The sequence below is a fragment of the Vigna unguiculata genome, chromosome 3 (genome assembly GCF_037176805.1).
Source record: "Vigna unguiculata cultivar grain cowpea cultivar isolate G323 ecotype 2 chromosome 3, ASM3717680v1, whole genome shotgun sequence".
NCBI lineage: Eukaryota > Viridiplantae > Streptophyta > Magnoliopsida > Fabales > Fabaceae > Vigna > Vigna unguiculata.
The window spans coordinates 58,254,602-58,381,999 of record NC_140794.1 but is presented as its reverse complement, the minus strand read 5'-3'; the positions used below and the strand labels follow the sequence as shown (position 1 = coordinate 58,381,999).

At 30.7% G+C, this 127,398-nt stretch overlaps 11 protein-coding genes, 1 long non-coding RNA gene and 1 pseudogene across 21 annotated transcripts; 7 read left to right on the top strand and 6 right to left on the bottom strand.

The window, feature by feature from the left end:
- Nucleotides 1-11,442: 11,442 nt before the first annotated feature.
- Nucleotides 11,443-19,231, top strand: ALDH12A1 (aldehyde dehydrogenase 12A1). The gene is made up of 16 exons (XM_028059707.2): nucleotides 11,443-11,689; nucleotides 12,558-12,637; nucleotides 13,074-13,177; nucleotides 13,565-13,632; nucleotides 13,934-13,991; nucleotides 14,136-14,249; nucleotides 14,510-14,593; nucleotides 15,374-15,478; nucleotides 15,802-15,915; nucleotides 16,092-16,223; nucleotides 16,310-16,399; nucleotides 16,548-16,637; nucleotides 18,054-18,263; nucleotides 18,379-18,489; nucleotides 18,762-18,841; nucleotides 18,927-19,231. The coding sequence occupies exons 1-16, from the start codon at nucleotides 11,607-11,609 to the stop codon at nucleotides 19,063-19,065; spliced, it is 1,662 nt and encodes a 553-aa protein (XP_027915508.1). The 5' UTR covers nucleotides 11,443-11,606; the 3' UTR covers nucleotides 19,066-19,231.
- Nucleotides 19,232-25,365: 6,134 nt separating this feature from the next.
- LOC114179212 (uncharacterized) lies at nucleotides 25,366-28,042 on the top strand. Of its 3 annotated transcripts, none has more exons than XM_028065464.2 (3): nucleotides 25,366-25,630; nucleotides 25,711-25,769; nucleotides 26,749-28,042. In XM_028065464.2, exon 3 carries the CDS (start codon nucleotides 26,754-26,756, stop codon nucleotides 27,939-27,941), a length of 1,188 nt encoding a protein of 395 aa, XP_027921265.1. In that variant the 5' UTR covers nucleotides 25,366-25,630; nucleotides 25,711-25,769; nucleotides 26,749-26,753; the 3' UTR covers nucleotides 27,942-28,042. The 3 variants fall into 3 exon arrangements, with proteins under 3 accessions (XP_027921265.1, XP_027921264.1, XP_027921262.1); XM_028065463.2 differs by having other exon boundaries at nucleotides 25,711-25,791; XM_028065461.2 differs by lacking the exon at nucleotides 25,711-25,769 and having other exon boundaries at nucleotides 25,367-25,630.
- Nucleotides 28,043-30,051: 2,009 nt separating this feature from the next.
- On the top strand, nucleotides 30,052-38,470 carry LOC114176352 (P-loop containing nucleoside triphosphate hydrolases superfamily protein). 2 transcript variants are annotated; one of them, XM_028061374.2, is made up of 13 exons: nucleotides 30,052-31,008; nucleotides 31,098-31,254; nucleotides 31,508-31,611; nucleotides 31,743-31,844; nucleotides 32,516-32,585; nucleotides 33,017-33,072; nucleotides 34,067-34,117; nucleotides 34,351-34,455; nucleotides 34,588-34,632; nucleotides 35,980-36,079; nucleotides 37,025-37,230; nucleotides 37,682-37,768; nucleotides 38,022-38,470. In XM_028061374.2, the coding sequence occupies exons 1-13, from the start codon at nucleotides 30,196-30,198 to the stop codon at nucleotides 38,184-38,186; spliced, it is 2,061 nt and encodes a 686-aa protein (XP_027917175.1). In that variant the 5' UTR covers nucleotides 30,052-30,195; the 3' UTR covers nucleotides 38,187-38,470. The 2 variants fall into 2 exon arrangements, with proteins under 2 accessions (XP_027917175.1, XP_027917174.1); XM_028061373.2 differs by having other exon boundaries at nucleotides 31,508-31,620.
- Nucleotides 38,471-48,264: 9,794 nt separating this feature from the next.
- Nucleotides 48,265-49,498, top strand: LOC114179241 (uncharacterized). Its single transcript, XM_028065506.2, has 2 exons — nucleotides 48,265-48,489; nucleotides 48,769-49,498. Exons 1-2 carry the CDS (start codon nucleotides 48,372-48,374, stop codon nucleotides 49,389-49,391), a joined length of 741 nt encoding a protein of 246 aa, XP_027921307.1. The 5' UTR covers nucleotides 48,265-48,371; the 3' UTR covers nucleotides 49,392-49,498.
- Nucleotides 49,499-51,622: 2,124 nt separating this feature from the next.
- QKY (C2 calcium/lipid-binding plant phosphoribosyltransferase family protein) lies at nucleotides 51,623-55,464 on the top strand. The gene has a single exon (XM_028063697.2). The coding sequence runs from the start codon at nucleotides 51,952-51,954 to the stop codon at nucleotides 55,009-55,011; it is 3,060 nt and encodes a 1,019-aa protein (XP_027919498.1). The 5' UTR covers nucleotides 51,623-51,951; the 3' UTR covers nucleotides 55,012-55,464.
- Nucleotides 55,465-61,346: 5,882 nt separating this feature from the next.
- Nucleotides 61,347-63,176, top strand: LOC114179022 (mitochondrial outer membrane protein porin 1-like). Its single transcript, XM_028065209.2, has 5 exons — nucleotides 61,347-61,545; nucleotides 61,634-61,720; nucleotides 61,881-61,942; nucleotides 62,195-62,421; nucleotides 62,538-63,176. The coding sequence occupies exons 1-5, from the start codon at nucleotides 61,497-61,499 to the stop codon at nucleotides 62,848-62,850; spliced, it is 738 nt and encodes a 245-aa protein (XP_027921010.1). The 5' UTR covers nucleotides 61,347-61,496; the 3' UTR covers nucleotides 62,851-63,176.
- Nucleotides 63,177-63,438: 262 nt separating this feature from the next.
- On the bottom strand, nucleotides 63,439-67,609 carry HIR1 (SPFH/Band 7/PHB domain-containing membrane-associated protein family). 5 transcript variants are annotated; one of them, XM_028065207.2, is made up of 7 exons: nucleotides 67,338-67,557; nucleotides 66,558-66,601; nucleotides 65,570-65,767; nucleotides 65,010-65,130; nucleotides 64,827-64,918; nucleotides 64,637-64,733; nucleotides 63,439-64,208 (listed from the first exon to the last, which is right to left on the bottom strand). In XM_028065207.2, the coding sequence occupies exons 3-7, from the start codon at nucleotides 65,756-65,758 to the stop codon at nucleotides 63,853-63,855; spliced, it is 855 nt and encodes a 284-aa protein (XP_027921008.1). In that variant the 5' UTR covers nucleotides 65,759-65,767; nucleotides 66,558-66,601; nucleotides 67,338-67,557; the 3' UTR covers nucleotides 63,439-63,852. The 5 variants fall into 5 exon arrangements, with proteins under 5 accessions (XP_027921008.1, XP_027921006.1, XP_027921007.1 ...); XM_028065205.2 differs by lacking the exon at nucleotides 67,338-67,557 and adding an exon at nucleotides 66,814-67,139; XM_028065206.2 differs by lacking the exon at nucleotides 66,558-66,601 and having other exon boundaries at nucleotides 67,338-67,609.
- Nucleotides 67,610-71,453: 3,844 nt separating this feature from the next.
- Nucleotides 71,454-74,751, bottom strand: LOC114177060 (protein NRT1/ PTR FAMILY 4.6-like). Of its 2 annotated transcripts, none has more exons than XM_028062291.2 (5): nucleotides 74,607-74,751; nucleotides 74,379-74,481; nucleotides 73,952-74,169; nucleotides 72,869-73,309; nucleotides 71,454-72,547 (listed from the first exon to the last, which is right to left on the bottom strand). In XM_028062291.2, exons 1-5 carry the CDS (start codon nucleotides 74,607-74,609, stop codon nucleotides 71,576-71,578), a joined length of 1,737 nt encoding a protein of 578 aa, XP_027918092.1. In that variant the 5' UTR covers nucleotides 74,610-74,751; the 3' UTR covers nucleotides 71,454-71,575. The 2 variants fall into 2 exon arrangements, with proteins under 2 accessions (XP_027918092.1, XP_027918091.1); XM_028062290.2 differs by having other exon boundaries at nucleotides 74,379-74,496; nucleotides 74,607-74,733.
- Nucleotides 74,752-84,363: 9,612 nt separating this feature from the next.
- Nucleotides 84,364-86,504, bottom strand: LOC114174912 (uncharacterized). Of its 2 annotated transcripts, XR_014993279.1 has the most exons (4): nucleotides 86,136-86,495; nucleotides 85,993-86,050; nucleotides 84,783-85,668; nucleotides 84,364-84,700 (listed from the first exon to the last, which is right to left on the bottom strand). It is a non-coding gene; the product is annotated as an uncharacterized LOC114174912 (long non-coding RNA). The 2 variants fall into 2 exon arrangements; XR_003602768.2 differs by lacking the exon at nucleotides 84,364-84,700 and having other exon boundaries at nucleotides 84,707-85,668; nucleotides 86,136-86,504.
- Nucleotides 86,505-92,116: 5,612 nt separating this feature from the next.
- On the bottom strand, nucleotides 92,117-93,002 carry LOC146887974 (uncharacterized; annotated as a pseudogene).
- A 6,370-nt stretch (nucleotides 93,003-99,372) lies between these two features.
- On the top strand, nucleotides 99,373-101,152 carry LOC114178087 (uncharacterized). Its single transcript, XM_028063787.2, has 3 exons — nucleotides 99,373-99,815; nucleotides 99,912-100,303; nucleotides 100,479-101,152. Exons 1-3 carry the CDS (start codon nucleotides 99,698-99,700, stop codon nucleotides 100,941-100,943), a joined length of 975 nt encoding a protein of 324 aa, XP_027919588.1. The 5' UTR covers nucleotides 99,373-99,697; the 3' UTR covers nucleotides 100,944-101,152.
- A 14,988-nt stretch (nucleotides 101,153-116,140) lies between these two features.
- On the bottom strand, nucleotides 116,141-118,338 carry LOC114176851 (Integral membrane HPP family protein). The gene is made up of 5 exons (XM_028062029.2): nucleotides 117,899-118,338; nucleotides 117,597-117,730; nucleotides 116,793-116,940; nucleotides 116,592-116,698; nucleotides 116,141-116,495 (listed from the first exon to the last, which is right to left on the bottom strand). Exons 1-5 carry the CDS (start codon nucleotides 118,212-118,214, stop codon nucleotides 116,454-116,456), a joined length of 747 nt encoding a protein of 248 aa, XP_027917830.1. The 5' UTR covers nucleotides 118,215-118,338; the 3' UTR covers nucleotides 116,141-116,453.
- A 2,197-nt stretch (nucleotides 118,339-120,535) lies between these two features.
- Nucleotides 120,536-124,707, bottom strand: LOC114176720 (LRR receptor-like serine/threonine-protein kinase FEI 1). The gene is made up of 13 exons (XM_028061849.2): nucleotides 124,446-124,707; nucleotides 124,062-124,200; nucleotides 123,903-123,974; nucleotides 123,739-123,810; nucleotides 123,560-123,631; nucleotides 123,369-123,440; nucleotides 123,219-123,290; nucleotides 122,665-122,771; nucleotides 122,354-122,536; nucleotides 121,913-122,245; nucleotides 121,556-121,810; nucleotides 121,093-121,226; nucleotides 120,536-120,998 (listed from the first exon to the last, which is right to left on the bottom strand). The coding sequence occupies exons 1-13, from the start codon at nucleotides 124,522-124,524 to the stop codon at nucleotides 120,777-120,779; spliced, it is 1,812 nt and encodes a 603-aa protein (XP_027917650.1). The 5' UTR covers nucleotides 124,525-124,707; the 3' UTR covers nucleotides 120,536-120,776.
- Between the last annotated feature and the right edge of the window lie 2,691 nt (nucleotides 124,708-127,398).

The following is a 127,398-nucleotide window of genomic DNA, read 5'->3' as shown; positions in this document are numbered from 1 at the left end:
GGCATATGACAGATATAAAATACTGTTGAAGTTTCGTGGTCGTATATTTTGTATATCTCTGTCAATAATTTAATGTTGCATACTAGTTATCCGTTTGCATTGTTGAATTCTATATTTGGTATCGTATTTCTGAGTGTATGTGATTTTTATGAAAACATTTGTTGTCTCCTAAGATCACCCAAAACATAATATTAATGAAATCTTAGTTCAAATCATATTAAATTTATCGCTATTTATTTTCATATAATAAAGTTTAATTTTTTCATTTTTATTTAACATAAAATTTGGACTTATACTTAAATTTTTAAAACAGCGTTCATCGTGTTAAAGAAAAGAAGAAAAAAAAAATCATGAATTATCGAAGCAAAGCAAAGTAAATTGTCTTTCATAACTGTGCTGTAAAATTGTTTAGTTAGTCTATGAAAAATTATTTATATGATTTTTGGTTGAATCCTGGTCTTTATTTTTGTAAGAAAATTTCAAGAAAGTTTCTTTAAGTTCTTAATTCGAAAATTTTGTTATATTTAAGTCATTTCTATTAGTAATACACTAATACAGTTAAGTATGTATCATTTGTCTTTAACTGTTTTTCTTTTCTTTTAAATATTTTTTTAAATTTTAAATTTTGTTATAATTAAAAATAATTGTCACGTGTCATTCATTCGTATCTAACTACCTAGTTCTTTCTAAACACATGTTAATTTTTCCAATAGACAATTGAAAATAAATGTAAATATAGGAAACTTTAAAGTGATTCTTTCAAGTTTCAATTTATCTCACCTCAACTAATACTACTCTTGATAACGTATAAGGACCAACTGTGCCAGCATTATAATACGAAGAAGTTATATGGGGAGCTAGAGGATTTACGCATAATGTACTTCATATTCTCCATTTGACAAGTATACCAATTATTATTTCCAGTAATAAAAATATCCATCATAATAATTAAAATGATCGAATATCAATTTGTTGATATATTAAGGTTGAGATATTTTTAATTGAGATAAAAATAATTCATTTTAAAATTAACAAATGTACAATGATATTATGATTTTCATTTCTTGATTTTCATCTTTTATTTTACTTTCTGACGTGGTATGGTATAAATCATTGATTAATATACTAATATCTTTTTTTTAAACAATTAATTATCCATACTAATTCACGTCAGGACACAAAAGAAGAAAGTACAACAAATAGGAGTCAAAGTATAATTTTTCTTAATAAAATTAAAAAAATAATAGCTAGAATTATAAAAATCAAATTCAGTTATTCTATAAAAACATTGGAGAATTGATTTTGAATTCTTTCTTTCTTGTATGTTTCTGTCCTTTTCAATTTATGCAAGTATTCCAACAATCTTTTCAGTTAATTGGAGATTTTTATTCCTAATTCCTTAGGTAGTAAGATGTTCATTAAACCTAAATTCCTAATCCCTTGGGTAATTTAGGAAAATGAATATAGTAGTTAAGAAACAATAATCATCTCAAATGGAAACTAATCAAGTGTGTTCAATTTCCCATTTGCGAAAATTCCTAAAATTTAAACAGTGAAATTGCTCATAGATAAATAAACAACTATAATATATATATAAAATAAGGATAATTTGAATAACTTAACGTCAACAAAAAATTTATATAGACATATGCTAACTGGATAATATTAAGTAACCTCCACCTGTAAGCATTGGTCTCATTCTCTAGCGATGTATATATAATTGCTTCTAACCAAAAGCCCCTCTAATTGTTTAAATATTATCTTCCTCTAAAACCCTTTTTCGTAATTTAGGTAAATTCTACATTAAAATACAAAAAAAAAATGTTCTTATGAGAAAAACAAAATATATAATATAATAAAATAAAAGAGTGTAATATATAACATAAACAACTTATGAGAAAAAAAAATAATTCAATTATATATTCAAACAAGTTAAATGAAAATTTAAAATAAAATGTTAACAGTATAACCGTTATGTTTTTTTTAAGGAAAATGATATTTTAACCCACTTTTTTTGACCCACTTTTAACTCATTGCTTTAATCACCATTAGATCATCTTTTTTTATTATTTTTAGTGATGTGATGTGATGATCTAATGGTGATTGAAGTGGTGGGTTAAAAGTGGGTCAAAAAAAGTAGGTTAAAGTATCATTGTCCTTTTTTTAATATAACTTATTATACATCGTAAAATATTATAAATACTAATAAAATATTTGTATATAATCAATTAAATGAATATTTATATAGATTATATATAAATTTATAAGTGAAAGTTGAAGCTCTCAGTTTCTTTTTCATATTTATTATTTATTTTATTTATCATTTTATGTGCTTTTATTTTTATTTTCATTTTTTTCCTTTGAAATAAAATTCGGGAAAAGAATTATCGACAAATATCATTGATTATCACTAATAAAATTTATCGATGAATATTATATTAACAAATATTTTATTATTAATTTTGATTTTGCTAACGAATTTCTATGATCATCATCGAATTTTAACCGTGATTTAATCAATTTTTGCTTATAGAAGTTATAGCTTTTTGTTATGAAATTACTTATTAAACTCAATATCCTGATGCTGAATATAATTTCAAATTTTAATAAGTTTGATTGAGTCTGAATAATTATGATTAACAAAATACTATAAAAAGCATTTAAAATTTGGTAGAAGATATAATTGAATTTAAGAGTTTACGACATATTTATTAATTGAATAGTGTTAAACCTTTTTAAGATTGTATTAACATGTTGTTTTAGTGTTTGAACCTAGATTTTTTTTAATTGATAACCACATAAAATTGGATAAAAATGATTTTGTTTTGATGGTTAAAACTATACTATAAATAATTTAATAATTGCAAATTTAAATATTGATTAGCTTTTTGCATTTTAACTTACTCTGAAAGTAGTTTATTATCCTAATAGTAGAATCACATTTTTTTTAATTTTGTAATGTTTTTATTAAATGTTTTAAAATAAATTTATATTAAACCAGTTACTTGATCTTGATGATGTTTACGTTAACGGTTGAAAGTAGTGAATGAACGAGACTAATTCTGAGATAAACAAGTTGTTGCTATATTCAAAGAAATCCATTATTTTCGTTTCATTCCTTTGGATTTGTCAGTCTTTTATGAATGCCTGAAACATTGGGAAGGGGAGAGTGTTAAAAAGATGAATTTGAATGATTCTCTTAAAAATTGAATCTAAAGAAGGATAATGATACTATTATTATTTTTTTTTTCATCTATAATAATAAACTCTTTTTGTGTCCACGTTTCATAATATCCGTTTTACCCTTAATTATTTTAAAAATTAATTATCTATATCTATATCTATAACAATAAATCTTCTAACAATAAAGGGGATTCTTCTTTTTGTGTCCACATTTCATAATACCCGTTTTACCCTTAGTTATTTTAAAAATTAATTATTTTATAAATAAGTTACTTTTAATCATTTTTCTACATATCTAATTTGTTTTAAATCATCATTTATTTTTTTTATTACATATCTTATTTTTTTATAATTTTATATTTAACAACTATTTTAAAAATTATATATTTGTTATTGATCTTAACTTTCTTGAAAATTAAAAAATGCGAATACACAAGCGCGACAGCGACTGTGTGTTCGCTAGTAACAATAAAGGGGATTCCTCTTTTTGTGTCCACATTTCATAATACCCATTTTACCCTTAGTTATTTTAAAATTAATTATTTTATAAATAATTTACTTTTAATTATTTTTCTAACAATAAAGGGGATTCCTCTTTTTGTGTCCACATTTCATAATACCCGTTTTATCCTTAGTTATTTTAAAAATCTATAACAATATATAAAGGGGATTCCCCTTTTTGTGTCCACTTTTCAAAATACCGATTTTACCTCTTTAAATATAATAATTTATTAAATTTTTAAAAATTGATCGTTACTTTTACAAACTTTTTATAAAATCAGATGTTTCTATTTCTTCTCTTTTTCTTGATTTATCAGGTTATTCTTTTATTTATTCTGATATATTTCACTTTATTTTTAATAAATATAATTTTAATACACACACACACATATATATATATATATATATTAACTTAATAACATTATAATATTATCACATATTAATATAATATCACGCATATTTATAAAATGTATACACACAGACGCTATCGCGCTTGTGTTACGCTAGTAACAATAAAGGGGATTCCTCTTTTTGTGTCCACATTTCATAATACCTGTTTTACCCTTAGTTATTTTAAAAATTAATTATTTTATAAATAATTTACTTTTAATCATTTTTCTAACAATAAAGGGGATTCCTCTTTTTGTGTCCACATTTTATAATATCTGTTTTACCCTTAATAATTTTATAAATAATTTACTTTTAATTATTTTTCTACAAATCTCTTTTGTCTTAAATCATCATTTAAATTTTCTTTTTACATATCTTATTTTTTTATAATTTTATATTTAACAACTATTTTAAAAATTATATATTTGTTATTGATCTTAACTTTCTTGAAAATTAAAAAATGCGAATACACAGGCGCTGTCGCGCATGTTTGTTCGCTAGTATAATATAATATGAACTATTGATTAATATATATTTTTTTAATTTAAAAGAACCCATAATTCATATTAAATTATGTCAAAAAATAAAGAATGAGAACATAATTTTCCAACGATAAAACTAAGCAAAAGTCTTGAGATAGTTGAATTAGAATGTGTACATGTTTGACTAATCAGATAGTTTAGACATCTTCGTTTTTGGATTGTTGCTTTCTACACCACATAAATACTTATCTTTAATTTTTTCATTGTAGAATGAATATTTCGTAAAGTATATATATATATATATATATATATATATATATATATATATATATATATATATATTTCAAAATACTTTTCCTGCACTAATAATACAATTCAAAATAGAGTTTCGAGATGTGGAAAGGATGTCCATATTTTGGACATTTCTATTACAATTAAACAATTTTTTTAATTGAAAAATAATCCGAAAATATATAATTTGGATGTAAACAATTACATGTGTTTTTTCCTTCGTATCCTTGTTTTCGGATTGTTGCTTTCTCAATGCATTCTAGTTGTTTCTTCTTGCACCTTCTTTTTTTTTTCTCCACCCATCAATTTTAATATTCTTATTTTACTCATGGAGTCATGCTAGATTTATAACAAAATAAGAAAAATTCAACTTGCACCAAACACTAAACTTACGGATAGGGATGTCAAAAAAATCCGTATCCACGAATATCTGTGAATAAAATTCGTAACGGATAGGAAACATATATTAAAAGTGGATATTCATTACCCGTGGGTACGAGTATTTTGATACTCGCATATTAACGGGACAGTACGGGTATCATAGTATTCGTACCCATGGATACCCGTACCCGCTGAACTTTAATTCACAAAAATACTTATATATATATATATATATATATATATATATATATATATATATATATTAGTAAAAAACATTCTGAGTCTTCATTCAATAATAGTGGTTGGATTCTTACCCCACATTGGATTAGAGTAGATTACTTCCACTGTGGAGGCATTGATGTGTCTCCAAGATTGGTTATGGACCAACATGGAAGGTAATGAATTATTTTAATTGAGAATTAAGTGATTGTTATGAATTTTTAATGAACTTCTTATGTTTTCAAGCTCTTCTAAATTAAAATTGGACAACATGAAACTTTATACAATGTTGCAAGAGGTGGACATTTATGAAGTTAATAATTTCTTTAATATTTCATTCAAAAATAAATTACAATATAAATTGTTAGTGATTTTTTATTTGTTTATTTTTTAGAATCAATAGGAGAAAGTGAACTTGTTGATCCAAACATTAATTATGGTTAAATATTTGCATTTTAATATCTTTTTGTAAATACCTGCGAGTACCCATGGATACCCGCGGATATGATAAAAATAGACAGGTACCCGCATAACGGATACCCGACGGATATGGATACGAGTACGGAGCGAATATTTATCCAACGGATAGATACAGGGAAGCTATTACTCGTACCTGTCCCGTTGACATCCCTACTTAGAGACCTTATATCCGGATAATTCGCTCACAATTCTTAAGAGAATACAGAGGATACACAAAACTAACACTTCTTCTTGTTACTTCACAAATAACAATTAACCCTATTTATAATTTTGGTTTATAAAAGAATCTGTTTTCCCAAACCAAAATTACCTAACAAGCAAAGAAGATAAATTTTGTTTATAGATTATTCATTACCGGATCCGGAAAAAAAAAATCATCTTACTTCTTCAATTGGGGAAAACAAGATGGATGAAAATAGAGCTGACTCCGCACAGTGTAAAAGGAATAAAAAAAGTTAAGATTGAGGAGACGTTAGAGACTGATGGTCAGGGTCGGAAAAAAAATTAATTTTTTTATTTGATTAATTTTTGTTTTAATTCATTTAAGATTTATTTTATTAAAAATATAGGATATTTAAAATTAATTTTATTGGATATAAATTTTAATTATATATGTATTTTATATATTTTATTAATCGAATATTCTTTTTCTAAATTCAGGTTTTCAAATATAGATAATAAAAAAAAAATTAATTCAAAATTTTAATCTAAATTTGTAGTTAGGTTAGGTTAAAGTTCGAGATGAACTAGTCTAAATTTGGTCGTTTTTGGTAAAGTTAGTCTTGTACGAAATTTGGTCATATTTTAATGAATTCAGTCGAGTCGACCCTGGTCGATATTTGGCCCAATCGGCTTTAGACCAAATTTGCTCTATTCGACCAAGTTGACCTCGATCCAAATATGACTATATTGGACTGAGTCAGCCCTAGACGAAATTTGGTACTATTCGATCGAGTCGGTCACGACCAAAATTTGTTCATATTCAACCTAGTCGACCCCAGACGAAATTCGGTTGAATTCAGTCGAGCTGATCCTGACGTAAATTTTAGCTGAGTCGATCCTGATGTAAATTTTAGCAGAGTCGACCCTGACCCAAATTTGACAATATTTAGTTGAGTCAACCACGACCGAAAGTCAGTTGAGTCAATCCCATACTAAAATTCGACTGGGTTGGCCTTGGCCAAAATTATGCTAATTCCAATCGTGTCGGTTCTAAAGACACGAGTTTTAAAAAATTTAATTAAACTTCTTTTATAAAAAATAAATTTTAAATTTTAAACTTTGACCCAAATATTTATATCTGAAAAAGTGGATTTAAATTTAAAATGAACGTAAATTGGATCATTAAAAATGTAATCAACCTAGCATTAGGTGAAAACATTTATACGTAGAGTTTTTTCCTGTTTTCTCTTAATTTATTCTCTTTTGTTTTCTTTACTTTTCCCATCTTTATTAAAAGTAGCATTAGTAACACAAAAATTGGAAACTGATTTAATTAACAAAATGCTTTTTGTGAATTGGAAAATGAATTATATTTATGAAACACATTAAATATTTACGTGAGAAATGTTCAGTTGATAGTTAAGAACTTTGTCTTTTGACTTTTGCCATTTTAGGTTAATGGAATTTAAATTTAAGAGAAATTATATCTTAATTATTTTATCAACGAAGCTAATAACAAATATTGAATAATATTTATTATGTTAAAAGTTGTGGTTTAATTTCTAAAATTTTTAGCACGAAAATCAAGATAAATTTATAATATCTTTTGTACAAAAGTCAAACTATCTTTATTTCTTTATGTAGGTTTATTTAAAAATAATATTTATTTAAGAATAACTTATATTAATATCTATATCTATCTGTATACATTTTTTTAATGTTATCTTAAATAATTATTTTATTAATTTTAACTGTTTGTTTAAATTTAATTATATTTTTTTGTTTGACTATTTTTTTAGATATAACTATTTTTTAATTTTAAAACTACTTTTAAAATAAATAAAAATATTTATAATAAAATTACTAAAATTAATCATATATAATTTTATAATTATAATAACAACAAGAATAATAATATTTTTATTATTATAAGAAAAAGTTAACACATATCCACTAACGCATATATTTTCACTTAGTATAATATCTTTTTGTAAAAATCAATAAAACCAAATTAGAAGTTATTTATAAAAAAAATGTTATCTCAATATGTGTTACGTATTCATGTGTTATTTAAATATAAAAATAACTGTTAAACTTTAAATAAAGTGTTTTATAAATTGAATATACACTTTATAAACAATTAATGCATCTAAAACCACATTAAAATAATATTTCATTTATAAGTAACTTCTCTTATAGGTAAGTTTAAGAGTGAAAGTTGTTTATAAATAAATGTATTATTTTAACTTGAGTTCCTAAAAGGCTTGAATTTTAAAATAGAAGAAAATTGCTCAAAATTTTCAATTTATAAACAACTCTCTTCAATGATATTTTTCAAAGTTTTGCTTTGTTAACTATGATTTATAAAATTCACATAATTATATATATTTTATTATATTTTTTACAATTTTTTAAAATTAATTTAATTAGATAAATTTAACACCAAAAGTCTAATAGAAGCCCCGATCGTAAAATTTAATACTTCTCATTAATTTGTATCTCAACCATTTTTATTTTTTATTGGGTTAACATTTAATATATATATTGTTTTTATATTTTGATATATAACTTAAATGAAAAATATATCGCGATATAATATAAAATACATGTTTACACGAAAGAGAAGAAAAAAAGGAATATAACAACATTAAACAATAATTAAATATATAATATATTTAGTCAAACGAGTAATTTATATTATAGTCTTCTATCGTTACTAAAGATGACAACTTGGAACATAAACGATTATAATGATCTCGTGCCTATTTTTAAAGAAAAAAAATACAATTTAATATGTAATGGGTATAAGATTTTTGTTTTATCCACGTTTTTATTAGATAAAACGTATATTTCTGACTTTTTCCATATCTATTTTGTTTTTTTTAATATCGATTAATTATTTTTTATAAAATATAAAAATCAAATAAAAAAATATAATATATTTTTTATATTTTCATATTTAGAAATAAATTATAATAATATAAATTTCAAATAAAATATCGAATAACAATTACATGAGAGTGAATTAATTATATAAAATATCTAGCAATTATTTATAAATAAATTTTAATGATAATAAAAATACTTTTTAATTTTACCAACTTTGTTTATAAATAAAGTTGATAAAATTAAAAAATATTTTTAAAAATTTATAAAAAAATCATTTAAGTTTAAAAATATTTTAAATATTTATTTATTGATTTCTTTTTTTATACACAATATTGTATTGAACAAAATCAAATTGAGGAAAAAATTAAACTAATAATAATTTAAATATAAACATGAATGTTTCATTTTTTTAACTTTTTTTTATGTTGAATGATATAAATAAAATTTATGACATTAACTTTAAATATATTAAATTATTATATTATAGGAAATAAAATATCTTTATAAAATAGTAATAGAAAAATTACACATATGATATAAGAGTGAAATATAATATATTTTTTATATTTTCACATTTAGAAATAAATTATAATAATATAAATTTCAAATAAAATATCGAATAACAATTACATGAGAGTGAATTAATTATATAAAATATCTAGCAATTATTTATAAATAAAGTTTAATGATAATAAAAATACTTTTTAATTTTACCAACTTTGTTTATAAACAAAGTTGGTAAAATTAAAAAGTATTTTTAAAAATTTATAAAAAAATCATTTAAGTTTAAAAATATTTTAAATATTTATTTATTGATTTCTTTTTTTATACACAATATTGTATTGAACAAAATCACATTGAGGAAAAAATTAAACTAATAATAATTTAAATATAAACATGAATGTTTCATTTTTTTAACTTCTTTTTATGTTGAATGATATAAATAAAATTTATGACATTAACTTTAAATATATTAAATTATTATATTATAGTAAATAAAATATCTTTATAAAATAGTAATAGAAAAATTACACATATGATATAAGAGTGAATTAAAAAATAAAATAATTATATAAAATTATCAAAATAATATTTTATATAATAAATATAAACAACAAATAAAAATATTTAAAAAATTAAAAATTGTCAAACGATTTGATACACCAAATAAATTTAAACAAAGGAGCAAAAGCGTATAATTGAGTATGATAAAATGAAAAATATATCAAAAATGATAATGTTTGAGTAGAATGAAAGTTCTTTAAATAAAACAAAAATTAATGATCAAAGAGAATAAAAAATATAGTTTTTTGTATTATCGACTAAATTAAAGATCGAGGGGATTAGACATTTGAAATTGGAAGTCAATTTTTTTTACGTGAAAAGAGATAAATAATAAATAAAAACATTAACAAGAGAAAAAAAATCAAATATGAGTTTTAAAATCTATTTTATTCACTGAAATTGATAATACATCATTTAAACATAATTACGTAACAAAAAATATTATAAAGATTGTAATATGAGAATATATATATATATATATATATATATATATATATATAATAAACAATTTGAGATGAAAATAAGATGGATAATATTTATTAGTTAGGTTATCTAATAAAATATGATTACTTTTAGCAATGTAAACGAAAATGATATAGTATTGGCACGGAGCGATATATATGAGATCATATCCATTTGGTTTCTATAAGAATTGAAAAAATCGGGTTTTATATACGTTTAGATTTCTCATTGAACCAAGGATGAGTTCCTTTGTCACATATGAGAGATATAAGTAAAATAAAAGTTTAAATATTTTAAAGAATATAACTAAAAACAAAAGCAAGAACATAAAATATATATAAGTTGTTATAAATTAACAAATTTTGTCTTATTATATTTTTTAAATTAAATATGTTTTTATTCTTATTTTATAGTAAAAATTAAAATTAGTCGATATTTAAAATTTAAATTTATTTTAGTCTTTAAATTTTAGAAATACATAGATTTATTCATTTCAATTTTAAATTTTGTTAAATTTATTTGATATTTTATATATGTTTTATAATAATATTTAAGTTATTTATACAATTTAGCACATTTTTACTTTGATGTTAATTGATAAAAATGTTTGGAATGTCAACTAAATTTAACAAAATTTAATTAAAAGACTAAATTCATGAATTTTTAAAACTAAAAAGACCAAATTAATTCAAAATTTTTAAAATAAACTAATTATAATTTTTACTAAAATTTAAGAAATCAAAATCATATTTAACTTAATCTATCTTATAAATATTGTCATATTAGATGTTTGACCAGAATTATTTATTCTGTTCTTCCGAGAGAAGAAAATTCAACTAAAAAAAAGTATTTATGAAAAAAAAATAGAAATTCAGAAAATAAGTTATTTTAGGAAATAAAAGGGAAATCCGGAGTCTTTTCAAATCTGTTACTGGGCCGATGAGATCTCCACGTGTACTCACCTGTGCGTGTTCAACACGTGGGGTTTTCTTGCTAGTTCTTTTTCCGCATTCTTGCACGCATATATAGAAGATAGCATCACACCAACTTTGCAAACTAAACAGACCAGTAAGCGTTGTAGGAAAATACTCATCGATCAAAATGTTGAAGCTTTTGGTTAGTAGAGGAACTAGGGTTTCGACTTCACGCATCCACAACGGCTTTGCGGCATTCAGTTTCCCTAGGTATCTCCTTCTATTTCCCCTGGAATTGACTCGCCATGGATCCCAGTTTGTTCAATTGCGGATCCTCGTTTAGTTTCTGAGTTTTAACCACTTCAATCCTTAATCGGTTCGATACTCAGCCTGTTCTGTGATTTGGATGAAATCACCGCTTGTTGCATGTGAAACGTTGAAATGTGCTTATTGGAAAATTTATTCTTTCGACGATAGACTTGGTTTCTCTCGTTAAACATGTTAGAAATTCGTATTCTCACATGCATTTAAGTTTCTCTCAACAGAAGAGAGAAAAAACCTTGTACGTTTATGGTTAAGTCGTTTTCTGCTTACAAACAGCGACATATACGAGGATATCTTTTGTTACAGAACATTTTAAAATGTTAGTTCTGTATATAAAAATTATACGAGTAACTAAGGATTTAGGAAGAAGGCATTTAGTTTGTCACTTCCTAAGCTGAGTGCTGTCCAGAAATTAGCAAGGCTAAAATTAGAAAACGGATTCATTGATTTATTTGTAACATAATCACTCCATCTTGGTCTGCTATATCTATTCAAACTGACTGGGTTAGATCATTTTTTTGGAATTCAGGTCAAGAGCATCTGGAGCATTGTATTATTTTATATTGTTTAGTTAAAATAACTCATAGAAATGCTGTCAAAGTCATTCTGTAATTCCATCTGATTCACTTCTTAAAATTAAAAATTCAAAGATAGAGTATTAGCTTTAATTGGAATTCCATTTTTTTCGTCATATTTTGTTTTACGCAATCTTACACTATCTGTTTATTACTTTATTTCATTAGATTTTAACTCAAGTCTTTTTGTGTTTTCTGAACTCTGAATTCTTTTTTTTTTTTTTTACATTATGTTGTAGATGTGTTCATTCATTGCAATTTGCAACTGTAGAAGCAGAAGAGATATCAGGTTCCAAGCCTGCTGAAGTTTTGAACCTGGGTATGCATCCTAACGTTTGATGTTTTTGTTCTTTGCAGATAGGCATTAGTACTCTTATTAATGTCATAGTATTTTGTGATAAATTTGGTGATCCAAGATTTGAAAAGGGTTTACCATCATAATCTGTGGTTAAATCCTTTTCCATCTACATTTTTCATGATTCCGTCTGCAAGGTGTCAAACCTGCTTATCAAGTATCTTTCAAATCCAAAAGCAATCTGTTAAATATCATGTTCATCAAAGAATTTGATATGCGATGGAAGCGAAAGGATTCCTGAATGTTTTTCCCATAATTCTTCTATGTATAAATATTTGAATGTTACCGAGTGCTGTCATACATTTCTGTTCCACATATTTACCAATACATTAATTTCTTTTATCAAACTTGTGCTTTGATTTGTTGGCTATCACTATGAGTGTATTATCTCCACTTTCAGTGCAAGGTAAATGGGTTGGAGCTTCAAAGTGGAATACAATTGTAGATCCCCTAAATGGAGACTCATTTATTAAAATTGCTGAAGTTGACGAAACAGGCATTCAGGTGCATCCCTGTAATATATTATTTGCCTTGTTAACTAATATTTATTTTGAAATATGTTCCATTTATTGCACAAATAAAGAGCTTCTGCTTAATGGGAATTCTGCTTTATATGTTGAAGGCTGTATTCTTTTTATTACTTACTCATCCATCAAACTAAGAAATTTAGGGCGTTTATTAATCACCATCCTCCACACCTATTTTTTTGAATAGGAGGTTCAAGTTCAAACCTTGAATCTCTGTTTGTGAGGCAGGGCTGTCACCTTGTGAAAACTTAAAATAAATAAATTTCTATTTGAAGGCTATATTTGAGTTTGTACTTGATTGGAATTCAACAGTACTTTGTGACTGAGATATTGACTAAATTTTTCCTTTTGTTGGACGTATCAGCCCTTTGTGGAAAGCTTGTCCAGCTGTCCCAAGCATGGTGTACACAATCCTTTTAAGGCACCAGAGCGGTAGGTGCAGAGATTCCTTTGTATTTCTTCTTCATTTTCTTTGTAGAAATATAAACATATGAAAATATATGTTTTATTTGTTGGATTTATGTTTGTCTTGATCAAAAGTGAAAAAAAAAATGATGGGATCCTCATCCTAGACCTTTATGTCACAGCTTTCATTTTCACTCCAAAAAAGCAACTAACTTGGGCATTTTAGTTGCAAGTATTTTATGCATTAGTGCATGATATCAATTCTTATGTTCTTATTTTGACTATCTTTATGAAATTTAATTTGGTTTATGCTATAAACCTTTTGCAGATATCTCATGTATGGAGATATATCTACCAAGGCAGCTCACATGCTATCACTTCCTAAGGTTTCAAACTAAAGAAATATTTTTTTAACTTTATCATTATTCTTTTAATGGTACTTGGTTATGTATTGTTACCTGTAGTATTCAACGTCAACTTTTTCTTCTTTAGTTGAATGCTGTGATTAATTTATACTACATGACCTTCAGGTTTCAGATTTTTTTACAAGGTTAATCCAAAGAGTTTCTCCAAAGAGCTACCAGCAGGCTTTTGGGGAAGTGTACGTGACACAAAAGTTTCTAGAGAACTTTTGCGGGGATCAGGTATATCAAAATAAGACATGCTAGTGCTAAATAAGTGAAAGTATGCAATTTTTTGTGTGGAATGATGGACGAATCTAAATTACCCATTGACTGGTGGATATTGATCAATTTCATATCTTCTGTTGATGCCTAGATTCCTCATTCATTAATGAAAAAATATAACACTGATGTATGCACATGTGCAGAGACACTGACACATAACCTCACAATTCCTGTAATGATTTCTTCTTTTTTGTTTCATTTCAATACAATCTTGACAGGTTCGTTTCCTAGCGAGGTCTTTTGCCGTACCTGGAAATCATCTTGGGCAGCAAAGTCATGGTTTTCGTTGGCCATATGGTCCTGTAAGGATTATGTTTTGTTTATTCTGTCATGATTATAGTTTATATGTGTGATATGCTATCATACTATGTACTAAAGGCAAAAAATTAGTCTATCGTTCTATCATAAACAGTGTTTTGTTTGGTGTATCTAAATTATCAGTCACCTTTTGGTCACACTAGTCAGTCTATGAGTAATTGGTTAAGTGTGCTCTAAGGGATGGAAGAAATGAAAAATAAAAGCAATTGTTCCAATATAAAACCTAGCAAAATGTAATAATTCTGTGACTTCAAGTTATTATTTAAAAGGTCGATTATGGTGTAACTGTTAATATGTCAATTCAGTTGCATAAGCCCATGTACATCGATGACCTTGGCAGGAGTGGCTGATTTCCATTTGGTTCTTTTGGTCTTTTATCCCAAAATGGAAAAAATTAACATTGCATGGAATTTCAATAAGTTACATATGATAATAAAGCAAAACCCTGAATTCAGGTATTTTTACCTACTAGAAAACTTTAAGTCTTTTATGCTCTGATTGCTATTTTTTATCAAAGGTAGCTTTTTGTTTTCTACAAAAAAAGTTTATGTTTTATAGATGTGACTTGACTCCTACTCATGAAAAGACATTAAAAATAATGAGATGCTTTCTGATGTTGAATTGAATTTTGCTTAGATTAGTGATGCAACGTGAAGAAGTTTGAGTTTTTTCATGAGTGCCCGATTAGATTTTTATTTTCACACACCAAAAACATTTACCTTTCACTCTTGTTGTAATCTTAAATCTGGATGTGTGTTCTGTAGGTGGCAATTATTACTCCTTTTAATTTTCCCTTGGAGATTCCTGTTCTTCAATTGATGGGTGCACTTTATATGGGCAACAAACCAGTCCTTAAAGTTGATAGCAAGGTGAGTTCTTTTGGAAATGATTTTTGGATACTTTATGACATTACATCTAATTCAAAATTCATACAGGGCTAGCTTAAGGATGCATGAAATATCAATGGCAATCAGTTATCATGAAAATAGTTGTGATGCGATGTTATTTAGATGTGTGAACTTGTGTGTTGGGGAGGGGTTCATGCCTAAAGAAACCATTGGATTTATTGCTTTTTCACATTCTTGTCTTGGCCCTTTCAAACTGTTTGATTTCTGAAATGTTAATTTTTATATGCTTTCAATATTTATATCTTTGTGCTTATAATACTGGGTATTATTGACTATTGTTATAGGTGAGCATTGTCATGGAACAAATGTTGCGCCTGCTTCATTCCTGTGGCTTACCTGTGGAAGATGTTGACTTCATAAATTCAGATGGGAAGACAATGAACAAGCTGTTGATGGAGGTTGTTTATTCATCGAATGCTTTTGATTTTGTAGAGGATTATATTTATGATTCTATTTCATTGATCTCCATGTTAACTTAGATTGATCTCTGTTTATAATTTTGTTGGATGATATTTGTACATGGTTAGATCTTCCTTTCGTAATATTGGATCATGAAGTAGTATTAAATTTACAGGCAAATCCTCGAATGACCCTTTTTACTGGAAGTTCAAGAGTGGCTGAGAAGTTGGCTGTTGATTTGAAGGGCCGTGTTAAATTGGAAGATGCTGGATTTGACTGGAAAATACTGGGTCCTGATGTCCATCAGGTTTCTTGCTATTTTTTTTGGATATCATAAAGGCACTAATTCAATTTTCAGTTTTATAATAGTTTCTCTATGGTTTCTTGGTTTAGGAAGATTACATTGCGTGGGTATGTGATCAAGATGCATATGCATGCAGTGGTCAGAAATGCTCGGCTCAGTCATTATTATTTATGCATGAGGTTTGTCACATTGGCTATCTTGAGAGTTTTGTTCATATTTAAATATCCCTAAGAACTACCGTGAAATGGACATCGGCTTAGTATTTTGTAAAATGCACTGATGTATTGTGTCTTTACTAACTTCACGGTCTCTATCTCTCTGGTTCAGAACTGGTCTAAAACTTCGTTGCTATCAAAGTTGAAAGATCTTGCAGAAAGAAGAAAGCTGACAGACTTGACAATCGGCCCAGTCCTCACAGTAAGTATTACATGTCTGTCATTTTTGTTTTAGTAATTGAACCAGGATTTCACATTTAAGGTTTTTATGCGATCTGCTTGAAGTTTGTGACAATCTATGATACACAGTATATGTAATGTTATCAAAACTGGACTTATCATCGGCTCGGTAAAGGTACCAAGTCAATACTTACTGTGAACCAGTAGGCCATTGCTTAAAATACATGAACGGATATTTATTAAAAATATAAATTTTGTGGAGAAAATTTAGTATATAAATAAATTGTCATACACTTTCCGATCAAATTAGCTTGGTGGTTATAAATTCATTTACGTTGTATAGAACTGGTGTTTGATTCCCACTCCATTCACTAAATTCTTTTACTTCAAATGTTAGAATTTAAAAAGTGATTCTCCCTGGAGCCGAGTAAAGCAAGTTGAATGCAATGTCCCGTTTGAAAGACAAACCGAACCGGTTATAGGTTTACTGTTCGAACATTTCAGTCCAAATTAAAAACACAAAAAATATAGTATGCATCTGGTACAACACTTCAATTATTCTAAAATTATATAGGATACATCGGGGAGGATAAATATCTACATATATATAAAACATAATAAATAGATATTTAATTTTAATTTTGAATATTTAAATCAAGAACTGGCTTCTTGAAAATTACTAAAAATAAAAGTTATAAGTCACTGGCACCATAAATGCTTCGTATTTCCATTATAAGAATACTATAAACTTCATTCATTTCACGAAATCATCCAGACAACGGACAGTTTTCTTTTTGATTTCATGAAGAGATAATATTTCCATGTTCTATATTATACATACATGCATTCTATGTCTCATATTTCTCATATACAACAAGTAGGTGAAGTACCAAAAGTATGTACTGGATGCCAATACATGACACAAATAAAAGTATTTATACTTAATTGTTGGAAATTTTCTCTTGAAGTAGATGAAAGATCAACCACTTTGTAATACATTTAAAATTTAAAATTTAAAATTTAATTATTTAATTATATGAATGTATTATATGTGCAATGTGCAATGTAGTAGTTTCAATTGTCATCCTTTAATCCCATTACTTAACATTTACAAAATGCAAGCTATCCATGCTTTTCTGTAATGATTAAAGAAGGGAGAGACTTGAGGTGAGTGGGAGTAAAACAGAAGGGTTTGCTTGCAGGTTAACTACCACATGTTGCCAGCTATGCCGTTGATTTGCCCTTATAGCCATTTAGACCCGTCTTTTAGTACATTAATTTGACATTACTAATGAAGGTCTAACCTTTGTATATTCAAAAAGAAAATTTGTTGGAAGCTATCTATCTGGGCATCCAAATAGGATACTGTAATATTTATTTGCTGTTTAATTTACTTGATTGGGAGTTCTTGATGATATTTATCTTCTTATATATGCAGGTTACTACTGATTCAATGCTTGAACATGTCAATAAATTGCTTGAGATACCAGGATCAAAGCTGCTTTTCGGAGGTCGACCTTTGGAGGATCATTCAATTCCGTCTATTTATGGTGCGATTAAACCAACAGCTGTTTATGTTCCTCTTGAAGAAATTATGAAGGATAAGAATTTTGAGCTTGTGACAAAAGAAATATTTGGACCCTTTCAGGTATGGAAAGAGAGACTAAATATATGAAAATAAAGTTTGCAGATGCATGTTTGAAGAAAAGATATATTAGTCTATTCTATTGCTACGGAAATAATTTCTTTTTATATTTTTTCAGGTTATTACTGATTACAAAAATAGTGAACTATCAGTTGTATTGGATGCTTTGGAAAGAATGCATAACCATTTAACAGCTGCTGTAGTTTCAAACGATGTTTTATTTTTGCAGGTAAGATTTTGATCAGTTATTTTCAAATGATTTAGTCAAAAATCATTTAGTCCTCGCGTTTTCATATTTGATTTATGAGACAAAATTAGAGGTTTGGCTATTGGACTATACATCTATACTGCACATACGTAAAAGTATATTCTGTAATAGGTCAAATTGCCTGCAAAATTTTGTTGTAATTGGAGTTCAACTCCAAAGTTTAGATAACTTGTTTGGAGAGCACATTAACAAATGTAATATGAAATTTTCTGAAACGTTGTCATGAATTGCAGGAAGTTATTGGTAATTCGGTAAACGGTACTACTTATGCTGGTTTAAGAGCAAGGACTACCGGAGCACCACAGAATCACTGGTAAATTGATTTTTTTTTTTTAAATTATCGTACTTGTGAAAAAATAACTAATGGTGTTGTGCTGAAAATAATAATTTCATTACAGGTTTGGACCCGCCGGTGATGCAAGAGGTGCAGGAATTGGTACACCAGAGGCCATAAAACTTGTATGGTCTTGTCACAGAGAAGTTATCTATGATATTGGGCCGGTGCCAAAGAATTGGGAAATTCCTCCATCCACTTGAAAACAGATTCCTATGATAGGAATAATAAAAGGAAGAATGCAAGACTAAGGATCCTATTTCTGACAGAAACATTGAGATTAGGATTGTAAATGGGTAGGTTATGCCGTGTGACCCTCGCTACATTTTTGGATTTTTAAATAAGTTTATGGAAATCGAGTTTTGATTAGGCTTTTTTAATTATTAATATAATGTGGTTGAGGTTTTGACATGATAAAATGGAAGGAACTTTTATTGCTGCCAAACAGACTAGAATAAATCATGAACGTCTAAGCAATTTAAAGGCTTGGATAGGTATTTCTTTTGCACAATCTAAATTTTAAGTTTCTGCCAAGCGTGGGTGTAATAGCATGGACGCTCTGACTAAAAAGATGTCACTGAAAGATATTTTTTTCATTAGTTTTTCCTATAAAATATTGTATTACAATACAATAACAATTTATATTAGTAGGTTAAATATAAAAAAAGAGATATATGAATAAATTATGGTCTGTAATATAATAATGTGAATTGAAAATTTAAATTAAAAAGTAAAATAAATTTAATTAAATATTATTATTTTGAATTGTTAAGTAAGTGTTTTTATTTTATGAATGTCAATATATCACTGTACATTGACAAATATATTATTTTTTGTGAGTTTTTAAACATTTTTTTCTTTTTTTTTCAAAACGATTGAAAAAAAACGGAAGAGTTTGATTTTAAAGTTAAATTATTTTTTACACAATACTTTATTATGAATAATTTTAAATAGTTATAATGATATTTCTATGTATGGGTCAGAGTGTGTTTCACTTTGAACGGTATAGTGCAATGAGATGAAAAATTGCAAATAATGTACAACGGCAAACTTATAGATCAAAAGAGAGGATAAACTAGTGAGAATGCTAAGGGAGAAGTCTAAAAATATCCATTTTTAAACTAGCTATATTTTCTTTAATAGAAAAATAAGTTCCATTTTTTGTGTTAGAATAATGGAGTGGGAAATATATTTTGTGAATATATTATTCGAAACGAGAGTCTGTTCATTTGGTGACTTCAAAATTGCAAAGTTAAATAGGGAAGACAATGCAACAGATCTATTTGCCTCAACAGTTGACATAAAAGAGTTTGGTGATCATAATTAATATATTAATATATCATTTTGTGTACAATAGTACATTACCATTTATGTTAGAGGGTGTAACACAATATATTTTAAAAGAAGTTGTGTGAAATCTTAAGCAATTTCTGAACTGAATTAACATCTTGTTAGGATCAAGGTTAACATAAAAATGGAAATGTTTTTTTCTTTGTCTTCTTTTTATAGTTTTCATCAGTCTTGTATAACATAATGATAACACTAAACCTTACGAAACAATCTAAATAATATATATTTAAATAGATAAATTAATCAAATATATCTATGTTTAAAATAATAGTGTCAATTATAATATCATAAATTTAATACCTAAAAACATTAACACCCAATTTTCGGAATACTTAAGAAGTGTTGTTCATTTCATGACACGAGGCAACATAAATAATTTTCACTGACATTCATTCACACCAACTACAAAAATCGCAACGGAGAAGGGAAAGTGACAAACACAAACAAAAAATAGTTACAAATAGTTGTAAATATGAAATTTCAATTCACACATGACTGAATGATGAATTTATCATATTACTGCTAATTTACTATTAGTTAAACGTAAACAAAATAGTCATACTAATTTATTTTGTTGTACTCAAAATGTAACACATATAAATGTTGTTTCTTACTATGTCAAAATTTTAAATACTTTTTACTTTTTTTGGTTTGACCGAAAAAGTTTCTAAATATTTTGCTTCATTTTATACAAATCAAACACACATTATGTTTTACTAGCGTAACACATGCGACATCGCGTATGTGTGTATATATTTTTTAAATATGCGTGATATTATATTAATAGGTGATAATATTAAGATAATATATATATATATATATATATATATATATATATATATATTAAAATTATATTTATTAAAAATAAAGTGAAATATATCAGAACAAATAAAAGAATAACCATTGATAAATAAAGAAAAAGAGAAGAAATAGAAACATCTGATTTTATAAAAAGTTTGTAAAAGTAACAGTCATTATATTTAAAAGGGTAAAATCGGTATTTTGAAAAGTGGACACAAAAAGGGGAATCTCCTTTATATATTCTGATTTTATAAAAAGTTTGTAAAAGTAACAGTCATTATATTTAAAAGGGTAAAATCGGTATTTTGAAAAGTGGACACAAAAAGGGGAATCCCCTATTCTGATTTTATAAAAAGTTTGTAAAAGTAACAGTCATTATATTTAAAAGGGTAAAATCGGTATTATTATAGATTTATTCTCTAAGTGGGTTTTTTTCCTTCCAAACTTAATTCATTACTATAAATATGAGATTTCAATTAACACATGACTTGAATTATGAATTTATCATACTACTGCTAATCTACTATTAGTTAAAATAAATAAAATCTTTAAAATATCTCAATTATCATATTAATTTATTTTTATTGAGTATTATTAAGTTATTGCCATGATTATGGTGATCGCAATAATTATCACCATCACTAATATCATTTTCTAATAACATTTTTTTATTATAACCATCGCCAAAATAATTATAATAATAATAATAATAATAATAATAATTATTATTATTATTATTATCTATTATCTAGAGATATTAACGGGGCAGGTAGGGTACGAGTAATAATTTTCTTGTACTCTATTCGCTGGATAAATATTTGTCTCGTACTTGTACACATATTTGTGCGGATATCCATTATACGAGTATCCATATATTTTTTTAATATCCATGGGTACCCGTGGGTATTTATGAAAGAAAAATTTAATATTTAATAATAAATTTTAACCATAAATTCAAATAAAAATACAACATATACCATTTATAAAGTTAAAATAAGATGCAAATAACTCATTTAAATAATATTGAATGACTGTTTACAAATAAATAAAGATTTTTTAAAATCAATTGATAAAAAAAATAACACATTCAAAATCAATGTGTTAATATTTTAATCATTTTTTTTAATTTAAATTAGAATATAGCAGGTACAAGTATCCACGGGTACATATACTATGATACTTGTATCCGTCCCCAAGGGAGGATTAGGTATTTTTCTAACAGGGGATCAAAATGGTTTTCCTTGTAGATGGAAAATTTATCCACCCAGTTTTATAAATTTGCAAATTCTCCCTCAATTAGTTAAAAGAATGAAATTGGTCAATGTTATGACAATACAATGTAGCATAGATATTATTATGGGAGAAGTTAATCGTTAAAATGATAATTGATTTAATAGAAATATAACATATACATTTTTTTTTTCAGATTGTAATTTTTGAAAGAGATGTATGGAATTCTTTGGGTATTTGTGCCTATTCTTATTTTTATATTAGGAATTACAATAGATGTATACTATCAATTGTATGGTTAGAAAGAGAAATATATGCATGTATACAACAATGTATTGGACAAAGTTCAGATTTTCTACTGGTTTTCTTGTGTTGTCATCTGCTGAGCATTAAAAATACACTATGTTGCAATTTTAAATATTTTTTTTAATATATTTTAAAACGTCAAAATTAATGGTAATTAGTGTATTATAGAGACACAATAGAGAAACAACACAACAAAATCCAGTAGAGAATCCAAATTTGTATTGGACCTGAATACTCAAGTCCTTTTTGAGTTGTTCAAGTTCAAGCAGATGGAACAAAATTATATGCAGGTATAAAAATACCTATACCTGTTGTCTGCGGGTATCTATTTTCAATATCCATTTTCTAATTTTCTAGTCTTTTAATTATGGTGGTTTTGATTAAATAATAACAATAAAAGTTTCGAAGACAAAATTGATTGCAATATGTGATTAAAAAATGTCCTTATGTATATTTTTTAAAATAGAAAAATTTATTGGTTAAAAAATATTAGTTAAAAAATGAAAATAATTTATTTATTAAAAGTATTATTGCATTTGAAATATCTATTAATGTCCAATACTAATTATAAAAATAATTAAAAAAGAACCCAATAAATAAAATTATTTTAAAAATAAAATATTAGATACAAAAATAAATTAATAATTAATCTTCACAAATCCGCCACTATTTCCATCTTAAACTTTATTTTTTTATATTTAGATTTTTTATTGATGTTAATTTTATATTTATTTTTACTTAATTGAATTTCATAATTTTTTTATTCAATTACGTTCTCTTTTTTTTTTTAATTAATCTGGTCTCTTTTTCTAAATTAACATTAATATAATTTGAAAATATGAAAATCTGGATCATCCCTCCGTGTGAAAATGCTTAATGTAAAAGTTATTTACTTGTTTTTTTGTTTTCTGTTTCTCCCCACCTTTGGTTAAATTACTGAAATTTTGCTATCTTCTTTTTATCCTTAGACTTATAATGCATTATCAACTTAATATATAGAATTATCAAAACAAAAGTAAAGTAAATGAAAATAACAGTAATAATAAATAAAAATAGGCACAACAAATAAGTACACGACCATAAAAACATGACAACTAAAGAGTATATATAAAATGTTATTTTATTACTTAAAAAATAGTAATAATACATATTAAAACATTAAATAAACAATATAAGTTAAACAATTATAATTTAATCATAAAATATCAAATATAATAATTTTTTATTTTTATAATAATTGTCTTAAAAAAGTGTAAAATAATTAATTAATATTTTACTGTTTGACGCTCATAATAAAAAAATAAACTATTCTTTGAGATTAAAATGACAAAACCCTAGATCCCATCATGTTTTTATGGTCGTGTACTTATTTGTTGTGTCTATTTTTATTTAGGCTTAAATACTTATTTGGTCCTAGTTTTGGTCAACTTTTCTTACTGTGGTCTTATTTTTGAAATTGTTTTTAATTTGGTCATATTTTTCGTTATATTTTTTCAATCAATTCCTTTCCGTTAACTCCGTCTAAATCGTTAACGGATGTGATCACGTATCATTTTGTGATTTTTTAATTTTTTTAATTTTAAAAAAATATACATGTGTCAAACTCATATTATGCCATATTATACCACGTGTCATTTTTTATTTTTTATTTTGATTTTTTAATTTTTTTAATTAAAAAAAATTCACGTGTCAAACTAATATCATGCCACGTGTCAGAATCAAATTTTTATATTCAATTTGGTCATAATATTCGTTATTTATTTTCAATTTGGTCCTAGTTTTTTTTAATTCAGTATTTTTGTTCCCCTCCAAAGACAAAATATAATTTGTATATAAATGTTATATGAATATTCTTATTAAAATACATATTTTTATTAAATATTTTTAATTTAAAATTAGAGTTGGTTTAAAATTAAATATTTTTAACCTCTTAAAATTCTAAATTAATGGTGTTATTTCTTTTTTTCGTTTTAATTTTAAACTAACTCTAATTCTAAATTAAAATATTTAACAAAAATATGCATTTTAATATATACAAATTAAATTTTGTTTCAATTTGGAGAGGAACAAAAATGTTAAATTTAAAAAAAAAATTAGGACCAAATTGAAAATAATTAACGAATATTGGGACCAAATTGAATATAAAAAACTGATTCTGACACGTGGCATGATATTAGTTTGACACGTAAAAATTTTTTAAATTAAAAAAATTAAATTTAAAAACAATTAAAAAAAATAAAAAATAAAAAAATGACACGTGACATAATATGAGCTTGACAAGTGTACATTTTCTTTAAATAAAAAAAATTAATTTCTTTTAAGAAATAAAAAAAATTAAAAAAAAAATAAAAAAATCACAAAATGACACGTGACAGTTACTGTTCGTTAATAATTTAGAAGGAGTTAACAAAAAAAAGTTGATTGAAAAAATATAACAAAAAATAAAACCAAATTGAAAACAATTTAAAAAATAGAACTAAAGTAAAAAAATTCGATCAGACGGAATGACTATTTAAACCTAAATAAAAATAGCCACAACAAATAAGTACACGACCATAAAAACATGACAACCAAAGAGTATATATAAACTGTTATTTTATTACTTAAAAAATAGTAATAATACGTATCAAAACATTAAATAAACAATACAAGTTAAACAATTATAATTTAATTATAAAATATCAAATATAATAATTTTTTTATTTTTATAATAATTGTCTTTAAAAAGTGTAAAATAATTAATTAATATTTTACTGTTTGACGCTCATAATGAAAAAATAAATTATTATTGGAGATTAAAATGACAAAACCCTAAATCCTGGCATGACAATAGAGAGGGAAAGGCTCTTGCACCATTTGGTTCTTATTGCCGCCAGAGAGGAACAAGTAGTCGCTCCTCCATTTTTCTATTCTGGAATTCTCTCCCGTCTCCCCTCACAGCGGCATTTCTTCGGATTCCTTTAAGTTTCGAGGCGTTTTCGTAATCTCTTTTTGAATTCTTTCTGTATCTTCCTCTATTCTGCTTCCTTCTATCAACGCCTGTCAAATACCCTTCGAATTGCGCCTGTGACTGTTGCAGAGGTAACTCTTTATTCTCTGTCTTCTCAAACCTTGTTCGCTCTGGTTCTTAATGAAAAGTTGCTGTTTCTAATTTCTTCCAGTGCCTTGTGTTAGTGCTCTTAGTGTGTTGGTCTTTGACTTTGCCAAAAGGTTGTTGCAGGTGATTCAGTCCTTTTCATCTGGTACATGTAATTTTGATATTTCTATTTACTTGCCATATTGGAGATTCGACTCTTCTCTATTACACTCGATCATCTTGCATCTAGTCTGTTAAATCTGTCTGATGCGAAGTTTTAGTTATAGATAGCATATTTTACACTGTAAGGAACTTTGTTTGAGGACATAGCCTATAGACTGTTGTACTTGTATTACTTTTCCTTTATTTAAAATAATCATTGTCTGCTGGAACCTCTTGACCTGATAAACATTTATATATCACCAGTCTGCTTGTATAACTATTGACTCTAATTGCATCTATAGTACACACCTGGGAGCATCGTCATCTTATGTACCTGTACCGATTCGTTGGTTTCCAACCATTATTACTGTATTATAAGCTTTTGATATGCCATTCAATGCCACCTTCACTGCTTATCAGAGATTCTATATGGTTCTAAAATCTTCAGAATGATCCGCACTTTCCATTTTTTTTGTCTCTTTTGATACACACATGAGGGGATGTACTGCAGATGCCATCGAAGCTGTTTTTATTCTTCTTCCATCAAACTAACTAGTTTTGAAATTAGATTGATAGGCCTGCTTACCTATTTACAGGTGCTACCACAAAACAGACCTTTAGACAAACTAATAGGCTTGGATAGGCCAGACATTTACGTAGGTCAGGCTAAGCCTTTTAGAAAAGGCTTATGATTGGTAAAGTAGTCGGGATTAGGCTTTTGGTAAAAGTCTTGGTCCGATTTGATCTCTTTCCACTCGTGTACTGCCCTCCGCTAGTTTGATCTATAATTGCGTTTTGTTTATTAGCTTTCGTCACTTCCCATTCATTGGTTTTCCTATTTTTGGTTTTCCTGTTCTGAAACTACATAAAATGAAATGTTTCTTTAATAAAATGAATTCCTTTTCTGGTGAAGTGTTGTCATGCTGAGTGTCTGAGGTTTATTTCTCTGTTTGTTTTGCAGTAATCATGACTTTGTTAGAAGTAATTAAGGATGCTTCAATCAATTCAAAATCGCTTGATTCACCTTTGGACTACCCAATTGTTCTGAACCCAGATAGTATCTTACCCACTTTAAAGGCCGAAGTTAAAGATGAATCTACTTCATCACTCGTAAGGCCCCTTATTGGGTGGCATATTGCACCAAAGGATGCTGAGATCGTTGACATTAACAAAAAGTTCTTTACAGAGCTGAATGCTAAGGTCAAGAACACTAATAATTTTGATAAGGGTGAGTTTATTAGTAGTTTGAATTCTTATCTGGAAAACATCAGGGACAAAGCAGGGGTTGTGATTGAGGTTGATTCATCCCGGAGTGAGTATAACAAGACTTTGATCGATAAGCTTGGAGTATACATGGGTAAAGATGTTGCTAGCCTGGTATTGAATGGGTGTGTTTCTTTGGAGATGTGGGAAGTGGTCGAGGCTTTGATTGTTAATGCTATTATTGACCATTCTTGCTATTCAAACCTGATCACCAAATTAGTGGAAAAAAAGCGGTCTGATTTGATCTGTTTGTGCATAAAGCATGCTTTCGATCTTGGTTCATCAGAAATACTCACCATTTTGAGGTATTTTCTTTCTCCATCCAAAGATGCTTATAACAGTATGCTAAGTGTGAAGATTGAGTGGGAGAGGCAAGCAGTGTTAGCCATTCAGATTTTAAATGATAGCAAGCCGAAGAGGAAGAAATTGCTTTTGGCAAAGGAGGCTTCCATTTTGCTTATGATGGCCTATGATGGTTTCTCAGCGTCTGAGACTTGTTTGCATTATCTGATTGCATCATCCAACATCAATGACGTGATGCTATCCCCTTCATTAAGTAAGTTGAATGGGAAAGAATTACTAAATTTGATTCGTTATTTAGGCAAGTGGTTGAAGAAATACGAGAGGTTTCCTCAAGCAGGACCATGTCCAAGAGCATCATCAGTTTTGCGTTTGGAGGCTTGCGATTGGGTTCCTAAACTTGAAGATGTTATAAAATGTCTTGGCTTACTGCTAGATGAGAAATTTTCTTCATTGGTGTTACATCCACTGTTTCACGAGGAGTTGAGATCAATTGAAGGAGTGGTTAGTTGTTTAACTGCTGAAGCCAAATTTTGTCACTTAACGGCTGATGTAGTTGGCAAACTAACGATCGAAGCTAAAAATTTGTAAGCCTCTTGAGCGAGATTAATCTGATTTGTTTTTTCGCTTCTTTGCAAATGATGTAGTCGTACATGAACAATGGTCAATGGGCACAGATTTTTATTTCTGTATTGTCTTTCTCAAAATTCGCCGATAGAGACCGTAACACTACCCTCGTCCAATTCAGGGTGTGTATTTTTGTGGTTAAGGATCATAATTGCCATTCTTTTAGAGATACATGTCTTCACGCGGTGTGTCTGATATCCATGAAAAATATTATCTTGAAAAGTGCCTTTTATTCATTTTTTTATTTATATTGGGATAAACTCTAATACTATTTGAAGATGAAATAGGGAACCGATATGAATTGGTTATATACTTGACCACCAAGCTCCGGGAACTACTGTAATTTTATAATATTAATACCATCATTTAACCTTTGTCTGAGTCACTTTGGTATTTGTATGTCTTACTTTGTGTTGCATATCAACTTTTTTGTGATCCACATTTCTGTTGTCACTACTTCATCCATTACAGTCTCGTGTTAGGCTTTGAGCTTTGAATTGAGTTATCTTTATGACTTACCCGGTGTTTTTGTATGTATTTTGTTGCCTTTGCACAAAGCAACCAAAGGAAGGTAAGCTGAACTGAGTACTGTTACAACTAGTGAACTGTGTGGTAATCCGCTGAGATGAGTCAAAAAAGAATTGATAAGCTATTTCTTATGTTAAATATAACATGTCATTTGTAGACTGTATTGATAAATTGTTTTTCAAAATTAATTTAATTTGCCATGATTATCTTATTTATGTAGTGAAAATAATCTTTTAAGAATAAGTTTTATTATGATTAGTCCTTACCCTCAATCTAGTTTATATGATTAGTCCTTACCCTCAATCATAAAATTTATATGATTAGTCCTTACTCTCAATCAAGTTTATATAAATTTGCTGCGAAGGTGCAAAAAAAGTTGCTTAACAAGTCTTGATATTCGCAAAAAAAGTTGTTTAACAAGTCTTGATAATATTATAGGGTTGCTCCACGGGGAATGGTAGAACAAATTACTAATGTAGAAATTGATTGATTTGTGTTTTTAGAGGTCGATCATGTCGTCCTAATTTATTGATAATTGTACCCTACAATGATTATTTTCACATCTTCTTTGAGCTTGACTTGGTGCCATTTTTTAATTAGTTCAAACTCACGTAAAAATGATATTGTTTTGAATTTTTGTGTTTTTCTTATGTGTCTGTTGTATTATGCATCTTTTTTGTATAACAGCACCATTTTTCTTTCACATATCTTTTAACCAACCTTTTAAGACTATTAGTGATCGAAGATTCGTATATCATGTTGAATGATGCATTCGGAATGATTCAACTTCTCGTCATCACCATTAATGTGTGTCTAAGATAGTTTTAGTAGACTTACACATTACATCATTACATGTCAAACATACAATACTTTTATGTCCTAAATTATTGAATACTTTTATGTCCTAAATTATTGATTTTATTAGAGAAAACCTTCCAACAAGAGATTAATAAACAAAAAGAAATTAATAATAATAATTCAAAACTTAAGAAAATAATAATAATAAATGTTATTATTATAATTATGAAATTAAATATAAATAATTTTTATAATTTTATTGTAAATAATTTTTATTTATTTATAGGTAGCTTTAAAATTAAAATAGTAGTTAAATATTAATAAAATGTCAAATTTAAAAAACAACATTGATAAAAAAAATTATTTTAATTTAAGAAAAAGTTTATTTTAAAAGTAAATTTGAAAAGAAAATATAAATATTAAAAAAAATACCTCTTATATATAGGTACAAATTATGATTACTTTACATAAAATTTTAATGTATAATAAAATCAGTAATGATAATTAACATTACTTATTTAAAATATCAGTCCAATATTTTATCAGATATTATCCCTAACAAATTTATATTATTAAGAATAAAATAAAATAAAAGTAAATAGGTATTTCAAAGATGCGTATAGGAATATATAATTATGATTTATTTAAAAAGTTGGGAATATATCTATGATTAGTGACTGATTTAATTTATAGGCCTGAGACTATAGATAGTATTATTATAACTCAATTGTTTTATGAGATTTGATTTTAGCGGTAGTGTGATATTGCGAGACAGAAGAAGGGCAGGGAGCATAAATTGTGGGTTTTACTGCAGGGTTAGTCTCTGGTTTTTCAGAAGGGAAGGGATCAAATCTTCTTCTTCTTCCAAAACACAGTGTTGTTGCAGTTAGCAATGGATCATCGGCAATGGCGTCCCACTCCACCCCCAAATCTCTGCCCCACTTGCTCCCTCTCCCACTTCCCCTTCTGCCCCGCTCCTCCGCCCCCACCCTATCACCACCCACACCAACCCCCTCTTCCTTACGCCTCCGCCAACCCTAATTTCCAGAATTTCAAGAGACCCCGAATCCACGACAACAACACCCACCCTCTCAATTTCTCCGACGACCAGCGCAGGTTACAGCTCATTCGCGATCACGGAACCAACCCCTCTCTCCCCCACACTCAAAACGCCTTCCATCCACACGACGCCGTTCCGCCGCACCACCGTCACAATGCCCAATTCAGATCTTCCCCGCACCCCTTCCACCCTTATCCTGACCCCTCGCAATGCTTTCCCGACGTTTCCCCCGCCCCTTACCATCACTCCCACGCTCCTCACGTTGGCATGCAGCCACCACCACCGCCTCATGTTAATTTCCCCTCTCACGAAGGGAATCACCACAATCAACACAAGTTGAATGGAAGAGTTGGTCACTATCCTTACCCGTACCCTGCGGGTAACAACAGCAACGGTTCTTCTGATAATAACATGGAAGCTTCTAGATTTCTCAGGGGTCACCCTCAGCCTCCTCTTCCTTCTTCGCCCCCGCCACCTCTTCCTATGGAACCATCCATGAATCAATACAAAACGTACTTTTCACCGCCCAAGAAACCGGCTTCTCTTTTTCCCGTTCAATTGAGCTCATCCCCTTCGTCGTTCTCGCAAGTCCCCGAACCACATTCTTTACCTCAACCCTATCACCCCACCGGTTTTCCTTCCGAGGTAGGTTTCTAATTTTTCCCTGATTTGTTATTTTGAGTTGTTACGCTTGCACATTTCTTAGCTTGACGTGTGTTTATTCTTTTGAATAGGAACCGTCGAAGCACTACTTGGGAGATTCCCAGCCTTTTTCATTGAACCAGTTTTCTGCCGACAGACCTAAATTTATTGATGCTGCAAATTTATTTCGGCATCCTCATCGGGCTTCGCGGCCTGATCATTTTGTGATAATCTTTCGGGGCCTCCCAGGTATGGTCTGCGCTGGAGTTTCTTTGTTTGTTTGTTCTGTGCATTTGTTCGTGCACAGTTCTTTTATATTGTTGTGTTGAGGGAGTGCTGTTGTGCAAGTTTTCTCTGTTTGATGTTTTTTTATAAGTAGATAGACAAGTTTTTTTATATAAAAGGAATAGGAGTAGTGTGGATGCAAATTCATCAGTGATATGTCTGTGTTTGATTATTTACTTCTGTTGGGATCTTTATTGCGTGTTTGAATCTGTTACAGGTAGTGGTAAGAGTTACCTGGCAAAGATGCTGCGTGATCTTGAGGTTGAAAATGGCGGTGATGCACCTCGAATTCATTCTATGGACGATTATTTTATGACTGAGGTTGAAAAGGTTCACGAGTCCTCTTTGCTTTTTATTTAGACTGATTATTCTTATTGTCGTCTATGTGGTTTTGATCTGTTCATAAGTTATGGTGGAAGTTGTATTGATAGTTATATATTTTCTCTTAAAAGGTTGAGGATAGCGAGGCATCAAAATCTTCAAGTTCAGGCAGAAACAAGAAGCCTGTGACAAAGAAGGTCATGGAGTATTGTTATGAACCTGAAATGGAGGAGGTAGCGTTTGCATATATTGAGCATTGTATTTTGTCATTTGTATTACAAATTTTTGCTGTCATTTGTTTAGAATTTTTGTACTATATTTTTGTTTGTTCATGCAATTTCTCTGATTGGAAATGAGTTGTAGAGAGGGCATTGTGTGATTGATTGTGCCTAGTTTATTGTTTTATCTTATGACCTTTTTTTTTCTTTTAAATTTTATACATACACACACACACATACACACACACACACATATATATATATATATATATATATATAATTTGATCACGGTAAGACTTCTTTTGTGCTGTAATTTTGTGGGAATAGATTTCAAATTGAAATATTAGAAACTGTGATGATTGGTGCATAGGGGGCAGTGGAATGTACTCTTTGCAATGCAGAGTGTTTGGGGGCTGGCTTGCATGTTTTATGGTAGAAAAATGGGAACTAGGCCATGGCAGGTTGGTTGCTGGGGATTTTTTTTTTCTGTCCTTTATATTTTATGTACTTGTCATCTATAAATTCGTATTTGCTTGAGAAATACTTCAAAAGTCAACGTTTAAGTTCTATTATACTAACGATTGTTTGTGATATTATGCATTTGCTTCAAGTTCTCTGTGAATTCCTTCATATGCACTTAATTACCTTCTCTGCTCATGTTTTTGTTTCACACCCTGTCATGACAGGCTTATCGGTCAAGCATGTTGAAAGCTTTCAAGAAAACTGTTGAGGAAGGAGTTTTCACCTTCATTATTGGTATGCATCTCATTAAAAATACGTTAGTAAGGTCATTCTTAACAAATGATTTCCACTTTTTTCAAATATTATCTTGTTCAGATCATTGTTTTGCTCTGCATAGAAAATTCTGCCTTTTGTCCCAAGTTGCATATTCATTTATTGTGAATTATCAACGAATACTGATTTGATCTGTTCTGGTATGTGTTTATGTGAAATCAAAAGAAATTATTTTCTTAGGTGAATTATAGTAACTTAAGCTTAGAGTCAGAAAATGGTTGGGGATCTATGGCGGCTTGTTAAAAAAATTAATAAGTTCAATGATGTGGCTTCATTTTAGATTAAGTGGTGATGCAGTGTGCCTGCACTGCCTATTTATTCACTAACCACAGATGCAGTTTTTTGTTCGGCAATGTGACACTTTTCTTGGTGGTATTTGTGCCTCATCTTAGTGGATGACCGCAATCTGCGGGTAGCTGATTTTGCTCAATTTTGGGCAACTGCAAAGGTATACCCTTTTTTCTTTCTCGCAACCTCTGGCATGTGTGCTCAAGACGACTCACAATATCTTTGCAATACTCTCTCCTAATCTCTCAGAAATAGGTGCAGAGAAATGTTTCATATGCCTTGGTAGTTTACCTAGTTTTGTGAAGCATATACAGTTTCTTATCATGATCATGCATGGAAACTAGCAAAGACAAGGGTAGAGGATAAGAAGTGCACTTAGTATTAATAATAAAGACAAAAAACTAAGTTTTACCATTGAAAGTGGTCTATAATTGTGCTTCATGGTTGTTTTGTCTTGTTTAATTATGGAGAGGCCAATCAGTGACTGGCCAAGGACATTGATCTAAGATGTCGAGGGTAGGGTTTAATTGGTTTACAGCAGAAGAAACCCAAGAATAAACTAAGCCAAGGATATGTAGCTTATTCTGTTATATTCTACTTTGCGTGTGATCCACCAATAGAGGAGGAGTGACTATGGGGGAAGTGTGGGGATCATGATTTTCCTTTCTGTTATTATTTTTGGCCTCTAGCTTTGGCAGGTATAGTTGTCCACATGGAGCATAGCTCTGGGGTTAGGGAGTTAACCATTTTCTGGGATGATTCTCCTACATTCATACCTTATTGCAAGTTCAATACGACTGTTCACTCATTTGGCTCCCATTGTGAGACTTTGTATGACTCATTTTATGCACGAGGCTGTTAAAGATAATAGAAAATGAACTGTAACTTTAAATAGGGAGGATGATACCACTTCCTGTACCATGTTCTTTTGTTTTAAATGTGCTACAACCTACTGAAGTTATAGTCTATAAGTATTTGAATTAAAAGTTGGTTTCTTTTGAAGTGCATGAATAAATGCTAGTAGCCTCTGTGTACTGTTACAGTGATGAATACATATTTCATTCCTAAATATATGCATGAATTGAAGAGAAGGTACATGAGATCTGTTTGTTCAATATGTTTCCTTTGCTGATAGACATTCCTCTTGCTTTCAGAGATCGGGCTATGAAGTTTATATTTTAGAAGCTACGTACAAGGACCCAGTGGTGTGTTTGTCTGTTCTGCCTACCGAGCATCATTTTATTTTTCTTTTAGCCTTTGAACCAACCAAAAATTTACTATCATAACAGAGAGCCTTTCCTTCTTTTCTATTTATCTTTCAAAACATGGGATTAACTTTTTGTATATTTAGTTTAAATGCTTTGGTGGTTATTGATGACTAAGTCCTCTTATCTTAGCAAATATTTTTTATAGTTGCGGTTTTTATATTTTTCAACAGGGTTGTGCTGCTAGGAATGTCCATGGATTTACTCAGGAAGACATAGAGAAGATGTCTAAGCAATGGGAAGAAGCTCCATCCTTGTATCTGCAGCTTGATGTAAAGGTTTGTTGTATATCTGGTGTTATTTAATATTTGGTAGGAAGTATGGCATTATAAAGCCATAACATTAGTGCAAGCTGTATGATAACGTATTCTTACTATCGTCTTCATTTTTTATCTTTATTCACTTGACAGTCCTTATTTCATGGAGATGATCTAAAGGAAAGCAGGATACAGGAGGTAATTGAAATATTTGCACATATTTATCTCTTTAGCCTTTGTGTGCTATTTAAGTGTCAAGAATTTCAAATATTATTCTATTTTTTGAACTGTGGGTTAAAGATGAAGCTATGGAGTGAAAAGAGAAAAGGCACAACCAAGGTTAAATAATAATATTTCCTGGAAAAAAATTATGTAGAATGTTTAGTCAAAGGGGATGCAAAATGCAAGAAATTAGTCCAACCTCCTTGTGAATCAATCAGAAATAGTAATAAACACAACACAAAAACTATGAAGATATTGATGAGGATGTGGACCTCACTACTTCTAGTGTTACCAAAGTTTGATTTAGTAATTCTTGCCAAAGCTTTTGGATTGTTTCAAGAGATACTGCTTAAAATATATAAGGAAGGATACACACTATGTTACCAATACTTCCAAAAGTTTATTTTAAAGCAAAGCAAAATAACTTGCCAATATTGTAAAAGTACATGACATACAACAGTAGAGAGATGTGAGGTATATGAAGTCAGTACCTTGCATATGGAAAAGTCATTCTGGAATTTTGCAAACTTACTTCTGTGTATTTGTTAGCATTCTAGTGACCAAGTTTTTTATTTTTTTTGTGGTTACACCTGGATACCAAATTTAATATGGTAAACATTAATACTATTTGTTATCGTATTAAATTACTATATAAAACATAACATGTTTAAAGGTATACATGAATCTAACTTATATTCATATTTTTTCTAAATTTATATATATATATATATTTTTTTAATTTTACCATAAAAATATCTTTTAATAAACATCATACAGATTTCTTGGTGATCCGTCGTGTGCTTATGAAGTGATCAAAGGAGTGGTTTCTAATTGAATGATATGTGTGGTTACCATATTAATTACAGTACCATACATGTTGCAGGAGATATTTTATTTATTTCTTTTAACGCCTTCTGTTAATAAGGTTCAATTATCTGTCTGGATTTCTGGGCACTGATTTCGGTTCATCTGAATTCATGTATCTTTACTGTGATTTTCATAAGACTGTGATTGACACAGGCAGATTATTTTTAATTATGAAATGCTTTACAAAATACAAGTGGAAGTATCTTAGTTTCACTATTTTATTTGTTGTTATTCATTTAGCCATCTAGCTATAATAATAACTGGATTTGTTTTAATTTGTAGTATATTCTATTTTTTATGTCCTTGTCAAATGTGGAATATGTGCTAGTCAAATACCTACGTGCCTTTTATTGCTTTGAATTCTATAATATTTTCCAATTAGAAATTCTGTTTGTTCATACAAAATTTTCAAGTATCGGGCTTGGAGTGATTGGTTTCATATTGCACTTATTCCAGGTTGACATGGATATGGAAGATGATATGGGAGATGTATTACCTCCAGTTCAAGGAAGAGAAGCTGAGAAAGTTGTTGACCCTACTGTTGAGGAAGATGCGAGTAGGGTGCTCTAACCAGTTGCTATTTACGTTGGTGTTTCTTTTATCTATTATTACGCTGTTAATTTGACTTTTTTTATTTTTTTTTGCGGTGCCATCTCATCACTGATATCCATCTCTGCTGTAGTTGTGTATCGTCTTTTTATTGGATTTGATTAGACTTGCATAGAGTTGTAACTTTGGTATGCTTAACCTTGCTAAAGGACCGTCAGTATTCAGGTTTAACACTGGGATGGGTGGTGTCTCTATCTTGATCTTTTTTCATCTTCCCCCTCTTTGGGATAATCCCTTTCACCCCTTTATCTGTGTCTTAAGAACAGTGTGACAAAGTCATTATACTTTTTAGGGGACGATGTACAATTTGTACTGATAATCGGCACATGATATAAATTTCCATCCAGGGTGGACATGGTTAGAAGGAAATCAAGAAAAAATTAAGAACTATTTTATTTTATGTATTTTGTAGATGAATTAAACAATTTGGTTTTAAAGTTGTGTTTTACTGTCGCTTGTCCTTGGATTTGGTTAAGTTGAGAAATATTTAACTCTCTACAGTGGAGTCTTGTGTACTGACTACGGTGGAGTCTGTTTTACTATTTTTTATGGGATTTCTTGAGTAGTTCACTTATTACAGTGCATCTCATCACTTCCCTACTTGTTTGCATGTGTTCAATTTCATAATTTAAATATAGCCTTGTTTTCGGTTTACTAAGTTTCAGGTTTAGGCCCCTTTTTTTAGTAATGTGTAAAATTATGTTTTTAGCAACTTAGTATCAACCCTTTCCTCCCTTGAATTGGGAATGCATTTATTTTTAACTTTTTGTACAAATTATATATTTCCAAGCTATATATCTCTGGATTATAATTTGATTAGAGTTTTTTGGGTGGGTTTAACTACCTTGTTTGTCAAGTTTTTTTTCGGTTTGATTAAGCTTTTGAAGTTCAGGTTTCCTGGAAAAGACTGGGAAGAAGTGGGATGCTGAAGGGGAACATCCAACAGAAGTCAGGGAATTGGGTAAAAGCAAATGGTCAGAAGATTTCAGTGAAGATGACATTGGTCAAACGGAAGGTATGAAGGGCAATATTAATGCTCTGTCTGGGTTAATTCATCAATATGGCAAGGAACGAAAATCTGTACATTGGGGTGATCAGGTATGATATATTTGTTTTGTGCTGTTATCTGAAGCTTAGAAAGTACAATTTGAAGTCTCCTTCAATCTTATATTTTAGTACCAAAAATAGCATTCTTGTTTAAATTCCTCTGGAAAGAAGGAAGGGAAAGGGGGTGATGCAGGGATTGAATGTAAGACATCAAGTGCTCTATGGTAAAGATGGAGGCATGACCCATCAGTTCATTGGTGTCCCTTTTTTTAAATTTTATTCATCTTTCTATTTTTTACTTGCTTGAGGCGTCGAGGGTGTCGAAATGTAGAAAAAGGAAAATGACTTAAACTATTATATTAATATCATTATTAGGTTTGGCGTGTGTTGAAACACGGCTACAACAAACAGTGGTAAAACCTGCTTTTTTTGGCTTTCATTCCTTAGCCATTTCCTTAATCTCCACATTCCCTCTCCCCTTTCTTTGCAATTATCCTTTCAGGGTGGCAAGACAGGATTTTCAATAGGGGCTGCCAGGAAGGTAAATGCTTTGTCTATAGTGATCGGACCTGGTGCTGGATACAACCTGGTTAGTGGTTTGATTTGATGTTCTTAAATTTCAGGAACAGCATTTGCTATTTAGTTCTCATTTTCTTTTTTGGTTAGTTCTGACAATAATATCTCTTTCAAGATTTTGTATTGTCTGTTTTCCTTCCTTTTCCTGTTCAATAAATTCTATTAGCTGATTTGTCCCAAGTTGAAAATTTTCACCAAGGATTTGAGCACTTTTTCAAGGGGGGAGATCCTGTATGTAAACACTTTGAATTTGTATTAATGTACAGAAATCGAATCCGTTACCTGAAGAAGATAGTCCAAGTCGTAATAGTGTGGAATCAAAAAAGCATAGCATATTTCAAGAACGAATCCGGGCAGAACGAGAATCCTTCAAAGCGGTCTTTGATAGGAGACGACACAGGATTGGCGGACTTGATGTGGAGGAAGACTAAAAGAGAGCGACGGCAATGCAAAAGGCGTTCACAAAGTATGCACTGGATCGATTATTCCAGGATTTTAACCCGTCACAAGACAGACACTTCTTACCTGATGAAATCAAAAACAGACGGGTTAGTCTCATACTTTGAATTGTTAGAGTAGTTTAAGTGAGAGAACAGAGCTGAATTGTTTGGTTGGCTGGAAAAACAACCTGATGCCACAGCCTCTCCTTTTTGTGAAACGATGTAAATTTTATCCAAGGATAATATATATACACACCGGATGTATCAAGCTCGAACTCGGCGTCTGAGTGTGGGTTTTTTTTTTTTTTTTTTTTTTTTTTTTTTCTTTTCCTTGTACAAGCTCTTTTTTTTGAGTCACTGTTATGGTTTCATCACTTACAACAACCCATAATACTTGAAATAACTAAAAGCTTTTTTATTTTCACAATCTGAGACACTGGTGGATGAAGTCAAGATTAACTTCATACATAAACCATTGTCTTGTAGTCATTGTCGACCATATGAAAGAAAACCCTCTGCACCGTTGGCATCCTCCGAACCAATCCTGGTTTAAAGCAATTAAAACCAGAGTTGCTTGCATGACTTGATCTCCTGAGAGTAGGAATCACTCCCACCAAATAACATAGCCTGCATGACAATATGCACATAACAAAATATTTCTGCAAAGTTAGTTGCAGTTACATATACCAACAACAAGATAATGATGAGGTTCTGAGAAAGGTGTAGTAAAACTAATGTGTACTATATATCTACCAAAAAGTAAAAGAAAACGTTGCTCACTGGGTTTATTGAATTGATAACCCTTTGTTCCTTATCAGGTTTCTTTTATATAAAGTTAAATATGTGCATATTGTGATGTCTCATTTAATAGAAATTTATAATAAATAAAAGATTATATATTATATTAAAATAGAGCCTGCGACAATAAATATACGAGAATTAACCTTTAAAAGTTATTCAGAATATATTGAACTAGAAATAACATGAGCGCAAAATAATGCCATAGACATGTTTTAAAATAGGAAACAATTTGGCAAAAGATTGTTCCGCTGAGCAAGGAAACTACAAAGAAAGTAATTCTTCAAAAGAGGCTCAATAATGAACAAGATTTAACATGTCTAAACTAAACAATAGCATCTCCATCATCTTGTTGACCATCATGAGTCTTCACATTTGCTCACACTAACATTGGTGATTATTGTAAAAAGGAAGATACAACCAGGAACCAAACACAAAAAGAAAGAAGGAACCATATACAAAAAGAAAGAAGGGTAAGTCAGTGAACATAATTTTAATAAATAAATAAATAGATTATGAGCAAGCAAGTTATTGAGCACAAACATGTAATAACAACCAACAAAATATGCTATAACTCGATTATCCAGATACATGTAATAAAAATCATATTCACTAGTTGTTTGCACTTGTGGTGACCTCTACTCTTCGCTCTGCAGAGCTATTGCTAATGGGTTCTACCCTACCACACATAAGGTTAATCCATGATCATCTAAGACCATTATCCTGCCAGGGATTAGGACCTCCTACTCCTCTCACCACATGAACCAATTTACTCTACGTGAGTCACTCTACGTGAGTCTGACTGATTCATTAGAGTGTCAAAATGCAGCCTTACTTGAATCCTTAAGTCATCACACACGCTACTTTATCATCAAAAGAGATTTCTCCATGAAATCCCACACTAAGTCCACATGTTATCTCAAACATTGTCATTTCATGCTAATCATATTAAATATAGTCCCAATACACCATATCATACATGCACAACATCATACATCATACTTTTGAGGAGTAAAAGAATCAATCATAGAAGAGATCAAGTAATGAAACATGTCCCTGCATCAGTTTCGTTCTAGCTAGAAGCCTTTGCTTAAGCGACAAAAGTTCTCTCACTTAAGCTAAGCATTCTCGTATGGGCAAGAGCTCGAACAGTGGGCACTATGAGTTTCTGTGAGTTTTCGCTTAAGCGAGACCTTCTCGTCTGATGAGATTGCTCTTCGTTCAAAACTGAAGTTCATTGCTTGAGCGACAACTCCAATATAGACAAGATTGAGTTTTCTGCTGTTTTTGCTTAGACGATGGTTGCTCGCTTGGGCGAGAATAATAGATTTCTCACTTGCTCATGCATACAAACCCCAGAAACACAAAAAAACGACATCTAACTCATTCCCATACAACACAAACATCAAACAAGTATTGTAAACATGATTCATGACCAAATGCAAATATAAGTAAAAAACTTTGAACCATAGTTTGCCTTACCTTGGCAGATGCTAAACCAACAAAACAAGTCCCCAATGGAAGGTTACTAAGCTCCAGAAATAAACTACAAAGTTAAAAAACACAAGAGCATAGGAAAGGAGAGTGAAACTCCATACAAGATCGTAGCACAACCATAACTCCAGAACTGAAAGAGAAGGAAGATGAAGGTTCGAAGCTAGACTTACAGAGAGCTTGCTTGAAGATATTCTACCAACCAATTCGGAAAAGAATTCCACAAAGGTCCTAGCTAAGTTTCTGTTTCAAGGAAAGCAAAAGGGAGTGAGCTGTTTTGGGGGTGGATGAGAAAACTGAGTAAAAGTTGAATGGAGAAAACTGAAGGAGTTTTTTTTGAAAAAAAAAGCAAGTGAACTGGCATTGGTCCTTTTTGATTAGACTGGACCCAAAATTTTAAAATTAGAAATAGGCTTTACACATATCAATCATCGAATACAGACAGGGGGCTTCTCCCTACACCTCCAATAATCTCTCTTGTACCCCCAAAAAAAATTTTATTTCCATGTTTGCCCATGGTAAAAATGAAGAGTAACTCAGTCTTTTTTTTCACCACACCTCTGCACTCCATGCACCCCAAAAGCATACACCCTCACCCTGTCTCTGCACCCCAAAACACACCCCAATAAAGCAAAGCATCAGATTCCCCTGCACCCAATAGAAGAATCTTGACCTAGGTGCGCGCCTCCCTCTTCTCCCACTGGTCTTCTCCCACACAAGGAGCCTCCCTCTTCTCCCCTCCCTCTTCTCCCACACAGCCTCCACACACCGGTGTTCTCCCCATTTCGCAGCATCATTTTCTCCTCCACAGACCGTTCTTCTACCCAGCCTCCTTTTCTGGTTTCGCGGAAGTCCTAAGGCCCCATCTTCTCCATTTCCATTTGCACAGTTAAGTCATGCTATTTTAATATTAGTAGTGTAATTATATTTTAATTGGTTCAATTGATTTTAGCTTAGAAGATCTACGGAAACAGAAACGGAATACGAACGCCGTTTTGGTTTGAATATTTTCACAAAAACCCCAAACGGAATACAAAATCCATTTGGTTTTTTTTTAAGGAAACGGAATGTGGAATCCGTTTCTCAGAAACCCCAAACGGAATACAAAATCCGTTTTGTTTTTTTTTTTAAGGAAACGGATTGTGAAATCTGTTTCCCTTTTTTTTAGGTGAAACGGATTGTAGAAGCCGTTTCCCACACTGCTGAAACGGAACCTGGAATCCGTTTTGGCTGTGATTTTTGGTTTTCCAGGAGTGTGAAATCGGTTTTAGCATGTGATTGACGTTGTTGAATGTAATTAAGGAGTGAGTCTTGATTTTGATTTGGAGCTGCATGTGTTTGAAATGGGAAAAAGAAAGAATACAGAAAGTGCATTTGGAGAGAAAGTGCATTTGGAAACGAAATTAAAAATCCGTTTCATGTTTTTTATTTAATTTTGTTTTTTTTTTGTAATGAATTTAATACCCGTTTAATGTTTTTTATTTAAATTCGTTTCATGTAATTAATTTGATTGTGATTCGTCTACAATCAACAAATATCAGTCTTGCATGAGATCTACATAACTACGATCCACTACGTGTAAATCTAGGAATGCTTGCATCCTATCTCTATAAAATGATGCCCACCCTTTTGCCTTTGGGTAACAATTGCTAGATGATATGATATCCACTGTCGTTAATGGACAACCTTCTTGTAGACGAACCTGTAAATACGCAATTAGTCAATAGAGAAATAAAGTTCTTTATAAAAATAATATATATATATATATATATATATATATATATATATATATATATATATATATATATATATAAACATATATACCTACACAAAATGAGAATTGTAAACATGTCCGATACAAATTAGTCGATGTTGACTTTGCGAAATAGGTGGGGATGTACGAACAATCTCAAGTAATGACAACCGATATTTTTTGGTTTTATAGGTACTATCCATTAAGAACACAATATTAAATGAATTTAACAACTTCACAGCATCAGGATGGGTCTAGAACAAATCGCTAACCACATCAGATTCATCAAGACATCTACTGAAATGGATGTAGTGATCACATTCCAACATTAAAATTAACTGTTGTAACTCAGTTCTTGAACCTCTTATTGAACGTTTGTACCTATATCTTGCATTATACACTTGCTTCAGAGTTGTAACATTACACTCATCTTTTTCTTTGAGAGTGAGAAGTATATTTGTTGGTTTTACTTGACTTTTAGTCATATCAACAAGCAACGACTGTTCAGTAGACTTCAACCTACCCGTATAGGGGTGACCAACTAGAGTAGAAGAGACATCGTGATTATGGTAACCACATTTTACGTTCAACACCCATCCCTCCCCTTGAGAGATGAGTCTCCCTCTCAATCAAAAGGAACAATCACATTTTCTTGTCCCAGATAAACTCGGTTCTGCATCACACTTGTATTTTCTATATTTTCCACCTCTTTCACAACCTAATAATACATGGGTCTTTCTTCCTGGTTGTCCATTATATTTATCCGATCTTAGAATAATAACAACAAATCCAAGATTATAAGCAACCCCTCTAACCCATTTAATTAAATCTTCACGTGTTGAGAAAATATCATCGGTTGTAAAATGAGATGTATAATCTTGTTCGTAGATATCATGAACAAAATCAGAAAACTCTGACATGAGACTACAATTTAGTTGAGAATCCGCTTGAGAATCCAAGAAACTCAAATAACTAAAATGATGATCTTCCATAATGAACTATAATAATAATAAAAATTTTAATACGTAAATAACCCATCGAGGGTAACCACATAATACATAAGAATATTAAAAAATAATGCAATTAAAAAAAGAATGCATAAAGAATGCAACACGAATCAGAGAAAAAGAGTGAATACAACACGTATCAAAAATTGAAAACTGATTACATGCTGATATTCATAACTGATTGCATGATTTAGGTTAGAAAATTCACCAATCACACAGTATACATTCACTCACATTAAAAATTCACCAATAACACAACATACACGTATCAACATTCAATACTAACACACAAAATCCAAGTATGAAACGGAATACCTATTCCGTTTCACAAACATATGAAACGGATTCCAAAACCCGTTTGATAAAAAAGACAGGCAACTTGGTGAAATGGGTTACAAATTCCGTTTCACATCTTTAAGAAACGGATTATGTAATCCGTTTGGAAAAAAAATTTTGGTTTCTATTTGATGTTTCAGTGTTTCGTCTGTCGCACAAAACAACCATGCAAATAAGGAGCAGGAATTTGAACGAAATAACTGATTCAATTCTATTTCTAAGACGAGGACAACACGTACATGCATGCCACCAATCGTATTCACGACTTCTTTTCTTTAAATATTGTTGTCGGAACTCGAAATGGAATCAAGAAGAAAGAAATGGGGTGTGGGTGTAATTTTGAAGAGATTATGATGGAAGGTTTATTTACCACTAAGGTTTAAAAGTAAGGTTTAAAAGTAATGGGGTGAGGGTGTCATTTTTTTATGAATGGTGTAAGCAAAAAAATCAAAATTTATCGGAAACGGCATACACTTTCCATTTCATAAAATTGTGAAACAGATTCCTCTTTCCTAGAGAAAAAGAAAATCCTTATCAACTCTCATTTATCATCTAAGAAACGCATTAGGCTTATGCCTTCATTGAATTAAAACACCAAAAACAAATGTCATTGTAAGAAACTCTATTAAATTAAGAAAGGTGACTTACAACATCCCCACAACCGGCTACGAACATGAGTCATGTACATATATATATATATATATATATATATATATATATATATATATATATATATATATATATATATATATATATATATATATATATATATATATATATATATATATATATATATATACCACAGAGTACGAACATGAGTAATGTACATATATATATATATATATATATATATATATATTATATTTATCACAGAGTAATGTTTAAAAGTAATGGGGTGGGGTGTAATTTTGTAATGAATGGGAAAATCAAAATTTATGGGAAACGGAATACAAATTCCGTTTTATAACACTGTGAAACGGATTCTGTAATCCGTTTCATAAAAAAAATTGCAATTTTTTTATGAAACGGATTACAAAATCCGTTTCACAGTGTTATGAAACGGAATCTGTATTCCGTTTCAAAAAAAATTGCAATTTTTTTTATGAAACGGATTACAGAATCCGTTTCATAACACTGTGAAACGAATTCTGTAATCCGTTTCATAAAATTTTATGAAACGGATTACAGAATTCGTTTCACAGTGTTATGAAACGGATTCTGTTTTCCGTTTCCCATACATTTTGATTTTTTTCGTGAAACGACTTTTGTATTCCGTTTGGTAAAAGTTTGAAACGCATTCCAGAATCTGTTTCATAAAAGATTTCGTTATATAGTTTATGAAACGGAAAACAAATTCTGTTTCACATCACAAGCAAACAGAAAAAACTTAAACTGGTATGAAGGCTAACCTGGATGGGAACTACCACCTGGAGAGAAGATAACGCAGTTACTCACAACCACCTTCCTTCAAAGAACCAACAATGACACAACCTTCAATCACAATAACCACAACGCAAAGTAAAGACACTGAGAGAATAAACAACATTCCTTAAAAAAAATAAATGAAAGTGATACAAACCAGAAGAGGGACCACCACCACCAGAGAGAATGAACGAATGAAGGACAGAAAAATTAAAACTCTCAGGAACCACGGACCACAGAGAATGAGAGCAAAATTTTAAATGAAAGCCGACATTGGGATGGAGAAGAAACGAAACGGGAGTAGAAGAAATACTAATAGTAACGTTTTAGGGGTGCAGGACGTTGGCGACACAGTAAATGAAATTTACTGCGTCCCTACCCACTTTCACCTGTATGGTAAATAAGGGTATAACAGTAATTTTTGGGGGTACAGAAGAACTGTTGGAGGTGCAGGGAGAAGGCCCCTACAGGACAACATACATTTAACACAAACAAGTTACCTTAATTTACCTCCCTTCGTCATAATATTTTCAAACACCGAAATTAAAGTTGTATCATTATATTTTGTTCTACTTACGTTCATTTTATTTATTTTTAGTTTCATCTCTCGCTTTTCATCAATCCAATGACGACCTTTTTTTTTTTTTATCATTTATTGTTGGTGAAAGTGAAAAGGTAGATTATGTAATTAAGTGCATGTATGTTAAAAGATAAATTCATTCAAAAGTAACAATTAAAGAAAGAATGTTTTTGAAAAATTTCAGTTAGGTTTACAATAAGTGAAATACAAAATAACCTAAAAGAGTCAATAGAACTTTGCAAATCCGGTAAAAACATTGTGCATATTGACCATAAATCTCCCAAAGAAGGAAAATTTTCACAATAGTATTTACATCATAATTGAACTGGCAATTTTTTCTTGCTAACTTTTTATTAAGGGTGGGCAAAAAATCTAATTTTATTGATCCAATCCACTTTTGCTCCAATCCAATCCATTTATAATCCATTTTATTAAAAATACAATCCATTTAAAATCCATTTAATGGATCTGGATTTCAATCTAATCTACATTTTACATATTTTATGGATTGGATATCCATTTTATAAATTAAGATTTTAAAATATGGATAATCCAAAAAATTCAATCCAAATTTTTAATTTAAAATTTTAGTTGGGTCAGACTAAAAGTTGAGATGGAGTATGCTAAATTCAGACCTGGACAGGCCTTGCTCGACGATCTATACGGATCGGGCAGGCCCGACGACCATAAGAGGTTGGGTAGGCCTAAAGATATGAACGGGCTAGGCGGGCCCAACAAATCGAACAAGTCAATCGAGCCCAACGATCCAAAAAATTCAAGTGAGCCCGATGATCCGAACGGGGCAGGCGGGCCCAATGACCTGATGAGCCAGGTGGGCCCGAAGACCCGAATGGGTCAAGCGAGCCCGATGACCCAAATGGGTCAAGCGGGCTCGAAGAACCGAACAGATCAGGCAGACCCAAAGACCCGAACAGGTCAGGCGGGCCCGATGACCCGAACGAGTTAGGTGAACTCGAAGAATCGAACGGGTAAGGCGGGCCCGAAGACCCGAACGGGTCAGGCGGACCCGAAGACCCGATAGGGTCATGCGGACCTGAAGACCCGAACGGACCAGGCAGGACCAATGACGAAAACAGGTCAGGCAGCCCAAAGACCCGAACGAGTCAGGCAAGCCCAAAGACCTGGACGGGCCCAACGATCCGAACGGGCCCGAAGACCCAGATGGGGCGGATGACCTGGACGGGTCCGACGACCCGGACGAGTTTGACGACCTACACGGAGCTTACGACCCGGATTGGCACGACGACACGAACGAGCTGGACGACCCGGATGGGCCCGATAATCCAGGCAGACCTGATGACTCAGACGACTCAAAGGGGCCCGACGACCCATACGAGCCTGACGACCTACAATGGCCTTACAACCCAGATGGCATGATTACACGAACGGGCGCGTCAACCCGGACGTGCTCTACGACCCAGACGGGCTCGACGTCCTGGACGAGCCCTACGACCCGGACGGGCCCGACGACCTGAACTGGCCTGACGACCCGTACTTGCTCGACGACCTAGATGGGCTCGACGACCCGGACGAGCCTGACGACTGAAACGTGCCCGACTACCCGATTGGGCCCGACTGTTTGGAAGGGTTCGTCCGGGTCGTCTGGTCCGTCCAGGTCATCGGGCCCATTCGGGTCATCCAGCCTGTTCGTGTTGTCGAGCCTATTCGTGTTGTCGGGCCCGTCCGGGTTGTCCGGGCCGTCCAGGTCGTCGAGCCCGTTCGAGTTGTCGAGTCCGTTTGGGTCGTCCTGGTCATCGGGCTCGTTCGGGTCGTTGGACCCGTCCGGGTCGTCAGGTCCATCCGGGGCATTCAGGCCTTAATGATACAAGTTTTAAAAAATTCAATTTAAATTTCTTTTATAAAAAATGGATTCTGGATTTTGAACTCTATCCAAATATTTGGATTGGATTTAAATCTTGATCTAAATATTTGGATATGGATTTTAACAAAATCCAAACTACTTTTGCTAAAAAAATGGATTTTGGTCAAAAATTTAATCCAATTATTTAGATCTAAAATGGATGTGGATTTTAAAAATCCAATCCATGCCCACCCCTACTTTTTATTTGCATGTGCTTAAGAACAGGAAATCCCTTATTTCATGATTTTGGTTCGATGTCACATGTTATGACGTACACATTGTTTCTCCCATAAGCACATAAGAATATATGGTCATTGCTAGTAGTAATTCATAGCGCCGAGTAGAGCATATCAAATTAACCCTCCAAGCTAAAATTAACAATTTGAAGTTTTTGTTTCAGAAGTATTTATGTATTGATTAAAGAAACGACAATAAACAAAGATATTTAAAACTTCAAGATATTCATTTATTTACAATGTAATAAATATTCTTAATTAAAATTAGCAATCCACCTTTTCCCCTTAACATAAGAGGAGAGATGTTAACAAAAGCTAAATATTTTTTTTACTAGAGTGGTCCCTGTAAGATAAGAAAGATAGAAGAAGAAACAATGACTTATGGATGTGTTGAGACACCGCCGAAAGAGGGTGGGTGGAGATAAGCAACGCAAGGAATAGTATACTTTTGCACGTGTTACAAGACTACATAGGTCAATACTCGATACCACCCAAAACTTTTATGTTCGAATGACTCAAGTTAAGAATATCAATGTTCAAGCAAGTAAAGCAACCCAACCCATCATCTTCATCATCAAGGAAACATGTAAACAAAAGCACGCATCCACACCACCATATATATATGCCATTCGCAGGTTGCATGCAGAATATAACATTCACGTTTCTGAATGGACACAATGGTTGGAGGAAGAACGTGGGCAGGAACTCCTGTTGTACAACAGATAGTACCTAATTCTGGATGGACACAGGACTCTGCAGGCCATTACCTTCTGGTGGATCTTCCTGGTATTTCAAACACTATTTCACTTTTCAACAAAGAATATGCGTATGAACTAAGAAGAATCGATAAACCCAATTGAGAGATTCCAATGTGAATAGTTTATCTATGCTTTTAAGGTGCACGCGTGCCATGTTATTTTCTACCAAGAAAACTATTTGTTTAGTAGTTATACATTTGCAATTGGTAGGACTTCTTGTGCAGTTCTCAATAAGGATTGATTTGATTCCAAGAAAGCGAGAATAACTGATTTTTGTTTTATTCTTTTGGTGGTCTTGCTTCTTCAGAGTTCAGGAAGGAAGAGGTGAAGCTCCAAGTTGATAGCTATGGCCGTATTGTTGTGAAGGGAGAAAGGCAAATAAATGCCTGGAAACACGACCATTTTCGTCTGACTTTTCCTGCTCCACTGGACTCTGATATGGATAGGATAGCCGGAAAGTTTGATGGTGGAGTCCTTTATGTCACTATCCCCAAGCAAGTAACGCAGCATAGCAAAGTGAGTGAACTCGGGAAAGTTGGAAATGGAAAAGTTGAAAGAGCAGAGGAAAATGGTAGCCATCGACATGGAAATGGTGAAGTTGACAGAGCAAAAGAAAACGATGGCCATGAAGTTGAAAGAACAGAAAAAAATGATAGCCAAGAGCATGGAAATGGCAAAGTTGAAAGAGCAGAAGAAAATGATAGGCATGCCAGTGAACATGACAAAGATACAGAGGAAGAAGTAAAAAGAAATGAAAATGAGTGCATAAAAGAATTTCCGGAACAAGTAATAAGGAAGTGGGAGCAAGAATCCATGTTAAAAGGTGCAGTTGAGGTTTTGAGGGAAAACAAAGGAATTGTAGTAACAGCTGTTGTAGCCTTTTCCTTAGGGCTGTTGGTATATCGCAAATTCAACAACACTGTAAGTTAATGCTTTGACCTCAATCGACATATGTATATCCCTTACTTGTATGTAAATAGAATAAACTACCATGCAAATACTCAAACATTAATAATAATAACAATATTTTCGCTTTATCCTTTGTTCTTTGCTATCTTAAAATCTGCTTTCACAATATGAATTAGTTTACGACGTCATCAATCTTTTATCACATTAAATAAATCAAGTTATCACCAATATTCACCGTTATAATTTATATTTGCTCATATTGTGGTCTAATATCAAATGGCTACCACATGAATTACTCAAAGTCTTGCCTCGTAATTAATTAATTCGCATGTGTTACGAGTCTAAAATGGTTACCATACGAAAGGTGCAAGTCTGGACTCGCAATTAATTCAAATAGAATTGTGAATCTATAATTGCTACAATTTACCCTGACAAAGGACATATATAACTTATTCATCAGCTTGTTTATGATCAAAGCCAAACATTAACTTCTAACAATCTAATCTAAACAAAGTTTTTGAAACCAATCCAAATTTCATGTATACAAAAGGGAAGAACTAGAGAAAGAGGTTATGCATATCAGATACAGTTGGTGCATCTCACCAAGGTAAATCATAGAGAAGATAAATCAGAACAAAATTATCTTGCTCAAGAGTCCCATCCTTTTTCTAGAACGCTCAGTTTTTTCTCTCAAGCTACTATTCTACAACTTATGTGGCTTCCATACTGTGATGAATCCTATCAAAATATTACAGCTTTAAACCAGATGACATCACCTCTTCTTTTCAACACCTCCTTTGCATATATGATTTTTTAAACTACAGTGTCTTTTCACTGACCTCATCTTGTATCTTGATCCATATTAATTCTGCCGATTTTGGAATAGCATCATATCCCCAAAATTTACTTTTATCTTACAGGATCAGATACCGCAAGTAGTCCACCAATTTAAAAGAGCAAAAGACCGCATTGGATGTTGATTCGGAAAAGAGAAGCTTCTTTGGCATATGTGCCATAAAGTTGTGAATTGTGACCTAATGTTCCTAACTCGCGAGAGTTTATCTAAAATAACCAAATAAAGCTTCCCCATCCTGAGCTTCACCCAGAACCACTTTACTTACAGAACTCAAATTCTCTGCCTGCCTGCTTCTTCCGGGGTCACACTATTTTCTTTCTGTTTCTGCTTTCTCTTAAAATATATTAATCTATAACCTTCAAAAAGATTTTTCAAATTTCTTATTGAAAGACTATGATACATCAGAATAATAGAATCGAAAACCTCAACGAGGAAAAGAAAGAGCTTGTTGAACACAGTTGGGATATAGGGGAATTGTACCTCCAGGAGGTTTCGGAACACTGGTACAACAGTAATAGACAATAGTTGCTTGACTTAGAAAAAGCAAAGGTGCTTAGAGTTTGGAGATATAGATGTTGACAAGCGATGCATGGTGAAGAATAAGAAACCAAAGGAGGAGAGGGGTATAAAGGTGATGCTTTGTCGTTGAACTTTATTCAAAATGCAAGTGCTTTTTGACAAAAGGGAAGGGCCCAAGGTTGGGACGCGGAATCATGTGCTTCCTGCCAACCCTTTTAACTTCCTTTGACAATTTCATACGGTTATTCACTCAAGATCCTGGTTAAAGAGGGCTAATTACAACTGAACATTCATATAGTTATGAACGGGGATGGACATGGCACAAGTAAAGGTGTTTTATATATGGGAATTAGTACACACAATCTTGTAAGAATAATATGTTTTAGTATATTTTACAAACCCTAAACCCTGATATGAATACTTGCTCTTGAATGTAAGAATAAAATTTCACAGCTCAACCGCACTTGGAAACCAGTAACTTTAGATTACTGGATCAAGGGCACAAACAATAAATCATAAATCCAAAGTGAAGGAACCGTGACCAAGAAAAAAGGCGAGGATATATAGCAATATGAAAATAACGAAGCTTTAGTAAATCCAGAATTGAAACATTATTACAAAAAAGCATAAAAATCTTCTCTGAACTAAAATATAATGTAATGATCACAAAGCGCACATGTGCATTAGCAATGGATGTCTAAAACATACATATATATTTAGAGTGAGGACTTTATGTACGTGACTGGGAGATCAGTGCAACAGAGAGAATTAGGAATAGAGAAAGGAGAGGTACTTGGGTCATTGTGGGAAGCCATTGAAATAAATAATAAAATATAGAATCTTAGTCCTAATATATATTCTAAAATAGAAATCAAGAAAAAGTGTGAGGTGGATAAGGAAGGGTGAGTGGAGGGAATTGAAAAAGTTGGAAAGAAATCCTTGGCGAGAGAGCATGGAATCTGATGTACCCACTGTCATCACAACAAAGTTCAAAACCGTCCTCCATCCAAAAAAAAAATATATAAAATATAAATAAATACAATTAAAAACAAAAAAATACACCGCACAACGCAAACGCAAACGCGAAACGAACCTTTCCTCACCTCTGTCAAACGCTGATCAGAGTCAGTGACCGCTATCAGCGGCCTACTGTGTAAGTTCGTTTATCGACATTCGGCGCATCCAAGGCTCAACCAAAATGATAAGATGACGACGCCGTTTCAGCAACCACCCCAAACCGTACGGAGACTGGTCGTAGAAGTCATCGACGCGCGCAATCTTCTCCCCAAAGATGGCCAAGGTAGCTCCAGCCCTTACGTGGTCGCGGACTTCGACGGCCAGAGGAAGCGAACCACCACCCGCTTCAAGGAGCTGAACCCGGTCTGGAACGAGCCGCTCGAGTTCATTGTGTCCGACCCGGATAATATGGAGTTTGAGGAGCTCGAAGTTGAGGTCTACAACGACAAGAAGTTCGGCAACGGTAGCGGACGCAAGAACCATTTCCTCGGGAGGGTTAAACTGTATGGTACTCAGTTTTCTCGAAGAGGCGAAGAAGCTCTTGTTTACTACACGCTGGAGAAGAGGAGCGTCTTCAGTTGGATAAGGGGAGAAATTGGCCTCAGGATTTATTACTACGATGAAATGCTTACTGAAGAGGAGAAACCGCCAACGCAGCAGCCGGAGGAGCAGGGTGAGAGACCGGAGCAAGAGCGGAACAGGCCTCCGCCGGGAATGGTGGTTGTTGAGGAGGGAAGGGTTTTCGAAGCGCCTGGACCGATGGAGCAATGCGTGCCTCTTCCTACTGGTCTTCCTCATTCGCCCCATGTAGTGGTTGTGGAGGAATCGCCGCCACCGGTGGTTCATGTCCCTCAGGATCCGCCGTTGCCGGAAATGTCTGAACCTCCGCTGTCGGAAATGCCGTTTCATCCGGAGGTGAGGAAAATGCAGGCCAACAGAGGCGAGAGGGTGAAGATTTTGAAGCGGCCGAACGGGGACTACTCGCCTAAAGATATTTCTTCAAAGAAAACAGGTAATGAGTCTGAGAGGGTTCATCCGTTCGATCTGGTGGAGCCGATGCAGTATCTGTTTGTCAAAATCGTAAAAGCTCGCGGGGTTGCTCCTCCCAGTGAAGCCCCTTTCGTGAAGGTCCGAACGTCGAGCCATTACATGAGATCGAAGCCAGCGAGTTTCAGACCCAACGAGCCCACTGAGTCGCCGGAGTGGAACCAGGTGTTTGCGCTTGGTTACAACAAGACCGACGCTAACAGCGCCACCCTGGAGATTTCCGTCTGGGATTCCTCGACAGAAAATTTTCTAGGCGGTGTTTGCTTCGACCTTTCCGATGTTCCAGTGAGAGATCCCCCTGACAGTCCCTTGGCGCCGCAATGGTACCGTCTTGAAGGAGGAACCGCCGATCAGAATCCCGGCAGAGTTTCCGGCGACATTCAGCTCTCTGTTTGGATTGGCACGCAATCCGACGACGCATTCCCAGAAGCGTGGATCTCGGATGCACCGCATGTCGCACATACTCGATCCAAGGTTTACCAATCGCCAAAGCTATGGTACCTTCGCGTGACGGTAGTGGAAGCACAAGACCTTAATATTGCGCCGAATCTGCCTCCACTGACAGCGCCGGAAGTGAGGGTGAAGGTGCAACTAGGGTTCCAATCGCAGCGAACAAGACGAGGATCAATGAACCACAGAAGCTTATCCTTCCACTGGAACGAGGACCTTCTCTTCGTGGCCGGGGAGCCTCTGGAAGATTCTGTCATCCTTCTGATAGAAGATCGCACTAGCAAGGAAGTGGCTCTCCTAGGCCACATCGTGGTTCCCCTGAGCTCCATCGAGCAACGAATCGACGAGCGCCACGTGGCGGCGAAATGGTTCCCGTTAGAAGGTGGGCCCTACTGCGGTCGAGTCTTCCTGCGTCTATGCCTGGAGGGCGGGTATCACGTTCTGGATGAAGCGGCGCACGTGTGCAGCGATTTCCGTCCCACGGCGAAGCAGTTATGGAAACCGCCGGTGGGTATTCTAGAACTGGGGATTCTGGGCGCCCGAGGGCTCCTTCCGATGAAATCAAAAGGCGGTGGAAAAGGCTCCACCGATGCCTACTGTGTGGCCAAGTATGGAAAAAAGTGGGTCCGAACCCGCACCGTAACCGACAGCTTCGATCCACGCTGGAACGAGCAGTACACGTGGCAGGTTTACGATCCCTGCACGGTCCTCACCGTTGGAGTGTTCGACAACTGGCGCATGTTTGCTGACGTGCCAGAAGACAGGCCCGATTGCCGTATCGGTAAGGTTCGCATACGCGTCTCTACGCTTGAGAGCAACAGAGTGTATACCAATTCCTACCCCCTCCTAGTCCTCACACGAACCGGGTTGAAGAAAATGGGGGAAATCGAGTTAGCGGTTCGTTTCGCCTGCCCCTCCTTGTTGCCCGACACCTGTGCAGTTTACGGTCAGCCACTGCTTCCACGAATGCACTATCTCCGGCCACTCGGGGTGGCGCAGCAGGAGGCGCTGCGTGGGGCAGCGACAAAGATGGTGGCGCAGTGGCTGGCCAGGTCAGAGCCACCGCTGGGGCACGAGGTAGTTCGGTACATGTTGGATGCAGACTCACACGTGTGGAGCATGAGGAAGAGCAAGGCGAATTGGTTCAGAATCGTGGCGGTTTTGGCTTGGGCCGTTGGTTTGGCGAAATGGTTGGATGATATAAGAAGGTGGAAGAACCCTGTTACCACGGTGCTGCTCCACATTCTTTACTTAGTGCTTGTTTGGTATCCAGATTTGATTGTCCCCACAGGGTTCTTATACGTGGTCTTAATTGGGATATGGTATTACCGGTTCAGGCCGAAAATACCGGCTGGGATGGATACCCGGTTGTCTCAGGCAGAAGCGGTTGACCCGGATGAGTTGGACGAGGAATTTGACACCATGCCAAGTTCTAAACCACCGGATATAATCAGAATGCGGTATGATAGGTTAAGAATGCTGGCAGCTCGAGTCCAAACGGTGTTGGGTGATTTTGCAACCCAGGGAGAGAGGGTTCAAGCCTTGGTTAGTTGGAGAGATCCCAGGGCTACCAAGTTGTTCATCGGAGTATGCCTTGCTATAACCCTCACACTCTATGCAATGCCGCCAAAAATGGTGGCCGTCGCCCTAGGCTTTTATTACCTCCGCCACCCGATGTTCCGGAACCCAATGCCCTCCGCCACCTTAAACTTTTTCCGGCGACTTCCCAGCCTCTCCGATCGCTTAATGTAGATTATTCAAATTCAATCGCTAGTTTTATTTTTTTATGACAATTTTATTTTGAAGGTGACATTTTTTTTAGGGATGGGAATTATTATTTTCCTAGATTGGAACAGCGAGGGTGTGAAAACTTGAAAGGAACAGGCAGCTGTTTTGTAGGGATAGTGTTTGAAAAAGGTGTCTCAATAACATTTTAAGGAGAAAAAAAAAAGTGGGAAAGTGGCTAGTTGTCATCATTTCTTTTTGTTGCAATCAAATTGATTGACTGTAGCCACTGTTGAATACTCGAAATAAGAGAAAGAGAGAGAGTAGGGTGAGAGGGAAGAGACAAACACGGTGGGAGAAATTTTGGGTACTGCAGTGCTTGGCTCTTCTGTGGTGGGGACTTTTCTGTCAACCTGTTTGGGATGGGAAGCCATATAATATAATATATTATCTCCCTCTAACATTTCAAAAAATTTAAAATTCCATTGCGTCAACAGTTCCTTTCCCTCTTTCTGTTGTTTCTCTATTTTGTTCTCTAATTTTAATTTCAACTGCCACTTTCCACATTTTGGAATCACATTATCTCAATTGCTATTTCAGTTTCTTCTTCTCTCACATTATATATTATTTTCATTCACGAATTCAAATACGTTTTAAAAAAATAAACTATTTGGTGTTGTCTCACTTTTAATGTTCCAACACATGCTTCCTGTCAAATACACTTTCCTCTTATAAAACTTTGCAGTGACACTTGAATGCCAATTTTAATTGTGAAGGTTGGTAAGTTGTGTGCAGAATTCCAATATCTAACTGGAAATGGGAAAACATTATAGGTGGAAGGGGATGGCAGAAAACTGAATTCATATGAAATCAGCATTTGAGAGGTAAGTTTTGCTTTCAGCAGATTTTGAGGCAGAAAATATTTACTTGATGGAGGCATTTATTGGGAATAGTTCACGTGTGAGTCAAAGTCCCATATTGAATAGAAAAGACAAAGTTAAACATTATATAAGAATAAAGGCTCATAACAATATTGTTTTAAGGTTTTGGTGTAAAAGTGGTGTCTAAAATCTTATATGTATAAGACTAATGTCATATAACTATATAGAACCACAACCATGTCTATAACCCATAACCTATATGAAATATATATAACTTATCAGCATTGTATAAAGTTCAGAGTGGTGATCAAGTTTTGGTGCCACTGATTTGTCCAAACATGGCCTTCCTCTGTAAATTCTTCAGTGTGCAATGGGAACAAACTCTTTCTGTGACACGCATTCCGTAAATGATGTATTGATTAATACACTACACTAGTGCGTAAGAAAAGTAAGGCCCCATGACACGGTTATCTAAAAACCAATGTCAGGTCTATGTTTCTCTGTAATGGGTAATATTTTACTGTAATGTTATATCTATTTCTATTCTAAAAAAAAATAGAATTATAATTATATTATAGCTATAAAACAATGTTAATTTTGTTGTTTTTCCCTCTATTTTTTGTATTCTTTAAATTTTGGTGAATTTTACCTACTTTTGGTTAAATAAAAAATAATTTAGAAAGGTGAGTTCAATAACTTTTAACTAATAATGTGACGTATATATCTGCGCAGGGTAACTAATTGCAGTTAGCATGCTTCTATCGTCAAATTTCTGTGTGACCCAAGAAAAATAGTATTTTTACAGCCATTCTTTAGGAAAGACCTACTTTATAACTTCTTATAATAATAAATAAATATTGCATTTAGACAGTAATAATAAAAATATTAAATATAAATAAATTTTGAAATAAAATAATATTATGGTTAGTAAAGGGTTTTAACAAGATATCATCATTCATCACCCAAACTTACCTAGTTATGTTATTTAACATGAAAACACTTGGCATAGCAGTGGCTTTAAGGGTTACCATTCTCTTTGTACAACAATACTTATAAAAAACAATGAGGTATAGGCCCTGAAGGGAGCTTAAACACGACCAAAGTTCATCATATCAACATCTTTTCTACATACATATCGTATTATGAAATTTTATTTTATTTTATCCGTTAATCATGCCACATTACTTTTACAACGTTTTTATAATTTCAATGTAAAGGTTGTGATGATTGGTTATAAAATTAAAATTATGATAATGTTGTGAAGAGTATAAAAGTTAATTTACTATTGCGTGTGTGTATATATATATATATATATATATATATATATATATATATATATATATATATATATATATATATATATATATATATATATATATATATATATATATATATATATATATATATATATATATATATATATATATGTATGATAGGAATCTAAGTATAAGTCTTATTTAGGGATGACAACAGGGCGGGACGAGTTTCGCTATCCTATGCTCATTCCCGCATAAAAAATTCATCCTCATCCCCATACTCAAACCTAACGGGTATCAAACTTTTGTCTCATCCCCATCCCCAAGGTTGACAATAAGTTTTTTCAAAATGGACTATTTGTCCCTCTGTTAGAGGTATTCCAGAAATGTCTGCGATCGAGTAAATAGCTCCACGAACGAATGGATCGTATCGAATTGGAAAATGGAAAGATTTGTAGAAGTTATACCCTTCGTCGCCACTTTGCGGAAAATCGTTAGGTATCAATATGTTAGATACTTGTAACTCATTATTTCGATGAGTCATTTCTTCGGACAGAAGAAGATTATGGAAACACAATTACCCGTACCCATGTTCTAACTACTTCAATATTAATTTTTATAAAAGAAAAAAATTGCGGTAAAGAAAACATAATATTATCAAATATTCAATATTAGGAGGATGATTGTTTCTTCCATATCAAATACTTTGAAATAAATTATAATTGTCTACATTTTATATTAGAATACCAAATAAAATTTCATGAGAACCAAAACATTTATATTAAATTTGCAAACTACAACATTGATTAACTTAGTTGATAAAATTAAAAAATATTTCAATAAAATATAAAAGGAAAACAAATATTCAAATTAAAATATATTTTAAATGTTTGTTTACTTCAATTTTTTAAATTCTAATGAATCTATTTTTTATACACTAATAAAAGTGATAATACATCACTTGATCAAAATGACACAAAGAACAAAATAAACATAATAATAAAATTTTGACATAGATTTTGTATCTTTTGAACTTCAATATATGCTGGATAGTGACAAAAAAAATATTCATAGCAATTACATTAAATTTTTATATTGTAGTAAATAAAAGTTATTTATACAATTAAAGTGTAAAAATTATAGCATGATTAATAATGAGTTATAAAATAACAAATAATTAGATAGAATATATTGAAATATTATTCTACATAATGAAAATAAACAATAAATAAAAATATTAAAAAACTAACAAATGTGTGTTTACAAATAATTTGAGAGACTATTGAAGAAATCGCACAAAGGAAACCAAATGTATAGTTAAGGTATGATAATATGAAAAATACCTTAGAAAACTAATTATTAAATTATGTTTGAAGTGGTTAAAATTAAATAGAAATATCATTAGTGACCAAAAAATTTGTCATTAAACTACAAATAAATTAGTAATTAAATTGGTCACTAAATCAAGTACCGATTTGATCATTGAATCGGTCACTAATTTAATCATTGATTCAGAAATAAATCAACTACTATCACTAATGACGAAAAATAGTGACTGATATGGGTTACTAACTAAATCAGTCACTATTTTATGTTTTTCTTGTAGTGAATTATCATATACTATTCCTAAATATTATTATATATATATATATATATATATATAATTTTAACCACTTCAAACATAATTTAAAGTGAAAAAATTACAGTATGATTAATAATGAGTTATAAAATAAAAAATAATTAGATAGAATATATCGAAATATTATTCTACATGATGAAAATAAAAACAATAAATAAAAATATTAAAAAACTAATAAATGTGTGTTTTAGAAATAATTTGAGAGACTATCGAAAGAAATGGCACAAAGGAAATCAAATGTATAATTAAGGTATGATAAGATGAAAAATATCTTAGAGAACTAAGAAAACTTTTCAAATATCAACATATATACTCAATGGTTGGAAAATAACGAAATTATTTTAATGAAACAAAAGAGTTCTTCAAATTAAACAAAAATTAATAATAATAATAATAAGTAAATTTTTTTTATATTACCTTAAATTGAGAGTATAAACATTCTCATGTGAAAGGAAAATATATAATAAATAAAAATATTAAAAAAATAATAGAAATATTCAAATGTGAGGCATAATTTTTTTTTAATTAACATACATCATTTTAACATAATTACATAAAGGTTATGATAAGATAAAAAATATATTGGAGATGCGAATGAGTTTCATGACAAACCAAATAATTAAAATAAATAAAAAATAGAATATATATACATATATATATATATATATATATATATATGTATACATATACACATATATATATATATACATATACATATATATATATATATGTATATGTATATATGTATATATATGTATATATACATATACATGTATATATATATATATATATATATATATATATATATATATATATATATATGTATATATATATATATGTACATCCTCATACCCATCTCCATACCCAACTGAAAAGTCGGGGATTCCCCATACCCATACCCATACCCATACCCAGTTAATGCGGGGATTCTCCGTCAAAACAGGGACGGATTCGGGCAATACCCACGGGGACGAGTTTATTTGCCATCTCTAGTCTTATAGGCTAGAAATAAGAGGCTAAAACACTATATAAGAATAAAGACCTATAAATTTATTGCCTTAAGGTTTTGGGTTGAGAGTACTGTTAATGTTTTATGTGGTTTGACTCAGGTCTGGTGTTTGTTCTCTCCAGTAAAACCCCTCTTTAAAAACTTAACAAGTGGTATAAGAGTCAAAATCATATAATTCTACTTTAAAATGACAAAACCTACTAAATGCACTTTATGAAGATTAGTCTAATTGAACATATTTGACAATCATTAGATGTAAGACATGTTTTAGAGCCTGGTAATCTAAACATTTTAGAAGGGTTGCCTACAATTTGTTAAACGGGTTGGAAAGAGGGGTTAGAAATGCTCTTTATCATGTGTGGCAATTGACAAGTTAATGAGAATAATTAGGTATTCTTTAGAAATTAGGACATGCTTAGCATGATTTACATAACCTCGCAAATTTGTTTGAATAAATTTCCTTTTAAGAATTTTTAGGAAAAGATTCATCGAATAAGTTAAAATCAATTTATGAATAAATTAAAAATCATCAAAATAATTAACAAAATAATTTATGTACTACATAAATTAACTTTAGTTTCACTATTTTTTTGTATTTTTATAAAAAACAATTTAAATAAATCCTTATCTTTTATTTTATATGAGCCGTTCTGTAATTAATCTATTGCAATCTTGGTTTGAATGTGGAAGACAATGATTCCAAGGTGAAGAAGAGAAAAACTAAGGAGAAAAAGACGAAGATTCAAATTTAAATATGACTTCGTATGTACTATGTATGTAGGCATTACAATAATTGTAAATTTAATCAACATTTTTCATTATTTTAGTCATGTAAAATTAATTGTGATACAGTAAATGATTTAAGTCTCACTAAAACATCGATGATAAATAGTTAAACTTGAGAACTGACTGTGAAATGTTAGAAGTGATTAAATTTATGATTAAAATGATAATAAATAATTAGATTTAGAGATACAACATTGAATATGTAATTATGTAAGTTGTTATTGAGAAGCCCACTGCAAGCTGCTCTTTTGGTCTAACTGAGGTGCCACGACAAAAAGACAAACAAAACCAAACAAAAAGAAATTTAAAAAATGAAAAACATGTTCTGTTATGAAGTCTTTTTCCAACACTCAGTTCTCAACTGTAGTGAAGTGCAAAAAACATGAAATTAATTTATGCTACAGCTCAAAAAGTAACATAAATATTAATGTCCTATAGTTTTGGTATGAAATTACACACAAGAGTCGAATTCAAGATTAAAATGTAATTGAATTTGATTACAGTACAGTTGATAAACGGTGACACAGGATAAAATGGTTCCAAAAAAGCTTAAGCTCAAAGCAACAATGACTTTACTACAAAACGGTAACGATTAGATTTTGCTCCACTTGCCTTGTTGACCAGCATCTTGGGTAGTTTCCAGAAACAGTGGCAGTGGTTGTCAATTGTAGCTTAAGTTTTACTTCTTGTCAATTTGTCATAGTCTTTGGATGTCTTTTTCTGAGTACGAAATAAACGGTGCAATATTGGTTCATGGAAGTTTCGTTACATATGCAGGTTTCAATTGAGTCATTTTGTATGGATACCAAAAAAGTGACTCATATTGTACAAGAGGAAACTTCCTTTGCCCTTCTTTCCCTCCCAATAAATTATCATCCCAACAAATCATGCAAAGGTGAAAGATAAACAAATTTCTATTTCTGACCTTTCGTTTAAGCGAAATGAGCACCAGTCCAGGGATATATTTTGATATTGGCAAGAAGGCTAAAGGTTTCTTCAACTCTTTGTTATTTTCATTTTAATCTTTCAGCAGAATGAATTCTAATTTCACACAGATTTTGCTTGCTTTTTGTATCAGATGTTCTGCACAAGGACTATTCAAATCTATCACCAATTCACTTTCATTACCAATTCATGGACTACAACGTAGACCTCTCTTGTCAATGTAATGTGAATATCAATCAACTCAATCTTTCTCTTCTTTTCAAATCTACTTATGGTTCAAAGTTGAAACAAGTTCATAGTTTAGAGTAGGCTTAAAAAGCCGTGGAATTGCATGCAACATGTCTGACTATATGCTGTTTTTGGTGTCTCATTCATTACAGTAAATGAACTTCTACCTGGATTCAGGAGCCTTTTCAAATGCACCATACCTGATTCAGGGAAGGTATAATTAATTTTCTTTCCTACATACTATCAGTATCAACACACATTGTTTGATAAACTTGTAAAGAAGATGTTTAACTAAAAGGTTGAGTTTTTCCAGCAAGTTAAAATCAAATTATGTCATTTGGTTTTAAAGAAGTTAGGTGCATTAAGTTGATTTTTTCTTATAAATCCTCATTAAGCAACTTATTTAAACATGGCCTTAAACATTTAATTTTTTTGCTACATCTGATTATTTTCTGAATCATCGTAGGTAGAAGTACAACACTTGACTAACTACACTGGAATCACTGGATGCATTGGACTGGAAGGAAACTTAGAAAAAGGATATGATCCTGTTCTGAACTTGTCGGGTCTTGTGGGAACAAACATCTTGTCACTTGGAGCCAATGTTGCTTTAGACATACCATCAAGAACATTCAGTAATCTGAATGCTGGATTAAACCTCAACACTCCCTTCCTTGTTGCTTCCTTGACCATGTGAGATATGTTCTAAAAGAAGTATAAACCTAAATTTTATAAAAAGACATTAACTTGTTCTGTATAAACTAACTAGAGAGTTTAATCAAATTCTCTTGTTACTTCCTATTGTGCAGGCATAACAGTTTCGACATTCTGAAAGCTTCCTGTTATCATGAAGTGAACCCCCTAAGCAAAACTGCCATTGCAGCAGAGCTGAAGCATAGCTTGTCAATGGGGGAGACTAGTGCCACCATTGGTGCTCAGCATGCAGTTCTTCCCGAAACGTTAGTAAAGGCTCGATTTGACACCTATGGCAAGGCAGGTGCTGTTGTTCAACAAGGGTTCTGGGAGAGATTTTATGTGGCTATGGCTGGAGAAGTGGATTTTAAGACCACAGATAATAATCTGCATCCCAAGGTTGGAGTCTCTGTGGCTTTGAAACCCTAGTCAGTGCCACTGAGATAAACTTCATCTCCAATTCAGAGGTTGTTGGTTGTAAAGAGACTTCTAAATGATGGCACAAAACGGATGAAACTCGTCGATCTTCGCCATCCATTTTCTTCAATATTCAACAACAGTATGAGTACCAATGTGCCATGTCTAGTTCTACTACTCATACACAATTTTTATAAATAAAAGTATTATAATACTAGTGATAGATATTTTTTATCTTCTTTACCTGTTCCAGTTTAACTTAATTCGTGCTTATTCTTGCAGTTGAGTCTGTGAAACAAATAGCTCCAGAATTACTTCTTTTCTTGGATGAGATGGTAGCTTCCGTGTTACTACTGTTCTTTATTTAGTTGTGAATGACTATTATTGTAAAATGGAAGTAGTTTCATATTTTCTTCAGAGAAAAAAGTTAGCCCTGCATTACAAGCAAACCTTCAGATTCCGAGGGAAACTTTTATAACATTACTTCATCGGTAGCTAATTAATTAAATGGAGATAATGATGACAGGAAGCATTTTCCATTTGTGCGAAAAATTAAAGGCTACAAAGCGTAGAGTTTAATTTAAGGATTAGCACGAATCATTCTCTAACGGTATGTAAGAAATTTATGTGCAACTTCCACTATCCAGACAACAGAATACACAGTATTTACTTGACTGTCTGAAAGTATAAATAAAAAAAATAAGAAAAATGAAGTCCTTAAAATGATCATGCAAAGATTTTGGCCAACAAATCAATCCCTTAAGGATACAAATCAAAGACTAATTTTAGAACAAAGGTTGGTAAGTCTCAGATATTTTGGGACTAATTTGAAGGCAAAATTCTTTACAAGATTAATCAGTTGATGTTATAGTTTTTGGAGAATCAATTTAGCAGTTTATTCTAAAACCAAATCACAAAACACTGCACAGAAACACAAGTATATAACCACAGGTGCTATAGCTTCACCATTCTCCCATGCAAACGAAATATAAGATCTTGGAGGAGTAGAAGAAGCTACTGATGAGAAGCCTGAAGAAGGCCATCACGAATTTGGGTAGCAACATCGCGAACAGCACCAGGTCCATGTGGAATGAACACAGCAGAAGACTTGGAGGCAGCACCAATTTCTTTCATGGTGTCAAAATACTGAGTGACCAGGACCATGTCCATAACATCTTTTGCAGACGTCCCAGGTACATTGACCGAGAATCCAAGCACACTGTCTCTCAATCCATCCACAATTGCTTGACGTTGGCGAGCAATACCCAACCCAGAGAGATATTTAGATTCAGCCTCACCCTCTGCTCGTTTAATTAGCAAGATCTTCTCTGCCTCTGCCTTCTCATTTGCTGCCACCCTCAATCTTGCAGCTGATAAAGGACAAAAAGCAGCATAAAAAAATAAGTCCATCCATCATGACCAGAGGAAAGATTGCTCCACACCCATGTTAGCATAAAGCAACCATCAGAGGAATCAGGTAAACTATAATCACAAGCAATCTTTTGAAGTCCAAAATTGCACTTCATACTATTTAGTTAATATATAGAGTTGATTTAATGAAGACAACCTGACCCATATTATATAGCGAAAATAACAAAATGTAATGCCTAAACAATATTTCTGTGATAAATTAGATTTTGGATCTAATACTCAAGAATAAGAGTTTGCAAATTACAAGTAGCTGCATATACCACGAGGAAATGGAAGATATTAGTCATATTTCCAAAAAATAATCAACCCTTTTCGAAGAATAAATAAATTATGGGAAGAAACTGAACATAAAAGATTCATAGCATACCAGCATTGATTTCATTCATAGCTCGCTTCACATGCTCATCTGGGTCTATATCAACAATCAGTGTTTGAACAATTTCATACCCATAAGCTGACATAGCCTATGAATGAAGACAACAAAGCACTATATTCAAATTAACATAAATTCACAGTTCATCTTATAAGTAAATACTATTTTTACATTTAAAAACAACCTTCTCAAGTTCTTCCTCCACAGCTCTGGCAATTTCATTTTTCTGCTCAAAAGCATCATCCAAGTTGAGCTTTGGAACACTTGCCCTAATTACTACAATGAGAATAGAAATTTCACTTTAGCTAATCAAATATGCTTAAACCACTTACTGCAGGCTTCTTTTACTGAGCATTATGGTTTATACCATCAAAAACATATGCCTGAATTTGGGACTTTGTATTGCTAAGTTTGTAAAAAGCATCATTGGCCTTCTCTGCCAAGGCACGGTATTGAATTGAAGCAACAACAGTAACAAAGACATTATCCTGTAAGCATACAAACATTTAAACTGATCAACTTTAATTCAACGGGAAAATATAAGAAAAATGTTTCCGGAATAACGTGTACCAGTGAAAGACAAACAAACGTACAACAACAAATAAAGCTTTTTCCCACTGGGTGGAGTCAGCAAGACAGCTACATAGACTAAATGATGCCATAGTAAAGTATATTATTGATAATCATGTCTTAGACTAATCATTAACCTCGAAATCCTTTTCAGTAGTTTGCCTATAGTTTTTCTAGGCCTCCCTCTGCCTTTTGCAATAGGACTGCCCTCTAGCAGAAATCGAAGCACAAGAAATGACAACCAAATACACTTAATAAAAAGTATTCATGCTAAAATGAATGTATTCGTGGTGATTAAAGTCCAAGAATGCCTTAAAATATTTGGTCATAGTTAAAGTGTTAGGCAAAAACAAAAACCTTTGTCTTGGTCTCACACCGAAGATCCAATTGTTGTAGTCGAAGAGAGAGATGACCAGCAAGTCGTTTCCCGAAGAACCATGGCATGCAATGGCATCCTGGCTGAAGCACCTCCTCGAATCGTCCAAATTTTTCTTTGATAGCCACTGTAGATTGCTCAACTTGCACACAACACAAAAGATTTCCCATTGCTGTTAACTGCAATATTCGAATGTATCAGCACTAACTCAACAAGATGTAGAATTTTGAGGATGACAATTGTAATATGCATGAACCAATGCAAGAAATTTGAAGGATTTTGACTAAACACGAACAGCCGATACACAGGCTAAATATGGGCACAAGGTCAACTACAAATTATTTCACACGTTAGCAAAACCAACAGCAAAATCTATGGGTACACATTGAGTTACAGTCCTCAGCAGGAGAGAAACCAGTGTTCGTACCAACAAAAGTCCAACAAACCTCTACTTTAGTACTTATTGTTTAATTAACTAGAGTATCAATGCTCTGGAAATAAAAAGCAATAAGGTTGAAGATGAAAAGCTTTGGTAACCAAAATATTTTATCAAGGAAACATTGATTGTGATAATCCTACAAGCTATTCAGTGAAGGGTACGCAACATGAATACGGCAAAAGAGTTTAACCAGTAAAAAGGACGACCAAGACTTGTACTCTTTTACAGCAGTATTTGAGAATTCGAATTAAAGAAGGCACAATACTGGACAATGTAAGTTAGTTATTATATTGTGTCCCCAACAGCAGTCCCAAAATTATTATCACTGGTTAGACAAGTATTAATTTTAAGAAAAAAAAAAAGCAATAGTGACTGTCAAGAAAACAAACAAACAAAACCAAAGGCAGTATCAGAAAGCCTTGCCAAATTAATAAATTCACCCCATAAAAAATTACTAAGCAATCTGGAATCCAACATCAGATTATTTAATAATCATATCCAAATCATGTAACCCTTGTATCTTAACTCACCTACTCCAGGGACACTCTTTTGTTCCAGTGATGAAAATTTTCTCCTGTCATAATTGTGGAACAAGAGGGATGACAACTACTCAGAAAACATAACAATCAATCAATGTGGATATGTTTTGTATTCTACAAAAGAATTCATCTCAACTCTCCAAGAAAAAATACAATCAGATACTCACATGCACCACATCAAACACATAAAATTGGAAACACGAAAAGATGCAACTTAGAAGAACAATACAGAGTATCAAAATGGCACCTTAAAGATAGAGACTTCCAAAGCAAAGCTGACTTGGGAGAGCTCTTGCTTAGATTGTAAACAAGAAGGAGCTCTTGAACAATGAGAGTAGACAAATACTTGCCATTCTTGACATATTCATCACCACCGTTAATCATGACGTATTTGTTTTAACCCTATATTCTATACCCATTGGCATACACATATAAAATTTATATATTGTCTGTCAGAAAGCCAGAATTGCAAGTTAACTGGCATGATAGGCAAATTACAACACAACTTCGTCAAGGAGATTTTACCTATCACAATCCTCCTGCTGATACAACCTAGAAAAGTACTTATTGCCTTTTTTAAATTCACTTGTGGGACAAGCCTACACAAAGTCCAACCTTAAAATTATATAAATAATTAGCCAATGGATAAACACTAGCAAACATTTCACACATACTACGCAGAGTTCGGAAGCAATACCTACATTCCTCGACCAAAAAAGTTTAAAAGATGAAATTGAATTGCAGTGGTAAGAGAACTTTTTTAATTATTACCTAATATTCAGTTTTGCTGAATCAATCAATTGATCCTCCAAAGCACGCAACAACTATGCTGTTGGGGATTTTCCGATTAGCCGATTTACAAAGTTCGGATCAACCAACGACAACTCCAAAACCAGTTCAAGCCTGAAAACTGTGAAGTCAACATGAATGGGATAATTATCAACATTATCTACGGATCAATCTCACTCACTCGTCACAGGTTTAGGTCGGATTATGCTAGAAAACTTTTATTAATTGGTAAAAGAATTACGAAAAAAAAAGTAAATAAAAAGTGAAATTAAAACTTTAATTCACTAACCATGTAATATGTATTTTGTATAAACTGAAAGAAGTTTAAACCTGATGAACTTTGAGGATCTCAGAGTTGGTGTAATATTTTTAATTCTTTAATTCTTTAATTATTATAAGCAATTTTTAATTCTTAAATATTAATTACGTTATGAGATATGAATTGTGAAGTACTAAACTTTATACCTTTTATTTTGTTAAATATAAAAAATTAAAAATATTCTTTTACTTTTTATATTATTTTAAATACCAGGTGATATTGGTGTATATTAACTCTTTACGAGTTAGATTGAATTAACATTTTTCTTGGATTGGAAGTGAATTTGTTCCAATAAATTTTGTTTATAAAGTGAGACCAAACATTCATTTTCATAAATATATTAAGTTGGGTTTGTTTTATATTGATATTAATATATTTGTATGCCTGTTTATTTTTTTCACAATAATAAAAATAACACAATTATTTGTTATATTATAATTATAAAATTAAATATAATTAGTTTTATAACTTTTTAAAATATTTTTTTACTTTTTTTGTTTATAATTTTTTAATTAAAAAGTAATTAATTTTAAAATCGGTCAAATAAAAAAATAATTAGAATTTAAAGATATGGTCACTATAAAATTGGTAAAGTAATTATTGTAATTAAAAATAAATAATTTACAAGATAAAATGGGAAAACAAACTTAAATACAAAAAAAAAATCTTATTTATAAATAGTATTTGATATGGGCCGGTCGAGTACTATTAATTTCCGGATAGTTTTGTCTTGTGTCGCTACTGTCTCTTGTTTATTCGGTCTCTAAGGTTTTTCGTTCGTCCAACACCGCTCGAATAATACCTGTGTAAAAGGTATTAGAATGCTAAAGTCAATAAATGACCAATGGAAAGGGTATTAAATGCAATGATGCATATGTTTGAACAATCATATTTTAGACCTTTACTTATATTAGTTGTTATGATCTTTTACCTTTTTGTTTGTCTAATTCTAGTCTAATCATACACCATACATTCTAAATTATCATTTACTAAGTGTTAATCTGATATTTATCCTGCAATTGATTGGTTTTGTTAGTCGATTGGGATGGTCGGCCCACCAATTGATCGGTCAGTCTGCCATTAATCAATCGAGTAGAGATAGTTGACCAACTAATTTATCAGTCTAATTTATTGACAAGAAACAAATATGTACAATACAAACAAATATAAATTATGTAAGTTTTTTCATTTGCTAACCTAATTCCAATTAATTATATAACAAATTAGGTTTTTCCAAATATATATATATATATATATATATATATATATATATATATATATATATATATATATATAAATAAATGTAATCGACTTGGTTTGATATTAAATGTTTTTTTTTTATCAATACGAAACTAAATAAAAAATAAACAATGTCACTGAAATTTAAGTCCTTTCCAAATTATAGGATATTTTATAAATGCAACTTAATGTATCACAAAATTATGTCTCCTTCATCATTGTAGGAGTTCGGTTTTGTTCTTATATAATTTTTTGAAGTGCTTATTCTCAAATACCTACTTTCACACCATTTTAAAATCTTTGAAGGATTCTAATGAAATACTTTGGCCAATTTGGCCAATTCAAACACATTCATTGATCACATGTGAATGAGTGATCAAATCCAAATTCTTGATAGTGAGTTAAAGATTCCTTTTATTATCTACTGCATTTAAAAGTATTTATCATGATTGTCAACCACATAATATATAATTCAAAGAACAATGTTAACATTTAATTTTTTTTTTCAAAATTAAATATCTATGTATGTTTAAGGTAGTCAAGAAAAAAAGAAAATAATTAGTAAATATTCAATTATGTCTTTCTTTTTAAGTCACAGAAAATCTTTTCGTATTATAACCAGTGAAAGACATGAGTTTTACTTTTTTTATAATAAAAAAATTATAATTTAAAAATAAATATAAATAATTTTTATAATTTTATGATAAATAATTGTTTATTTATTTTGTAAGTTATTTTCTTCTTATAAATATTTATTTTAATTTAAAAATTAATTCATTTGAAAGTAAAATAGTTAAATTTTAAAAAAATTACTTAAAAAAATAAATCTTATAAAATAATTATTTTAATTTGAAAAATATTTATTAAAAATAAAATCAGAAAAAAAAGTGAACACGAAAATATGAATCCTTTTATTATATATATATATATATATATATATATATATATATATATATATATATATATATATATATATATATATATATATATATATATATTATTTTGTTGGTAACATCTTGTTATATCCTAAGTATCATAACCTGGTATCTTACTCGAAAGTTAATTTTGTTTTATGATATAAAAAAATGAGGACAACTGGCTTCTAAAGAACCCTAACCCGTTTAAATGCTACAAAATAGTTGTAGATTTTAAATCTATTTTTAATCCTCATAGGTTTATCTGATTTTAGTTTCTGTAAAAATATTTATTTGATTTCAATTCTGACATTTTTCTAACATATCATTTATAGTCTTTATTATTTAACTATATTTTATTTTAATATTAAAAGTAAAAATATTAATTAATAATTTAATTTTAATCGTTATAGGTTTATCTGATTTTAGTTTCTGAAAAAATGTTTATTCGATTTTAATTCTGACATTTTTTAACATATCATTTATAGTCTTTATTATTTAACTATATTTTATTTTAATATTAAAATTAAAAATTTTAATTAATGTAATTAAAATAATAAAAAAATATTTCAAAGATAATAATATTTTCTTATACATTTATTTTAATTATTTAATATAAATAAGATTATTAAATTTACTATTTAACTATATGTATTTTTTTCTTTTTTTTATTAGACTGTATTTAGTGATAAGAATGAAAAAAATGGTTAGAAAATTTCAACGATTTAAAATTAAAAAAAGAAAAAAATTTAGGAACTAAAAACGTCATATCTAAATATAACTATAATTAAAATTTGTTTTTTATGAAATAATAAAGTATTTTTTTTAGAATTTAGAGACTCTGTTTATGTACAATTGTTATTATATTGATTGATACTATTGTTATTGTAATTATCGTGTAGAAATTCAATAATTAATTAGTATATCAGATATCTTTTATTAGCATGATTCGACCTAAATGCTTTAGTCATGACGATTTCTTGATCGTACTGTCTCAAATTAAAATTAAACTATCGTTTTAGAGTAACAGTATAAATATTATTAATATTAAAAAACCACTACGTTAACACTTTTATTTTATATATGTATGGAAAATTATCTATATCTATATTCTATCTTAATTAGGTATAATTTTCAGGTTTAATATTAATTTCGTTAGAAGCATTGTTACTTTGAGTATAATAATTCAATCATCTTGGTTACTTTTAATTATATTAACTAATGTTTTAATATATATCATATAATAATTTAATTATTATTTTTTTTAAAACTTAATTATTAATTAATCTTTTTACTTCACCATTAGATGTCCAAGTAGTTAAAGTTAGAACACTTCCATGAAAAAATTTAAAGAGGAGAACATAAGATTTAGCTTGATTTTGATGATATAATCATAGAGAAATGATAGATTGACACTTACATTTGACTACTTTTCTTTAGCACTTTAAAATTAACTCGTAAACCAAGAAAAATTAACTTCTAACCTATAAAGATGATAAAATAAGTGATTAAATGTCGGTGTGAACCTATAATTTCTCATAATCGTATTCATAACGGGCAATGGATTAATTTATTTAAAATTAAAAGTGGGTACATAGCACCAAGTAATAGTAGAGTGGAACATGATAAAGATAAACTCTGAATCTGCTAATTATTTCGTCATTTGGGTCCGACCAGAAACTAGGAAGGAAAGTTATCAAGTTACAATAAGCAGTGTATATATATGTATATACGTAGGTGTGTTGTAGCTAGTATCCAGGCTTTGGTGAGTGTTTGTATTTGTAGGAATTGGCCCAGAAGAGAAAATGAATGAAGTTGAGTAGACTGAGAACACACATCAACCAGTAAAACCTCTCAAGGTGATAATGATTCAAGTTGGCACCCAAAAGCCATGGTGTGTGGCCAAAAGCTCCTGTGACCTTGTTGATGGTGGACACAAGAACTGTGCTGAGGAAGTACCCCATGGCCAGTGAGGCCCATGAGAGTGCTGTTGCCAAGGACCTCATGCTCCATGCTGCCTCTGTGAAGAAGAACTCCATCATGCCAGCCAAAGTGAAAAGATCAGCTGAACCAAGAAAAATGTATTGTAAGGCCACCCAAAGGAATGTTATTGGGAGGGGTTTCGTTGTGTCCAACAAACCAAACTTTGCAGCTGTTTTCTTTCTCTTGGTTTCCACCAAAGCTGCCACAGCCATTGCCACAATGGACAGGAATAGGCCTGTTCCTATTCTCTGTAGATGTGTGATCCCCATTTCGGTGCTGGTTACTTTTCTAGCAAATGGAACAATGATGTGGTTGTAGAGTGGGGCAAGGATCATGATGAAGACCACAGGGAACACTGGTAGAGAAGCTGGTGGGACCTTGAAGGAACCAAGCATGGTGTTCATAGTGGCTGACTGTTGGACTGAGAACGTAGATAGCTGAGCTAGGCAACAGTTTAGCATTATGGTCGACATAAATATGGGAAGAATCCTTATCACGATCTTCACCTCTTCCACTTCCTTCACTGTGCACTCTAACATTGGGTGAACTGGTTCTATCACTGCTTTGTTAAGGAATTTAAGGCTCTTAGTTAGAGTTTCGCCTGCAACCTCTTTTCTGTTCTTACATTCTTCTCCATCTTCCCTTTCAGTTGCATGGGATGGAATTGTGGCCATGCTTATGACAACATTGCTTGAATTCCTGGATTTGCAGCTGTTGCATATTGCTGCAACAAGAACCTTCGGCATAGCAAATTACAAACAGATTGTTTAGCATTTTATTTGACGAGAAAACTTTTGGCACCTGTTATTTAATCGGTTGAATAAATCATTTGGTCTTTAATTATACTTGTGCCATTTTTATTTTTAATTAGTTTCTAAGTGAGAAAACAGTTGCTTTTAATTCCTGGACAACTTGTTTGTTGGGTGTTGTAGAAAGTTCTCTCCAGTGAGGTCTGGGTAAAAATTAAAACTTTCGGCTTCTTGTGTCAGAAAAAGATGAAATAGAAGAAAACTATGACGACTAAATGAACAATGTAACCTAATTATTGTTAAGTATACCTTGAACATGGATGTAATGGGGCTTCCCATTGGAATCTTGGTCCTGTACTTGAGTGAACCAAGAAGAAAAACTGGGATGGAGAGAAGTATTGAAGCAGTTGAGACTCCTAAACCCCACTGCCATCCCTTGTTGTCTTCGATCCATACCACAAAAGTTACTGCAATTAATGCTCCACATGACAGGCTGAAAACAAAGTAATTGAAAAATGCAGATCTCTGCTTCCTTCCCTCTGGGGTATTCTCATCAAACTGCTCAGCCCCATGAGGAGGAAGTGAACCTTTTATACCTCCTACTCCCAGAGCCACCAGATAGAGGCCTGCGAATAGCATAACCGAGTCCCCACCATAAATTTTATGGCATGGACTGTCGGTGATTCCCATAACGCATTTTGGTGGTTTGAGTGATGGCTTGTGTGCTTGTATTGTGAGCATTAGTAAGCCCTGTGTCATCAAATAATCTCATTGTTAAAATTTATGATCTTGTATTGTGATTAAAATCTTGATAACCACATGGAAATGCTTGTATGAGCTTCAATTGTTTGAGGATTTCATTCAACTTAACATATTTGATCAATCCATGCTTCTTTGGTAAAGTTGTTTCATTTGTTGTTTCACTTGTTAACTGTTTTGCACAGTGATACGGTGTCTCTAGAATCTGGTTACTAGAAGATTAAGCACAATCGAATCTTGCTTCCTGTTTGGTGCACCAGCATCTAATGGCAATAAATGATGGTCATGCTTCTTTTGTCTTTCTTCTACTCTGTCATTTTAATTCTTGAGTTGGTTGAGGATGGAAAAAGGGTCCCTGTTTATGTGGGGATACTATAGTACTGTACTGCATGAGTGAAAGTCTATCAAAGTCCTGATTATGTGGTTTTTCTCATAATAGTAATCAATGTTATTAATTATTTCAGTAAAGGGTGATTACCTACCAAAGTACAAAGTACAGGTGGTTAAAATTCTCATTTCTCTTTTCTTTTTCACTTTTTATTATTGACACGAAGTGACATTCAAATTTTAGTCGAGTAACTTACATAGACACCAAAGATAGAAGCTTAATTATTACGATCGATGAGAACTTACCATGAATTCTATAGCAGCACTTATGAGATAGATGGAGTAAGTAGTGATAAAGGCATCAGCCAGAAACCCACCAAGAATAGCAAGGAGGAAGGATGTTCCCATGAACTCAGTGACAATGTTGGCAGAGGTGGATGGTGAAAAGTGCATAAACTTGGACAGATATAAAACAAGGTTGCTTGCATTGGCAAGATATGCTAGGTTCTCCAACACCTCCGCAGCTGGGGTTTGTCATGTGGGAAAGTTACAAACATAGTTATGCAAACCAAAAACAATATTATGGAAATTTTGTGAAGGAGAAAACGATTAAACAGTATACAGTTAAAAGAAGTATACGTAGCTAAAAGATTTCGTGGTTTCCAGTTACATATATCAACATTGTTGTTAGAAAACGAGAAAACCATGAAAAGTGTCGCCAGACAGTACTTACCTAAAACAAAGGAAGCTGCAAGCATGCCACCATGACGTCCTTTGATGGCTGGCCTGTTCCTCCAATCTACATACCCTTCCCATACGGGCTCCTGTGCTTCTTCCTGGGACAGTTTTCGCTGTGGTGTTAAACCAAAGAAAGTACTGCTATATATTACTAAAATCTAAGATATAATTAAACAACGAAAGAAACCATAGTGGAAATTATATATGAAAGTTTAGTTTATACCATCTCCTAACTTTAATTTTTATATCCTGTATTTATCTTATTCTTGAATATGGTTATGAAGGAGAGATTGGGGTTGATCAAGAAGACTTTGTTTGTAGGAAGTGGTGAACAGAATCGCATTTATAGCGGGGGAAATGGAATTTCTGATCGAAGAGGAAAGGTCTAGACTATATGAAAGCAACCATTCATTCTCCTGGATCCTTTCACCTTGCATTAATGTTGATGTTGACTGTTTCTACCGTTACTTTGTCTTTGTTGGTTCCTTTCATTTCTACATGAGGCGATGCTGGGAAAGAATGTTTCTCTCTGGTTAAAGCTGTATATATATCAAAGTAGCAAATCAGTAACCAACTTTTGGTCCTATATTTGTTTTTGAATGTTCTCATTTCTTCTATATGTTTCATGTTAGTTGCGTATTGAAAAGATAAGGTTATACATAAATGGAAATGATAATGATGGTAATGAATCCAACTCAATTAAAAATTTATAAGCCGGAGATGTTGGCTATGCATGTTGTGAATTTTACAAAGGTGGCGGTAGATAATTGCATGAACAAACCATGCAGTGCGTTGAAGTTGAAGTTGAAGTGTCATTGTATTTAGCAAGGCATGGACATTAGGGCACCACAATATCTGAGAGAAATAAAAATGAACAAGTGGGCAACATTATTTGACAAAAGGTCATAGTTGCATGATGGTGAGCGTGAAGGTAAAGTTAGGGAGAAGTTTTTCTCAAGCATGTCCCACACCCCTCTTACTCCCACAAGCACCCATAGTGGCTATAAGTCCACTGTGTCTTTATGCTAATCTCAAAAGATGAATGATTTTGCAACTTCACTGTATCTCTTATAAACTATCCTATGTACAACCTTTCCTGGCCAGTAGAAAACAAGGGGACCATTTTTGAAAAACAATGTTGAAAACTCTGATTGTTTGAATTTGATTGTGACTAGTATTTGTTTGTAGCAGGTGAGGCCAATGGAGGGTTGTGCAGGTCATGTGAGTTTTGTCTGGTTTTAACTCCTTGAGATTGCTTTCAAACTGTGTGTGTGGATCTTCTCTAAGGGGGCATTAGATTTAGAACAGTGGTAAGTAGCAACCAATTATATTGAATGATGGTTAGAGTATGTATTTAAGTATCCTTTATGGCCACCTTTCGGGTCCCTCTTTCTTTGATCATAAAAATATGTGGATGTGGATGGGAAGTCAATGCCATCTCCAACTTGTGTACTTGTGTGGCCATCATCCCCATAACAATGCCTCCATATGCACCCTTGTGCCACCATTTAACCTAAATCTCTTTCATTGCTACTGTGTCACACTCTTCTCTTCATTTCATAACAACTTTTCCTTTGCTTAATGTAAGAGATGATGAACTGTCGTGGATGGGAGTGGAAAGTGCTGATTTTTGGATGAGCTGATTCTTAAGTCAGGATTTCGTCACAAAGGGTAATCTTAAGCCAAGTTTGCTTCTTATAAAAGGGTAAAAAATAGAAGAAATAACTACATATCATGAACTGTTCATATTGACATGAATTGGAATGAAAACTAATAATATCTAAACTGAAAATACAGTTTGTAATTGGGAGAGAATTGAATTAAGGAAGTGTCAATGTTTTAGTGACAGGAAATACGATTATAGGAACCAATCGTTGGTTGTATAAGGTTGCCCCAGTGATAGGAAGTGTGATAAATTGAGAGGTGAGAGCCCACCATAATTATTCAAACCCCAGCATGAGGGTATGCTTCCATCTTCTTTTCTGTGGGGACTACTAATTGTCTTATTTATTTCACATACTCTAGACATTTTTTCTGTTCAAAGTTGTGACTCTGGATAAAACTGGTTAGGTATAACAGATCAAGTCCACGTTCGCATCTTCAACTTGCCATTTCTGTGTTTATGGGTAACAAAAGCTCCACTTCATGATTAAGTATAGCTAGCTAGCATTACACAACGAACATTGCAATTTGCTACCCAATTCATCTATCATAATTGTTGCAAATTGGCATGTGCAAAAAGGCAAAAGTTTGTGTTCTCCACACAAAGCAAGCACTTTATCTCTTTTGTGTTAGTTGAGTTGGAAATGAGAATATATGATTTGAGATTGTTGCAAAATTACCTTATATTCAGTTTATGATGATTGCATGTGAGTAATCTCTTTGAAAATCGAAAACGTTACAAATAAAAAGTTATGGAAAACTGTTTCATTTTATCCATGATATTTTTAAACTGAAGAAATTGAATGGTTTGAGTCTTAAAAAGTTGTGTGTGATAGAGTGGGTTATAATGTGGGAAAGAGGGACATGAATATGAAGATTATGATGAGTTAATATTTTGGTCCATGGTTTTGAATTCAACAGTCTTTTCAGATATGTGTTGGAGAGATGTGGTCCATTGAAAGAGCTATGACATTGGGATTTTACACACGTTCTGTGACAATAATCATCTTCTTACCAGTAGAACATTCCAGGAACACTTTTCACTTTTCTCATCCACAAACTACTCTTATTCACTTCTAGTATATCTCATCTATAAATAAGATTGCAAATACATAAGTTCTTTTTTTTTCTTTTTCTTTTTCTTTTTTCAAATTAGGCTATATTAAAGTTAATTTTTTAAGATAGTGTCAAAATTTATTAATATTTATGTTATTAATGATTTATGTTGGGATTATGGATGGAGTAAATAGAGGTAGTCTGATTTTTGTTCAGTTGATCATATTAGCTAGTCCCTCAAGCTTAAGGATGTCTTTTGAGAGTCCAAGAATGAATTTGAGAAAATTTAAAGTTAAAATTTGTGTTGTTTATTTGACGAGATTTAAAGGTCAGAGAAAAAATATTTAAAGATAAAATTTATGAGAGTTTGTGAATAATTAGATAATCCTATCATTGTAGTTAAAATTAATATAAAATAAAGATTTAATAAGTTAAAATTAATTTAAAATAAGATTTTGATGATTAGTTTTGAAATAAAAATTTAATAGGTGTAATTAAAAACTTTAATCTAGCCTATTTTAAATTTTGACTTAATTATGTTTTAAGTCTCAATAAATTTGGAAATTTTCAATTAAATTTCTAATAAAATTTGATGGTTTATTGAATATTCAATAAATTTAATTTTGTTTCAAACGAAGATGTCAACAAAATTCTTACCAACGGGTATCCGCGAATAAAATCCGCACTCACGGGTATCCGCGGATAAATCCCGTAATGGGTAGAAAATGGAATTATAAATAGATATCTGCAGGTAACGGGTACGAGTATTTTTAATACTCGCATGTTAATGGGACAGGTACAAGTATCATAATATTCGTACCCTTGGATACTTGTACCCGCTATACTCTAATATAAATTAAAACAATAAAAAAATGATTAAAATATTAACATATTTATTTTGAATGAGTTATTTTTTTATCAGTTAGTTTAAAAAAATTTCATTTCTTTGTAAATTGTTATTCAACACCATTTAAATGGATTATTTGAACTTTGTTTAAAACTAGTATTTTTACCCGTACAACGCACGGATATCGAATTTTAAAATTAAAAATTACAATATATTTATTAAATTAATTTGAAATTATAAAAATATAATTAAATTTAATATAAATTTTATTTTATAAAATTCAATAATAATATTTTAATTGATTTTATAATAAAAATGTATTTAAGTTATTTATATATATTTTTAATAAAATGTATTATATATAATTATTTTAAATAATATATTAAGATTTAGATAATTAAAATTAAGAAATCAAATTTAATTTTGAATGAAATATTGAGTAAAAAATGTAGAAAAATATAATAGTTGTTTCTCTAATAATAAAAATGATGGACAATATAGAGATTGTTGAGTAGACTTAATAAAGATACAAACATTAGACGATACAAAAAATGTGAAGAGTAAGCGATATAAAACTACAAATGATAGATCGTGCATATAAATGTAATGTTTAGTTAGTCAGATAGTACTCAATCTCTTCAGATGTGTCAGTTTGGTACTCACTTTTAAAAATGTGTCAATCGAATCCCAACTTTTGAAAAAATGTCTCAATTAGGTTCCTTTCACTCTTGTAAGTCGTTTTAAATATCGATATCATTAATGGCGTTAATATTTTTTTCTCAAAGGGACCTGATTGAGACATATTATCCAAAGTTAGGACCCAATTGACCCCTTTATAAAAGTGGGTATGAAACTGACATATCCAAACAAAAGTGAATATTATCCGACTAATTACACCTAAATATAAATAGTAGATTTTTTAAAGATACAAATGTTAGACTACAAACAAAATATAAATAGTAAACAATCAAAACTTACAAAATCTAGACTATGTAGACAAATATAAATAGTACACTATGCAAAAATACAAAGATTAGACATTGATAGACTCTTCTATTGAAGTCCTTTTTTTACAATTTTTTTGGATTTTGAATTTCAAATTTTAACTTTGCTCCCATATTTCATAGCTTTTAAAATTTAGAATTTAAATTCAAACTTTATTACTATATATTTTGAATTTCAAATTTGACAATATATATCCTAATTTAGAAAAAAAATATTGAAATCAACATTATTAGTGATTTTTATATATTTAAAAATTTTAAGAATGTATAATTTTAACTTGTAATGATATACCAATGTCTATGTTATAAAAATTATTTTTTAAATTATTGTTTAAGTTTGTGTAAAATGTCAAAAAATATGTGAAAAATATTTAAAAATATTTAAAAATTCATATTTAAATTTTACAATTATTTATTTATTATTTTACATTATATTTTAATTATTTTTACTATTATTATTATATTAGGACTAATATGTTAATATATTATTATATTATTAAGAACCATAGATCTTTTGTTCCTAAATATTATATTACTTGTTTATTTTCTATATCATATTTTTAACTTTTATTGTTTTTAATTGTGAATATTAATGTATTTCCATTAAATTTTTTTAATTTATCATTTTTTCATATTTTGATAATATATAAAATACGAACATTTCTTATAAGTTAAAAATATTTGAAAGTTGTTTAGAGACATTATAAGAATCTATTGAAAAACCTACGCTATTTTACAATTTTTTTTAATGTTAAAATTTAAATTTTATTGGTATATTTTTTGTTTAATTAATCAAATAGTACCACTTTCATTCTAAAGTTTCAGTTTGGTAATTGCTTTTAGAGAAAATGTTACTGTATATACTTCGAGTTCCAATTTTAACAATATATGAATTTTAATCTTGCAATAATATTGAAATTGAAATAGTTAATTATTTCCATATCTTTAAAAGTTTAAAAAATTTATAATTTATAATTTTTACCTTATATTTTAATTATATTAATATTATTATATTTTATATTTACATTGTTACATATTATTATATTTTATAATATATTATTATATCATGGGTCATCAAATTTTTTGAATATTTGAATTTATATATTTTTATCAGAAATATTCAAGTATTTATTACAAAAATTAACTTTTTGTATATATTTTTCATTTTAAATGTTAAATTTAATTTTTTTTATCACATTCTATTTCTTCAAATTTGAATCCAAAATTTATTAATATTATTATATGTATTATGATTAATTTTTCAAAAACAATATTATTTTCAATGAATTAATTTTGAAATTTATTCTAAAAACACACGGAAGGAATATATTACCTAATATTATCTACTGCTTGATGTTTACAAAAATCAACTATAAGAAAAGTTCAGTTTCGAAGGACATTAAATGAAAAAAATATAGTTTCCAATGTAAATTCAATGTAACGTAATATTATATAAAAATATAAAATGATAATATTACATTAATCCTACATAAATATAAATTTATTCTTAAATTAATATTTAAATTTAATCATAATTTGATATAAAGTTAAGAATACAACCATAATCAGTATTATTAGATCAATCAGTTTTCAAACACGTTAATAGAAGAAGATTTTGGTTTCCAATGCAATATTTTAAAACCATAATTGATATAAAGTTAAGAATACAACCATAATAAGTAATATTAGATCAATCGGTTTTCAAGCATATTAATAGAAGAAGATTTTGCATTTTGTATTAATCATTAGCGATAAATAAAGAAGCATATAACATCTCAAAAAACAACATGATGATATAAAATTTTTATATTTTTTATATACTTAAAATTGATAAATAATATTTTTCGTGAATGTCTTAAACTCTAATTATGTGTTTGATTGATACTTCATGATTCATTGAGTCCCACAAATCATGATTGTTGTTGTTCATAATAAATAGTCATAATTCAAAATGAAAAATTCATGGAAGACGAAAAGTTTTCCATTTATTCTGTATATTTTTTACATTTATACTGAAAGACGTAAGTGTTAATTTATAAAGTTTACTCAATAAGCTACGTTAAAATTTAAGAAGATTTTTGAAAATTGTATAAAGCTCTCTTAAAAAGGTAGGTGGATTTTTAAAATATTTTCCATTTAAAATTTTAATACAATAAATTCATATATAACATTGCAATGAGAAACACAAAAAGTTGTTGGTTTTTAATATTTAATGTTATTTAATGACAAAGACATTCATCTTTGAGAAGCCATAAAAATATATCTTGGAAGTAGGTTGGAAGAAACTGAAAAGTTCTTTAAGAGGTTGAAAAAATATAGCTTGGAAGTAGTGTTGGAAAAAACTGGAAAATTGTTTTAATTCTTAACATCTTTATATTTTTGGAAGATGAAAAGTAGATTTTGAAAAATATAAATATATTTTTCAGTAAGCTAGGTAAAAAAAACAAAGTCTTAATTTTTAATTTGGTAATTAAATATATTTAAGGTAACTAATTTAAAGAAACTATTAACTGATCAGATTTTAAGAAAAGTGTAATATGTAATGACTATTTTTAAAATAAATTAATAAAATACATAATTTTTCTGTAGAAGATGAGAAAATATTAATACTTATATAAAAAATATTTGTTAGTTATAAATCTTTCTTCTACTTTGAACTTTTTAAAAGTCTATGTTATCATTAATGAGACAAATTCATGGAGTCAGAACTTTATTTTAATTTTGTTTGTTCAAAAATTTAAAAACTTGGATTATGCCTTTATAATTTGTATTTATTATAAAAATAAAATGTAGTTTATGATTTGCATTTACTTCACTATAAAAATTCTGAAATAGTAAATATTATTTTATCAAATAAGATTTAATATTATATTTTAAAGTATTCACTCTCGATTCTACAAAACATTTCAGTCATGTAATATTCATAAATTCCACACAAAATCCTAATTAATTTATTATATTACATTCTTTAATTAGATTTATTTTATAAAAATTAGCTACCATCTCCAAGAAACTTTGTAAAAGTTTCTAAAGTTGTTATTTTATCATATTTACTTCAAAATAACTAAAATATTTTTGAAGTATGTAGATTTTTTAAACTATTTTTCAAGAAGTTTCTCAAGAAGGTATGTAGATTTTTTAAAATATTTTCCATTTAAAATTATAATACAATAAATTCAAATATAACATTGTATTGATACACTAAAAAAGTTGTTGGTTTCTTCATAATTAATGCTAATTTAAATTGATTATAAAAATGTGTTGGAAGAGACAAATTTTTATCTTGAAAGTAGTGTTGAAAGAAATTGGAAATTTGTTTTTATTCTCCTAAACATCTTTTAATTTTTGGAAGATGAAAAGTATTTTTTGAAAAGTATTAAAAGCATATCTAGCAAGCCAAGTAAAAAAAAGTTTTAATTTTTAATTTGGTAAATAAATGTATTTAAAGTAAATAATTTTATTTGCATTTTTTATTAATAAGAAATTATTAATTAATCAGATTCAAAAAACTGTAATATGTAATATTATTTTTAAAACAAAAATTAAAAAAATAACTAATTTTGTCTATAAAAAAGGAGAAACTATTAATATTTATATAAAAATATTTGGTAGTTATCATTATGTATTCTTTTAATTTTAAATTATAAATATTTTTTGTACTCTGAAACTTTTAAGACGTGGGACTGGAATGAGGAAGCAAACAAATATATTTCATTCATGGATTTAACTTATTAAACTTTAATAAATATTTATTGAAGCATGAGCTTTATTTCAATTTTGTTTGTTGAAAAATTTAGAAAATTTAGATTTTACCTCGATTTGCATTTATTTTAAAAATAAATTGTAACTTATGATTTCCATTTACTTCAGTATTATAATTCTTAAACAGTAAATATTATTATATCAAATAACATGAAAATTATATTTGAAAGTATTCACTCTCAAAACTACGAAACATTTCAGTAAATATCGTGTAATATTTTGTAAATTCCACACCAAATCCTAATTAATTTATTGTATTACCATTTTTAGTTTAATTTATTTTAAAAACTATAGTTACTTTCTCTAAAAAACTTTGTAAAGGTTCCTAAAATGTCATCTCATGACACTTACTGCTCCAAAACATTAATTATGAAGACCACCAATTATGTTTTTTTGGGACATGACACTCTCTTACTATAATAAATGAATGTTGTATATTCCAATACATAACACCCCCGGATCTTCTTGGGCTTACCAGGCATCCCACCTGCCACCCTCAAACCGATTGTGTTAGGTCTGCAGCCCAATACACCCCAACCCATCACCCTTCTCCGTCCATTCATACTGGGTGGGTTGTTGCCAGTGGGAATCGAACCCCCAACCTGACCTTTAACACCTCTGGCTCACCAGCAGATGCTACCAGCTGGTAGCATCTGCTGGTGAGCCAGAGGTGTTAAAGGTCAGGTTGGGGGTTCGATTCCCACTGGCAACAACCCACCCAGTATGAATGGACGGAGAAGGGTGATGGGTTGGGGTGTATTGGGCTGCAGACCTAACACAACCGGTTTGAGGGTGGCAGGTGGGATGCCTGGTAAGCCCAAGAAGATCCGGGGGTGTTACAACATATGAACCTATATGAGTATCCTTGAAAGAAGATAAGTTGTAAATTGTAGACGTAGCAGCATTCTTTGAGTGTGAAGAGAGGTACCGGTAATCAAAGCGTGTTAGTGATAATAATATTACCTAGAGCAATCATGATTATCGTCTTGAGAAGTGCTGATAACTCTGGACAGTGCAATTACTTTTATCTTGAGAAGTGAAAACCATAATGAAGAGAAATTTAAAAAAATGAAACGCTCATTGGTTGGCGATTTAGTATTTAATATTGGAATATGAAAACATTTAATAATTAAAACGTGTAGCAGATGATATAGCAGTTTAATCCTCATTATCTCACGTTGTCATCATTATCTCGAGCAGTGCAAGATTTAATGCATTTGAATACTGATTGACACGTTGATTTGGAGATAATTCGAACCACTTTTTGGAGGCGTTGGAATACAAAAAGTTTTTTAAAGAGTCATTTTAAATTTATTTTTCCATAAAAATTGATCTTAAATTCTTCTGACTATGAAAATGGTAAAAAATATTTTAATTATTTTATAACTTATATTATTTTAATAATAATAATTAATAAGTAATAGTTATTGTATTTCACTGACTTTTAAATTTCCAATTTATATGGAATGGTAATTAATGTTAATTAATTCAATTTCTAATTAAAACTAATTTATATTGACTAAAATGAAGTCGAACAAAATCTAATACAAAAAAGGAAAATAAATATAATAAAAGAGAATAAAATATAACTTTTATATTGAGATATATAATAACTGCATACAAAATAAGAGTCCAATTGAAATCTTCTTATATATTGATATATATATATATATATAAGAAGTTCAAACAAAATTATATACAAAATTTTCAACTTTAATACAAAAAAAATGGATAAAGAACTTTGATATCTCTGCTTGTTCTTTCACTTTCAATTTCAAAAAACAATTCAGGGTGATCCTCTGCAGAGAGTTGATGATCTCCATAGAAAGATCTTAGTTGGTTCCAACCTTGGGTAATCATTGGAGTGTGAATATCCATGTTGTAAGTAACATGGTGAACATTACTTTGGTAATCAACAACAATCCATTTAGTAGCAAGGTCCTTCCAACAGCGTATTATGAACACTTGGTCGACGTATCCAAATTCCTTAAAAGATTAGCAAGTTAAGAATAAAGAAATAAATAAATATAAATAACAAAAATAAATGAGTTTGAATCAAAAAATATACCTGGTCTTTCAAAAACATAGAAATGAATCTGCCAACCATTTCTGAAAAAAGTATGGATTGTGGTGTGGGCATGGATTCCATTGCAGGAGAATAGGTTGGTGATGAAGTAAAATTGTAAGAGAAGAAAATGGGTAACAGTAGAAAAATCAGATGTCTGACTTTGAATTGGTAAACATAGGGAATATATATATAAAAAGAATAGGAGAAATCATAGCTGTTGGAAGTATCCGTACATACTGGACACAGTCTGAACTGGTAAAAGTACAGGATAATAAATACGAATTAAAAAATAATACGTTAAAAAAAAGAATTATGAAGCGTCGTAAAAGTATAAGAAGAATTATTTAATGTAATTTACTAATGTTGATTTTTTTCAGGAAGGGGTATTTAATATTGGAATAGAGTAAAGTTTAATAATTATAACGTGTGGCAGATGATGGAGCAGTTTATTCATCATTATCTCGAGCAGTGCGAAATTTAATGCGTTTGAATACTGATTGACAGGTTGATTTGGAAAAAATTCGAAGCAGTATTTGTGAGGGGTTGGAATACAAAACGTTTTGTAAATGAAATGGTTTTGATGGAGTAAACGGTGATTGGAAAAATGTGAAGAACTCTTTGAAAAATGTCCGAATAAAGTCAAAAATTGGGTAAAAATAAAGAGATTTGGTGATACAGTGCATTATTAAAAAATACCATTAACGAAAAAAAATGACACAAATAGAGTTTAAGGTAGAAAAATGAAGAAGATGAAGGGTTTGCTTGTAAAAGGTGGAAAAATACAGATAAATTGGTAAAGAAAAAGGTATTTTGATACAAATTACTTACCAGTTAAGTTGTAAAGCGAAAAAGACTCGTGCATGACTTTGAAATCTTGATTTGAAGCCTGTATCCAGAAGAAAAACAGTTAGATCAAGGTAGATAAACGGAAAAAATAGTTAGATTAACTCTTTTTGGTGTAGAACTTTGAAAAAATATAGTGTATGATGAACTCTTTGAAAAATGTCCAAATAAAAACGTAAATCGGGTAACAATAAAGAGATCTGCTGATAGAATGCATTATTAAAAAAATACCATGAACGAAAAAAAAAATGACACCAAGAGAGTTGAAGGTAGAAAAATGAAGAAGATGAACGGGTTGCTTGTAAAAGGTGGAAAAATACAGATAAATTGGTAAATAAAAAGGTAGATTTTGATACAAATTACTTACCAGTTAAGTTGTACAGCGAAAAAGACTCTTGAATCAGTTTGAAATCTTGATTTGAAGCCTGTAAACAGAAGAAAAATATAAGAAACAGTTAGATCAAAGTACATAAACGCCAAAAATAGTTAGATAATTTTTTTTTTATAAACCTGATGTTAAATCTGTCGCAGTGAACCATATTAGACATGTAGCAATCCTAGAAAATACCATCATCAGAAAAAAATAGTTAGATCTGAAAAAATAAAAGAAGAATATGAGTTGTTCGCTTGAGAAATGTCAAAATGAAAACGAAATCTGCGTAATAAAACCATATGTCTCAGTGAACCATATTAGTTCTGTACAAAAACGAAACAAATAGTTAGATCTGACAAAATATAAGAAGAAAATGAGTTGTTTGGTTGAGAAAACTCAAAATAAAATCGACTTCTGGGTTTAAACCTGTAAAAAAACGCATAAAAAAGTTAGATCTGACAAAATATAAGAAGAAAAATAGATGTTCGTTTGAGAAAACTCAAAATAAAAATGACTTTTGGGTTTAAACCTGTAAAAAAACGCATGAAAAAGATAGATCTGACAAAAAATAAGAAGAAAATGAGTTGTTCGCTTTAGAAAACTCAAAATAAAATCGATTTCTGTGTTCTTATCTGTAAAAAAGCGCATAAAAAAAGTTAGATCTGACAAAATATAAGAAGAAAATGAGTTGTTCGCTTGAGAAACTCAAAATAAAATCGACTTCTGGGTTCTTACCTGTAAAAAACGCATGAAAAAGTTAGATCTGACAAAATATAAGAAGAAAATGAGATGCTTGCTTGAGAAAAATCAAAATAAATACGACTTCTAGGTTTAAACCTGTAAAAAAAGGCATGAAAAAGTTAGATCTGACAAATATAAGAAGAAAAATAGATATCCACAAAAAAAATGGACAGATGAACGACAAATCTCAGATGCATGTCTTTGTAAGCGTCAATTGAAGCCTGTAAAGAAAAAAAAATGATGAACAGAAGAAGATGAACAGAACAAAGCTCAGAAAAAAATATAAACCATCTCCATAGTCTTTTTTTGCGATTTAAAAACAACTCGATGAAAAGAAGAAGATGAACAGAAGAAGATGTTAGAGAAGAAGCTAAGAAAGGCAGAGAAACCGCGGTGCCAGAGAGAATGAGAAAGAGAGAGAAAGAAGAAAGAAGGCGGTCGCAGAGAGAATGAGAAAGAGAGAGAAAGAATTGAGAAAGAGGAAGGTGAGAAGACTGAGGAAGAGAGAGAAAGAAGTTTTAATTAAAACTTTTGGTTTTCAATTTCTTTTCCATTTTTTTTTTCAGACTTCAAAATGCTGAGAGATTGACACATCAGCGTTTTTACCTTTTGTAGATAAAAATTTGAATTGAGAAGTAGGTCAGATATATTATTCAATTGAAAATCTTGCCTTTTGTTAGTTCCCAATTGTATATAGTATTAGATATTAGATTTATGAATGTTATGTATTGTATTTTATTTGAATTTACGATTAAAATTTGTTGTTGAATATTTATTTTTATTTTGTTGTAAATATCCGCAAGTACTCGTGGATATCAGTGGATATTAACAAATTATGCGAGTACCCGCATAACGGATACTCCCGACGAATATGGATACATGTACGAGACAGATATTTATCCCACGGATAGGGTACAGGAGAGCTACTACTCGTACCCTACTTGTCCCGTTGACATATATTAATATTTTACGTTAATTGAGTGATGTGGTTGTTGGGTTGATGACATAATTATTATCTTATCATGTCATATTACTAATTTGTTATCGCATATCATTTTATTATTTTAAAATTTGATAATTTATAAATTTATAATATATGATTTTATGATTTTAATTAAAAATTAAAAATATATCATAATTTTATATTTCATTCTAAACAACATAACGATATAAAAACTCAATACTTCTTATAGAGTCTCCAAATCTAAGAACTTACTAACATATGTGGCATTGGAGTTGTGTGAAAATCGTGGAAGACATTTGATAACGAGGCTTGAAGATTTGGAATCACAAAAATACCATCCTATAGTTATTAAATTTGAATACTATGTAATTGGTATTGAGTTTTTGTTATATTATGCTTTTAAGAATGAAATATAAAATTATGATATATTTTTAATATTAAATTAAAATCATAATTTTATAATTATACAATTTTTAGTTAAAATATTAAAATTAAATTAAAAATATATAATTATACAATTATAAATTTAAAAATAATAACCATGTCAGCCACTTAACACTCATATTCTAATGTTAACAAAAAAATTAATTCAAAATTTTTAAATTTATTAGAAACTTAAAATTAAGTCTTAAATTTTACAACTCAGTAGTTAAACTTAACCTACTTGCACCTTAACCTAGTTGCACATATGAAAAACTAATTTGATGAATTTGAATTAAAACTACTTTATAAAAAGTATATATTAGATGAAAGTGGTGATTTTAAATGAATGGAAAATTTAATATCATTTTTAAGATTTCAACATTAATGATTCGTGATTTCCTTACTTGAATTCTAATATAAATCATTAAAGATCGATAAATTTTAAAGTTGATCCAAGAAAATAAAAATCCTGATTAAAGAAACAGGAAAAAAATAATAAAAATCTTAATTAAATACTTATTTTTTAAACTGACGATATTTTCCAAGTGAGTTTTGTTTAGTTTTCTATGTACACATGATGATGAATAGAATTGGTGGAAAGATGTTTAAAAAAATCAGCAATAACATTAGACCTAAGCAGGGATGCTCCAAAGACATTGTATCGTTCACTGAAAAAGAAGATAGAATAATGGTTAGATAAATGGGCACGCAAGATTGTTCTCTCCCCTTTTTTGGTAATTTCGTATAAAGTAGGGACTCTCAATTGAGAACAGCGGTAGAGTTTATTTATGTGGGCTTCGTTCATCTCAATTGTCATCATGTGACTAACCAAATTCATGTGTAGAATTGTCTTCTCTACCACCACTAATGGACTTCCCCTTAAGGCCCATAAGTTTCATCCACGGATATAGCACAAATATCGCAAATGTCAAAGTGAGCTAATCCGACTTACATGGATTGACTCATTACGAACTTGATTGAAAATGAGTAAATCTAACTCGACTCATTTTATGATGAGCAAGAAATTTTACAAGCCGACTCAACCCATCACGGAGTAGTAGGTTAAGTAAATTGACTAACCAATCCATATAAAAAAATTATTTATTTATTTATTTTTAAGTATTCAAATATTTAAATAATTTTTAAGCAATTTATGAGATGACGATCACAGTTAAATCAAGAATCAATGTCTTCATCATGCTTATCACCAATATATGATGAATTGTTTCCAAAAAAGTGTTCATATAGTTCAAGAAAACATAACTAATATTACACATTTTTTGTCATGCTATTTAACAAAATATGAATAAAAAAACTACAAATTTTGTCATGCTAATTTAGAAAAATGTGTTTATAAGATGGTTGCTTGAGTAATTTACTATAAAGATTATAGTTAAAGATTAAAGTATCAACGTATATAACTTGACAATCAAATTAATTAAATATTCAAAATATTCAAATATTATTGAGTAACATTCTAGCATTTAAAATTATGAAATTGTGAACCTATATAATTAGGACTAGTAAATAATTATTAAAAAAATATTAAAAAATTGTAAAAAAATATTGGTGGATTAAGTGGTCAATCCACCTTCAACCCAGTTCGAACCCGTTTAACCCATAGGTTAAGTGAACCGGGTTGAGTTCAATCCACTTTTAAAAAAATTGAATTTTTCTCAATCCAACCCAACTCAAATACACAATAAGTAAAGTTGGCTCACGGGTTGAAACACATTTTGACATCTCTACTATTGCAACTCTTTTGTTATGATTGATCAAACAATTAGAATTGGAGCACGTGTTAGATTTGTGAGAATACATGTGAGTAATGAGGGAAATAACATGGAAACAAAGAGAATTGCATGGGCGACAAAGCAGTAGGTGTATTTCATTTCAATCTACCAAATTCAACCATGGCTAAGGAGCTTCAACTACCAACATCACAAGCACCATTTCTACCACCAACATTCTTATGTGGACCACTCACGTCTAATGTTATAGCTTCTACGTCACTCTAAATAACTTTTAATCAATACAAACTTACTTTGTTTTATTCTTTCAAAATATGTTATTAATTTAAAAAAATAATAATATTCTTAGGGTAAAAAATAGATGCGGTTTAAATATAATACGGCAATACTTACACGTATATTTGCCTCCGACAAAACAGAACTTATCAAATCTCATGCAGACAACAATTTCAATTAGTCAAGGGTATTATAATTGTTAGAGTTGTGAAAACGGGTCAGGTTCGACAGGTCGGCTTGTTGGCCCGCAAAAAAAAAACGGGTCGGGTTAAAAAACAGAATCCATCAACCCGTACCAACTTGGCTCGTGTAGTCCGTCAATCCGACGGATCAACCCGCGAGTCAAAACGGACCAACCCGCGGGTCAATTCTTAGGTCAAAATGGACCAACTTACGGGTCTTCTAAGTTAAAAAAAAAGTGCACATGCAACATGTGGTTCAAACTGAGAAAGAATATCCTCTGCTAAAGTGCAAAAAATGTCATAGATATTCATTTACGCCAATTAAATTTAGGAACACGTTTCATTTGGAGTTATATATGTACACAACTATAACATTCAATTCAAGTATAAGTTTTTTAGTATTTTATCTACACTAACCAACAATCATAACAAAAGTTTTGTTTTGTTTTACTTTTTGTTTTTGCAGGTATGAATCTTCTTAAGTTTTACATATTTATTAAATGATTGTAATATTTTTTTTTTTTGTTTCTTCAGTAAACATTTCCATATGTAAAAGCATGTAGGTCTATCTTTATTACTATCTCAGATTTTGTCATTACATTAATTAAAATCAACATTGTTAACACAAATAATTGATGAAAAAAAAAATTGATTTGATAAAAAAAAAGACAAAGATTTTTGGACCTCCAATTTAAGTCAAAGTTGGCCTGCGGACCGGGTTGAATAAACGAACATGTTTTCCACTTACGGACCAGTCCGATCCGACCCGTTTATTACGGGCCAAAAACGGTCCGAGTTGGCCCGTTTTAACACCCCTAATAATTGTACTCTTACTCACAGTTTACACTTTCCGGTAATATAACAAATGCTAATTAAAAAAAATGTATAACCAAATTGAAAAACCATTTTAAAATAAGTTTAATATCTTTCTTATCTTTAAAAATTTTAACTTTTTCACGAACACTATTTTGTACATATGTCTTTCAGTTATTGTTACTATTATGAGAATATTGTAATGTACTTTCTCGTTTCAAACCCTACTGATGATATAATATATAATAGAAGAGAGCAGATTTGATAACCTAAAGCACATAGTTCATATGAAATTTATTAGAATTCTTTGTCCATCACAGAGTAGTTGTCATAATAAATTATTGCCAATTATACGAGATTATAATATCAAAATTTATGCAACAATTATAAAATTGAATGACAAATGGATCACTTCTATAGAAATAATTGACTATTTGACTATCTCACATTATCCTACATATCACATATTTGGGAAATCTCCAACATTCTCCCACTTCGTTCATTTATTCAATTATCAATCAATACAAGAAACTAAATACAAGATCATGGTGACAAGTCCTCCAAAAGTGAGTATTATCTCCCATGTATCACAATATACCAAGTCTCTCATCAAAGACTCTTAACTATAATGAATAAACCATATGTTCATTCTAAGTCAAACAAAATTTCTCAAAATGAATAAATGTGCACAACAAAATGAGAAAAAACTGAATAAAAGTTTTATCAAAGTAAAAATAATGATTATCACAACATGGAACCAATTCCCATTTGAGCTAAATGATCCTTAAAATTCTTTAATGACTACTTAACATGTTTTCTTATGGCTAGACATTTAATGTCAATGTACTTAATTTGACTTCCATTTCTATTATTCTTAGCCATAAATAACGCAACAGAGTTATCATAATACAACTTCAATGTCAGGTCTCTGATATCTTATCATCTTGTTTCCTGAATAGATGCAATGTTCACTTCCCATTGGTCATACCTATATGGTATTATAAACATGAATTGTAGTTCCATAATAAATCCACCATGTGTTATGATTAATACTAGTCATATTAGGTTCATAAAAAAATAATTACCTTTCTTCTCTAGCCAATTCTTAAGTTTTGTGCAATCCTTTCTCATGTGTCATTTCCTTTACAAAAGAAACACTTCGACTCCTTCTTTACAATTGACTTAGCATACATATTTCCCTTCTTGTTAACTTGATTCTTCTTATTCTTAAGAGAAGTAGTTAAGTTCGCCATTTAACTTTCTTCCATTAGCAACATTTTCTCTTCTTGAACACATAAGGTCACTAATTCATTAATAGACCATTTATCCTTATGTGTGTTATAAGAAATTTTAAAATGAGCCTATTGATGAGGCAAAATATACAAAATATAATATACTAGTAGGAATCAAACATGGTAACCTCTAAGGCCTTTAGTTGAGCAATAATGTCTCTTATGGGCATGATTGATCACGCACTCCTTTAGTCCTCATGAACTTTAAGGATGAAAAATTTATAATAATAGTGTTGGTAAGAGATTTATCAAATGTGATGAATTGTTCATTAATAACCTTTAACAAATCTCTCACATTATTATGCTGATAAATAGAACCCCAAATACTAGCAGAAAAAAGTTAGTCTTTATTAATGTCATAAAGAGACAATTTAACCTCTCCCATTTTTTCATAGAGATCAACAACATTTGGAGTCTTGGTCTTAGTAATAAGGATGATTCTAGCTTCCTAATAGCATAGTCAATGTCCATCCAACCCAAATGGAGAATAACTTTCTCCGTCCAAAACTTATAATTAGCCTTTTAGTTTGAGAATACCATAATAGATATAAAAAATATTCATAAATTGAGAAAATGTACAATTTTTAATTTTTAAAAATACATGCTCATTGTCATAATTTGAGACTATAACAAATTAGTGTTTTTTGCAATGCAAACATGTCTTAATTCAAACAGTAGATTTTACTTAACCATCACATCACCACGTCACATTAAAATATAGATACAAAATAAAATTATATACTCCTCATTATTTTAACAAAATAATAGGTGCATTTTTTAATTCATCTTTAACCTCACAATAACCAACACACATACGGTCCAAAAATAGTATCAATTACATTAGCAAGTGATGTTAGGAATCCAAGTGTGAGTCTAAGTCCCACATTGACCAGAAATGAGAAAGTAAAGCACTATATAAGAATAAAGACCCATAAACCCATTGCCTTAAGGTTTTGGGTTGAGAGTGGTGTCAGTGTCTTATCTGGTTAGACTCAGATCTCATTGGTGTTGGATTCTAAACAAGACAAAATGTAGACTAAATTTCAGTCATTGCCACTGTGATGATGTCATGAGTGTCCATCATAGAATAGTTGCCATAATAAATTGTTGTCAATTACATGAGATTACAATATCAAAATTTACGCAACAATTATAATTGATTGACAAATGAACCACATCTATAAAATTAATTGATCATGTAAATATTTCATATTATCACACATATCACACGCATTTGATAAATTTCCAACATTTAAACTTTGGAAACTCTTTTAGAGACAAAGTTTGACCGTTTTCTTTAAAATATAAATATTGAAAAAATAAAAGTAAAAAAAAAATATTTTACAACGACCAAAATAAAATTTTATTTATTCTTCGACAAAAACAGTGATTATGAAGTTTAGGGATAGATAACAATTTATTTTACATGCATAGGTAAGATATTTATTGCTTTGGATTTTTCTTTTCAAGTCTCGTGGTGGCTTCATGGAATTGAATGCATCGCTAGGACTCAAAGGAAAAGGAATTTTGTTGGCCCAAGTGGACAATTCACATTAAGTGTTTTTTTTCCTTTCTACACCTCTATTATTATTACCTGCAACTCATATTAACAGAAAAAAGATTAAAACATCCTTCTAGTTGTATCATGTTATCATCACCATGTTTTCTTTTTCTCCGTTGCACCTCCAACTACAGACTCTTACAGAGGAAGAAGGAGAAGAGAGAGTAAAAGTTGGGTTGTTTGTTGTTCCATCAAATTCGATTTCAAAAGTATCTCAAATATTATAAAAATATTCTTTTTGAAAATTTTGTTCCATAACATATCTCATATATTATGGCAAGTTTGTTCTATAAATTTGGGAATCATATTTTAGAACATCTATTATAGAAATCCTGATAAGAAAATTTGAGAAAGATTACTCTGGATTATTTCTAGAAGAAATAATTCGCAAGTCAACATAACTTAAAAATTATAACGGTGCAGTTAATAATCATGGATGTGCATTGAGAAAAAAGCCTTAATCTTTCCAAAAGCAGCCCAATACGATTTGTTTTCCTTGATGTTGTTGGTTTATTTCCTCATTGACCAAGTACAAAATAGTTAAAATCACATGTTGAAAATAAAGTCTAGGGTTGTATTTGAAAGGGAACACATACACACCCACCCACCATAAACATAAAAATGTGATTGATATTCTCGTGCCAAAATGAAATCAAATGAATTATTATAATAATTATTATGATGATGTGTGAAGAGTTAAAAAAATGTGTTGGTGTTGATTAATTAATTGTATTAATTTAAAGGTGGGAGGGTTAAATAGTATTATAATATGAAATTGAAGTGACATGGTGGATCCTGGGCCTGTGAAGGTGGCCCAATGAGGCGTGTAAAAGTGGAGAGGACAGTGAAGGAAGCAGGTGAGATAAAAAGTCAGAGTTGAACACAAAAAATATTATAATTTCATATCAGACCCCACAAAATATGTCACCATCTTCTATTCCTCCAAATTCATTTTAATTATTAAACAAATCTTTCTTTTTCCAACAACAAAAAAAAATTATATACATTTTTTAATTCTTTTTATCTTTTTCCTTGCCCCTAAGAAAGCGACTCCATCATCTACACGAAACTCATGAATCATTTCTTCTTTCGTTATCTCTGCTACAATCCAATTCCACTTCTGAGATAAGAGAAACCATATATCACTTGCATTTATTTTCTTATTCTCACTTTTTCTTTCCTTCATGTATTCTAATTTATACTTAATTTTCATGTTAGCAGAAGGGTTTTATAATGTTTGTTAGTATTAAATTTTATAATTTTAGAGCATACTTTTTTTTAACTTGGGATATCCTCTGACTGAAAATAATATATTAGTCTTTGGGAATAATAAGATTCGTTGAAAGGATCAAGCTTTCAAAAATATTTATTTTTTTCATACATGTACATAGACATGTGAATTGAATCGGTGATCGCACACTTAAAAATATATGATTATCTGTAAACTATAGCATGTATTATTTGGATTAGATCTACCTGTACTTGAATTAATACTATGGATTGGATGAAAGTGTTTTAAATTAATACATTATGTATGTTCCATTTATACTCGCAATAAAAAATTTATATTCACTCTCCTTTTCAACAGGGAAACTCACTATTGTATTTCTTAAATTATTACTGGCTCTCATTTTATTTGTTGGAATTTCCAATATTATAGAATGTATAAACTACTTTAACGTAATATCTGTTGAAAAAAAAAATAAGGAATAGCAAGCTACGATAGAAATATATATATATATATATATATATATATATATATATATATATATGTATATGTATATATACATATATATATATATATATGTATATGTATATATACATATATATATATATATATATATATATATGTATATGTATATGTATGTATATATATGTATGTATATGTATATATATATATATATATATGTATATATATATATATATGTATATATATATATATATATATATATATGTATATATATATATATATATATATATATATATATATATATATAATAACAGCCTAAGTTCAGAATTTAACCTTCATATTTATGTATAAAGCTTCTAAATTTATAATCAATGTCTTATAATTAATAGAAAGTCACGTGAGCATTTTTGAATAAGAAATCAATTTGAACTTTTGAAAACTGTGTTTCTTCAAGTGAAAATGTTGTTGCTTATTACCTGTATCAATTCACTTTTTCTTCTCTGGCCTTCCTAGAGCTTCAATGGAGTGTGGCAAGAGAGTTGGTCCTAAATGATTTTAATCAACTTCTCTAGTATATTTTGTAAGGTAGTCACAATAGTATCTTATCATTTTTACACTCCATTTATCAATTTGTGTCTTCTCTCGTCATGATTGTTATTTCATTTCTTGCATATTTTATATGTTATTATTATTATTTTGTGTGTCTTTCCAATAACTTAAAAATTACATAGAACCACCAAAATTCCAAGAGTCTTCGACCAAACTTTATACAATATAGTTAACCAAATTTATCCAAAAAAGTCAATAAAAATTAAATGTTAAGAAGTGGATTTTAAGCTTAACTCATTTTTATAAAATCAAATTGTAAAGTGAGGTATGCATTCTTTTATATGTTTTAAATTGACTTTATTTCTGGTCAATATGCTTCCCTCATGTCGAGACATATATATCTCGAGTATGAGAGTAAACTTCAATGGATAGTCAACAGTGGGTGGAGCAATAGACTCAAAAATCAACAAATTTACTTATGATAGACTTTAATTGATATGTTTGATATAATTTTAAGAAGTGAACTTTAAGTTTGTTTTGGTACATTCAATAAATCCCATATCGATTAGAAGTCGAGGTCAAACACAGTTTAAATAATCCTTCCTTCCTCCACCTTTTGAGGCATCTTTTAAGGAAAAAACTGTAACAGAACTTCACGTTCCAAAGAGAACAAAACCTTGGGAACGTGGTGATTTTTCTTAACGATGTTGTCAAACAAACTTGAGTTGGATCGGAACAAAGCCTAACTCAAGAACTTCTCAATAAATCTTACCAAGCTTTAACCACACCAAAATCCCAACCAAAGATCCTCAAGAACATAATTCTTTACCCAAAACATAACTTTTGGAAATGTTAGTTGAGTCCCTCTTCAAAAATTCATAAGAAAAACCAACGAAAACCTTAAAAAAGCTTTCTAAGATCACCTATACATCTTCCTTTATCCATCTCAAATCCAGCCAAGGCCACAAGCACACACAAACAACCAAGAATCAAGGTAAGAAACCAAGTCTTTGTTAAATGAGAGAGAATAAAATATAAAAGGAGAGTTTAGAGCAAAAGAAGTTATTGCTTTTATATATTTTTTTTTCTCCCATTTAAGAGTGGTATCAGAGTTTATGTTTAGTCTTGGAGATTGACTTGTACAAGTGTGAACCCATTTTCGAAAAAAACTGCGTGTCTCATTAAAGAGAACTACAATACAAAAGGGTTATTCATAGTTGAAAATGTTTATCGTGAAAAATGTAGACCTTATATAAAAGGAATAAAAAAATAAAAAAATAATAAAAATACAGCTGAGAAAAATTTTATATATATATAAAGATTGTTTTTTTTCTTTTCTATTAGATCACACAAATATGTAAAATAACATGAAAGTTTCCAATTAAAATTTGGATAGAATAGTATTAATTTCTTGTTGTTAACCTTCACGGCTTTGAAGTTAAATTTCAATATAAAAATAATAAGTAATTTTTTAGACAAATAAATAATAAATTAATTTTAATATATTAAAATATAATATATATTGTTAATTCTAAAAATATATATTAATATATTCTTAACTTAAAACATTAAAAAATATTTATTTTTCATCTATTTTAGTCTTTATTATCCAAACTTATCCATAGACCAACTCAATTATTTTAGATAATTTATTTAAAAATCAATAAATAATAAAAATATTATTATATAGTATTCATGTCTACATATATAAATATATATATATATATATATATATATATATATATATATATATATATATAATATGTTATTTGATAGTGAGGTAATTATATAAATTTAGAGAGGTGAGAAAAAGAACTTTGAATATTTAGTTGTAGTTTTATACCAATGCTTAACCTCGCCTGACCAGGAATATACGCCCACCGATGGTATCTATTTTCCATTTAATTTAATTTATTTTATACTTTTTTATAAACTATTTAAATTATATTATACTATTTATTTAACAATTAAAGGAATAATTATATAACGGGAACGAATAATTTATGAAAGAATAAATGAATCAATATGATAAGTTTTCTATCAACACATGTCAAAGAAATATAAAGTGTTTAATAAATTAAACTCGACTCCTTAACGTTTATCCAATAATTTGATTAGAGATAAAAAATAAAACAATTCATTAAAAGTTAGACGAGATATTATAGTGAAGAAATCATAATAAAAGTACATTGAAAACAGTTATTTAATATATTTTTTTATCAGATCACTTTCATGAGATTATTGTAGCGTTTACCAGAAATAAATAATTCTTTACCATTATTAACTAATAACATTCAACCAATAAGAAACCCACAGACATCTTTATACTTCGTTATACTTTATACGTTCACATTATCTTATAAAAAGCCAAAACGAAATAAAAAGCTAATCTGGACAGAAAGTTTTTAAAAAACCTTTAAAGAGGTTTTATTTACAAACTTATGCTATTTTTATTTTAAAATTAATCTCGGAATTTTATTTCCCCACAATTAAACAATAAAACCCTCAAATTTATTTATTTTTTCTCAAACCAAAATGTAATCAATGTATCAGTGCCAGTCAGTGGCAATTGAAATTTGCCTGCAAAAAAACTTTGAAATTCATCGTTGAAAAATAAGTGTACTACTCCAAATTTAAATACCAGCAAATTATTTTCACAAAAAAAAAAAATTATATATAAATAAATTATATTTTAACTAATTTATAAATTTGGTGATTTTCATTTTTTTTTCGACTCGTTTTATTTATGATATTAAATTTAAAAAAAAATTGAATATTAAAGATAAAAGGGATTGTTTAGGTTTATTTTGAAGTGGGAAGGATAATTAAGGATGGAGGCTTTCCCACAGAAACTCACGTGGTCTCATCTACCCATCCAGAGGGGAGACAAATATCAGAAGCAAAGGTTTGGTAGGAAAAACCATTAATACCATCTTTAATTAATTTTTAAAATTTTTCAGAACTTAAATTTGTAGTTTGAACATATATTATTTAAATTAAAAATAATTAATATTTTTAAGATCCATTGAGAAAAGCGTTGCAGTGAGTTAGTGAAAGGGTATGATAGTAAGTCCACACTCTCTTTCCATGGAAGGCTCTTGTTATAAACCAAAGCCACACTCTTCTCTTCTCAAAAACGCCAAGGGAAAACAAACATAGCCACCGCTTCTGTCTCTCTCTCTCTCTCTGTGTTTGTCTCTCTTTCTCTCTCTCCGTGTTCAGGATTCTGTCTTGGCTCTGGTGTTGGAATTGGGTCTCTCTCGTCGTTGTTGGTGTTCTGAGTGATGGGTATGCCCTGCCGCTGTTCCCACACCTCGCACATCACCGAAATCATCATCACCAGCTTCTTCCGCCATAAGTCTTAGATCCTCACCTCAATTATTTATAACTCCCTTACTCACCTTCTTTCATGGCACCTTGAGATCCAACTTCGTTGGACTTACCAACGCTTACTCACATGGCGGCTGGAAGGGCTTTTTCCGACATCACTGCCTTTCTTCGCAACCAAACACCTCCTCCCACTTCCCAACCTCTCGATTCTCTCTTCCTCTCTTCTTCCACCGCTCCTTTTCTTGGTCAGTCATAATTATTTCTTTCTTACCCTCCCCTCCTTAATTTTCACCACTCATCACGCTTTAACCGTGTTTGACCTTTTTTGCTATTTGATTCAGGTTCGAGATCCATGATGAGCTTCGAAGGAGAAGGAGGAAAGGGGTGTAACGGCTCCTTCTTCCGCGCGTTTGACATAGACGAGAATGGAGATGAGTGCATGGACGAGTACTTTCATCAGCCTGAGAAGAAGCGCCGTCTCTCTGCCAACCAGGTTCAGTTTCTCGAGAAGAGCTTCGAGGAAGAGAACAAACTTGAACCCGAGAGAAAAACCAAGTTAGCCAAAGACCTCGGTCTGCAGCCACGACAAGTCGCTATTTGGTTCCAGAACCGTCGTGCTCGCTGGAAGACCAAACAGCTCGAGAAGGACTACGAGATTCTGCATGAGAGCTATGAGAGTCTCAAGGCCAACTACGAAAACCTCCTCAAGGAGAAAGACAAGTTGAAATCTGAGGTAATCAAATCGATAACATAACTCAATTTAGATCCAAAAATGACTATTTTTCTATCAAAATTGAAGTTTGATCTTAACAACAGATGTTTAACAGAGCTAACAAGACTTAAGAAACAGCATATATAAGTTATCCATGAATTATAATGTTGGGTTATTCATGTTTTGGTTAAATCAGGTGGCGCACCTGAGTGAGAAGGTGCTTGCAAGAGAGAAAGAAGAGGGGCAGTTGAAGCAGGCCGAAAGTGGAGCAAAGAGGTTGCAGGAACAGGATCAGGAAGCACCCCAAAGGCCCGTACTTGAATCAGTTTCGGAAGGTGAAGGATCCAAAGTGTCTTGTGTTGTTGGGGGTTGCAAGCAGGAAGATATCAGCTCAGCCAGGAGTGACATTTTGGACTCGGATAGCCCGCATTACACGGATGGAGTTCACTCAGCGGTGCTAGAGCATGGTGATTCTTCTTATGTGTTTGAGCCTGATCAATCGGACATGTCACAAGACGAAGAAGACAACCTCAGCAAGAGTCTGTACCCTTCCTACCTCTTTCCCAAACTCGAAGATGCGGATTACTCCGACCCAACGGAAAGTTCTTGTAATTTTGGATTCTCGGAGGAAGATCACGCTCTTTGGAACTGGGAGTACTAAGTTTGCTACCATGTATCTGTGTCTGTGCTGTGTGTAGCGTTTATTTAGTATTTGCACTTTTTTAGTGGAGACATTATAAATGGGCAATAAGTCAGATGAATCACTATAGCTTTATTAGGACAATAGAGATGGTGGTTTTTGCCGCATTTTGCTACTTGTAATGAAAGTGTTGGTTCCAATGTAATTAAATAATGCGTTCCCGTTAAGAATGTAATTGTGGATTTAGTTTAATGAAGAAATTTAAATTGGAAAGCTGAAGAAATGGAAAAAGATAGTGAGGCAAGGAAGGAAGATTTAGGAGTGTGAGTATGATTGTTGATGATTGTGTTGTGGAGTTCTGGGTCCCTGTTGTTTGGACTGGTAAGGAACCCTGCATGTCCAAGTTGACTTGCCTGCACTTGAAATTGTTTCCAAGTTCAGAGCATTTAAGCTTTGTGAAAGAAGGAGTGTCACTTTCGTTACGACTTGGCCAAAAATGTATGGCTATCCATTCAACCAGGATCACCGACTTCTCTTCTTTATGTGCTCTTACTCGAGAATATCTGTGAGAACCTTGGCATCTTGGAACATTTTTCTTCAAGGCAAAGGGGGTGTATTTTTTTTTCCTTTCTTTTCTTTAATACAAAGAGAACACAACATTTTTATAATTTATTCCTTTTGGGGAGAATTTTGTACGTACTCGGAGAAATTAATAATTTTTTTTTCAGTAACATCTTTTTCTTTTTTTCTTCCTTCTTATTATATGAGCATTTCTTTGGATGATCGTAAAGATGGAGTGGAGGAAAATTAAAGTTGGTAGGTAAAGAGGATGACAAAGAATTGAAGAGCATGGAATAAAATATTGAAAATAAATTTTATTTTATTTTATTTTATCTCTGGGTGTTTTTTCACCGGTAACGTAAAATATTTTTTTCTGAATTTATATATTTTCTATTTCCCTCTGTTTATTCAGACATTAATTTCTTTTTTCATGAATTAATCTCGTCTAAATGAATAGGTAGACCATTATTTACTAATGTTTACCATAAAGATTAGACTCTTTCGATGCAAAAGTGAAATGATAAAATAGATAAAGGCTAATAATTTTATCACATATATAATATTGCTAACTAAATATAAAATATGAGTAATTACTCGTCCCCTAATTTTTTAGTTTAGTTCAATTTGGTTTTCATATTGATTGGTTCAATTTAGTACTTCAATTATTTAAAAGGTTCAATTTGTTCCTTTTTCGTTAAGTTATAATTAACACTGTGTTTGTACATGACACATGTCAATCTGTGAAAATCTTTAACATTTTAAATTTTTAAATTTTTTAAAATTTTTTTTTTTCTAAAAATTTATAATCTGTCACGTGTCAGGTTATTGACGTGCCATATGGCAGTTTACAGTCATGACATGTGACAATGATATTAGTTGTTTTCAATTTAGTTCTCTATTTAAATTTTTGATTCAATTTAATACTTTAATTCTTTAAAACAATCCAATCTTGTCCTTTTCAATTTGAGACAAAATTAGTAAATAATTATAACTTATATATACATGTTAAAATAATTCTTTTAAATTTATACATCAAATCACTATGTCTAAATATTCAAATTATTTTATTTTTTACAAGTGAAGAAATTTGAAGTGTAAAACATTATAAAGGTAAAAATGTTAAAAATAAAATAATTTGAGTATTTAGGTGAAGTGATTTGATGTATATATTAAAAAAATTATTGTAACATGTATATATAAGTTGTAATTAAACTTATTTACTAATTTGATCTCAAATTGGAGAGGATAACATTAGATAGTTTTAGGAAATAGGGTTAATAAATTGAACAAAAAATTTAAATAGAGAACTAAATTGAAAATAACTAAAACCATTGCATGTGTCATGACTGTAAACTGTCACGTGACACGACGGTAACCTGACACATGACAATTTATAAATTTTTAGAAAAAAAAATTAAAAAATAAAAAATTTCATGGTTTAACATGTGTCCTGTACAGATACAGTGTTAATTTCAACTTAACGGAAATAACCAAATTGAATACTTTTAAATAATTGGGATATTAAATTGAACTAATCAATAATATAAAGACTAAATTAAACTAAACCAAACAATTAGGAGACCAAATCAATAATTATACTTATAAAATATTAAGTAATCAAAATAGTTATCACAGGATGAAGTTAATCATAATTATTTTTATTTAACCAGTACTCTGCAGTGAAAATAATTCAATACTATACTTTGTTATTGTTTCGAATCCAAGTCGGTCAAAATAATATAATCAAGATTAATTACCATAATTGAAATATTTTAGTTTTATAACTTAAAATTTTGTCATCATTTTATTTTTGAGAGACATTTTAATGACTAAAGGTGGAAGAGATATTCAAATACCTGTTGAAGAAAAAAAAATTGTCACGTTATAAGAAGAATATGCATGTCTATTCCAAAAGTAAAACAGATTATTAAAGAGTAATAAAACCGCCATTAATTCACACAATACATGTACTTCTAAGTAAGATTTTAATTTCGGACAGTGAATATAAATGATTTTTATTTGGAAAAATAGATAGTTATATTTATAGCAATATTGGTACATACACGCGTATAGGGATGTCAAAAAAATCCGTACCCGTGAGTATCTGTGGATAAAACTTGCAACGGGTAAGAAACAGATATTAAAAATAGATACCCGCTACCCGCGGGTACGAATATTTTTGATACCCGCATGTTAACGGGGCGGGTACGGGTATCATGGTATCCGTACCCGTGGATACCCGTACCCGCTAAACTTTAATTCACACAAATATCCTCTGGAGGCATTGATGTGTATTCAAGACTGGTCATGGACCAGCTAATGAAATTAACACTTCTACTCATATATTTTAATTAAGTGATTGTTAGAAATTTTTAATGAACTTATGTTTTCATGTTCTTCTAGATTAAAATTGGACAACATGAAACTTTATACAACATTGCAAGATGTGGACATTGATGAAGTTAATAATTTCTTTAATATTTCATTCAAAAATAAACTACAATATAAATTGTTAGTAATTTTTTATTTGTTTGTTTTTCAAGAATCAATAGAGTGGGCTTATTGATCCAAGTACTAATTATAATTAAATATTTACTTTTGTAAATACATGTGGGTACCGTGATACCTACGGATATGAAAAAAATAGACAGATACTCGCATAACGGATACCCAACGAATATGGATACGGGTACGAGACGAATATTTATCCAACAAATAGGATATGGAGGAGCTACTACCTGTACCCTACTCGCTCCATTGACATCCCTATACGTCACATAGTTTATGTTTTGATTAGTTAATTATAATGTAAATATTCATAACTTTAAATCTTTTAGGAAACATAAAAGAAGTAAAATTGAAGATTGGTACTGAATCTCTTGACTATAAAACAAGAAACAATTAAATAAAACAAAAAAGTACTATAATCCCGATGCAAACATTAAACATCAGTCACATGTCTGAGCTGATTTTTTTAAAAGAATAACAAGATATGGATGATTACGAACCAAAGGAAAATTTAGGGAAAGAAAAAATGGTGTTTATTAGATGATGAAAGAGTGACACTGTCTTAATCTTTTGTCTCTTTTACTGTTCCTCGTTTTTTTATTGGGAGTATTTGTAATACCTGAGTAGTAAATATCGATGAAAAAGAATGAAACGCTAAAACAAAACCCTAAAAAAACTAGGGTCTACGATGAAGATGATGATGATAATGATGTTACATATGATTATTTTGAATACTAATTAACAGAGGAGAGAAGAGGATGTTAATGGTAGAATAATTGAAATTGGTGGCTGAGATTGGTTGTGATTAGGGTCAACATGTTGTTGTTCACATTCATCTCTGGTGTTAATTACGAATTTAATTTAGTTTAATTTAATTTAATTTACTTGATTAGGATTTGGAAGGAAATTGCGTGAGGAAAGGTCCATGCTTTACGGCGTGTCAAGAAAGATCCACTCACAAAGTGCCACACGCCCCTGCCTTCCAAAAACGCTTTCCTACCAACCGAGTCAACCCCACCACAACGGCTCCACCCAGATTCTGCCACGTGTACGGCCACCATGCCACCACCTGCCACTTTTTTTTTTTCTGTCCTCTTCGGTCAAACAAAAAAATTGGGGAAAATGAAGAGAAACGAGCCAGATTCAAGAGCAGCCACACCAAATGCCTTGTGCAAACTCCGCACTGGAATCTACACATCATACTGGGCCCCACCCGACGTTGACCTCTTGTGCCACGTGCCCTTTAATCTGCGATAGTTTATGAACCACCACATAAAAAAATCTCCAGTATTTTATTATATAAAATACAGACAATAATATTTTTATTATTAAATTTTGATAACTTTTTTTTATGATATAAGCTACCATTTTTTAAATAATTTTTAAATATTAAAAATATGAAAAATAAAAAATAACTTAAGAAATAACATTTAAAATTGTAAGAAAAAGTTATTAAAATTTAAAATTTAATAGATTTAAAATATCATTTTTCATAAAATACTATATAAACTTATACATATTACATAAAAGATAAGCATCATTGCTACTCTAAACAGTACAATGTATACAGCCTTCTATCTAAGAACCTTTCTTAATACAGAGATAAAGTGTGCCAATTTAATACATTTTTTCTAAGCACTCAAATTCCTCTGTCTGTAGTTATATATATATATATATATATATATATATATATATATATATATATATATATATATATATAATTGTTTATGATTCTTTTAGAGATTAAATGTTTTTATTTCATAAATCATAGATTTTTTCGTTAATTTAATTTCCATAAAATAATGTAATTGTTAGCTTAGTATTTAAATTTGTAGTTATTAATTTGCAGTTAGTTTGAGTGGTATGTGACCCAGAATTTGATGTTAAAACTTTATAAATGAAAGAAAATGCTATAGAAATAGAAAAAAGTTACTAAAATTATTGTGCTGAATTATAATGATTCGGAGTGAGGTGATGAACACACCATGTTGGTTGATGATTTTGTGTTGGGTACGGTCGTACATAGAGTCATTTATTTATTTTGTAAACGGATCTGGTACTGAAAATGATAAATTTAATTGGCACATTTTAAAATAGGTTAGATTTATTAAGGGGTAGATGGATAATGTATAGAAAAATTTGTAGTTTAGCGAAAAATAAAAATGAAGGAATCAAAATAAATGACAAGACGGAGACAGCAGTGGCATTGATTTATGGCGCATTTTTTGTTCTATTTTATGTAATAAAGGAAAGAGGTGTGAGATGATTGATTATTGAAGTTTAAATGTGTCTTCTTTTAAGAAGAATAATCAGAAGAGGAGTGAGAAGGAGAAACCGGAAATATTAGAAGGTAAAGTTGGCGTTGTTTTTAGTGTTTTTTTTTTTTTAATAAATGGAAAGTAAGGGAAAGTGATGATTTGGGAAATCTTTCTCCATATGATATCTCAATACATTCTTATATATTGTCATGTATGTGCTTCTTTAGATATTATGTGATTTTTTGAATTAACTTCTATTAATGGTGTGATTACAAATGTTTTTTTTTTGTTTTAATATTGAAAATTAAAATATTTAATTTTTATAATCAAATATATTATAATATTTTTTTTCAATTAATAAATATTATTAATAATCTTATTCATCATAAAAAATTTAAAATTAATTACAACTTATTTAAATATCATTTTATATTACTTTTAATATTAAGGACAATTTAGTAATCATAATTTTTCATCTATCAAATTTTATTTTGTATTAGTTACATCAATCCAATTTTCTTACAAAATTTATTCTTAAATCAATTCTACTATTACCTCCAAATCCCTTATAAAGAACAACATAAATTTCACCCTCAAATCCATCTAAATCAATCATCTTCCTCTCTTTCAAAGCATTCCTCTCAACCGCACACCCTTAAGGGATTTAGGTTGTGTTCTTTTGAAAGAAAGGATTAAAGGGAGAGGAAAAGTAAGAGATCAAAAGGATTAGAGGGTGAAGTTGATATTGTTTCTTTTAAGGGATTCAAAGGTGATTTTATAGTGGATTAGAGAGAAGTTCCTGAAAATAATTGATTGAATTGACTGAGATATTAAAAAAACTTTGAATAGAAAAAAAAAGTTAGATTACCAAAATGTTCCTATTGTTATACATAATATAAAATTATATATAAATAATTTAAAATTATTTTATAAATTTTATTGAATGATTGAAAATATAATAAAATTATTTATAAAAAATGAATAATACAATATATTTTGTATGAAAATAAATTTAATATATAAGGTGGAAAATAATCTATTTACATGGAACTTTTTTTTTCATTTTTAATAGTAATTTTGGAAGTAATAAATTTTTATTATAAGCATAATAAATTATTATTATAGTTAACATAGAATTAAAGAAGTGAATTGAAACCACGTGTATTGATTTTAACAACTAAATCACATACAACAAAAATTAAATAATGAAGGGATAATTTGATAAATCCAGTTGTGTCACCATCTATTCTCACTATGGATAGTGAGATTGAATTTTCAGTGAATCCTCTTAATCATCATCTATCTCCTCTCATCACCTTGTATAACTTCCAAAAGAACATGTCACTCATTGTATCGTTTCTCATTCTTTGTTAATAGTACATTAACCCAAAAGAACACAGTGTCAAAGTGGATTAGAGAATGAAGTTTGTAACTACTGTGACATATTAAAAAACTTTTAATAAATATAGAATGATATATAAATGATTTAGAATTATTTTTATAAATTTTATTGAATGATTGAGATTATAAAAAAATTATTTATAAAAAAAATGAAAAATACAATATATTTGGTATGAAAATAAAGTTAATGTGTAAGGTGGAAAATAACTTATTTACATGGTGATTTTGTTTTATTTTTAATAGTAATTTTAGCAATAATAAATTTTTATTATAACCATAATAAATTTTTATTTGTGTTATTAATTTTTATTATGTTTTCATAGTAAAGATGAATGAATAAATCACGTGTAGAAAAATTGAAATATGAGAGGGTAATTTTGTAAATTAGAGTGTGTCACCCTTTAATCTCACCATGTATAAAGGAATTGCATTTTGAATGAATCTCTTTGGTCATGTCTCGACATCACCTACTCCTAACCCACCAGAAATACTTCATTATAACATAGGGAAGCCAAGACTTCCCCCACCCCCCTTCCCCTTCCAAATGTTTTAATTTTATGTCATATATATATATATATATATATATATATATATATATATATATATATATATATATATATATAAATTATATTTATGTTTTATTATACTATTCATATTAAGTTTAGGAAATTTTCTTACAACTTTATTTGTATATTTTTATTGTTTAAAAAATAAAATAAAAATCAATAGGATGTTGGTAAATAAAATGAATTAGGATTTTGTCTCCAGTCATAAGGTTTTTTCTCATTAGGTTATCAAGAAAGTATAAGAATAGAAAGAAAAGTAAAGAGATAAATCAAGAAACAGATATTGGAGGATAGAGAGATTTAAGAATGCATTATTAGAATATCTCTCATTATTCAAGATTAGTATTCTACTATGATTCATGTATCTTCGATTTATGATTCTCCTGTTATGATGTTCCTCCCAAATCAAGTTTTCTCCAAATTAGTATGAAGCCTAATTATGATTTTAGAGATTCTTTAATGAAATTGACATGAATCATAATTATTATTTTAAAGATTCTTTTATGAAATTGACATGAACCCTAGTTATATTTGTTCCAAAGTATTATAACCCTAAATTATGAGATATAAGGATTTTGTGTTTTCTGTTGCATATGATACAATTTTGTAAAATGCATGGATGTATCTTGGACTACATTAGAAATTTCACTGCACATAATGAATTAGTTGGATAGTCTTAGATTGAATTGGAATAGAAATTAGAATATTTCTCTTGCGTGAATTCACAATTCACAGAATTAGAAAGATTAGAAATTGAAAAGTGCATATGAGAATTACTGTGTGAAAATGATTTAAATAGAGAAAATGAAGAATTTTTTTATTTAATTTAAAAAAATAATTTATATATAAAAAAAATTAATTTGGCATCCCTAAATATTTTCTCCAAATTTTGCATTGTCAAAACTGATAATTCATCTTGGTGACGACTCGAAAAAATATGGTATAAATAAGTGAAAAATCCTAAAATTAAGAGTTTTTTTGTATAAAAAATCTTTTGTTTTAAGAAAGCGTGTGATGTTGTAAAAAGACGATACAAACGAATAGTTACTACTAAAACATTAGTGCTTGAGAAAAATATTATAACCCTTAAATCAATTATCTTTTAACTTTTGAGTTAAAAATAACATTCTAATCTTTTATATAAATTTATTGCTAGCACATTAGTGTCATTAGTGTCGCATCTCTCAACATCTTCCCTCGCAATAAACTTTCCGGTTACGCAATCTTTGTGAGTGATCAAATAGATTAAAAAGTTTAAAAATATTGGCCACGTTTTAACCTTAGACTAGACATGATAAGAGATTACACATATAGGTTGGGTTGCTCTCGTTAGACCCATTGTAAGTAGGGGTGTCAAAACAGGCCAGTTCGGCTCGTTTTTGCCCACCAAAAATGGGTCGGGTCGGGCTAGCCTGCCATAGCAAAACAGGTTGAATTTTTTAACACAAAAAATACATATTTTATGAAAATCATCACCTAAAAAAATTTCTTCAATAAATAATATGTTTTTTCATATCATAAACAAACTTTTCATAATAAATTATAGTGGTAAATGTACTTTTGGTCTCTTAGCTTTCAGTGAAATATGAAATTACTCCCTCTTCAAAATTTTGATTCAATTTACTCCTTCAACTTTAGAAATGAGTAAATTTAGTTGTTTTAACATAAATTTATTAAGTTTATTTAATGTTTCAAATGTGTTTCTGAGTTAACATTGAAACAAAAATGTGTCAAACGATGTAAACAATTCAAATGTTATCATGAAACACCTTTGAAATACCAAATAAACTTAACAAAATTTGGTTAAAAAAACTAAATTATTAATCACCAATGAGATATTTAACTAAATATATCCTTTACATAAAAAACTAAAAAAACTTAACAAAATTTAAAAGAAAAACTAATTCTAATTTTCATAGAAAGTTAAGGACCATTAAAATGTTTAACTAAATATATCCTTTACATGTACTTTGTTAAATAAGATATTTTAAGTAACTTTTATAAAATATAAAGATGAAATAAATATATAATTTATATTAAGAATGAAACACAGTATTTTAAAATAATTTGAGACTGTAAAACATATTTAATCTTTCTTTTCATTATGAATTATACCATATTATCTGTTTCCCATATGTGGTCTCGTGAAAGAAATTCCTTGGATACCTAGGAATGATTTTATAACCATTATAGGTGCTTTAAAAGAGAGATGAAAAAAGATAGGAATGGAAGAAAGCATCCAATTTAAGAGAGTTAAAAGAGAAGTGTTCCCTTTTTCCAAAAAAGATAATCTTTCCAAGCATCTTGTCCAAAATGCACAAAATCTTCTTGGATTCACACCAATAGACATCTTCATGTGAGTGAGAAAGAAACACACTCTACAAATAAAAAGAAAACAAAGAAAGCAATAGCCATCAACAACGTCTTGTCTATTTTAGCACCCACCCATTTGGTTTTCTCACTTTATGGCTTATATTACTTCACTCATTCAAAAGAATTACCTTTATATTTTTTCCCAAACTTTAAAATGATTTTCTAAGATTATTCTGGAGTTAGAAAATATATTCAGTACTAAAAGGACTATCCTTAAACTTGGAAATCACAGATATATCAACGAAAGAATATAATTGGTGCAATTAGAAAGCAATTGTGAAACTATTCATATGAAAGAGGTTTATTAGGGAAATATTATATATATATATATATATATATATATATATATATAATATTTTAATTTGTCATTTTTATCTTATGTGTCACTCTGACTCTCATTTGAATTATTTTTTACATTACAAAGGTAAAAATTTAATAATTATATTTTCTCAACAAAAAGTAACTTTAGACAGTTTTAACTTGTGAAAAAAAATATTTATATAACTACTTTAATATTGTGGGAATATGATCATGGGCGTTAAACTAATAAATTTGAAAATATTATAGGGGATATTTTACTCGTATCTTAAAAAATACACTGTTCATTAATCTAAGTTTATTTAATAAAATATCAACCAGTTTTGAAAATGTATAAATTTTGAAGACTTCTTTTTATCAGCATAAATTTTGGAGACTTGATCTAGTTATAATAAATTTTTAATTTAATAGTTGCATTGATAAAATTTAATATGAAGAGATAGTAATAGAGTAACATTAGTTAATTTTTTTCATGAAATAACTTGGTTGCTCTTTGTATTCTTTAAAAGTATAAGTAAATCGTGATTATAATAATACACGGTTACATAATGTTTAACTTATCTACTTTTTCTATGCATAATTTTGAGAAAATATAAAAATATATAATAAAAGAAGTTAAAAGGGAGTAATTATATCAAGAGTAAGTCGTAACTTAAATTCCTTCCATTAACTTTAAATATAGTGGAGGTGTATTAACTTATAACCCCTACAAGTAAAAACAAAAAAAAGTGACAACTCTATTAGTGAAAAATAAGAATTAAATTTTGGCAAAATAATAAGTTAAGGAAATCTCTCGTTAATAACCATTATTAACCACCAATTTCAGTGACAAAAAGATGTTAGTAATTACAGTAATAAATTTAGATATTAATTTATAAAATAAAAAATTATAAATAAAAAATTATAATTAATTTCTAAAATTTAACTATCAAGGTTTTGGCTATCAAATGGATTAGTTTATAAATTAGTCATTAAACATTAGCTACTAATATTTTGGCTACTAAAGGAATTAGTTTCTAAATTAGTTTCTAATTAATTAGTGATCAATTATATTTTTTTATTCATAATAGTGACTATTATAATAACCAATAATTTTTTATTTTGTAAATTGGTATCTAAATTGGTTACTACAGTGACTAACAATTTTTTTTCCTAAAATTGGTTATTATTTAAGAATTTTTTTGTATAAATATCAATCAATAAATGGTTAACCATATCAAAAGTACTTAAAAAGTTATATAAGTTTACTTCTAAACGTTGATATGATTTAAATGTCTACACTTTTTCCTTTCATTTTCAAAAGAAAGAAAAAACAAAGACGTTGTTAATATCATTTTTGTATGTTCCATAATAAGATTTATTAATATTTTTTGTATATGTATCCAACATATCAAGTTAGGATATTTATCATTGAGAGTATCTTGTTATTAGTTGAAAATGCAGTAAAAGAAATTAAAAAGAGCAAAAATAGAAAAAAAAAGATAAAAAAAAAGGAGAGAGGTAATTGAACTCAGGTATTGAGAAGTAGCAAAGTGGGACATGTCTTAAAATTAAGGATTAAATATGTTTTTGATCTCTCAAGTTTAAATAAAGTTTGGAATTAGTCCCTCTTCAAAATTTTATACCAATTTAGTCATTTATCTTTAGACATGCGTGAATTTAGTCCTTCTTACCAAATTTTGTTAAGTTTATTTGACATTTTAAACGCATTTTGTGATAATATTTGAGTTAACATTGAAGCGAAAATATGTCAAACGGTGTAAACAATTCAAATTACTATCATAAAATGCACTTGAAACGTCAAATAAACTTAACAAAATTTGGTTAAAATGACTAAATTCACGCATTTTACGCATTTTTTAAGATGAAGTACTAAATTAATTTGGTATCTATAGGAACCAGGCTATCTATCGCTTTTCATCCTGTTTGCATAGGCTCGTGCACAAATTTACGTTCAATAATATCAAGGGCTTTCACTTCGACACGTCTTCGCTCATGATCGCTTAGAGCCCCTCTTCCATCAATAGGTACTCCCAACGCGTCGACCACACGTCCTAAAAAACATACTTAACCCTAAAATTAACAATTATCTTATACATTAATAACACTTTCTCCTTGCGAATTCTATGGGATTGAAAATTATAAATATATTCAACAAGATCAAGTTTGAAACACAAAAATCAAAAATCAATTTAGAGAAAGACGTTCAGTAAGAACATCATCCTATATTTATCTATGGTAGGGATATGATAAAATTGAAACTTCTTGAACAAAATTTTCTCTTTGACAAAAAAGTCATTAATTTTCATGTTTACTTCTACCGGATTATGAGTAATTGCCACAAGACTTTAACCATCTAGTGAGAATCATAGAATTTGCCATAAACTAACACACCTCACAACATAACTCAACTCTGGTTGAATAGTAGTAACAATTGATCTATAGAGAAGGATCATTAAAGTACATGTAACAATTGATTTAGAACAAAAGAAACTTGAGAATTTAGAGGAGAAGAAGATTTACTGGAACCTGAAGATTGAACAAGAAATCCTTGGCCATTGGCTATGTAATTTTGATCATGACCTTCAAATGATTCCAATTGCTGAATATTTTGAGATTCACATATGAGATAAGAAGTTCACCAAAATCATGAGCTCACAAAGCAAGATTTGGATTCTAATTTTCAGAGTTAAGAAACATGGCGCTTGGACAAGAATTATTGTTCTATGACATATTCAGTCAAACATTGGAAATGATTGATACATTGTTGAAGAACAAAAGTTCTTGAAGATTGAGAGACGAGTTCGGTTGATAATCAGAATCACATTGATATGACATACAACTGTTGATATGACCAAACTTAAACAAACTTGCCATTAAAAATTGACAATGACCTCGTCCTTTTCTACTACTGTTGTCGCTACGATTACAACTATTTCCACGACCAAAACCACTGATTTGTAACAAAATGTTGAAGTTTATGGCCTTTAATCACTGATAACTTGTTACCTCCATAGAAGAAAATTAGAACCATACAATTTTTCCAAAATTGGATGAAACAAAGAAGTAGCGAAGGTGAGAAACATACAATTTTTGAATAACTTCAATGATGGATCTTCAAGTTCTGACACCGTAATAGAAATAAAGAAGAACAGAAGCAAAAAGAAGAAGATGAACCCAAACAAAGGGAGGTAACTAAATTTTCTTATATTGAAAAGTTGATTTACAAGAAATGCAAATTCTTCTCAAACAAAATACTACTAACATAGCAGAGTGACAAAATGACAACAGTCTTAAATTTGAGAGCTTTCTTAACACTGACGATTGTACCATAAAGTAATATGCAAAAATAATGATAAATTACTTCTAAGGCATGAGCTATTGCAATTTTTGGCAACGAAACCTCTTACCTTATAGAACATTTTTAGAAGATTTACGCATACTTCAATTTAACATCTAACACAAAAAACAAGTAATGTAAACTTCAAAAGTGATTCACCTTAACACTGAATAAAAATAAAAAAAGAAGAAAAAAGTAAAGGAGAAATAATATAACACTCAACCCAAACTCTATCCATTGACATCACCGCTCATGTTCATGCATCACCTGTGGGCTCCTCTTTGTCGTGCATCATCTCATGCATCGCATTAACTCAGCTTTGTGATTTGGCTCTGTTTTTTCCCTTTCATTTCTGGTTTATTCAAAGTGAATGATGCGTACAAATGAAGTAGTGTGGCCAAGAAGTCGTAGTAGAGACAAAATTCACTTGAGAAATCAGACCCTAATGAATGATTGGATTTATTGACCTAATTAACAAGGGATGCTATGTTGGTATTTGAGATTTGAGATAGGAGCATTGTACAATTATGACCCACTCACTGATCCAGTATTTCTGCTATTAAAAAGAAGGGAATTAGTGATGTTTAAGATCCCACTCTAACAAGCTTGCATCACAATTGGCACATTAGAATTCAGAATGTGATAGCGCGTTCACGAACCTTAACACCAACCACCCATTTTTGCGCAACAGAACAGAATCAACAACCATTTTCTCTGAGTCAATATGTTCCACTGTGGTGCCCCAAATAAAATAAAAGGGTGTTTATGTGTCGTGTGTTTCAACTTTTAGGAGACCATGCCACCGGGTGCTGTAGTTGGCTTAGTGGGTTCTTGTTTGTGGACCCTTTAGCTTTATCATTCAACTCTTCTTCTTCTTCTGCTGCTGCTTTGTTTCTGTTCAAATTGCACGGGTATCTCATAAAGATTGCCACAGCATTACCCAATCCAATCATTTATATTCACATTTACATTTTCATCAAAATTCACTACTTGCCCTTTAATTTTAATATGGGATTAATTCTATTTTGGTTCTTGGATTTCAATTCTACAAAGCAACTCTTCCGTCAATTCAAATATTTAATTTAAGTCTTTGAATTCACATAGTTAGATATTGAGGAGTGAACTGCACAATTGCAATGTAGAGATAAAAAAAATGTAATTAAGTTTTTTAATATATTATTAGTAAAAATATTACTTTCTTGATTCATTAGAAACTATTATTCTACACATAACTTTTAGAGTAATTATTCAAAAACAAATAATCGTATCACAATGATAACTTAAGATTGGATGATAATGTAAATAATCTTTACCCTGTCATTTTAATTTAACTTTTTATACCACAGCTTTTTCTTTTAATTATAAATGTTTCACTAGCACTTTACATCATTCCTTTACAAGGACAGGTTTGGAATACCTTATTTCATAAATTAGTTAAATTTAAAATTAACTTCCTTTGAAAAAATTGGAATAGGAACTATTTCCCTGACAACAAGCACAAAAAAGCATATGAAATGTTCATAATGGGTACGAATAATCTTTTATAATGTTTTTTGCTCCAGTGAAAGTTGAGCTGTGTTCTTGCATGTGGGTTCATGTTAAGCCCACAAGGAAGTCAATAATTACGAAGATGTTAGATGAGGATGGATTACATGTCATTAACATTATTGGAGCAACTTTTGGATTTGGCGCTCCCATTTTGGCCCAACCACTGGTTTCCTTGGCAAAGATATCAAAGAAATTTGCAGCAGGCCATGATTTTGGATAATGTACTGTGTTATTCACTTATTTGTCACAATTTTATTGCACTTTGTTCCGGTTTTTGATGATTCAGATCCCTTTTAAATATGTATATTATGTTAGGCTTTGGACTGTACAATAGAGGAGGCACAGTTTGATATATGCAATGCTTACAAGTCATTATAGTCAAATAATTTTCGGATCTAATACACTCAATGAACACATTACAAGACCAATATCTGGACCTGAGAAGATCCATCTAATCTCCATTTTTGGCCTTGCCTCGTGAAGGAAAATCCAGGACAAATTTACTTTGGTGAAGGAAAATCCAGGACAAATTTACTTTGGTTTGAGGATGCTCTCTACTTACAATTATGATTCTGATCAAAGAATGTTCTTCTTGGCCCTTCGGCAAATCAAATTAGAAGAGACAGCAGAAGCGATGTATCAATGTGCATAGCAGCTGTCAAAATTTGAAATTTTTCTTCAAGTATATAACCACCTCTTGCTGAAAAAACATTTGGGGTCTTTCAATTAGCAAACTTTTGCACTGAATAACTCATTTAGCAGCAATGTATGTTTCAAGTAACAACAAATTCCTTACCACCAAACTAAGCAGAATGCATGCCGCAGCCCCGGGATACAAAGCATACCAGAAATTCAAGTGATGGAACTTTGGACCATCAATGAAAAGCAATGGCATGCTAGCAGCTGCATGTATCATTGGAATAAAGTTAAGCAGAAAATTTGGAAGCTTTAATGAGTTTATTCAAACTACAACAAAATAACCTTGAGGAAAAAATACCTGGGGGGTGCACGGAGTTGGTGCAAATCATGTAAGCAACGGATGCTGCAATACTAGCACTCCTGGCAAGCCATCCGGGTCCAAATATTGTCAATGCCAAAACACCAATTGCTGCACAACCTATTTGAGCCATGAACATGCTGTACTTCTGCATAATCACATGTGGGTTATCTAATTCTGAAGTAAACAATGAGATATCACATGATTGGCACAAGATATGCATAGGGCAAAAGTGCCATAATGGTGCAATTTTGACTTCAAAATTACCGAAAATAATGTAATTTTGAAGTTGTGCCAAGCTTGGTACGACCGAAGAAATCATGTCAGTTTGATACGGACTTCAGTTCATTATAATTTTATGAATTTAAATCGAAATTATGCCAATCTGGTACGATTTTAGTATATTGTAATATAAATTGGAATTGTGTCAATTTGATACTATTTTAGTGTATTGTGATATAAAGTTATCTTAGGTATGACTTCAATTTATTGTAATTTATTTTTTTAATTTTAACTGATATCGTGTTAGTTTGTTACTAGACCAAGTGTTTTGTGGGATGATTTTAATTTTTGTCTATCTATGTTATAAACGGAAAACATGCAAGTCTTATTTCTTATTTCTTTTGCAATTAGTTTGAACATACGAGTCTATCAACTAGGCGAACCCTAGTAAGTAAGCAAGATTCTGCTAAATTGTTTTTCACTAGTAATTAGTAAAAAATAAACATTTGTAATAGTTGACAATGTGGAAGAGCATATGAAAATTTAGACACAGTGCATTGAATTGGTTAAAAGCAATTATACCCTGGCAGAAGGGGCAGTGGGAGTGGCAAAGAGGACAGTGGAAACAGCCCCAAATGGCGCAAATGCGATTGAGAGTCCTTTTGGTGCCAATAACTGATCCAGCTTCCCCAATACTGCCATTGCCGCAAACGCCCCTGTTCAATTAACTTCTTTGATTAAAAGGAGAAAACACTTAAAGCTGTCTAGATTAATTGGTGTAGTTAGGAAGATCCTACAGTGGGTGGTTCCAGTTAAATTATGACTTCAAATTTCCTGAAAACAAAGGAGAGAGAGAAAAAGAGGGAAAAAAAAAAAAAACTAACCAGCAGAGGGCCAAAGAATGTCACTGAGGGAAGGAGTGGAAGGGGCTTTGAGAGGTTTCCAATCATCCCATATAGACGGAGAAGCAACGTTGGTTGATGCCACAATCCCATGTTCTCTCTTCCTTCCTTTTTGAACATCTCTATGATTACAGTTACCAATTGCCCAATAATCCAACACTGCTACTCCCTTGCGTTTGATGATGGTGGTGTTAGAACAGAAGGAAGCAAATGAAGATGATGAAGGGAACAATAATGGAAGCATATAATTGGTGGCAACATTGCCAACACCAACCATTCCAGACGACATTTGACTCATGATTCTCAAATTCTCAGAGTCCCTCTATTATCAAATAACAGAGAGGGTGAGGTCAGGATCGTCGAAAAGCAACGGCCGTTGAGAGTTGAAAAAACGAATAGGCCTTTGAAGAGACCCAAAGGACGTCCGTTAAGACCATCCAACCTACTAATAAACCACCTTTTCTTTTTTCTTTCCTATTACTTTAATTCCAATGCTCTAACTAACTTCCTATTATTATTTTTTTTTCATCATACAACAAGACAAAATCTTATCACATCCACCACCACTACCATTTCATTTCACTTTTGGGACCGAAACTCTGCTTGGGTTTTTATAATTTTTTTTTTCTCAAATCATCATTGTAAGCCTAAGTTTCAGATTTTCTTCCTACACCTCCAAATATTTTGTCTGCACCCCCAAACATTTCTAAATTTCTAAAATACTCTTTTGACTATTTGAGTAATGCCACATACATCACATCTTCAAAATTATTTTTGAATTTCGATTTTCGGTAAAAGATATTTCCAAAAGTCCACATTCAACTAAAATTTTAGACTTTCAGATGTCAATTTTTTTTAATATATATATATATATGTATGAATTTTTTAATTCTCTTTAAAATTTAAATATTTAATTTTAGTCATATATTTTCAATTTTTTCAATTATAAATTTTTTTTATTTTATATTTTCAAATTTAAATTCATTTTAATATAATTTATTAAAAATTTAATAAAAATTAAAAAAAATCAAAAAAAACTTTATATTTAATATATAAATATATATTTATATAATGAAACTTTAAATTTAAAAAAACGAAATATATATATTCTTTTTGTTTAATTTTAAGTTTTATTATTTTAAACAAAATTTAAATATTAAATAAAATTAAATAAAACATAATAATTTTTTTGTTTTTTGTTTTTTATTGAAAGTTTAATATTATTTTAATTTTATTTATTTTTATACTTATATTTAATTTTTAGTATATTGAATAAAAGAAAATTATATATATAGATATTAATATTTTTTTATTTTTTAAATATATATTAAGAAATATGAAAACATAAAAAATAAATAAAATAATAAATAATAAACTAAAAAATATTTAAAACTTAGAAAACAAAAATTTTAAATAAAATAAAAAATATTTAAAATAGAATTAACTTTTGGACTTTTGGAAATCGACTTCCAATAACATATTTTGACTTATGGAAGTCGACTTTCGATATTATTTTTTTATTTTCGAAAGTCGACTTCCGGTAATATATTTTGACTTTTGGAAAGACGATTTTTGATAATAATTTTTACTTCTGAAAATTGACTTCCGATAATATATTTTAACTTTCGGAAGTTGACTTCTTATCATATATTTTGACTTCAATAATATATTTTGACTTCCGGAAGTCGACATTCGAAAATAATCTTGAGAGTGTGATATCCGTAACTTTACTTAAATGGTCAAAAAAGTTTTTTTTTTTAGGATTTAAAGAAATTTTGGAGATACAGGAAGAAAGACCCTTCTTCTTTTCTTGCTTCCAAATAATTAGAGGCATTTGATTAAAAAATAAAACTGTATTGTTAAATAACAAAAGTAGAAATTAATTTGAAAGATTTTTTATACTATCCTCTGTAATAAAAATGCCAATTTTTGCAATCATATATATATATATATAAAATGACTTTTAGTTATTAATTCGTTGACCACGTAAACTATTATACTAACAGTTCATGAGAACTAAACTAAAAATAATATTAAGCTCCGAATTCAACTCATTCATTCATATGAATTATTAAAAATTGGTGACCTACTTATACTTAGACACGGACTTTGTATCAATCTGGCACAAGATTTTTAAGACTCCAATCAGACTTCCGATGCAAGTTTATGAATTTCAGGATTTTTTTTTTCAATTACCCTGTAAATTGACAAACAGTTTTGACATGCTCAAATGTTCAGAGACTAGGGATAAATTGTGTCATAAATGGTTTTCATAGTTGTGATTCAAAGTTTGTTTGGAAAAAAATTATAAACAGTTTTCGTAGTTGTGATTCGAAGTTTGTTTGGAAAAAAATTATTACGCATTTCATAAGTTTTGACGTGCACAAATGTTCAGAGGCTAGGGATAAATTGTGTTAATTAACAGTTTTCATAGTTGTGATTTGAAGTTTGTTTGGAAAAGTTGTGATTTGAAATTACGCACAAGAGACTGTAATAACGCAGACGAAACTATTCTGGCATCTTTTGCGCACATAGGTCAATCCACTTTGTCCGCGGTTAATGGTTGTAGAAAATTGTTGACAAAAAAACTCACCTTAAAGAACCTCTAATTGACCAAAATTGCATGAGAAAGTGATAACATTGCTAGAATGGAGGTCATTCCAAATACAAAAGCCCACTGCTATATCTAAGTTGTCCCTTTGGTTATTGAACGGAAAAACAAGTGTTTCAGTTTCAGATAACTGAAACTTTTATTCACAAGGGATTGCTGCAGGACATCTGCTGCAAAGTAAAACTAGAATGCAACACAAAGGAAAAGGGACACACACAAAGGGTGCAGTGGATAGGATTACTTTTATCATCAGTAATCGAACTCAGACTCATAAAACAAGATTGGAGGAGGATACTTAACGTCTTGTTCCAGCGACTGTAACACCTGGTTCATTGATGGACGATCATCTGCATTTCCATCAGTGCATCTTGCTGCTAGCTCAAGAATTACCTCAACGGTTTCTGGATCTACTTTTCTGCATCTTTTGTCCACCACGTCTTCCAATCTGTTATCCCTCATTAATGTGTTCACCTGCAAATGATTGAATAAGGTTCAGAAAATTATGTTCGAAAAACTTTCCTGTGTTACCAGAGATTTTCATTGAGGGTTAAAAAGCTTAGCTTACCCAGCCAACAACATTTAAACCTCTTTTCACAAATGATGGATCTGTTGGCCTCTTCCCAGTTACAAGTTCGAGTAAAAGAACTCCGAAGCTATACACATCTGACTTCTCAGTTGCTCTTCCACTTTGTAGATACTCTGGTTGACACGTAAATAACAGTAGTTTACCTCTTTACATTCAGAAAATCACTTGATATACAGTATTGAATAAATTAACAAGATCTTGGTACGGGAGAACTTGAGGAATGCTTTGAGTAGTCTAGTATCCTTAGCATTTGACCAATTATTACATACTATATACATTAGAAATAACTATCTAGCATATCATTCAGCACTCTTTTAGCACATTTGGTATAGGTCAATTGAAAATTTGATTAGTGAATGAAGTATCATCATCTTGCACCCAAAAGACCAAAACAAAGGAAAACCAGGCCACTTACAAGTATCCAAAAGCACTAAATACATACCTGGTGCCAAATAACCAAATGTGCCAGCTACCACTGTGGTAACATGTGCCTTCTCATCGACCAAAAGGTCTGCAAGGCCAAAATCAGATATATATGGCTCCAAACATTCATCAAGGAGTACGTTGCTAGATTTTATGTTACGGTGAACGATCTTTGGGTTGCATTCATGGTGCAAGTAAGCCAAACCCCGGGCAGAACCAAGAGCTATCCTTAGGCGATCACCCCACCTATGAACTCGTCCTTGTTGATCTTCTTCTGAAGAAAGAATTGAGGAGCATTTAGAAAATTGCACAGCTACAGGACGAGTCATCACAAATATACAATACATTTTATAAAATTTACTGGCTTGAATCGTACCATGCAAGAGATCATCTACACTGCCCATGGGGAAATAGGTATAGATAAGGAGTCTTGAAGAAGGAAGCCTGAGGTAACCACGCATATTTACTAGATTTCTGTGTTTGATGCTCCCCAAGACCTCTAATTCCCTTTCAAACACTTGATCAGACCCTTCACAACTTCCATCAATCTGTTTAACAGCCAATAAACGATTATATCTTATCCTCATACAGTAAACAGTACCATATCCTCCGGATCCTACTATATCCGCTTCATCTAGATACTCTAGCTTCTCTACGATCTCAGACGATGTATATGGCAGATCACCATGGAAAGCAATAAGTTTTGCGCCTGTTAAAGATTATGTTAGCATCTATGAGTAGAGAGAAGATTTTCTTTTCTTTTTTCCTTCTGGTAGTTAATAGGAGATTGTCAAATTTGAAACATCACTCTTCTTACTTGTTCTTGGATGAACTTGTTTCTTTTGTTTCTTGACTACCGTGTGTCTCTTTGCAGCTTGTTCATTCTTTGGTATCAAACGAGTCCACAGATATGCAAAGACCATGACAAGTGCGACACACATAATTGCTATTGCATAAATTAGCATAATGGTCATGAAATGTGAAGACCTTTTGGCAGGGACTGCATACATTGAAGTGAGAAGGATTATCATACAAAACAGTGACCATAATTCTTTAATATGTATGGTAGTTCTAAATCAAGGAAATTAGATAGTATTTAGGAAAATCAAATCCAAGGGTGAGACTTGCCTGCAGCTTGATCACTTTCAGCATGGGGGAGCACAACAGGAAAACCAAGTGATGTCCGACATGGCTTTTCGATTTGCCGCCCACAGAGACCTGGATTTCCCTCAAACCTATTTACATACAATGAATTTGTCATTACAAAAGTACACATATAATAGAACCACCTTGCTGTTCATAGTGCAAATACATTAACATAATCTCGTTATTCATGTCCAACTACAAAATTAGCTGCTGTCTGCGATCACATGAACTAACTCTAACAGCAAAGAAAACTTCAACACAAAATGAATTTTTTTTTTTTTACCTTACATATTAAAAAGATATAGGGTACAAGTTCAGAAATCAAAAGTGAAATGTTGACTTCAATCTTTGATACACAATTTTTACCATTCAAATAGTTTACAAGTAATCAAACACTATGCTTGACTTCGATAATTTAAAACGCAACAGTCACATTGTAAGGTAAGGTTATCACCTTACTGTAATCCATGAGTGCGAATAATTAGTCTGCATGTTACAAGGTATAATATAAACCGCAATAAGGAAGGTGTACATACGAGTATATGCCAAAGTTGCTCAGTACTCCATATTCAGGAATTTCACCAGACAAGGAATTGATAGTCAAGTTCCTAAGACAGGGAGGAAAAAATGAATCATAAAGTTATTAATATCATTATGCCAGAGAGGTTTAGGCTACACTGACTTACAGAATTTGCAACTGTGAGAGATGGCCAATAGAGCAAGGTATGGCACCTTTCAATGAGTTACTGGATAAATCCCTGTATTTAAATTATGTAGTAAATTCCAGATAAATTAAAATGCAGCTGAGAACAAAGTGTAGAAGCAAGCTCAAAGAATCATAAAGAAATAGTGAGAAAAGCAAGGAACAAGGAATTACAGTATATTCAAATATGGAATATTTCCAATGTTTGACGGTATGCATCCTCGGAAAAAGTTACCCCTCAAGTACCTTTGAAGACAATCAGACGAGACACATCACCATGGACATAACATAAAAGCACTGCAATTTATAATAAATTAATAAATACTTCTTTAGGAGTGAACCATTTCACTTACAGTGCTCTTAGATCAGAACAATCGGTAAGTTCTTTAGGAATGGTTCCATGCAAGTTGTTATGATGAAGTGCCCTGATTCATTGCAAGCCATCATATGGAATGAGAATGATAAAAGTATCATGCGCAAGCTTAGCAATGAAGAGAGAAACTTGTTTTCTACTTACAGTCTTTGTAGTCCACTGAGTTTACCAATGCTGGGAGATAAAATTCCGCCAAGTTGCAAGTATGGCAGATTTCTGAAGAACAAAACACAAAGTGTCATACTCAGCTGAGAAAGTGGGGAAAAAACTAAACAGAATGAAGTGCATGTGTTGTTTGCATACATTATGCGAACTCTTTGCTCATCGCCAGGGTGGCAATAGATACCAGTCCAGTTACAATGAGTCTCATCAGACTCTTGCCAGTTGCTCAGAGCATTCGTAGTATCCTTCAAAGCACTTTTGATTTCCAACAAGGTCAGGCCTAACAGATGAAAAAAAAAAAAATGCTTAAGAGAGTTAAAGTTCACAACTTTAAACTCCAGTTCTCACAAGAAACATTTTACAAAGATTTGGAGAGAGAATGACAAAGATAAACTTCCAAGTAGGAAGCCGAAAAAGTACCCAGAATGCATTTATTCTCCCCCCACAAAAAGAAAAAAAAAACTAAACAAAAGTATAGAAGAGAATTTGTAGCATAGAAAAAAAGAAGAGATTCATAGTTCTAACCATCCTTGGTGAGAGCAAGAGAAGAAGGACAGAAAACTGTCACCATAATCACCAGAGAAATGCATGCTACAATCCCCATTTCAATTTTCAGTCTCAGAAAATTTGAACTTTCTATGAGTGAAACTGAAACTAGCCACCAACAGAGTATGGCTTTAAAGTGATGATTCAGTAGGAAAAAAGTGTGGGTAGGGTAGGGAGTGTGATAACAATGGAGACCCAGATGTTACCATATGGTTTAACTTTCATGTTTGAACTCAACATAACTAGTGTATCTTATAGGGAAAACAGTGAGAATAATTCCATGCAAAGGTAAGAGAGTGCTCTGGTCCTACTCTGATATTTTACTTTATTTTATTTGTTATAAAACTTAATTACTCAAATATTTGATATAGATAGGGAAAAAGGACAAGTATTTTGAAAATCGGAATGAAAAGTGGTGCAGGTTGAAGCAATCGTTGTTCAGAACGAAATTCCGAAATTCAAAAATACACTCTTAAACCACTCGAGTTTGTGTGGGTGTAAACTTACTCGCCAACTCAAACAAAACTGTGATCTGTAGGTGCCAAATCAAACAAAACTGTAATCTGTAGGAGCCAAATACTAGAGAAGTAAGAAGCACATCAGCAGTAGCGCGTGATGATTGTTTTACGGTGGCAGATAAATGTCAGATATATTTATCTTTAAATTTTAACGATAATACAATTAGATTAAATTGAAAAAAAAAAAAAACTATCGATAGTTCCTATGTTCTTGTTTTTTCCTACTTCTTCAACACGTTAAAAAAAAAGTGACACTTGTGAATTAATTGACACGTCTTTAAAAATAGTATTAAACTGATATATTTAAACAAGTCTCGATAATTATTTAGTTAAAAATAAATAAAAGTTGGTTTTATTTTTTCTAAAGATCTTAATAAGTTTTTCAAAAAATGTTTGTTTATTTAGCGGTCAAGTTCAAACTAAGTTTTATTATGGTGCTTTTATTTTATTGGGTGCAACTCAAATTTTATAAATTTGTAACATTTTCATCTAATCAAATTTTATAAGACTGAACATTTTAAGCATTATATTATTTTCATATGAAATACTAATTAAGGTTAATTATAACTATATTTTTCAAAATAATATGTTGCAAGATAATATTGTGGCTAACAAATAATTTAAAAATATGTAGGTAAAATGTTGATAATGGGATTATGTATTCAACAATAAGCTCTAATTGAATAAACTGAAATATAATTTTTCTTTTACAAAACAAAAATAAAAATCATCATTAAAATAAATATTTTCAATGGTACAAGATCGCACAAAAACACATCTAAGTAAAAAGGACAAATTTTAAAAGTTATAAATTTCATGTATTTTAATAAACGATAATTTATATATATATATATATATATATATATATATAACAAAAAAAATAAGGCGAGAAGATGAAAAAATTGTGATATAAGAATGATAGAGTTTAAGTTTTATTTAACATTCCACCTTAAGTTGATGTACAAAGATTAAACATGTCAAACTTTGGATTGGAGTTGTATAAAGAAGATGAGGACCTAAAGATCAAACATTTTTTATGAACAATGTAAATAATCTATCCTTAGGTGGTTAATTCTCTCTTGAAAAAACACCATTAAAATCATATTTATTTTCACAATATAATATAATAGGGTCATCTAAGTATAAATAAATAAAAATTAGGAAGGTCATGTGTTTCACAACCAGCTTGAGTCATTGTTATATTTTTTACTTCATACAAAGATTTGTATTATATATAATAATGTAACATAAATAATTCACTATAAGAGTGACATCAAATTTATATACGACATGCAAGAGTGTTTCAATATGTCGTTTATACGAAGAAGAGAGTTTATATTCTTGATATAGTTCGATAAATGTCTAGTTTAATTAAAATTATATATTATTTAGACACTTATTTTATATGAATTTTAAGTAAATTATAATAAAACAACATTTTTGTCTTAAATTATAAAATAAGGAGTAGAGAAGTTATAAAACATGAAATTTGACGTGTTTATAATGTTTTTACATGTAAATTGAAAGAAATCAAGAAGATGATGTTGAACCCAAAAGTTGACATTGAGCATCGTAAGATAATTAACTCAATATTCAAATACGAGTCTTGCGATTGAGTAACAATGTTGACATTGAGCCACACATGAAGAAACTTTCACTACAAAAAGAAGTCTCAAGCTCCAGAAATGGCAGCTAAGTTTCAAAGAAAATCCACCTGGAGGTGAAAGCTTCATTGCTGACAACCAAGTCAAAAGCTCAAGCATGATGGAAACCCACCTAGGGAGGAAACGTCATGCCTGACCAACATTTTGGGAGCTGAAGCAGTAATTATTTTTCTATAAAAACATAAATTTGCTTTGTTATTTGTATATTGCCATTGACACTAGTTTTGTCATACCATCGGAGGATGACAACATCTCTTTGCGCTTGTATTAGAAACCATTATGAGCAGATATATTCTTTTTTGTTAGGATTGGATGTAACTCTTTAACTTTTTGTAATGCACTTGATTCAATATAGATGTTATGCTCTTTCTTTACTATTGGTTATTTGATTTGCTTTGATGACTTGATCAATCATCTTACAACATCAGCTTAACTTGTGTGGGTGTATGTTGGGTTTATATTTTATCATACGTGTTTTAGACACTTATTTTATATGAACTTTATGTAAATTATAGTAAAACAACATATTTTGTCTTAAATTACAAAATACGGAATAGAGAAGTTATAAAACATGAAATTTAACGTGTTTGTATGAAAGAAATCAAGAAGATGATGTTGAACCCAAAAGTTGACGTTGAGCACCGTAAGACGGTTTGCTGCAAGTCCTGCCGTTGAGCAACGATATTGATATTGAGCCACATATGAAAAAACTTTCACTGCAAAAAGAAATCTCAAGCTCCAGAAATGGCA

Coding starts and splice junctions, on each gene's coding strand:
- LOC114179212 (XM_028065464.2), top strand. CDS start 26,754: ATGACTTTGTTAGAAGTAATTAAGGATGCTTCAATCAATTCAAAATCG.
- LOC114176352 (XM_028061373.2), top strand. CDS start 30,196: ATGGATCATCGGCAATGGCGTCCCACTCCACCCCCAAATCTCTGCCCC. Junction 31,009..31,097: donor CCACCGGTTTTCCTTCCGAG/GTAGGTTTCTAA, acceptor TCTTTTGAATAG/GAACCGTCGAAGCACTACTT. Junction 33,073..34,066: donor AATTTTGGGCAACTGCAAAG/GTATACCCTTTT, acceptor TCTTGCTTTCAG/AGATCGGGCTATGAAGTTTA.
- ALDH12A1 (XM_028059707.2), top strand. CDS start 11,607: ATGTTGAAGCTTTTGGTTAGTAGAGGAACTAGGGTTTCGACTTCACGC. Junction 12,638..13,073: donor TGCTGAAGTTTTGAACCTGG/GTATGCATCCTA, acceptor CTCCACTTTCAG/TGCAAGGTAAATGGGTTGGA. Junction 13,633..13,933: donor CCTTTTAAGGCACCAGAGCG/GTAGGTGCAGAG, acceptor AACCTTTTGCAG/ATATCTCATGTATGGAGATA.
- LOC114179241 (XM_028065506.2), top strand. CDS start 48,372: ATGGACACAATGGTTGGAGGAAGAACGTGGGCAGGAACTCCTGTTGTA. Junction 48,490..48,768: donor CCTTCTGGTGGATCTTCCTG/GTATTTCAAACA, acceptor TTGCTTCTTCAG/AGTTCAGGAAGGAAGAGGTG.
- LOC114176851 (XM_028062029.2), bottom strand. CDS start 118,214: ATGAGTCAAATGTCGTCTGGAATGGTTGGTGTTGGCAATGTTGCCACC. Junction 116,941..117,596: donor CCACTGCCCCTTCTGCCAGG/GTATAATTGCTT, acceptor GTGATTATGCAG/AAGTACAGCATGTTCATGGC. Junction 116,496..116,591: donor GCATTCTGCTTAGTTTGGTG/GTAAGGAATTTG, acceptor ATGTTTTTTCAG/CAAGAGGTGGTTATATACTT.
- LOC114178087 (XM_028063787.2), top strand. CDS start 99,698: ATGGCGGCTGGAAGGGCTTTTTCCGACATCACTGCCTTTCTTCGCAAC. Junction 99,816..99,911: donor TTCCACCGCTCCTTTTCTTG/GTCAGTCATAAT, acceptor TATTTGATTCAG/GTTCGAGATCCATGATGAGC. Junction 100,304..100,478: donor AAGACAAGTTGAAATCTGAG/GTAATCAAATCG, acceptor TGGTTAAATCAG/GTGGCGCACCTGAGTGAGAA.
- HIR1 (XM_028065206.2), bottom strand. CDS start 65,758: ATGGGAAATCTTTTGTGTTGTGTGCAAGTTGAGCAATCTACAGTGGCT. Junction 65,131..65,569: donor GGTGTGAGACCAAGACAAAG/GTTTTTGTTTTT, acceptor GTATGCTTACAG/GATAATGTCTTTGTTACTGT. Junction 64,734..64,826: donor TGGAGGAAGAACTTGAGAAG/GTTGTTTTTAAA, acceptor CTTCATTCATAG/GCTATGTCAGCTTATGGGTA.
- QKY (XM_028063697.2), top strand. CDS start 51,952: ATGACGACGCCGTTTCAGCAACCACCCCAAACCGTACGGAGACTGGTC.
- LOC114177060 (XM_028062290.2), bottom strand. Junction 73,310..73,951: donor GTGCTGCTATAGAATTCATG/GTAAGTTCTCAT, acceptor TTGATGACACAG/GGCTTACTAATGCTCACAAT. Junction 72,548..72,868: donor CCATTACATCCATGTTCAAG/GTATACTTAACA, acceptor GCTATGCCGAAG/GTTCTTGTTGCAGCAATATG.
- LOC114176720 (XM_028061849.2), bottom strand. CDS start 124,524: ATGGGGATTGTAGCATGCATTTCTCTGGTGATTATGGTGACAGTTTTC. Junction 124,201..124,445: donor TCTTGCTCTCACCAAGGATG/GTTAGAACTATG, acceptor TTCATCTGTTAG/GCCTGACCTTGTTGGAAATC. Junction 123,975..124,061: donor GAGCAAAGAGTTCGCATAAT/GTATGCAAACAA, acceptor TTTGTTCTTCAG/AAATCTGCCATACTTGCAAC.
- LOC114179022 (XM_028065209.2), top strand. CDS start 61,497: ATGAGCACCAGTCCAGGGATATATTTTGATATTGGCAAGAAGGCTAAA. Junction 61,546..61,633: donor TATTGGCAAGAAGGCTAAAG/GTTTCTTCAACT, acceptor TTTTTGTATCAG/ATGTTCTGCACAAGGACTAT. Junction 61,943..62,194: donor CCATACCTGATTCAGGGAAG/GTATAATTAATT, acceptor GAATCATCGTAG/GTAGAAGTACAACACTTGAC.